Below are 144179 nucleotides of genomic sequence, written 5' to 3'. Positions count from 1 at the left end.
CTAGCTGACTGAGAGCTCGAGGTGGTGAGCGGGGGGGGGGAATTGATGTAAAAAGAGGCTACCCCTGTGCTGGTCTAAGATGGGGGGTCAGTGACTGTGATTGCCATGTCCACCACTCCCTCCCCCTGCCATGTGTATTGTGTAGCTGTCTGACCTGATTGGGGGGTTGATGTAAGAAGGGGCTGGAGGAGTGTGTCTACCCCTGCCATGTGCTGGTCTGGGGGGGGGGGGGTCAGGGTGATTGCTGTGTCCCGCTCCCCCTGCCATGTGTATAGTGTAGCTGATTGGGGGGGGGGGGGGGTTGATGTAAGAAGAGGCTGGAGTATTGTGTCTACCCTGTGCTGGTCTGAGGGGGGGGGGGGGGGGGGTCAGGGTGACTGCTGTGTCCATCACCCCCTCCCTCTGCCATGTGTATAGTGTAGCTGACCTGATGGGGGAGGGGGATTTCAGAATGCAGATATGTCCTATATACAGGGTGCAGAATGTATATATGAGCTATATACAGGGTGCAGAATGTAGATATGTGCTATATACAGGGTGCAGAATGTAGATATGTGCTGTATACAGGGTGCAGAATGTAGATATGTGCTATATACAGGGTGCAGAATGTAGATATGTCATATATACAGGGTGCAGAATCCAGGCGCATGCTATATACAGGGTGCAGAATGCAGATATGTGCTATATACAGGGCGCAGAATGCAGATATGTGCTATATACAGGGTACAGAATGCAGATATGTGCTATATACAGGGTGCAGAATGCAGATATGTGCTATATACAGGGTACAGAATGCAGATATGTGCTATATACAGGGTGCAGAATCCAGGCGCATGCTATATACAGGGCGCAGAATGCAGATATGTGCTATATACAGGGTACAGAATGCAGATATGTGCTATATACAGGGTGCAGAATCCAGATATGTGCTATATACAGAATGCAGATATGTGCTGTATACAGGGTACAGAATGCAGATATGTGTTATATACAGGGTGCAGAATCCAGATATGTGCTATATACAGAGTGCAGAATGCAGATATGTGCTATATACAGGGTGCAGAATCCAGATATGTGCTATATACAGAATGCAGATATGTGCTGTATACAGGGTGCAGAATTCAGGCGTGTGCTGTATACAATAAATATTCTTGAGAAAATAAAAAATAAATTGTGGGTGTTTTTTCATGTAAAATTTGGGGGGGGGGGGGTGCCAGATATAGGATCCGCCCCGGGTGCCAAATGCTCTAGGTACGCCCCTGCTCATGTAACATATTACTAATTTCCAATACATTAAAATGTTCTACACCTGTGTGCTTCATCTAAAGTCCCAAACCTCAGTCCTGTTTGTCTCATTTAGATTGGGATGGAGGCAAATGACCTTACCAGGTCACCGCCTCATTTAAAGTGCCAACGTTCTCTGTTTCTTCATGTATGAATTTCAGATTTTTCTGCTCAATCAGAACCAGCGTTTTAGCTTTGGGTGGATGCTGGAGTTTTGTATCACCATCTGGGTATACGCTGGTAACATTTTGTTTGACATTTTTGTTGTAATAATGTTGGAATGTTCGTTTATACAATCATTAGTGGGGTCATATGAACATCCATTTTCAATCGCAATGATGAGAAAAATCTAAGAAGTAGGATGGAATTTTTTTTGAATGTACGAATTTCTAACAGGGTATGTGGTTTGGAATGTGCAAAGCAAATTAAATCTTGATCTGCTTTTGAATGACATTTGAATGTACTGAGAATTTTTGTATGAATTTTCCTGGAAATCTTTTGTTCGAAGTTATAAGTGTATACCCAGTTTAAGATTAGTCTCTGCACCTGAGATCCCAGTTCCAATGATTGATGTTTTTGAATGGATATCACAAACTCCTCCTGTCCGCTCTATTTCAATGTATTTTTAATTACTCAGCTAACAGCAAGAGCTGTGAGACTTGCTTATATTTGCCATTATAATGTTCTTGGTGAGGGTCCATCCAACTGGCAGATTTCATTACTTGGATCTCGCCTGCAGGTAGTTCACACTGCCTTCTGCAAACCGCTGTGTGAACTCGAACAGGAATTGGATCATATAGGTGAGACCACCCCTGTGATCCAATTCTAGTGTGGGGAAAAACAAGTACCTGTACCTTTTTTCTGTGCGAATCCAGTGCAATTTCAGCCATACAACTGTATGACTGAACTCGCATTGCTCAGACATTGTATGTGATCGGCACCTGCGGCGTAGCTGCAAATCACATGCGATGTAACCTAGGCTTAATAGCAATAAAGTTGATAAAAAAATTTAAAAGGTGCCCCATTTAAAAAAAAAAAAAAAAGTTTAAAGTTCCCCCCATTTAAACACACATGTAAATGGCTATCGCACCACACATGTGAGCGTTCCCACATCGCAGCAGTGTGAACCTAGCCTTAAAGTGTGACATGTTTGGTATCTATTTACTCAGTGTAACATCATCAAATTTATAGGGAATGAGGTGCCTATGTTTCAGGGGTGTTATATGACAGTCTGGACCACTGTTTGCTAATTCATCATATTTTCTAATTTACCAAACAATTGGGTATTATATTGTGTCTTCGTGCATTAAAAACCATTAAAGTGTATTTTTCCCAAAAAAGGAAGAATGCCCTGGACTATTTTTTGTCCCAGTCTGGGCCTGTTTGTGGTCATTGGGAAGAATCTCCCATTACAGATAACCAAAAAGATCACTGTTGTCATCAGTAGCTGATGACTGTAAAATAACCCAACTATGTTTCTGTGGCTTGGTGTATAATGGGGCAGTGTAGGAGCTGTATAAGAAATCCATCTCTGCTTATTTATGTTATTAGTTCTGCAATGAATGAATGAAACACAGAACAAAAACTCTCTTATACAGTTATTAAAGCGGGAGTCCACCGGGACTCCGCGTTTTTTTTTTTTTTTTTTTTTAAAGCCAGCAGCTACAAATACTGCAGCTGCTGACTTTTAAAATAGTGACACTTACCTGTCCAGCGCGCCCGCGATGTCGGCACCCGAAGCCGATCTCTAGGTCGCCTGTCGGGTCCTGCCGCCGCCATCTTGGGTATGGGAATCAGGAAATGGAGCCTTTCGGCTTCATTTCCCAGTTCCCTACTGCGCATGCGCGAATCGCTGCAATAAGGACGCTCCCCGCTGCCTCTGGGATCTGTGTGTTTCCCAGCAGGCAGCGGGGCACTTGCGAGAAGGGGCGGGCACTTGCGGAAAGGGGCGTAAGTTACGCCCCTTTCCGCAGAGAGCTATCCCGGAAGTGGGTGCAGTTACCTGGATTATCCAGGTAACTGCACCCCCCTCCCCCCTGAAAGGTGCCGATTGTGGCACCGGAGGGGGGGAGGGTTCCGATGAGCGGAAGGTCCACTTTAGGGTGGACCTCCGCTTTAATTTAGTGCAATCTGCCAAAAAGCAATTCAGCCCAGAATATGTTAGTGTGGGGGCAAAACCTTTAATGTTAGATGGTTGTGTGAATAATAATAAAATGGAAACTTGATTTTCCATCCTGAATTACTAGACGTTTTTAACAAAACGCATTGACGTTAAAGTGCCAGCCAACGAACCTCCTTAACATAACTTTTGTGGATATTGATGCTGGTTAAAAATGAGTGTGATATAATCTAGTGGGCATCATGTAATATGAATTGGATGCATCATTGTTCATATATATTTAAGAATATCTGTTATCAATAAACATATTGATATTTTTAGCACACAACCCAGACTGGGCTGGTTATTTAATCTTGGGTTCCATTCCCCGGTAGACACATGGCAGCCAGGCACATGGTAGTTCACAGTCACTCAAGTCAGTTAACAGGCCATGCTTGTCGTTTTTTGCAGTTTATTTGCTGAATAAAACTTGGATGGGGTGAGGATAAGTCTTGGGATACTCCAAAAACAGCTAAAACTGATCTGCTCCTTCAGGGTGTAAGCACCTTCTTGAATGTGAAAGGTTATTTGAACCTCAAACTCCTCAGCAGGAGTATAGTTCTGAATAAGTTGTAATGATTTCCCAAAGGTGGCAGGATATGTCCCTAGGATCCTTTAGGCTAGTACTCAATGTGTCATGAGCACTGCAATGCCTCCTGTAGTATCAGCCTTTCTCTGTATTTTGTGCCTGTGGCCTGAATCCCCTGCAGAGCTTTCTGAGCTGCTTCTGGATGATCTAGACAGAGGTTCCCGAGCTCTAACTGGAACACCAAAGGATGGGTATCTGGCCACCCAGGGGTAAGGGGTGAGGGGCCCTCAGGCTGGATCTTGCTCTCCGGGAACTTGAGACCCCTGTTCCCAACTTATTTATACTCCTCTCAGCCCCTTGCTGGTCACTTACTCTTCTGACAAGGAATTGGCTGGAAGAGCATGAATATGCAGGTCAGTGAGACCAAAAACGAAATTTACCTAAAGCTTGGTACACACGGGTCGAATATTGGTGGATATCCAACAGAAGCTGGCTGACATTCGGCCTGTGTGTACAACAGCCTGTCCAATAGACCAGCTTCTTTAGAATGGGCATGCTGGAAAACCAACATCCAATTGGCTTTCATTGGCTGCCAGCGCTGAACGGTATGTTCTGGTGGGGGACAGTCCCTCTGTCAGAACATAGTAGCACAATAGCTCAGCACGGAGATCACTGTACTAGCATCAGCTAGTACAGCTAGCTCCTCCTGAGCGCTTAAATTTTTTTTCCTTTAGCCAGGGCTCGAGTCCTGCATGAACGCATGGGAACGGCGTTCCTGTACTTTTTCCACAGCAGGAACACCGTTCCCTTTTGCATTCCTCCTGCAGGACGCAGCTGCTATCAGTGACCTGGTGTACCAATGGGGCTGCGGGGCGTCGGTCCGCCCCGTGCCACACATTGCGGGGATTGTCAGGCCGGGCAGCATGTCCAAGTGGGGAAAGTAGCCGGGCAGCTCCTTCAGCCCACGTCGCTCACCCGGCCACCTATTTGGTTCAGCAAGTGGGACGGGAACTACCTGTGTGATTATGAAGGGGGAAAGAGCTGCGATGGATCCCGAGCCTATTGCCTGATATCGCCTGGCTGGGAAAAAAGTGAGTGCTCGCCCGTGCAGCAGTCCCCCTGTATGCATGGATAGGAGGAGCAGCAGGACAGTGTGTAAGCTCTGGTGTCCACTGGCGTTTAGACAGGGGGATTATTTCACACTTGCCCCATCCCATACTTTACAGTGTTCAGGCATGCTGACTACCTGCTCAAGCCTGAGAACTGTCACACAGGTGCTCATTCTCCAGCCCCCCTAATGCTCTCCAGATCCCCCCTGCTCTCCATTTCCTCCTGCTCTCCAATTCCTCCCCCAGTGCTTTCTAGTCCCCCCTGCTCTCCATCCCCCCAATGCTCTCCAGCCCCCCCAAGTGCTCTCAAATCCCCCACCCAGTGCTCTCTAGTCCCCCCTGCTCTCCATCCCACCAAGGCTCTCCAGCCCCCCAAGTGCTCTACAATCCCCTCACAGTGCTCTCCAGCCCCCGGTGCTATTCACCCCCCCTCCCAGTGGTCTTCAGTTCCCTGCAGTGCTATCCAGTCCCCCCAGTGCTATCCAGTCCTCCTCGTGCTCTCCAGTCCCCCCCCCCTGTTCTCCATTCCCCCCATGCTCTCCAGTCCTCCCGTGCTCTCCAGTCCCCCCAGTGCTATCCAGTCCCCCCTGTGCTCTCCAGTCCTGCCATGCTCTCCAGTCACCCCCAGTGCTCTCTAGTTCCCCCTCCAGTGCTCTCTAGTCCCAGCCCCAGTGCTATCCAGTCCCCCCTAGCCCCAGTGCTATCCAGTCCCCCCCAGCCCCCAGTGCTATCCAGTCCCCCTCCAGCCCCAGTGCTATCCTGGGCCCCACCCCCAGTGCTCTCCAGCCCCATAGCCCCCAGCTCCAGTGATATCCAGTTCTCCAGCCCCAGTGCTATCCAGTCCCCCAGCTCCAGTGCTCTCCAGTTCCCCCCAGTGATCTCCAGTTCCCCCGTGCTATCTAGTCCCCCATGCTATCTAGTCCCCCATGCTATCCAGTCCCCTCCAATGCTCTCTAGTTTCCCCTAGTGCTCTTGGGTTGTCATCCTCCAGGCTCTCCAGCCCCCCCAGTGCTCTCCAGTTCCCCCCAAGTGCTATCCAGTCCCAGCCCCAGTGCTCTCCAGGCCCCCCAGTCCCCCCAGTCGCAGTGCTCTCCAGGCCGCCTAGCCTCAGTTCTCTCCAGGCCCCCAGCCCCAGTGCTATCCGTCCCCCCAGTTCCCCCTCAGTGCTCTCCAGTTCCCCCCAGTGCTCTTCACTCCCCCCAGTGCCCCCCAACTCCCCCCACCATGCTATCCAGCCCCCCCATGCTCTCCAGTTCCCCTCAGTGATCCCCAGTCTCCCCCCCCCCCCTGTGCTCTCCAGTTCCCCCATGCTCTCCAGTCCCCCTCAGTGATATCCAGTCCCCTAAGTGCTCTCTAGTTCTCTGCTGTACTATCCAGTCCCCCCTAGTGCTCTCCATCCCACCAGTGCTCTCCAGCTCCCCCTGTGCCCTTTGACCCCCCTAGTGCTCTTCTATCATTTCTGCAGTCTCTGACCATCTCCTGTATTATGTCTGCAGTCTCTGACCATCTCCTGTATCATGTCTGCAGTATCCGACCTTCTCCTATATCACATTGGCAGTCTCTGACCATCTCTTGTGTCATGTGCTCAGTCTCTGACTATCTCCTGTGTCATGTCCTCAGTCTCTGACCAACTCCTGTATTTATGTCCTCAGTCTCTGACCATCTCCTGTATTATGTCTGCAGTGTCTGATCATCTCCTGTATCATGTCTGCCGTCTCTGACCATCTCCTGTATCATGTCCTCAGTCTCTGACCAACTCCTGTATTTATGTCCTCAGTCTCTAACCATCTCCTGTGTCATGTCTGCAGTCTCTGACCATCTCCTGTAGCATGTCCTCAGTCTCTGACCACCTCCTGTATCATGTCCTCAGTCTCTGACCATCTCCTGTATCATGTCATCAGTCCCTGACCATCTCTTGTATCATGTCTGCAGTCTCTGACCATCTCTTGTATCTCTTGAGAAATGCAGATAATTCTGGGCAGGAATGGATGATGCTGGGCGGGGATGCATTGTGGAGAGGGATGGATGATGCCTGGTGGGGATGGGGATACATTGTGGAAAGGGATGCGGATTATTCTGGGTGGGGGCGGGATCAATTTATTTTTTGAGGGTGGGGGGGCTTGGGTGAGTTCCCATACTTTTTTTCTCAGGACTTGACCCCTGCCTTTAGCCCACTGGTTGAACAAACTAAAAAACTGTTAGTACCAGGCTTCATACTAGTAGCCTAATGAGGCGCTACTTTAGTTTATCCTGAGTGCTGAATTTAAAGTCACAATTATTCTCTAGCAATTTGCTACTGAATGGTAATAAGATAAATGAACCCAGCAGCGGTAAAGATACAATATGAAGCAGAAATCAGGCTGAACAGGTTAGATGAATCAGTCTGCTGGAGGGTTGTATTGTGCACCTCAGACTTATTTGACACTTTTTTGTACCATGCAGCAGTCTTTTAGCCTAGGTTCATGCTAGATGTGGTGCAAATTTGCTGCTGAGTAAGCACCGCATCTACATTGCAATCCGTCCGTGCTAATCAATTGCAAATCAATTGTGGAGTGTATAAGTTAATGACACAAGTTAACGAAACACCGCAATCGGTTTGCAAAACGCAGCGATTTGCAGAATCAGATCCAATTCTGATGCTGACAAAAAATGGGTCGTGCACCAGTTTGGTGCGAGTGCGATTTAAGTCATACAAATCCATGGTTCAAATCGCACCCCAGAGACACCGCATGTAATTCGCACAGGAATTTATTTCACACCGGAGCACTGAGGAATGTGCTCTGGTGTGAAATACATGTGGTGTCTCGTCCTGCAGCAGTGTGAACCCGGGCTTAATGTGGTGACATTAAAACACAAATGAAGTCACAAAAGCACACAAGCAGTGAGATAATCATATATAGTTGATAATAGATCAGTGCTTCTCAACTAGGGTTCCTCCAAAGGTTGCTAGGAGTTCTTTCAGCATTGGGCAATTTCTACCTCTCAGATAAGTTCCCACCGACACCAGTGATCTTTTTAGCTATCTGTAAAAGAGGCAATTCTTCCCAATGACCACAAGTGTAAGGACAATTCTTCCAACTGACCATCACACTATTGTATCATGAGTTGTAGATTTCTACTTTTTAGCAGGGGTTCCCCGAGAACAGAGAACTATTTCAAGGGTTCCTCTATGTTGAAAAGGTTGAGAAGGGCTATAATGGATGATAAACAATATCAAAAACAACAAACGGGTCCCAAAATCAACAAAACAACACTGTCATAGACGGCCAGGCGGCGCAGCTATTGTGGCGGGAGGCCGTCATATGACGACCTCCTGTTTAAACAGGGAATGCGCACGCATCCCTGTTTCTTTGGTGGCAGCGTGTCATGGAGACACCGCTCGCCACCGAAGGGGGTGAACAGCCATTGGTTATGGCTGTTTACCACGTGATCGGCCGTGATGAAGTCACGGCCGATCACAGATGGTCACACCCCGACTGTGCACGGCGCATGCGCGCGATCGTGAGCGCGCTCCGCGTGCACGTCGGTGGCGGTGTGTTCCCCGGGAACACTGCTCGTCACCGACGCTGGTAAACAGCCATTGGCCGGCTGTTTACCCACGTGATCGGCTGTGATCCTTTCACAGCCGATCACTAAAATGTAAACAAACCGCGGTAACAAGATGTTACCGGGTTCTCCTCCTCACACACCGATCGTGTGTGAGGAGGAGATTGCGGTAACATCTCGTTACCGTCTACAGTACACATCAAGCACACTGATTGCCCCCCCCCAATAAAGAGGACCTGTCACCACCCCTGTACCTGTCAATCACAGTCCATCAGAGTACCTGTCACAGTCCATCAGAGTATTTGAGTACCTGTCCCAGCCCATCAGAGTACTCGAGTACCTGTCCCAGCCCATCAGAGTACCCGAGTACCTGTCCCAGCCCATCAGAGTACCCGAGTACCTGTCATGGCACATCAGAGTACCCGAGTACCTATCACGGCACATCAGAGTACCTGAGTACCTGTCACGGCACATCAGAGTACCCGAGTACCAGTCACGGCCCATCAGAGTATCCAAATACCTGTCACGGCCCATCAGGGTATCCGAGTACCTTTCACGGCCCATCAGGGTACCTGAGTACCTGTCACAGTCCATCAGGGTACCCGAGTACCTGTCACAGTCCATTAGAGTACCGAGTACCTGTCACAGTCCATCAGGGTACCCGAGTACCTGTCACAGTCCATCAGGGTACCCGAGTACCTGTCACAGTCCATCAGGGTACCCGAGTACCTGTCACAGTCCATCAGAGTACCCAAGTATCTGTCACAGTCCATCAGAGTACCCGAGTACCTGTCACAGCCCATCAAAGTACTCGAGTACCTGTCACGGTTCATCCGAGTACCCGAGTAGCCATCACAGCCCATCAAAGTACCCGAGTAGCTGTCACGGTTCATCCGAGTACCCAAGTACCTGTCACAGCCCATCTGAGTACCCGAGTACCTGTCACAGCCCATCTGAGTACCCGAGATGTAATACGTGGTTGAGAAATGAGATGCGTCATTTTTGCTCGTAGAACGTCTGAAGGTACTACATCAATGTTGGTGCTCTGTATGTGGCCAGGCTGTGTAAAAGTCTCACACATGTGGTATCGCCGTACTCGGGAAGAGTAGCAGAATGTATTTTGGGGTGTAATTTGTTGTATGCATATGCTGTGTGTGAGAAATAACCTAATAATATGACAATTTTGTAAAAAAAAATAACAATAAAAAAAATCTTCATATTGCAAAGAATTGTGGGAAAAAATGACAACTTAAAAAAACTCACCATGCTACTTACTTAATACCTTGGAATGTCTACTTTGTAAAAAGGGGCCATTTGGGGGGTATTTGTACTTTCCTGACTTGTTAGTGTCTCAAGAAATGAGGTACACCTGATGTACTGAAGGCCTGATCAGAAGTGATCAATTTTCAGTGATTGACACCATAGTTTGTAGACTTTATAACTTTCACAAAGACCAAATAATATATACTAATGTGGGTTATTTTTACCAAAGATAGGTAGCAGTATAAATTTTGGCCAAAATTTATGAAGAAAAATTACTAATAAGCAAAACTTTATGACAGAAACAAAGAAAAGGGCATTTTTTTTCACAAAATTTACGTTTTCTTTTATTTATAGCACAAAAAATTAAAAACCCACTAGTGATTAAATACCACTAAAAGAAAGCTCTATTTGTGTGGAAAAAAGGACGCAAGTTTCATATGGATACAGTGTTGGATGACTGAGTAATTGTCATTTAAACTGTGAGAGCACTGAAAGCTGAAAATTGGTCTGGTCAGGAAGGGGGTGTAAGTGCACTGTATTGAGGTGGTTAAAGAGGAAAATGCAACATTACAGACAGGATTGGAAGACTACGAAAATCGTGCTAGATGCTCTAATTTGCATATTAGAGGTATTCCTGAAACTGTAGTTGACTTACAAGCTACAATGATAGCACTTTTTCAGGAACTACAACCAGCCATCCTGATAGACCATCTGGAAATGGACAGGGTTCATAAGCACTAACACCTAAAAAATCAGATGTTCCACCCTGCGATATCGTTGCAAAGTTTCATTTCTACAGAACAAAAGAACAACTACTATCTGCGGTAAGGAATAAAGAAACTCTTGAATTTCAGGGACATAATTACTGGCTTTTTGCAGACTTAAATGTATGAAGAAATTTGTTTTTTTTTGGGACCGGTAATGGGATAGAGCCAGGTACTCCCTCCCCCTGCCCATGGATAACATTTCTACTCTAATGACTGTCAAATGTAATTTCTTCAGAATCATTTTTTTTTCTCTTATATTGATTCATTGAGGCGGAAATATCCTTTGCTCCACAAGCGTGGCATCGTTCATAGAGACATCAAGGGAAACAACATCCTACTGGACAACAATGGTCATGTCCGCATTGCAGACTATGGAGTGGCAGTCATGGATCTGTATGGTGATACGAAGGTGACGGGCGTAGCCAAAACAATTGGTTACATGGCCCCAGAAGTAAGTCACGCTCTGTTTACCCATCACTAGATCTCATCTATACAGTATATCACAATCCATTCACTATCCCTCTGATATTTAATTTCTTAATATATGTCCATGGGGGGCAGCTATTGCGTATGGCGGATCTGCCTCTTGGTTAGCTGTTGGGCACAGTGGTTGTTCTTTGCTATTCCTCTTGCTTATAGTGAGCCTAGCTACAATCACTATAATGGACATATGAAATAGTGAACATATAAGAATGTAAAAAAAACTACAGCAAGATTAAGGTTACAATGATTTCTACTGGAGAGAAGATATCACTACCTGCTCTCTGTTACACTCTGTAGAACTATGGCCCATTCATAAAATGCATGCCACTGTGTAGAGCCTGTGGCATCCTACAAAATTCTGTATACTTAACATAACAAAGAAAACTCTGATTTGATTAGGGTGAGTCACATGACTAGGCTCTCCTTCAAGTTTTTTTTAATGTTTACACCCATTCCCTGCAATAGCATTCAAAGTCCCAATTCCACCGCTGTGCTTTATAAATGTCATATTTATTAACCACTTCAATACAGGGCATTTTCAACCCCTTCCTGCCCAGACAAATTCTCAGCTTTCATCGCTGTAACATTTTGAATGACAATTGCGCGGTCATGCAGCACTGTACCCATATGAAATGTTGATCGTTTCCCCCCCAACACAAACAGAGCTTTCTTTTGGTGGTATTTGATCACCTCTGCGGTCTTTATTTTTTGCGCTATAAACAAAAAAAGATCGACAATTTTGAAAAAAAACACAATATTTTTTACTTTTTGTTGTAATAAATATCCCAATTTAAAAAACAAACAAACACATTTCTTCCTCTGTTTAAGCCGATATGTTCTCTTTTACATATTTTTGGTAAAAGAATCTCAATAAACATATGTTGATTGGTTTGCGCAAAAGTTATAGCACTTAAAAAGTAGGGGATAGATTTATTGCATTTTTATTATATTTTTTTTTTACTAGTAATGGTGGTGATCTGGAATTGTTGTCAGGACTGTGATAGTGTAGTGGACAAATTGGACACTTTTGACACTATTTTGGGACCATTGACAATTATACAGCAATCAGTGCTATAAATATGCACTGATTACTAACTGTGGGGAGAGGGGACGTGATGATAGGTGTTTCTATATACAAGGAACGCAGATCTGTCTCCTCTCCCCTGACAGGACGTGAATCTGTGTGTTTACACACACAGATCCACGTCCCTGCTCTGTGACAAACAATCGCGGGTGCCTGGCCGATATAGCACATCGGCTCCCGAGTGACGCAGCGCACACGTGTCCCCTAGACGGCCGGGAAGCCGAGGATGTCATATGACGGCCACCCAGGATGAGAGAGCCACCTTGCAGTCGTCATATTACTATACGTGGGATGACAAATGGTTAAAGCGCTATTGCCATAGTAAGGACATACTGCTGCTTTGTAAATGCCTCCCTTAGAATACATGTTCAATGAATATATATTATTGTTTCCCCTATAAAAGGAATGTAAGTTTGTAGGAACTAAGTAACTGATTTCTCTTCTCTGATTTGCAGGTTATAAACGGCGAGTATTACCAGTTTGAATCCGACTGGTTTTCAATGGGAGTTGTGATATACATGATGGCTATAGGCACTGTGCCATTCTGTAACCATACCTCGCAGGTATGCAGGAGGGCTGTGAGTTTCAAAAATCCTGTTTACCCCCCGGACATGGACCCACACCTGGAGGACTTCATAGAAGGAGTAAGTATAAGACATTTTCTAACTCTGAAGAGGTACAGGGAAGGTTTCTAGGCCTACTGCTGCTGCTTTAAAGGGGTTGTAAAGGTAAATGTTTTTTCACCTTAATGCATTCTATGCATTAAGGTGAAAAAACATCTCACACTGCCCGCGCCCCCAGTCCCCCCGTTTTACTTACCTGACCCCTCGAAAATCCCGCGCTCGCCCCCGCCGTCCTCTTCGCCGCTCAGCCTGGCCGCTGATTGGCTGGAGTGGATGGATTGAAAGCAGCGCAGCCATTGGCTCGCGCTGCTGTCAATCACATCCAATGACGCAGCGCGCCGGGGGGCGGGGCCTTGTGATACAGCGAGCGGCTATAGCCGCCGGCTGTATCACGGGAGCGCGCCCGCAGTGCTTCTCACCAATGCGAGGGAGCTCGCATTAACGTGAGAAGCACCTGCGGGAGGAAGCAGAGACAGCCGCCGAGGGACCCCAGAAGAGCAGGTTTGGGGCCACTCTGTGCAAAACGAGCTGCACAGTGGAGGTAAGTATGACATGTTTGTTATTTTAAAAAAATAAAAATTTTTACTTTACAACCCCTTTAAGGGTATCATTTAGGGCTGTTGCCAAGTCTTGTTGTCAGCTGGACTGTTGAGTAGTTTGGCTTCTTCATCCCACAGTGAAGATCTAATGGTAATACTTCATCCTGGGGCTTAGGACTCAGAAGATTCCACATGGGGTCAATCACTGATGTGTACATTGTATGAGGGTATTAAAGCAGAACTCCTACCCATTTTCTATTGTTTTGGACATAGTTGGGAGGATTAGATCAAGTGCCATCATTTTAATGTTGTCTGTTGTCCCTGTTGGGGACATTTTGTTTCATATCCTGTCCTGGGGACACAGAAAGCAACCACAACCTAACAGAGAGGTTCTAACCATTTCCAACTTCATTAATCAAACTGCTTTTATCACCCTGTGCTGATCAATTATGTTAATAATAAGAAAAAAAAATCGAACCCCCCTCCCTTTTTTTGTGGCTGCAATTCTACTTTAAGTGTCACCGCCAATCAAAAGAGCTCAGGAAGTTAGATGTAATCTAATGGCGACACAGCACAATGTGTACTCATTTGTTGTGCTGGAATAAAGTATGAATTCCATCCATGTGCAATCACTGAGCTGATCAGCGCTTCAGCAGACAGATATCCAACACCTGTATTGGCTATATGTGTGTCTTCACAGGCTAAGATAATCCAATGGGTGAAAGGACCACCCAGGAGGAGACGCACGTAGTCAAAGTTTTATTATTTTTCTAAAAAGTGCAAAATTAACTCAAAATAACTCTTATTTTTTCTTTTTATAGCTGCTATGCAAATCTCCGAACAAGAGGCTTGGAGTCGGCAGAGACGTAAGACGTCATCCGGCCCATCGATTGGAAGTCGCTGGAACAAGGGAAAGGACGGCCCCCTTTCTCAGTAGGCGCGGTAAGTACTAGACATGTGCAGAGTAAAATATTTTGTTTCGGAATTTCGTTTTCGTCCGAAAAATTTATTTATTTAGTTACTCCCGAAATTCGTTTTTATTTATTTAATTTTTCGTTCAAAAATTGCATTCGTCCAAAAATCTACATGAATTACGGTCAAATCTGTCTTTGAAGGCTTATGGTGTCTGTCGAATGTATAAAGAAGATTCGACGGAGCTAGTATATAGCATACTTCGTGTGAACTTTAGAACCCTATTAAAGTCTATGGGACTCCAACGTTCAAAATCTAAAGGCTAATTTGCAAGTTACTGTCGTAAAAAGTGTTTGGGGACCCGGGTCCTGCCCCAGGGGACATGTATCAATGCAAAAAAAAGTTTTAAAAACTGTGTTTTTTCGGGAGCAGGGATTTTAATAATGATTAAAGTGAAACAATAAAAGTGTAATATTCCTTTAAATTTCATAGGGGGGGGGGGGGTGTCTATAGTATGCCTGTGAAGGGGCGCATGTTTCTGGTGCTTAGAACTGTCCCTGCACAAAGTGTCATTTATGCAGGAAAAAAAGTCCTTTAAAATCACTCGCAGCTATTATGAATTGTCGGCTCCATAATTCAGAGAACACTCATTGAAAGTATTATATAAGTAAATATTGATAAAAAATAAAAAAAATAAAATAAAAAAAAGCGTGGGGGTCCCCCAAATTCAATTACCAGGCCCTTCAGGTTTGGTATGGATATTAAGGGGAACCCCGTGTCAAATTAAAAAAAATTGACGTGGGGGTCCCCCTAAAAATCCATACCAGACCCTTTATCCGAGCACGCAACCTGGCAGGCCGCAGGAAAATAGGGGGGGACGAGAGAGCGCCCCCCTCCCTCCTGAACCATACCAGGCCACATGCCCTCAACATTGGGAGGATGCTTTGGGGGTCTGTTACCCCCTCAAAGCACCTTGTCCCCATGTTGATGAGGACAAGGGCCTCATCCTCACAACCCTGGCCGGTGGTTGTGAGGGTCTGCGGGCGGGGGGCTTATCAGAATCTGGAACCCCCCTTTAACTAGGGGACCCCCAGATCACGCCCCCCCCTGTTTGAAATGGTAAGGGGGTACAAAAGTACCCCTACCATTTCACAAAGAAAGTGTAAAAAATAGTTAAATAAGACAAACACACTTTTGAAATATTCCTTTATTAAAAAAAAAAAAAAAAAATATTCCAACGGTGGTAATCCACTCTTGCTATCCAGCGACGGATGATCATCTCTCCGGGGTCCAGCGATGGCTCATCTGAATCAGCGCAGCGAATCCATCCATCTTCTGTCTCCACAGAGGAGACACTGCGGGGATTCCGGCAGCCTGATGTTTGTTATATGCGGAGGGCGGGGCCACCCGTCACCTGACCCCGCCCCCCTCTGACGCAAGGGGAAACCCGGGCTTCCCTGTGACGTATGGGTGACCCCGCCCCCCTCTGATGTAACGGAAACCTGCCTGTGCTACATCAGAGGGGTGTGGGGTCACCCATACGTCACGGGAAACCCCAGGTTTTCCCTTGCGTCAGAGGGGGGTGGGGTCAGGTGACGGGTGGCCCTGCCCTCCGCATATAAGCGTCAGGCCGCCGGAATCCCCACAGTGTCTCCTCTGTGGAGACAGAAGATGGATGGATTCGCTGCGCTGATTCAGATGAGCCATCGCTTTTTTAAATTTCACGCAGGGTTCCCCTTAATATCTATACCAGACCTGAAGGGCCTGGTAATTGAATTTGGGGGACCCCCACGCTTTATTTATTTATTTATTTATTTATTTATTTATTTATTTATTTTATCAATGCCTTTCAATGAGTGTTCTCTGTATTACGGAGTCGACAATTCATAATAGCTGCGAGTGATTTTAAAGGACTTTTTTTCCTGCATAAATGACACTTTGTGCAGGGACAGTTCTAAGCACCAGAAACATGCGCCCCTTCACAGGCATACTATAGACACCCCCCCCCCCCCCCCCCGTAGGAAATTTAAAGGAATATTACACTTTTATTGTTTCACTTTAATCATTATTAAAATCACTGCTCCCGAAAAAAACGCTGTTTTTAAAACATTTTTTGCATTGATACATGTCCCCTGGGGCAGGACCCGGGTCTCCAAACACTTTTTAGGACAGTAACTTGCAGAATCTTTTCTCTCTGTCAAATCTTTTTTCTCTGTCGAATATTTTCTCTATATAATCTTGGACTAATAGAGGTAAGGTTAGGCACATTCGACCACAGGTTCTATAGACACAGATTGTTATTGTCAGAGTCACGTCGAATCTCCTATTCTATATGGAACTGTTGTAACAACTAAAATGAAAATAAAGCATTTATTTATGTCGAATCTTTCGTTTTTCGGATTCTGTGCTTTCGTTATCGTTTGTCAAAGCGAAAACGAAAATAGCTGAAATTCGGACGAAAACGAATGCACATGTCTAGTAAGTACACAAATCTTTATGGGATGAGGATTTGAAAAGAAGATTGTTACACACTGAAAGGAGCATTGCAGCTAATGTAGGGGGCACAGACATATCCCAGCCTGCAGGAAAACTTCAGAGACTAATCAGTCAATATTTATTATTTTCCATGGGAGAAGGAAACAAAAATGAAACTTTCTATGCATCAGACGCAATGTGGTTAAGTTACTAAAACTGGAAAGTGCAAAATCTGGTGCATATGTGTATGGTAGCCAATCGGTTTCTAACTTTCAGCTTGTTTGATAAAGCTTTGAGAAAAAAAAATGGCAGCTGATTGGTTTCCATGCAGAGCTGCACCAGATTTTGCACTCTCCAGATTTAGTAAATAAACCCTAATGGTGCACAGATGGAGGTGAGGAGTGCAATGGTACACATTACAATCTCTGGAATGTCTAGAACATGTGACTTCAGCCATCATGATGTGGTGGAAATCATGGGACTAGACATGTAGTTTACTTCTAGATTTGTATCCTATGTGCTCTCCCACTGCATGGAAAGAAGAAGAATGTTCTAGGTTGTATTCAGGATGTTGGTCAATGTTAAAGCAAAATGTACCCCCTCCCACAAATACTGCAAATGGAGGTTTTAATTATTTCTGGAATTGGGCTTTAAGCAATATCCTGATATTTACTCAGGTTAGATATCTATGAATACAGAATCTCACATTTGTTTTTTTCTTTTTGCAGCCCTTGAACATGGACTTGGAAATGTACTCTCGACTTCCTCCATCAGCGATAGATGTAAAGGCATTGGACATTCCAGGAAGGAAAATATACATGCCTGGATTCATAAACATCGACAGATTGTGAGCACGCCTTCCAAAGACATTGATGTCATCTTCAGAAGACCCAGATGATGAAGAAAACAAGCAGTTTTAAGCTCAAAATCAGCTAAAGATATTGTGATGACCACCCAGCCTGCAGCTGTTTACAGTCAGCCTATGTTACGCTATGGGCCGGAGCAGCCGGGCAGTCGGGAAACACAGCCACAGGTCCTAATTTGTGTGCATTCAGGGCCACTCATTCATACCTGCACACCTGTCAAATTAGGACTTGGACTGTGTTTCTCCAACTGCTGCATCCCCTTACAGGGGTGGACGGACATGATGATGAAGATCCCTCATATTTGGACAATTCTTCTTGATGTGACATAATACCCGGATTGGACCTATATACCGATATATTCATAAGAAATTTGGAGAGGACAGTTCATCTATAAAGACATTGATATCATCTTCAGAAGATCCAGATGAACAAAGATTCCTCATATTTGGACATTACTTCTTGATATTCATCAAACAAGCAGTTTTAAACTGAAAACCATCAAAAGATATTGTGATATCCACCCACAGATGCATAATCCAGGGAGTAATCCGATCGCCTTCGGGGGTCAGGAAGGAATTTATTCCCTGTTGGAGCAAATTACACCACGCTTCATCAGGATTTTTTTTGCCTTGCTCTGCATCAACTGTTGGGTCTGGATAATCATACAAAAGAAAAAAAAAATGCACTTTACAGAGGAGCCTTGACAAGGCCGTGCAGCTTCCGCATACATTTGCAAATGTGTGCAATGTGACTGTCTGCATGAGGATGCACAGAGCACCTGTACCCACTGCCCTCACATGGGTTATGGATTCATAAGTCTTGTGTAAATGAGGCCTTAGGACCTCACTTTACAGAGGAGCCTTGGCGATTAAGTGCGACTTCCCCATTTGCAAATGTGTGCAACTAAGACCATTGTTTTTATTGTAAATTATTAGATTGTGCCATTTTGTTTTATTTGCAGGCTAGCTGGTAAGTGTGTTGGGAAACCTGCAGTGCTGTCCTGTTTTGTATACTGTTTTTAGACAAAACTTTAATAAAAAACTACAATTATTAAAAAAAAACTGGGGTAGTTGGCATGTTTTGTATACTGTTTTTAGATAATATGGTAACAAAAACTGCAATTATAAAAAAACTGGGGTAGTTCTGTTTGGTATACTGTTTTTAGATAAAACTTTAATAAAAACTGCAAATTATAACTTGACACATCCTCAATACCAAAAAATATGCCTAGATGTTTTGCAAAATTCCACCTGGTATAGACCTATTAAGGATGCATTAATAGAGCAGTACATTGAAGAATTCCGGGGCCTTTGCAATGGAGCATTCTGGGAGGGCTCAATTGATAGGGACACCTTAGACTTTATCAATACAAAAAAAAAAAACACGTATGCCTACCTTCTATACATTCCCCAAAACCCATAAAAACATCTGATTTCCGTCGGCGAGACCGATAGTTTCGAGAATTGACTCCCTAACAGAAAATGGCAGAAAATTCATCTACACATTCCTGATGCCCCATGTCCTTAGCCTACCGTTATATATCCGTGACACAACAGATCTGCTCAAGCACATCGAAGGGGTCAAGATCCCTCAGGATGCCCTGCTCATGGCTATTGACATCGAGGCATTATACTCTAGCATTCCCCACAAGCAGGTTGTCCGAATGGCTGGCACCTTCCTGATGGAGCAAGACCGAAATTCTTGGCCTCTAAACATCTTCATTTTGAAATTATTGAAATTTATTTTGACTAAAAACTACTTTATCTATATGGATCAAATTTATCTGCAAACACAGGGTATGGCTATCAGCACATCCTGTGCACCCTCCTATGCCAACCTCTTCTTAGGGGGATGGGAGAGACCAGTGTTTGCAGATGAATCACTCCAACCCTTCTTGAACCAGGTCCTTTGCTGGCACAGATTTATTGATGACCTGTTCCTAGTCTGGACAGGATCAGATTCTCTGATTGAATTTATTGAGTTACTGAATATAAATTACCTTCGCTTTACCCTCAGTTATGATCCCAGCAGTGGCCCATTCCTTGATTTGAGAATTATTAACACGAAAATACAGCTTGGAACAATCTTGACTGTTATCTGAAAGTGATTATAAGTACATAGACTGAGCCCTGGAAGGCATACATATGCAACATTACAGAAGCCAGAGATCAAAGTTAACAGTCTACACCATTTAAAGAATGTTATCATTTCATATTTCTAGAGACAGCTAATTGATTCGGAAGGTATATTGTTTTCTGCCCAAGTTAGGATATGATTCCCCTCTCTCTGGGCCATACGACTTCTCGTGCCCCCTTGGTGATTGATATAGGCCACTGCTGTGGCATTGTTGGATTGGATCCTGACAGGATAATTCCTTAGCCCGAGTTGGTACCAGAACACTGTAAGCCCTCATAGTTACTCTTGGTGAGTGCAAGAACGGGCCCTGCTGTGAAATACTATATCAAAAATTGTAATTACATGCCCCTTTTAAACAGGGGCAGAAAAATTGGGCCTTGGGTGATGGTGGTGGTGCCACAACATTGTAACCCCTCACAGATACTTTTGTTTGGCGCAGAAATAGGTCCTGAGTTGCAATATTATATAAAGAATTGTAATTACATGCCCCTGTTAAACAGGGGCAGACAAATTGTGACTTGGGAGGTGGTGGTGGTGCCACAACACTGTAACCCCTCACAGATACTCTTGTTGGGTGCAAGAACGGGCCCTGCAGTGAAATATTATATAAAAAATTGTAATTACATGCCCCTGTTAAACAGGGGCAGAAAAATTGGGCCTTGGGTGGTGGTGCCCTTAACCAAAAATATTGTTGGAAGCCAGCATCATCAAGATTGAAGAGGAATGGTATAGTCAGCATAGGCAGTCTTCAAGGGATCCCATAGCCATAGAAAATTCAATCAGTTACATCAGTATCATGTGCTTAAAGAGGAAGTAAACCCTGATGAGTTTACTTCCTCTTTCATTCCCTGCAAAGGCAAAGCATAATGGGCTACTATGCATCGCATAGTAGCGCATTATGTGTCACTTACCTGACACAGGAGCCAGCGAAGTCACCGCTGTCCCCCGTAGTTCCGAGCGTCCATCTTCTCGGTGGGTCTCGCAGCTCCGCCGCTGTCATTCCGCGAAGCCGCGATGACGTCACTCCCGCGCATGCGCACGGGAGCCGAGACGCGCGGCATCTTCGAGGATGCCACGCTCAGTGCGCCTGCACGCTGCTGTCTACGGTGCATGCGCCGTAGACAGCGGTGCCCATCTTCGGGCAAATATCTCCTAAACCGTATAGGTTTGGGAGATATTTCTTGGACCTACAGGTAAGCCTTAATTTAGGCTTACCTGTAGGTCAAAGTGGTTTGTAAGGGTTTACAACAACTTTAATAGCTGCTGATCCAAGACTAATTAATTTTTAGGAATTTGAGCCTATCAACAGAGTCTGTGGACAGGCACACTCTATGACCTGTTACAAACCCTCCAGCAGTAGTAGCTCAATTGCATATTGAGCAAGTTCTGGCCAGTGGTCCATCCTCAAAACCCAGTAACCCAATGGATGCTCTGTTAGAAAGGTCTCCAAGTCTGCTTTTGCCCTAGATATTCCTGCATCATGTAATGCGAACGCTGGTGTCATGGATCTGCCACCTAGGGGTTAAAATAGTGCAGACTAATTTCAGTGATTGGTAACAGGCTGCCTTCTTTAAACACTTCAGCAGCACTGTGTCTTTGCTGTCTGGTCTGCAGCTCATACCTGTTCCAGTGACTTCCTGTTCCTGTGATCCGATCTGTTTCCTGTGTTTGACCCGGCTTGTTTGACTACGATTTGATCTCTGCTATTCTGACCCCGGCCTGCCTTGTAACCACGCTCTGCTCTACACTGCTTGATATCCTGTTGCCGAACTTTAACTGTATCCTGACCATTCTCTGCCTGTCGTCTATATCTACATCTGATCACCTGTTACCAAACCAGGCTTGCCTGACTACGTATTCAGTGTCTCCCCAGCTTACCAGCCTGCTTCCTGTTTCCTGCTGTCCCAGCTGAACTGACAAGACCAAAGACGAACCAGGCACCCATACACCGCCAGGCTCTTGCGGCCACTGTTGCATCGGTGGCCCTTGAACCGGGGTTGTATGAGACAGCCTTCCCACTGCACATCTGGCTCATCCAGCAGGTACGTAACAGTACCAGACAGCCATGTCTGAGCCTGCAAGTGGGAAGTCGGCCATGGATGACATCTGTCAGCATCTTGCAGCCCTTACCCAAGCAGTCAAATCTCTACAGGAGGGTTATACACAACTGGAACAACGTGTACAGACTATAGTTACACCAGCAAGCGCTGCTGCGCCTTCTGCTTCAGGGACTGCCACTGCAGCAACCTCAGTGGTGATGTTGCCCTCTGAACCCAGAGTTCCAGCACCAGAGAGATTTTCAGGTGACCGGGGGAAATTTCGATCTTTCTGTAACACATGTGAACTGTATTTCGCCTTGCAACCTCGAACCTTCTCCCTTGAAGCCACCAAAGTAGGATTCATCATATCACTGCTTCAGGGTGAGCCCCAGTCCTGGGCTCATCGGATGTTGGAGAAGAATGATGTCTTGTTACAGTCCATGTCTGCCTTCTTTGGCGTGATGGCCGAATTATACGACGACCCACAACGAACCACCACAGCAGAGGCTGCCCTTCATGCACTCCAGCAAGGCCGCAGAACGGCGGAAGATTACATTACAGACTTTAGATGCTGGAGTGCAGACACACAGTGGAATGACGCAGCCCTGCGACACCAGTTCCGCTTGGGGTTATCAGAAGGTCTGAAAGACGAATTGGCACGTGTCGGAGTCCCAAATACCCTGGAAGCCCTTATCACACTGACCATTCAAATTGACCGTCGGCTCCGTGAGCGACGATCCGAAAGATCAGCCCAGCAGCCACGTCCGGTCTGGATGATGCCACGGATCCCAGCTCCTACTCACTCTGCTCCTGTTTGCTTCACTCCAGTTCAGCCAGCTCCTGTTACTATTGCCACTGAAGCACCGGAGCCTAGAAGTAGACGCATCTGAAGTCGCTATTGGAGCAGTCATCTCCCAACGCCAAGGCCCTAAGGATCTGATGCATCCAGTAGCCTTTTTCTCCCGCAGGCTGTCTCCAGCAGAGAGAAACTATGACGTTGGGGACCGAGAATTGCTGGCCATAAAGGCAGCTTTAGAAAAATGGAGGTACCCCATATTGATCTATACTGACCACAAAAATCTTGAGTACCTGAGGACTGCTAAACGCCTTAAGCCACGTCAAGCACGTTGGGCCCTGTTCTTTTCCCGATTTGTTTTCCACATTACCTACCGGCCGGGCTCGAAGAATGTCAAATCAGATGCACTGTCTCGTATGTTTGATGACCCCAAGGAACCACCAGTGGCAGATACCATCTTGTCTGAAAATAACTTCTTACTTTTACAGGGCAACCTTCTCAACCGAATGAAGCAGGCTTCGACAGATGTTCCTAGCCCTCCAGGGGTCACGTTGAAACTCCAGAAAGGATTGCTGTTTAACGGAAGCAAGGTATTTGTGCCTGAATGTCTACGTATAACCATTTTGGGTCTGTGTCATGATCATCCCCTAGCAGGTAATTTCGGGGTGCACAAGGCGCTTGATCTCCTGAAACGCACGTTCTGGTGGCCAGACCTGGAAGAAACCTGTAAGAGATACGTAAATTCCTGTGCAATCTGCACCTGGAGCAAGGGTACAAAGAACCGAGCCTGGGGTCTACTTCGGCCACTGCCAGTCCCTGACAGACCATGGAGAATGATAGCCATGGATTTCATTGTGGAACTTCCCCGATCGGAAGGATGCAAAGCCATCTTCGTGGTAGTGGACCGATTGTCCAAAATGGCCCATTTCTTGCCTCTGAAGAGTACTCCCTCTGCCATGGAGACAGCTAAAGTGTTTATCAGAGAGATTGTTAGGCTTCATGGAGTTCCTATGAACATTGTCTCTGATCGAGGGGTTCAGTTTCTGGAAAACTCTGTGTGAAGCCCTTAAAATTGAAAGATCTTTGTCCTCCGCCTACCATCCCCAGACCAATGGACAGACAAAGAGGACCAATCAGACGTTGGAGCAGTATATCCGATGCTTCACCACTTTTGTCCAGGATAACTGGGTATCGCTGCTACCACTGGCGGAGTTCGCCCACAATAATGCCACTCACTCAGTCACCCTTCTTTGCAAATTATGGTTTTCACCCATCCTTCTTGCCTGACTTTATTCCAGAGACCACAGTTCCTGCTGTCCAAGACACAGTGGATTTCCTCAACCGCAACAATAAGTTACTTCAAGAAGTGGTTACCAAGGCACAAGCAACAAGCAAGAGGGCTTTTGACAAGAAAAGAAGGGGTGAACTGATTCTCCACCCGGGAGACCAGGTATGGCTGTCTACTATGAATCTCAGGTTGGCATGTCCCTCAAAGAAACTGGCACCTAAATTTGTGGGACCATTCCCAGTCAAGAAGAAACTCAATGAGGTTGCTTATGAATTATCTTTACCTGATTCACTTAAGATACATCCTGTCTTCCATGTTTCTCTCTTGAAACCCGGAGTCCCTGACTCTTTCCCAGATAGAGTATCCAGGCCACCAGAACCTGTGATCATCAATGGCGAAGAGGAGTACGAGGTAGAGGCCATCATAGACTGTAGGAAAAGAAGGAATCAGGTACAGTACCTAGTTAAGTGGAAAGGTTATGGCCCAGAGGATAACTCTTGGGAGGCTGAAGAGGATGTGCACACCTGAGACTTGGTTAATGCCTTTTTTCGCAGTCATCCACAGAAGAGAGACCTGTTGGGCACCCGGAGGTTGCCCGTAAGAGGGAGGCAATGTCATCGATCTGCCACCTAGGGGTTAAAATAGTGCAGACTAATTTCAGTGATTGGTAACAGGCTGCCTTATTTAAACACCTCAGCAGCACTGTGTCTTTGCTGCCTGGTCTGCAGCTCATACCTGTTCCAGTGACTTCCTGTGATCCGATCTGTTTCCTGTGTTTGACCCGGCTTGTTTGACTACGATTTGATCTCTGCTATCCTGACCCTGGCCTGCCTTGTAACCACCCTCTGCTCTACACTGCTTGATATCCTGTTGCTGAACTTTGCCTGTATCCTGACCATTCTCTGCCTGTCGTCTATATCTACATCTGATCACCTGTTACCAAACCCGGCTTGTCTGACTACGTATTCAGTGTCTCCCCAGCTTACCAGCCTGCTTCCTGTTTCCTGCTGCAGCAGCTGAACTGACAAGACCAAAGACGAACCAGGCACCCATACACTGCCAGGCTCTTGCGGCCACTGTTGCAACATCGGTGGCCCTTGAACCGGGGTTGTACGAGACAGCCTTCCCACTGCACATCAGGCTCATCCAGCAGGTACGTAACAGCTGGCGATGGTTGGATTAGACCTTGGCGCTGAGAACTGAAAAATTGTTTAAAGGCAACGGTCAGCCGGCCACCTTCTCCACCACTCTTCCTCTGACTGCACAAAGCCTCAGCAACACGTTGTCCAGCACCAGGAAATTGTAACCTCCCAGGGTTCATCATGAAGATTGAGGAGGAATGGGATAGTCAGCATAGGCAGTCTTCAAGGGATCCCATATCGATAGAAAATTAAATTAGTTACATCAGTATCTGATGCTTGATAGCTGATGATCCAAGACTGATTCATTTTTATGAATTTGAACCTATTAACGGAGTCTGTGGACAGGCGCACTCTATGACCTGTTACAAACCCTCCAGCAGCACTGAGTGTGCGTTCAGAAAGAACGCTGGACGCAGGACAGGCCAGTAGCTCAATTGCATATTGAGCAAGTTCTGGCCAGTGGTCCATCCTCAAAACCCAGTAACCCAGTGGATGCTCTGTTGGAAAGGTCTCCAAGTCTGCTTTTGCCCTAGATATTCCTGCACCATGTAATGCGAACGCTGGCGATCGTTGCTTGAACCGATCAGACCTTGGTGCTGAGAACAGAAAAGTCGTTTAAAGGCATTGGTCAGCCGGCCACCTTCTCCACCGCTCTTCCTCTGACTGCACAAAGCCTCAGCAATACGTTGTCCAGCACCAGGAAATTGTAACCTCCCAGGGTTCAGTGATAATATGCACCTTACCCTGTCCAACGAGGCCAAAACATTGGCTTCCACATGCCGGTAAAGAGCCGGAATGGCCTTCTGTGAAAAGAAATGGCATTTTGGAACCTGCCACTGAGGTACAGCACATTCCACAAATTCACGAAAGGGGGCAGAGTCTACCAGCTGAAAAGGCAGCAGTTGCAGTGCTAGCAATTTGGCCAAGCTAGCATTCAGACGCTGAGCATGTGGAAGGCTGGGACCAAATTTATTTTTTAGATTTAGATATTAATCAGAGGGAGACCCGGGCACAAATATTCCGGCAGCTCCAGTGCTACATAAGTTTGTGGGTTGATGACCCCCTGATACATAGCTGGTTTAGCTCCTTTAATCTGCCCTTTCCTTTAACCGCTTACTACTTACCACTAAATCAGAAAAGTCCTTATCTGCATACTTGTCCTAGGTCGATGACTCATTTTTCAGCAGTGCGCATGTCTAGTGGCACATACTTGTGAAGTGGAAGGAAAATGATAAATGGTTTTCCAAGTTTTTTTTACAAATAAATATGTGAAAAGTATGGTGTGCATTTGTATTCAGCCCCCTTTACTCTGATATCCCAAACTAAAATCTAGTGGAACCAATTGCTTTCAGAAGTCACCTGATTAGTAAATAGAGTCCACCTGCATGTAATTTAATCTCAGAATAAATACAGCTGCTCTGTGAAGCCCTCAGAGGTTTGCTAGAGAACCTTAGTGAACAAACGACATAATGAAAGCCAAGGAACACAGGCAGGTAATGATAAGGTTGTGGAGACGTTTAAAGAGGGGTTAGGTTATGAAAAAAAATCCCGGGGGGGCGTGGTCTGAACATGGCCGAGTGAGGAAGCGTGCCTCCTGAGCTACCGGCCTTCACCTAGCTACCCCAGCAGTTATCACTCGGTTATGCCTGGTATGTACTCAGTGAGGAAGCAGAAGGGTAAGAGAAGCAAGAAAAACATTGGTGCACCACAGCCCGAAGGTGAAATCCAGCGGTACTTCTCCCAAGTGCAGGAGGCATTTCCGCCCACCAAGATGGCGGATCTCGCTACCTCTCACCACGAGCGAACAAATTCACAAGACCCCTCTGCTTCACCAGTGGCATCCAATGTCTTGGAGTCATATTTGGATACCCCAGCAGTGTTCCACTCCGACCCACAAAGTTCCCAACAGCAGCCCCTCATATTGCAGGCAGACGCTGAATTAAAGGCGCTGCTTCAGGCCCTCCCCATGAGAATGGACATTAAGGCCCTTATTAGCAGGTTAGAAGCCACTCACCGCATGGAACTGACATTGGTCAAGAAAGACGTTAGAGCTCTTACAGATCGATTGGGCACTGGTGAATACTCGGTGGCCAATCTGGAGCAAGAGACACAACAGGAATCGCATGCGGTTTCTGCAATTAATCTGCAACTCCAACTCGAGGAGCTAGAAGATCAGGTCCGACGAAACAATTTGCGGATTCAAGGCCTCCCGGAGGTAACAGGGGGTGAGGACCTGGCAGAATCCACCCTGGCCATCTTCTGTGACATAGCAGGAGACACCTATCCTACCACTCTGACTTTCAATTGTATCCATCGGGCTCTACCCTGACCCAGAAAGGCCCAGAGATGTGGTGTGTCGCATACACCACTATGCCCATAAGGAAATTATTCTGCGGAAGGCCTGGAAGAAGGGGGATGCTGAGTTTGATGGCCCCCAGCTAAAGATATTACCAGACCTCTCGAGGGCAACACTGCAGCAGAGAGCAATGCTTCGACCGATACTGTAAGCGGCCCGACAGTCAGGTATTACATACCGCTGGTGCTTCCCCCTCTCTGCAACCTTTTGGAAGGCACATTGATTCTTCACTCTTCGCACAAAAGTGGACCTCCCTGCCCTGTTTACTTTTATGGAGATTGCCCTTATTATGGTGCCAGACTGGCTTCAGCTAATGCCAAGATCGACTGCCAGACCTACCGTCTCGGGACAGCAGAGGACCCAGTCGCCCAGACCGCAACTAGGCCAGCTTCGTTCCCGGGTTGCTTCTCCTGAGGATCGCCGGGAAGCCTGAATGGTTTCCGGACAAAGGTTCGGTCACTATGCTTTTGTTTTTTCTTTTATTACACCTGGCTGAGCCTTTTCTTCTGCTGCCGGCAGGACTATATGGTGCTACTAAGCCTCCAGGGTTCCATTTGACCCACACAGTGCACACCCTGTTGGCTGCAGGAACACATTAAGCCCACACTGTTATGAACATCTGGACACATGTCCGGGGACCGAGAGACAATACCAAGGAACTGGTTCCTGACATCTCTGGGACTCCGGTGGCAGCGTGGCGGACTCCCATGTGCTATACACACAAGGTCTTTGAGCCTTAATCTTTCAGGATGTGACCTCAGCTCACGTCTACTATCTCATTATATGTCTCTGTGGCCACGCAGAGGCTACACACTTTTTTCAGACAAGACGGGAGATACTTCTGATGTGGAGTTAATGTATGGTGATTGTCATGATATTTTTGTCTCTAGTGCTGGGGCCCTGTTACTGGTGGGAAGAGAAGAGCCAATGCATTCAAAGATTTTAATGCCTTCATTTTTTCTGCTAGGAGGTCTGTCAATCCTGAGGGGTGACAGACGTACTCATGTGTCACTCTTGATGCTCGTCTCTCCTCGCTGGTATCGTGACCCCTGTAGAGCTGATGGTCTTGCCCTCGGTTGAAACACTTTTGGACAGCTGTACGGCATACCACCCAAAAATTCATAGACCATAAGATTCCAGACCAGAAGAAAGCCGGGTCTTTCTTCCTTCTCCATGATACCGAGATCCCAGCCAAGCACAACCAAAAATCAATCGCACAACACTTATTGAATGCTGCCATATCCTGCCTCCCCCTGTTATTGAAGAACGGCACGCCACCCTCTATTGGGACTTGATTAAGTAGAGTAGAAGACATCAAGAAATTAGAGGATTTAATCCTTACGGTCCAAAATAAACAAGAGAGGCATTCTTAGGCATGGCGGCTATGGAACATGTTTCTTCTATCTGACGAAGGAGTGGCACTGCTCGGACAATAGCCGACCAAACACCACATGATCTATTTGTACTACTGATTAGTGTAAATTCACTGCTGCCGGATCTCCACTCTTCCACTCCCCTTCTTTCCCATCCCCTACCCCCTTTCCTTTTCTCCTCTTGTGTACCCCTTCCTCCCCTCCCCCTATCTACTCTAGAATCCTTGACTTCTTGTTTCCTCTGACATCTTTCTTTTCTTCCCTGGAGCTTTCTTCAAATTTTTCTCTCTTTTTCTATGAGTTATGAGCACGTATAATGCAGGGATCGGTCAGCTTAAGCTGCATTGTGTTAGTTGTTTATTCAAATGGCTGGTCATTCCACGGCAATGACAATGTTCAGAAATGGACACACCTCTCCTTTACATTGCAGTATCAGATGTACCATTGTTATTTAGTCTATATGTTTAAATGCTGTGAACCAGGAACACCCTTGAGTGTGTAAAAAGCTAAGTCATTATGCCATTCTTTTTTGACAACCGTAACTGAACCTTGCCTTTAACGTGTTCTGCAATAATAAAAATGTATATTTGTTAAAAAGAATAAAAAAAATCCCAAGCTTTTAACATCTTGAGGAGCATTGTTCAATCCATCATTGGAAAATGGAAAGAGTATGGCACAATTGCAAACCTACCAAGACATGGCTGTCCACCTAAACTGACAGGCCAGGCAAGGAGAGCATTAAACAGAAAAGCAGCCAAGAGGCCCATGGTAACTCTGGAGGAGCTGCAGAGATCCACAGCTCAGCTGGGAGAATCTGTCCACAGGACAACTACTGTATTAGTCGTGCACGCCACAAATTTGTCCTTTATAGAAAATTGTCAAGAAGAAAGCCATTGTTGAAAGAAAGCCATAAGAAGTCCTGTTTGTAGTTTGCAAGAAGCCATGCCATGCCACACAGCAATTCCTGGAAGGTTATACTCAGACCGATATTTTTGGTATTTTGTCATTTTTGATATTATGGTGTGTTTTTTTTAATAAAATTTAATCAACTCAACCGTAGTGTTCAATAATTGTGACCCCTTTGGAAGGCCTTGTCCTTTCCTTTTTCCTTACATGACACACAGCAAAAGTGGCAGAAGGTGCTCTGTTTAGATGAGACCAAAATTGAACTTTTTGGCCTAAAAGCAAAATGCTACGTGTGGCGGAAAACTAACACTGTTCATCGCCCTGAACACACCATCCCACCGTGAAACATGGTGGTGGCAGCATTATGTTGTGGGATGCTTTTCTTCAGCAGGGACAGGGAAGCTGGTCGGAGTTGATTGGAAGATGGATGGAGCCAAATACACGGCAATCTTAGACGAAAACCTGTTAGAGTTTGCAAAAGACTTGAGACTGGGGCGGATGTTCACCTTCCAGCAGGACAATGACCCTAAACGTACAACCAGAGCTACAATGGAATGGTTTAGATCAAAGCATATTCATGTGTTAGAATGGCCCAGTCAAAGTCCAGAACTAAATCCAATTGAGAATCTGTGGCAAGACTTGAAAATTGCTATTCACAGATGCTCTCCATCCAATCTGATAGAGCTTGATCTATTTTGCAAAGAAGAATGGGCAAAGATGTCACTCTCTAGATGTGCAAAGCTGATAGAGACATCCCCAAAAAGATTTGCAGCTGTAATTGCAGCTAAAGGTTTTTCTACAAAGTATTGACTAGGGGGGCTGAATACAAATGCATGCCACACTTTTTACATATTTATTTGTAAAAAATTTGGAAAAGCATTTATCATTGTCCTTCCACTTCACAATTATGTGCCACTTTGTGTTGGTCTATCACATAAAATCCTAATAAAATACATTTACGTTTTTGTTAGTAACATGTCAAGATGTAGAAAATTTCAAGGGGTATGAATACTTTTTCAAGGCACTGTATGTATACTCTACTTCTTTGAAATCATTTTTTCTTATTTACTTCCTTTTTCCCCAGTTAATGAACTCGGTATGCTGGCTTGGTTCAATTCATACAATGTGTTAAGAAATTTGCAGGAAGTGTTTGCTAGTAAAGGAGACTGGAAGCTTTTGAATATTACAGTACAGTATGACACCTATGGCTTCCTGAATAGCAAGTGCACAGTAGTCATGTATAAGGTAAATAATAGAACAAAAGCTTGGGTAAAGCAGTCATTCAGAATACAATTATAAGCTCATACTGTATGTGCAAAGCACAGACAGAGCACCTAGACCTGCCTGGTCCAGGCTCATTTCCTTTTTTTTTTTTTTTTTTTACTTTTGTTTTCAAAAGTGCTTTATTGTTGAACAAAGAGTAACATTGAGGCAAAGTGTCACCTACACAGGGGTGTAGTAGGGTATAAATCAGAGAGATGACAATTGTCAAATATTTTCACAAAGCGAGCAAAGCATGAGCAATCACCTTTATATGAAATAGACTTAAAGGAGAACTTAAATAATGAACGGTTATGAGGTACACATTGTGAATCACGGTATGCCGGCCGTAAGTTGCCTAATTGCCCTGGCACCCTTATTGGGAGCAATCTGTTCCATAGTCCACCAGGCAAACCCCGTATTTGGCCACTGAAGGTAATAGTGTACAGTGTAATAGGAGCAAAGAAAATTGTGATTTAGAACTTGTCAGAACTAACTTTGAAACCTTCTTAATATTTGGCACAAGGGCTGGAAGCCCACCCTGTAGAGCAGGGATATGCAATTAGCGGACCTCCAGCTGTTGCAGACCTTCAAATCCCATGAGGCATAGCAAGACTCTGACAGCCACAAGCATGACACCCAGAGACAGAGGCATGATGGGACTTGTAGTTTTGTAACAGCTGGAGGTCTGATAATTGCATATCCCTGCTGTAGAGTGTTAACTTTAAAGTCGCTCTGTGAATGTACAATAGCATATATAGGTGGAAATTGGGGGACTGTTACAGTCATAGCCAATATCCCTATTGGTTAGGGCCAATGTGGGTAATGGGGAAGGAGACAGAAAAGAGGGGAAAGGGATAGACAGGTTGGAATGAAAGGAGGAAGCAGTCAGGAAGGAGGGAAAAAGGGTCCAGGTGCAGCTTCACTAAGAGCTAGGCATTGAGGGAATGATGAAATCAGGAGGGTTGCCATAGAGGTTGGATGGCCATGGGCTATAGAGAGATACCGATATGATGGACCTATGGTTCCCATATACATTTGAAAGTTTCCAGTTTGTCCAGTATAGTGTTAGAAGTTTTCTCTTGGTACATAATCCAAGAAAAGTTTTGCTTGGTTAAGTGAAAAGAAACTGAGGGGGACTTTCAGGCCTGTGCTATCGTTATTTTAGCTTGAAGAAAAATGAAGTGGATCAGCATTTGGGTGTATTTAGTTTTTGGAATCCTCCGGTTCAGAAGTGCTATTGTTGGGTCTTGGTTGACCACTGTCCCGGTAACTTTACAGATTAAGTTACAACTTTTGTTCCAATAGCTTCTGATCCTGGAGTATTGCCAAAGAACATGGAGGAGAGAGCCCAAGTGATTGCAACCTCTATAACAAAGGGGCGATGACTGTGGGAAAAATTTAACTAGTCGAGTCGGAACCAGGTACCAGCGGGAGATGACCTTGAGGTTTGTTTCAACCAGGGAGATATTGAGGATCCCCTTGAAGGCTCTAGCAAAATGAGAGTTCCAAGTGTCTAGGTCCCACTTAAACTCAAGGTCACACTCCCAGCTGTGCATGTAAGGCACTTTCTCCGATGAGTCAGCTAGTGCTGAGTATATCAGGGAAATTCCTCCCCTCACATCCATGGCCGTAGAGCACCATTGCTCATAAGGAGTAAACGCTAGAGGGAGATTGTCTCTGGATGAGAAAGCGTGTAAGAAGTGTGATATTTGGTGGAAGCAAAATTTTTCAGAGGGGGCATTTATAGTATAGCAGTACAGTATCCATTAAAGTTAAAGAAGTTAAAAATTCAGTAGAGGTCGGTCCAGACTCATTTCATGCAACTTGAGCTTTCCTCATCATCACCTGTTTACATCATGTATTTCCATCACCTATGTAACCAACTGAAATTCTGTATATACAGAGGTGTTTACAGAAATATCAAATACATTTTACTTTATTTATACTGCGTGCCATATGGGAGTTAAGAGCTCCTTGATGCTTTGCTTGTGAAATGCAATAATGGAAAATGTGTCACAATTGCCTCAGGTAGTCACTATTGTGACAAACCAAACATCCATGTGTTTAGAATTACCTGGTTTATGGCAATGCATTTGTTGTTGGTAGGATAATCGCTGTCCCATAAACTACTGTTCTCTATGTTTGCTCCATAAAATGCACTCGTGTCCAGACTATGGACATTATAGTATATACATTTCTTTATCATCTTTACTTGAGAGACACAGGGCCATAGTTCTTGGACTTGTTTTTATATTGCCACCTTTAGGAGACTGGCAAAACACAAACATTAGGTCTAACCTCTGTATAACTCTGACTACAACAGATAGTATCCAGAATCGTTGATAGTGCCAGGAATACAAAGCATGTTCTTTGTATCTCCAGCTGAGTTCCCCAGGATGCCATGACTGCTTGAAGTTTTTTTTTCCAAGTTTGCTAGCTGGCCACTGCTGCAACACCACCCGCCAGCAACATTAATATAATAAGTAACACTGCCCTGAGCTCTTTCTGCATCACTGGTCTGGCTACATAATTTGGCTTCATCCTAGGCCACAATCACTTGGCTCACATCAATTCTTTCCTGAGACTCTGGTGAGCAAAAAAATGTAAGAAGGGTGCTGAGGAGAGTGGAGAGGGGGAGTCTGGGGTACAAAAGTATGGCTAGCATGGCTCGGCTGCGTGAAACACTGTTATGCTACGTCGGTAGCATAAACGGACACTAGGGGCCGCTTGCGCGCCTGCGGAGGCGCTCGTGCCCCCCACTTGCTCCCCGAGCCGATGCGAGTGCCCGGCGGTCTCGATTGCCGCCGGACTCCCGCGATCGCTCGGGGCACACGGACAACCAGCATCTGTGTGTGTAAACACACACTTTTCCGGTTCTCTGAGCAGGGAACTGACAGATCGACTGTCCATACAGAGTATGGACAGCGATCTGTTCGTTTCCCTGCACAGTCCCATCCCCCCTTCAGTTAGAACACAAAATAGGATACATATTAACCTCTCCCCTGCCCCCTAGTGTTAACCCCTTCACTGCCAGTGACATTTTTACAGTAATCAATGCAATTTTAATCACACTGATCGCTGTATTAATGCCAATGGTCCCAAAAATGTGTCAAAATTGTCCGATGTGTCCGCCATAATGTCGCAGTCATGATAAAAATCGCTGATCGCCGCCATTACTAGTAAAAAAAATGCCCTAAAACTATCCCCTATTTTGTAGACGCTATACCTTTGGCGCAAACCAATCAATATACGCTTATTGCGTTTTTTTTTACCAAAAATATGTAGAAGAATACGTATCGGCCTAAAGTGAGGAAAAAAAATGTTTTTTTTATATATTTTTGGGGGATATTTATTATAGCAAAAAGTAAAAAATAATGCTTTTTTTTCAAAATGTGTGCTCTTTTTTTGATTATAGCGCAAAAAATAAGAACCGCAGAGGTGATCAAATACCACCAAAAGAAAGCTCTATTTGTGGGGAAAAAGGACGTTAATTTTGTTTGGGAGCCATGTTGCACGACCGCACAATTGTCAATTAAAGCGGCGCAGTGCCGAATCGCAAAAAGTGGTCTGGTCTTTGGCCAGCCAAATGGCCTGGGCTAAAGTGGTTAAAGCATATGTCAAGCCAACATTTTTTTTTCTTGTTTTATTGGGGAAAGATTAGAACTCCTGTCAGGTTTTACAGCTATCCAGGGCCCCATAACCCTCAATTCCTGTCCTGCTGATGACAATTTCACCAGACAGTAAGAGCTAGTTTACACTTGCTTCAAAACATGGTTTTGAACATGTTTTTTTAAAGCTCCCTGAATGCCAGTCAAAGACCCTGTCACTAAATAAAATGGCTGGCTTAACCTTGTTTTTGCTTGGTGCTTCGGTGGGCTTTGATGAGGCTTTGATGGAGCTTCGATGAGCCATTGGTGGGGCTTTGGTGGGGCTTTAATGAGGCTTTGGTGAGGATTCGTGGGGTTTCGATGAGGCTTCAAGCAAGCTTTGCCACGGACTTCTATGGAGGCTTTGAAGACGCTTTGAAGCACAATAAAAGCGATATGGAGTATAATTTTTGAAGCAAAGCAAATGCTGTGTAAACAGGACTGTAAGCTAACCATTTTATTTAATGACAGGAGCTTTGACTAGTGTTCAGAGAGCCTTGTTTTGAAGCAAGTGTAAACTAGCCGTTAATGTGTGTTGAAGCCGAAGCAAGTGTAAATGAGTCCTTATGCCACGTGCACACGATTGGAGTTTTCGTTGGAAAAATCTTGGATGGTTTCTCCGATGGAATTCTGCTCAAGCTTGGTTTTCACACACACGGTCACACAAAAGCTCTCTGCACTTTTGACCGTCAAGATCGCGGTGACATACAACACTAGGACGAACCGAGAAAATGAAGTTCAATGCTTCCGAGCATGCCTCGAATTGTTTCCGAGCATGCATAGGAATTTTGCACGTCGGAATTGCATACAGGCAATCGGAATTTCTGATCGGAACTTTTTCCGTCGGAAAAATAGAGATCCAGCTCTCAATCTTTTGCTGGCGGAAAGTCCGCCAGCAAAAGTCCGATGGAACATACACGCGGTCGGAATCTCCGACCAAAAGTTCTCATCAGACTTTTGCTGACAGGATTTCCGATTGTGTGTACGGGGCTTAAGTGATGGAAAATCTGCCACAGGGACACTGACAGAAATAATGATCAGGTTTGCTAACCTTCTACTATTCTACTAAGAAACAAATATGAATTTTTATTACAGTCTATGCTCCTGTGCGGTAAATGGTTTGTAGCAGAACAGGTAGTAAGGGAAAATCTCTATAGAGGAGTTTTAACCTTCATGCATTCTATGCACAAAGCTAAAAAAAAAAAACCTTCTGTGTGCAGCAGTCCACCAGCAACCAGTGCCCAATACTCACCTGAGCTCCCTCTCAATCCAGTGATGTGCACAAGAGCAGAGCCTCCCATTTCTCATTGGCTGAGACAGCAGCGGGAGCCAATCACAACTAGTGAGCCAATGAGGAGAGAGCCAAAAAGAGGAGGATTGGGGCCACTCTGTGGGAAATCACTGCACAGAGCAGGGAAGTATGATATGTTTGTTTTTTGTTTTTTATTAACTTGATTGTCTTTTTAACAAAGCCTCATATAGTAGTCAGAACTTGACAAAGCATCCAATTCTTCCAATTAAACATTTTGCCAGTGACCAATCTTTCTTAATGCAGCAATATATCACGTAGCCATGGCTTATTTTATCCCTGTGTTCCTCAATAGACTCCAAGAAACAGATTTTATATTAAGCCCAAAAATCTTTTTAATCTTAACAAGCATTAAAAGAGCTTTAAAATAAGCCAATTAAAATAAGCTTGTATTGTGAAGTCATTTCTTCTCAAACATCACAAGGAGGACAGTGAAATTGGGTTTCAATTGTTTTTAACAGTAGAAACACCTGCTCTGTGGTTAGAGTAGAGGACAGACAGGCTGCCAAGATTCTGCTTTCATAAATGGGTAAATGGGAAAGAAGTTGTGATTTCAGTGTCCTTGTGAGGTTTTAGGGCCCTTTCACTCTACTGTGCAGCAGTAATGCACTTGTTACCGCAATATACAGTAACACACATTATGGGCATTGATGTGCTGCCCGGCCATTTATTATGAATAGCTTACCCAGGCCCATCGCGACAGGACAGGCAAAACAAGCAATTGCTTGGGGCCCTGAGCTGGCCTCGGGCCCCAGCTGCGCCGCCGGCCGCCGCTTCCTATAAACTGCAGGCAGCCTGTAGCAAGCCCAAGCTCCTCTTCGTTCCTCCTGCAGTCCGCGCGGTACAGGAGATTCAGTCTCCCGTTCCCGGTCGGACTAACAGGAAGTGCACACACTGAGTGCTCACTTCCTTTCAGTCTGGCCGGGAACAGAAAACTGAATCTCCGGGGGGGGGGGGGGGGGTTAAAAGGACACAGGGGGAGGGAGTAGTAAGGAGGGAGGCAGTCATCAAGACCCATTTAGTAATAAAAATATGGTAGCTTGCTGACCATAATAAAAACAATTTCCATAGCTTTCCTTTCCATTTTCTTTCTTTACTATGCTGTGATTCCTGTAGGCTTTGCGTGCGTGCGTGCGTGCGTGCTGGGGCTGGGGGCGCCTCCATGTCCATTTTGCTTGGGGCCCCCAAATTCCTTCAAACGGCCCTGAACTTACCAGCACACCTTCCTAACGCACCTGCTTTGCAACACACTACAACGCCCAATAACTCACTACTGTATATTGCTAAATGCTTTGTAACAACGCTCTAACTGCAGTAGAAATTTGCAGGAGGGCTTGTTCTGTTGGAAAACAACAAACTTACTGGCTGGATCACCAGGTAAAAGTAAAGGAACGTAAGCCCAAAAAGAAAACAAATGCAACCATCACATCTAAGAATTGGTAAGCTGCAATATAATGAATCTTAACATTTGGGTTCAACCACTTATGGACCGCCCGCCGTCATTATACGTCGGCTGTTTGAAGAGGAATATCGTTGTTATCGCAGCAGCTAGCTTCTTCAGCGGGCGGGCCGCTTACCAGAGTCGGCGGAGGCGATCACGTCCTGTCTCCTGTTAGGTATGGAGATGAGTGAGGGGGAGATGACCCCCACCTGTCCCAATACCATTGCAGGGCGGAAGTGACATCAAAATGTCACTTCTGCCCATAGCTCTTAAAGAAACTTCAAATTACTTTTTTTTTATTGCATTTTAGTGTAAATATGAGATCTGAGGTCTTTTTGACCCCAGATCTCATATTCAAGAGGTCCTATCATGCTTTCTAGACATGTTCAGAGTAAAATATTTCGTTTTGGAAATTTGTTTTCGTCCGAAAAATTTATTTATTTAGTTACTCCCGAAATTCGTTTTTATTTATTTAGTTTTTCGTTCAAAAATTGCATTCGTCCGAAAATCCACATGAATTACGGTCAAATCTGTCCTTGAAGGCTTATGGTGTCTGTCGAATAAAGAAGATTAGACGGAGCTAGTATACAGCATACTTCGTGTGAACTTTAGAACCCTATTAGAGTCTATGGGACTCCAACGTTCAAAATCTAAAGTGCTAATTTTAAAGGCTAATATGCAAGTTACTGTCCTAAAAAGTGTTTGGGGACCCGGGTCCTGCCCCAGGGGACATGTATCAATGCACAAAAAAGTTTTAAAAACAGCCGTTTTTTCGGGAGCAGTGATTTTAATAATGATTAAAGTGAAACAATAAAAGTGTAATATTCCTCTAAATTTCGTACCTGGGGGGTGTCTATAGTATGCCTGTGAAGGGGCGCATGTTTCTGGTGCTTAGAACTGTCCCTGCACAAAGTGTCATTTATGCAGGAAAAAAAGTCCTTTAAAATCACTTGCAGCTATTATGAATTGTCGGCTCCTTAATACAGAGAACACTCATTGAAAGTCATTGATGAAAAAATAAATAAATAAATAAATAAAAAAGCGTGGGGGTCCCCCAAATTCAATTACCAGGCCCTTCAGGTCTGGTATGGATGTTAAGGGGAACCCTGCATCAAATTTAAAAAAAAAATTGACGTGGGGTTCCCCCTAAATATCCATACCAGACCCTTCAGGTCTGGTATGGATATTAAGGGGAACCCCGCGTCAAATAAAAAAAAAATTGACGTGGGGTCCCCCTAAAAATCCATACCAGACCCTTTATCTGAGCACGCAACCTGGCAGGCCGCAGGAAAAGAGGGGGGGACGAGAGAGCGGCCCCCCTCCTGAACAGTACCAGGCCACGTGCCCTCAACATTGGGAGGATGCTTTGGGGGTCTGTGACCCCTCAAAGCACCTTGTCCCCATGTTGATGTGGAGAAGGGCCTCACCCCCACAACCCTGAGCGGTGGTTGTGGGGGTCTGCGGGCGGGGGCTTATCAGAATCTGGAAGCCCCCTTTAACAAGGAGACCCCCAGATCCCGACCCCCCTATTTCACAAAGTAAGTGTAAAAAATAGTTAAATAAGACAAACACACTTTTGAAAAATTCCTTTATTAAAAACAAAGAAAATAAAAAAAAGATTCCAGCGGTGGTAATCCACTCTTGCTATCCAGCGATGGATGGATGATCATCTCTCTGGGGTCCAGCGATGGCTGATCTCATCCAGCGCAGCAAATCCATCCATCTTCTGTCTCCACGGAGGATCTGACGTTTGTTATATGCGGAGGGCGGGGCCACCCGTCACCTGACCTCGCCCCCTCTGATGCAAGGGGAAACCCGGGCTTCCCCGTGGCGTATGGGTGACCCCGCCCCCTCTGATGTAACGGAAACCTGCCTGTGTTACATTTTTTTTTATCAATGACTTTCAATGAGTGTTCTCTGTATTAGGGAGCCGACAATTCATAATAGCTGCATAAATGACACTTTGTGCAGGGACAGTTCTAAGCACCAGAAACATGCGCCACTTCACAGGCATACTATAGACACCCCCCAGGTACGAAATTTAAAGGAATATTACACTTTTATTGTTTCACTTTAATCATTATTAAAATCACTGCTCCCGAAAAAAACGCAGTTTTTAAAACTTTTTTTTGCATTGATACATGTCCCCTGGGGCAGGACCCGGGTCCCCAAACACTTTTTAGGACAGTAACTTGCAGAATCTTTTCTCTCTGTCAAATCTTTTTTCTCTGTCGAATATTTTCTCTATGTAATCTTGGACTAATAGATGTAAGGTTAGGCACATTCGACCACAGGTTCTATAGACACAGATTGTTATTGTCAGAGTCACGTCGAATCTCCTATTCTATATCGAACTGTTGTAACAATGAAAACGAAAATAAAGCATTTATTTATGTCGGATCTTTTGTTTTTCGGATTCTGTGCTTTCGTTATCGTTTGTCAAAACGAAAACGAAAATACCTGAAATTCGGACGAAAATGCATTCGGATGAAAACAAATGCACATGTCTAATGCTTTCTATTACAAGGTATGTTTACATTCCTTGTAATAGGAATAAAAGTGACAATTTTTTTTTTTCAAAGAACTGTGTAAAAATAAAAAAAATTGAGGTAAGATAAATAAGAAAAACATTTTTTTTAAATGCGCCCTGTCCCGCCAAGCTCGCGAGCAGAAGTGAACACATACGTGAGTAGCACCCGCATATGAAAACAATCTTCAAATCACACTTTTGAGGGATCGCCACAATTGTTAGAGCGAGAGCAATAATTCTAGCCCTAGACCTCCTCTCCTCCAAAACATGCAACCTATAGAATTTTTAGAACATCGCCTATGGAGATTTTTAAGGGTAAAAGTTTGTCGACATTCCACGAGCAGGCGCAATTTTGAAGTGTGACATGCTGGATATCAATTTACTCGGTGTAACATAATCTTTCACAATATAAAACAAATTGGGCTAACTTTACCGTTGTCTTATTTTTTTATTCAAAAATGTGTATTTTTTCCAAAAAAGTGCACTTGTAAGACAGCTGTGCAAATACGATGTGACAGAAAGTATTGCAACTAGGGATGTCCCAATACCGAGCAAATGCTCCCGATGCCTGATCCGAAACCTGGGAGAGGCGGTGTTTCATCAGATTAGGCGACCCAACACAACCGGAAGTCATCGGGCAGAACAACAGAAGTGATGCTTGTGTCGATGTCAGCATTTGGACATCCCAACATCCATCTTGGTACACCCTGCACTCAGCCGCAGTAAGCCAGCAGCAGACATCTGGTTACACCTAGCCCATATATATCAGGCTGGGTGTAACAAGATGGCTGCTGATGCTTCTATGCGGCCGAGTGCAAAGAGTACCAAGATGGGAGTCGCAGGCAGGCTTTCCTTTCATGGAATTTCAGTGGCTGCCCATTGATGCCCATAAATGGCACCTATCAGTGCCCAATTCCTGTAAGTGCCGCCTATCAGTGCCAGCCACCTGTTAGTGCAATCTATCAGTGCCAGCCACCTATCGATGCCATCTATCAGTGCCCAATGCCCATAAGTGCCCCTATCGGTGCCAGCCACCTATCGGTGCCTGCCTCCTGTCAGTTCCATCTATCAGTGCCAGCCACCTATCAATGCCATCTATCAGTGCCAGCCATCTATCAGTGCCATCTATCATTGCCAACCATTTGTCAGTTCCAGCCATCAGTCAGTTGTCATTAGTGCTGCATATCAGTGCCCATCAGTGACACCTAATCCTATCAGTGCCACCTAATCTATATTGTGCTCTGAAAACTGTCGCAGGACATTACAAGAAAAGTATCGGTAATCGTTATCGGCGAGTACTTGAAAAAAAGTATCAGTACTTGTACTCGGTCTTAAAAAAGTGGTATCGGGACAACCCTAATTGCAACGGCCGCCATTTTATTCTCTAGGGTGTTAGAAAAAATATATATATAATGTTTGGGGGTTCTAAGTAATTTTCTAGCAAAAAAAATGTTTTTAACTTGTAAACACCAAATCTCAGAAATAGGCTCGGGGCTGAAGTGGTTAAAACTGCGTTAGGCACCTTGCACAAGAACGTCATAATTTACTGATGTTTACTCAGGAACATGTGATACCTGTGTGCAAGGGGCCTGAGTCATGTTGAGCATAGGCAAGTAAAATTCTTCTTCATTGCAAGTATTGTATTATACTCACTTATATCCACTTATACTTGTACTTGCCCCTCACCACAATGAAGATGCCCAAACCCACCCTTCACCAAAATGAACCCGCCTTGCGAGGCGCAAGCTGACAATAACATTTTCCTGTCGGCTCTTGTCTGTGCATGGGCCGTCTCATTGTCACAACAGCTAATCGTATAATCAGCTGTTGTGCAGTTCTGTATGGCGCATTCGCAGTGCAGCGCGGGCACTTCTTGATAGCGGGCAATATCCAACAGGACACCGGCTGCTTTTATCTCAGTTGATGGAGAACTTGTCAGAAGTTATCATGCTGATAACAGAAGAAAGGGATTTGCCCAGCTCAAATGTCATGAATCGAGTTTACATCCACTTAAATGTATAATTTTCTATTTTTGTTTTACTGCTCTGTACTCAACACAGTATTACTGATCTTTATTCAGCTGTGTGCAATGTCCCATAGACAACAATGTATCTCATTTCAGATCAGTAAAAAACTCTGCACTTTATTCTACTGTGTGCTAGAGGCCTTAAAGTGATACTAAACACACACTGTTTAATGTACATTGTCCCTTCTATTTCTGTATGTGAATGATGGCACTGTCATTTATTTGAATTTAGAAAAAAATTAAGTAACCTTTTCCTAATCGATATACAGCTGTCACATGACCCAGATCTTTCCCAGCCTGTCTGCAGGGAAACATAAGCAGGAGAAGCTTCTAGTCCTCTTCTGCTGGTCACGTTAAAAAAAATACAGAATAAAAATAAATAATTAATATCAATAAACTGTTTTCAATTGTCATATATTTGACATCAAAGTTATTATTTTGGCAATAACATGCTATGGGCAGATTTCTGCCATTCACACACTGTGTCACGCCCCTCCAGCCTGTGTCTTAGTATAAGAGTGAGGTAAAGCCTCCATTAATCTACATGTAATATCCCGCCCCCAATGTGTTTAGCTGATTAATGGGCATGAAGGAGGAGGGAGGGAATGGGCTGTCATTTACCACTGTGTATACACCCACACGTGTGACTCTATAGTCACAAGGGCTGCTCAGATATGATAGGGAAGAAATGCTCAGCATAGAAACTCACTGAAAACTCACTGAACATGTGCAGAGTTGTCACCAGAGCTGAAAAATCCTTAACTGAATTGGAGACACGAACAGAAGGTGGAGATGGAGAATGGCGGGATCAACCAGGTTTTTTGCAGAATACAGAAAACAAATCTCATAGTGGCTGAGTGAGTATTATCAGCATGTAATACAGTATTTCTTGAAGACAGAAGTTTTTTTTATCTTAATCCATTTTGATTCCTGATTGGCTGAGACAACAGCGGAGCGCCATTGGCTCCCGCTGCTATCAATCAAAGTCAGTAAGCCAATGAGGAGAGAAAGATGGTGGGGTCGGGCCTTGGCTCCGTGTCTGAATGGACACAGGAAGCTGTGGCTGGGCTCAAGTGCCACCATAGCAAGCTACTTGCTCTGGGGGCACTCAGCAGGAGGGAGGGGCCAGGAGCGCAGAGGAGGGACCCAAGAAGAGGAGGATCTGGGTTGCTCTGTGCAAATCCACTGCAACAGAGTAGATAAGTATAACATGTTTGTTATTTTAATTTAAAAAAATCATTTTAAAAAATGTATATATTTCCACTGATTTAAAACAATATATTGTAACTGTATTTATATTTTTTTAAATGCAGGAATAAATGTAGCTACAATTGTCTTGGAGAGAATACATTAGCTGTTCACTTTGTTTTATCTCTGGATAAAAAAGTCCTTCTTTATGTTAAATTAGTACCCTTTACTACTGGCTGGATATTATTGTAATGGTGTCTGCTTTAGACTCTAATTTCTTTATCTTCTTTTCAAGGTTACAATAAAAAGAACCCCTGTCATCCCACATAATCAATCTCATCATCCCAGCCTGCTTCCTAGTTATCTTAGACATCTGCAGTATGTTCATCTAGAGGTATGAGGAAAGACTTGTGTTCAAAATCAATGTTATTCTCGGGTTCTCCGTGCTCCTGCTGATCCTGAACATTATGTTACCTGCTTCTGGTAGCCAACCTATTAGGTATGGATGTAATCATTTATGGATCTTCTTACTTCTTAGTACACCAAGGGGTCTTTTTTTATTCATCAGAAATTTACTCCAGATGAATCAATCACTGTAACCTAAAACACATGCACAAGAAAAGATTCACCTGCATTGAATGTTTGGTGAATGTGACATTCAGTGTTTTATAAATACACCACTAATAGTATGAAGCATAAAAAAATGATCATGTGTAGAAACATTTATGCTGTTTAGTAAACCCGTTAAATTGATATACACTATATTGGCAAAAGTATTGGGACGCCTGCCTTTACACACATGAACTTCAATGGCATCCCAGTCTTAGCCCTTGTACACACGGTCGGAGATTCCGACAACCAAATCCGTCGGATTTTGTCCGTTGGATTTTGTCCGTCGGATCTTGTCCGAAACTGTTGCATACACACGGTCGGACAAAGTTGTCGAAAAATCCGATCTTTCAGAACGTGATGACATAATTTCATTATGATGGGACTACATTCAGGCTAGTAGCCAATAGCTTTGATGTAGGAATTTGATCTGAGCATGCGTGGCACTTTGTCCGATCGGAATTCTCTACACATGATCGGAGTATGTCCTATCGGACCAGTTTGTCGGAAAATATTTCCAGCGAGTTTGAAAATTGGGTCCGACGGATATTCCGACGGAAACAGTCCGATGCATACCACACACAGTCGGATTATCCGACAACACGTTCCGATAGGACACATTCCGACGGATTCTCTGACCGTGTGTACAAGGGCTAAGTCTGTAGGATTCAATATTGAGTTGGCCCACCCTTTGCAGTTATAACAGCTTCAGCTCCTCTGGAAACGCTGCCCTAAAGTTTTAGGCACGTGTCTATGGGAACGTTTGACCATTCTTCCAGAAGCTCATTTGGCACCAGCATACCAAGCCATTTTGGGCAATTTCATGCTCTCAACTTTGTGGGAACACTTTGGGGATGGCCCCTTCCTGTTCCAATGTGACTGCACGACAGTGCATAAAGCAAGGTCCAAAAAGACATGGATGAGTGAGTTTGGGGTGGAGAAACTTTTTTTAACAAGAAGTGGGGTGGAGAAACTTGACTGGCCTGCACAGAGTTCTGACCTAAACCCGATAGAACACCTTTGGGCTGAATTAGAGTGGAGACTGAAAGACAGGCCTTCTCATCTGCATCAGTGTCTAACATAACAAATGCGCCTGTAGAAGAATGGTCAAACATTCCCTTAGACACGCTCCTAAACCATCTGGACAGCCTTCCCAGAAGAGTTGAAGCTGTTATAGCTGCAAAGGGTTGGCCAAAGCAATATTGAGCCCTACGGACTAAGACTGGGATGCCATTAAAGTTCATGTGCGTGTATCATTTGTTGGAAATAATTAATAATATACTCTATTCATTCTAGTGCAGGCAGAATTTTTCAGTTAACATATAGCTTCAACCTAAAGGTTTGCTTTTCTGTTTTGTATAGGTATTTTGTACTGATGTATGGCAATGATGGTTCTTAGTATTATTGGAACAATTTGTTCCTCTTTTGTGTTGTACCATTCTTTCAGCCTTCAAAATGTTTCTCCATGGCTGAAAATTTTTGTTTTAACCACTTTCAGACCGGACCATTTTGCTGGTAAATGACCAGAGGTCTTTTTACAATTTGGCACTGCGCTGCTTTAACTGGTAATTGCGCGGTCATGCAATGTTGTACCCAAACAAAATTTGCGTCCTTTTCTTCCCACAAACAGAGCTTTCTTTTGATGGTATTTGATTGCCTCTGCGATTTTTATTTTTTGCGATATAAACGTAAAAAGACCGCAAATTTTGAAAAAAAATGATATTTTCTACTTTTTGTTATTAGAAAAATCCAATAAACTCAATTTTAGTCATACATTTAGGCCAAAATGTATTCAGCCACATGTCTTTGGTAAAAAAAAAGTCAATAATTGTATATTTATTGGTTTGCGCAAAAGTTGTCACATCTACAAACTAAGGTACGTTTTCTGGAAATTACGCAGCTTTTAGTTTACGACTGCCTATCTCATTTCTTGAGGTGCTAAAATGGCAGGGCAGTACAAAACCCCCCAAATGACCCCATTTTGGAAAGTAGACCCCCTAAGGAAATTGATAAGTGGCATGTTGAGCCCATTGAATATTTTATTTTTTTGCCTCAAGCGATTGAATAATGACAAAAAAATAATTTTTTTTTATTTTTACACAAAGTTGTCACTAAATGATATATTGCTCACACCTGCTATGGGCATATGTGAAATGACACCCCAAAATAAATTCTGCTGCTTCTCCTGAGTACGGGGATACCACATATGTGGGACTTTTTGGGAGCCTAGCCGCGTACGGGGCCCCGAAAACCAAGCACCGCCTTCAGGCTTTCTAAGGGCGTAAATTTTTGATTTCACTTCTCACTACCTATTACAGTTTTGAAGGCCATAAAATGCCAAGATGGCACAAAACCCCCACAAATGACCCCATTTTAGAAAGTAGACACGCCAAGCTATTTGCTGAGAGGCATTTTGAGTCCATGGAATATTTTATATTTTGCCACAAGTTGCGGGAAAATTACAAACTTTAATTTTTTTTTATTTTTTTTTCACAAAGTTGTCACTAAATGATATATTGCTCACACATGCTATGGGCATATGTGAAATGACACCCCAAAATAAATTCTGCTGCTTCTCCTGAGTACGGGGATACCACATATGTGGGACTTTTTAGGAGCCTAGCCGCGTACCGGGCCCCGAAAACCAAGAACCGCCTTCAGGTTTTCTAAGGGCGTAAATTTTTGACTTCACTCCTCACTACCTATTACAGTTTTGAAGGCCATAAAATGCCAAGATGGCACAAAACCCCCACAAATGACCCCATTTTAGAAAGTAGACACCCCAAGCTATTTGCTGAGAGGCATGTTGAGTCCATGGAATATTTTATATTTTGCCATAAGTTGCTGGGAAAATTACAAACTTTTTTTTTTTTTTTTCACAAAGTTGTCACTAAATGATATATTGCTCACGCATGCCATGGGCATATGTGAAATGACACCCCAAAATAAATTCTGCTGCTTCTCCTGAGTACGAGGATACCACATATGTGGGACTTTTTGGGAGCCTAGTCGCGTACGGGGCCCCGAAATCCAAGCACCGCCTTCAGGCTTTCTAAGGGCGTTACAGTTTTGAAGGCCATAAAATGCCAAGATGGCACAAACCCCCCCCAAATGACCCCATTTTGGAAAGTAGACACCCCTAAATTTAGGGGTACACTAGTGAGACTAGGTAATAAATGGCGGGTGCCCTGAAACTATAAAAAAATAACTAACCAACCAGCGTCACCTGTAACAGTTATATGGTGATCACTGGTGAAAGGGTTAACTAGGGGGCAATCAGGGGGCTTTATGCGGTAGTATATGGGGGTCCCTGGCGCTATAAAAAGCTGCGGCGAACCTAAATACCTACCTGCCTAACTAGCGTCACCTGTGACACTAATACAGCGATCAGAAAAACGATCGCTTATTAGGCTGGGTTCACACTGGAGCGATGCGGGAACGCCACGAATCCGCGGCGGGTTCCCGCATCACATGCCTCCCGGCGGCAGTTCACACTGCCCTATGCGAACTGCTGGGAGTGTCAGTGAAATGTTAATGACACCCCCAGATCAGTTCGCATATCGCAGTGCGATCTGCAAACTCGGATCGCATGGTGTGAACACCCATGCGATCTGATTCTGCTGCGGACCAAAAAAAGGGTCCCGTGCGAGTTTGCGGCGGGTGCGACACGAATTCAGCCATACTATCTGTATGGCTGAACTCGAATCGCACAGAGATCGGATGTGATTTGCACTGCAGTGCGGTGCGAATCACATCCGTTCTCATAAACCGCTGCAATGTGAACCCAGCCTTAGTGACACTGGCGACGGGGGGTGATCACGGGGTTAAACCTTTATTGGGGGGGTTAGGGGGGTACCTTAGAACTAAAGGGGGCTAACCCTAACTGCCCTAACAGTTATTACAGTCACAAATGACACCCGCCGGGTGATCAGGGGGTTAAACCTTTATTAGGTAATAAATGGCGGGTGCCCTGAAACTATAAAAAAATAACTAACCAACCAGCGTCACCTGTAACAGTTATATGGTGATCACTGGTGAAAGGGTTAACTAGGGGGCAATCAGGGGGCTTTATGCGGTAGTATATGGGGGTCCCTGGCGCTATAAAAAGCTGCGGCGAACCTAAATACCTACCTGCCTAACTAGCGTCACCTGTGACACTAATACAGCGATCAGAAAAAACGATCGCTTATTAGGCTGGGTTCACACTGGAGCGATGCGGGAACGCCACGAATCCGCGGCGGGTTCCCGCATCGCATGCCTCCCGGCGGCAGTTCACACTGCCCTATGCGAACTGCTGGGAGTGTCAGTGAAATGTTAATGACACCCCCAGATCAGTTCGCATATCGCAGTGCGATCTGCAAACTCGGATCGCATGGTGTGAACACCCATGCGATCCGATTCTGCTGCGGGCCAAAAAAAGTGTCCCGTGCGAATTTGCGGCGGGTGCGGCGGGTGCGATGCAAATTCAGCCATACTATCTGTATGGCTGAACTCGAATCGCACAGAGATCGGATGTGATTTGCACTGCAGTGTGGTGCGAATCACATTCGTTCTCATAAACCACTGCAATGTGAACCCAGCCTTAGTGACACTGGCGACGGGGGGTGATCACGGGGTTAAACCTTTATTGGGGGGGTTAGGGGGGTACATTAGAACTAAAGGGGGCTAACCCTAACTGCCCTAACAGTTATTACAGTCACAAATGACACCAATGCAAAAAAAAAAAAAAATGACATTGGTGTCACTGTGACTGGGGGGCAGGGGTAATTGGGGGGGTGATCGGGGGGGTGTGAGTGTGCCTGGCATGTTCTACTGTGTAGTGTCGTGTTGGTGCAACTCACCGATCCTCTCTCCTCGGTGTCGGAACGAAAAATACCGACACGGAGGAGAGATTACATCACTTCCTCTCCTGTGTTTACATTACAGGAGAGGGAGTGATGTCACGGAGGATTTTCAATCGTCGGGAGCGATCGCGAGGGGGTGGCCATGAATGAATGGCCGTCCCCTCATCCGGGATCGCTCCCGAACGAATACCGACCGCCGCAGGCACCGGGCGGGGGCCCGGTCGGGCCCCCGACCCGCGGGCAGGCAAGGACGTACATGTAAGCCCTTATGCCTGCCCGTGCCATTCTGTCGACGTACATCGTCGTGCGGCGGTCGGGAAGTGGTTAAAGTACTTGACACGAGCACTGTGCTTAGGGAAAGCACCTTATCCCAAAGAGATGACAAAGAAAAAAGGTTTGTGTACAATGTAAGGTATACAATATATTTTTGTTACTAATATTCTGAGCAACTGTTTATTAATGTTCTGTGTTCTTTGGTTCAGAGCCAAAAACAAAGGCCACAGTACAAAGGATGAAGGATTTACAGGAAAAGGACAACCTAGAAGTAAAGCTGTTGAAGAAACTGCTGTTAGAAATCCTTAAAGCGGTTCTTCACCCTAAAGGGGAAGTTCCGCTAGTATTATCCCTCCCCCCCTCCGGTGCCACAATCGGCACCTTTCGGGGGGGAGGGGGGTGCAGTTACCTGGATAATCCAGGTAACTGCACCCACTTCCGGCCAGACCGCCGCATGGCTCCGCCCACCGCCGCATGGCTCCGCCCCCCCCCCCCCCCGTTGTGTTCTGGGAAACACACAGTTCCCAGAGACACAGCGGGGAACCAGCGCAGCGCGACTCGCGCATGCGCAGTAGGGAACCGGGCAGTGAAGCCCTCTTGCTTCACTTCCCGATTCCCTGACAGAGGATGGCGGCGGTGGCTGCAGCGAGACGAGCGATCGCTCGTCATCTGCCGCCGACATCGCTGGAACCTGGGACAGGTAAGTGTGATAGTCAGCAGCTGCAATATTAGTAGCTGCTGGCTTTTAATATTTTTTTTTTTGTGCAGCTCCTCTTTAAGATCCACAAGAGGTTAAACCTCTCCAAGACTGAAGAAGATGCCAAGTTAGAATGGTTCCAAGTTGTACAAGTCATCGATAGGCTGGTTCTCATTTTGTATTTTCTTACTGTGACTACGTTATTTATCATTCTCATCTATGCTTGAACACAATGAATTACAGATCGAGTTTGATAAATCATTGGACACCTTTTGGGTTACATAGTTCCCTGCATTAAACTATATTTAAACCCCAACTGTGAGTTATACAAATAAAAATCCGGTGTAATCATATTTCCTAGTTGTGAACCTTAGATCTACTATACACACCCTAAAGAAATCTTCATCTAAGTCAGCCTTTCTCATCATTTTCAACACAGAGGAACCCTTGAAATAGTTCTCCGGTATCGAGGAACCCCTGCTAAAAATTAGAACTCTACAACTCATGATACATTAGTGTGATGGTCAGTGAGAGGAATCGTCCTTACACTTGTGGTCATTGGGAAGAATTACCTACTTACAGATAACTAAAAAGATCAATGGTATCAGTGGGAACTTATCTGAGTTGTGTGACGTGTCCCAGAAGGCTGCAGGCAAAGAAAGAAGGCACCAATCTTCTGCTCGTATCACCTAGGCAATCCAAGCAGAAGTGGGAGCGGGTACTTGTCAAAGCCAGATAACTCCCCCCGCCTCCAAAAAAAAAAAAAATTAAGCATCAAAAGTTGAAGTGGGGGAGGAGGCAGAAAAGGGGAAATCCTCTTTTGGGTGAAGTTCTGCTTTAGGATGTAAAAATGTTATTATTGCTTCTTTGTAAATACCCTTGTTTATTCATAGCAGATCAGCTCAAAGGGGCAACCTCTGATATTAATTAAAGAAACCATGCAAGTTTAAAATAACAAACAAATATATAATACATTGTGTTTCTACTTAACCTTTTATTAATCATAATCAGCCCTAATTAACACCTTCCTCCTCTTCTTCCCTTATGTAGTATTTTGCTGCTGATTTTTTCCCCCTTTTTTACCATTTATATTTAAACTTTTTTCATTTTCATTATTCTGTTTGCTAATTTTTTTCAGTGCTTTATTTAAAAAAAAGTGCAAAATTGAAAACAAATGAATGTATTTGTAAATAACTTTTGCATGAAGGGGTTAATTAACACTGTCATTGACCACTAATACAGCACACAGGGGTTACAAGAGAAGTATGGGCAAAACTTTTTTTAGCCATACTTCTCTTCTGAGTCACAGGAGTGCACTTAGTTTAACTCTCCTGTGACTGAGAGTCAGCTTCTAGTGGGCAATTGCCCACTGTCAGCTGGCGACGCAGAGCCGCTCCAGCCTCTGGAAGGATCCCGGCCATATTGGGAGAAGCCAACCAGCTGCCTGATTGACAATTGGCTCTGGTTTCTGGCACCTGAAGCAAAGGGAACTGCGCCTACCCCCTCCCCAGGCCTGCACTCCAGTGAGCATTAGAGGAGCTGAGTGGAGAGTGATGACTGACAGTCACTGCCCTCCACTTGGGGCTGACTCAGTTCTTAGTCAAGGACTGAGCAATCAGCGGTCATGTGATCACTCAGTTCTCAAGCTTATTATTGCCTGGTGGGGGTGGGGGGTCTAGGTGGGTGCAGTTTGGTGTTATTGCAGTGGGCACCAGATAACCTTGTTTCAGCACTGATGTCCTTAAAGCAACCTTGCAAGTTGAAAAAAATAATAACAATAAAAAATAACCAATAGAGCACAAACAGTATCACTCCAGCTCTCAGTTGTATGCTTCTTTGTTGCATGAGCCCTCCCTTGTCAATATACCATCAAAATCTATAAAGATGAGTACATTTCCTGTTATGTGTTCTGTATTTCTACCATGGGGAATGTTTAACTTTATATGTCTATGTGTTATGCCCCGTACACGCGGTCAGACATTCCGACAACAAAATCCTTCAGATTTTTTCGGACAGATGTTGGCTCAAACTTGTCTTGCATACACACGGTCGCACAAAGTTGTCAGAATTTCAGATCGTCAAGAACGCGGTGAACCACGTACACCGGGACTATAAACAGGCCAGTAGCCAATAGCTTTCATCTCGTAATTTATTCTGAGCATGCGTGGCACTTTGTGCGTCAGACTTGTGTACACATGATCAGAATTTACACGATTGGATTTTGTTGTCGGAAAATTTTAGATCCAGCTCTCAAACTTTGTGCGTTGGAAATTCCATCGGAAAAAGTCCAATGGATTTTCTGACATGATCCAATCGCACCGTTGGAAAATCCGACCGTGTGTATGGGGCATTATGCCAAGCATTTTCTACATTGTGTTGAATATTTACTTGTGATTGGTTTAAAAAGTAAAATAGAAAAAAAAAAAGTAAAAACAAATAGAGAAAATTTAGCAGCAATTTTCGACTTTGTTTTGCATTAAAGAAAAATAGACAAAAGTTTGTGTGTATTTGTTGTAAAACCTAAGTAAAACTAATCATCACAAGGGACATGACTTACTTATAATTTGATGTGTTCTTTGTGCTGTTGCCTCCTGGATTCCTTGAAATGCTCATTCTTGATCCACCACCCCCCCCCCCCCCCCCAGTGCAGTAGGGGTTGATAGAACTGAGGGAGCTGTGATAGGCACACAAGACGACCCAAATATGTCTGCCTTTTCCGTCTTTTTTTGCCATTTACAGTATCTCACAGAATTGAGTATACCCCTCACATTTTTGTAAATTTTTTATTATATCTTTTCATGTAGCAACAGTGAATAAATTAAACTTTTCTACAATGTAAAGTAGTGAGTGTACAGCTTTTATAACAGTGTACATTTTTCTGTCCCCTCAACACACAGCCATTAACGTCTAATGCTCTGGCAACAAAAGTGAGTACACTCCTAAGTGAAAATGTCCAACTTGGGCCCCAAAGTGTCAATATTTTGTGTGGCCACCATTATTTTTCAGCACTGCCTTAACCCTCCTGGGCATGGAGTTCACCAGAGCTTCACAGGTTGCTTAACAACCACTTTAAGTCACAACATGCATGTCAGACACCCTAAGGCTGGGTTCACACTACAACATGCAGAGGCTCACAGCAGGGGTCCGGAGCGTCTCCATTCACCATTATAGGTGTGATTTCAGCCTGAATTTTGGCTTAAACTTGGACCTGAACAGGACCAAAAGACACACACGAAACCTGCGCAATTCGCACTGGAGCCACTGCGGAGATGTGTGAACCAGCTTCATAGAGAGCCGGTCACAATCTCCTGCTATGCGAACTGGATGCGGGGAAAACGCACACACAGCACTGCACACCTCCTACCTTAAGCCACACCCCTAACAGGGCCCAATCATAGAGATGAGGGCAGTTGGGGGTTGGGGAGACCGTTTAAAGATCTGTAATACAACAGGATTGACTAATCAATTTAACAGTTGTTAACCTATTAAAAGCATTCAAAAGCAGCATAATGTGTCCATATTAAAAATCTCACCTGACTCCGGCTCCAGCGGTGTGACTTCCAACCCGGCATCTCATTCCCACCCACCCCGGGCATGTCACTGCTGGCCCCAAGGCAGAGAATTCTGGGAGATGTAGTTCCATTGGGGGTGCAGTGTGGACAAGATACAGCTCGCATGGATGGCTGTTCAGTGTGTGTGGTCAGTGTGCAGTCTTCTTCCTGGCATCCTGGCATACCCACAGAAAGGGCTCTGCGTGCCATCACTGCACTAAGAGGTTTATTGATTGCCAGTCGTGCATGCTGGGGGAGGATATAAATATTTTGGGAATGGCCTGGTGAGCTCTCCTCTCCCCAGGCTACAGCCTGAGGTGAGTGCAGTAGTTTGTTGTTGTTAGATTGGAAGCCTGTTTAGGCCTAGCACATAATCTCCAAGCTGCCCTGCCTGGTTGAAAAGAGTACAGTATCCAAGGTAGACAGCCAGGGAAAGTTCAGCTGGAGGATGTCTGATCCTCAGAGGATCCTAGTACTTTTTTTGGAAGGAATGTATGGAGGCACCTACATTTATAGTAAGCCAATTAGATGCTGCTACCAGACTAATGTAAAAGGAAAGCTGGAAAGATAATTACTGGTGTGCATTCTGTAACCCGATCATGAGAAAATACAGAAGTCTGGCAATACGGCATGTAATCTAGTCTTTTGTAGCAATCCATTAAGACTGAAGGGGAATTACAAACAGGTTAACACAGGCTTTAGCCCTTGTACACACGGTCGGAGATTCCGACAACCAAATCCGTCGGAGTAATTCTGACGGATTAATTCCGGAAGAGGTTCGGAAGTGATGTTGCATACACACGGTCAGACAAAGTTGTCGGAAAATCCGATTGTACATAACGTGATGACGTTATTTCGTTACAACGGGACTACGTTCAGGCTAGTAACCAGTAGCTTTGGTCTAGGAATTTGTTCTGAGCATGCGTGGCACTTTGTCCATCGGAGTAGACTACACATGATCGGAGTATGTCCGATAGGAGCATTTTGTCGGAAAATTTTACCGGAAATTTAGAAAACTTGGTCCGTCGGATATTCCTACGGAAACAGTCCGATGCAGACCACACACAGTCGGAATATCAGACAAAACGGTCCGATAGGAAAGATTCAGACGGAATCTCCGACCGCGTGTACAAGAGCTTAGTCATAGCAATAAATGCACATGGAATGGTTCAATATATAATCAATTCAACAGCCCAGCTGGAGAGGAGGGCAGGTCAGGGATTAACCCTGTAAATTCCCACTCCAGCTAAGATGCAAGAAAAGCACATAACATTATTCCATATAAACAAATACAAAATAATACGAAAAACAAACTAGCAGAGAGGCAAAAAAGCTAAATATACTAAAATAAAAAATTAAACCGAATCTCAAGAGTTAAAACAACATGGGTGAGGGAAACTGTGAGTGAACTGGAGAAGGCCACTAGAGATCAATGGAAGTGCAGATCCAAGTCCCACTTGAGGTGTAAGCCCTTTGGAACCCTGGTCTGCAACCTAAAAATCCACCAAGCTTCTCTCTGTAGCAATCTGCAGTGACGGTCGCCTCCTCTTGGACCCAAAATAATACGTTCTGTGCTGAAAAATCTAAAGGATGTAAAATCCCCTCCATGAAATTCTCTAAAATGCCTAGAGGCGTTGGAAATAAATTTGGCATTATTGTTAGTCTAGTCACAAAAATGTTCTCCTATTCTGGTTCTGAGAGAACGAGTGGTGCATCCCCTGTAAATGACAGGTGACAGAAGAAATCAAATAAACTACAAAAGTGGCTTCACAATTAATATACAGTGGTACCTTGGATTATGAACATAATTTGTTGCAGAAGAATGCTTGTAATCCAATGCACTCATATATCAAAGTGAGTTTCCCCATAGGAGTCAAGGGAAACTCAGATAATTTGTTCCACAGTGACTGCTATTGTATGCAGTACCGCATGTGGCTAGAGATGAGGGGGTGCCAGCAACCCTCGGAGACTGCTCAGAGCCGCTTGGATGCACTCGGAGAGGTCCAGAGACTATCAGGGACTTGATGGCCATTGCAAAGCAGATGTGCAGAGGCGGATTCAGGCAAAAACCTATGCAAATGCACGAATGTGCATGTGTACGCGTGTCCATTAGAATTTGTGCCAATTGCAGTGTATAGAGATGGCAGATGCATTAGGGCCTTTGCTGTCTGATGTGAAGCTTTTCCCCTGCATTCTGTTCCCAGTGCCTGCCCTTGATCTAATTGTACCCGACTTCCTGACTCTGATTCTCTCCATTCCTGACCTCGACTTGCTTGACCTTTCTTCAGTCTTATGTCCGGGTTCCCTGTTGTCAAAACTCTGCATGAACTTGACCATTCTTATTGATATCTCTGATGTACCTGATTCTTCCGTATCCGACCTGTCTTGTCTGACTCTGCACCAATCTCCTCCCTTGCTACAGCCTCCACGTACCTGTATCTGCAGTGTTCCGGCACCAGCAGCCTACCTGCATCTGCAGCACGCCTGCATCTATGAGTGCCTGCATCCATAGCCACTAACCGCAGCTACACTACCATTGCCGGCTGCTACAATTGTCCCCTTGCAATGGAGAACACCACAGGCAGTTCTACCTCACCATGCTCTTGTGGCCGCTGTTGCAAACTCAGTGGTCCTTGAACAGGGGCTGTATAACCTAAGAGGAGCATACAACTTGGTCCGCATCAGAGAAGGGGACAAGTGGAAGACAGCTTTTTGCACCAGGTTTAGCCACTATGAATATTTGGTGATACCCTATGCAATTCGCCAGCTAACTTTCATCACTTCATCTACAATGTTTTCCGGGGCTTTCTAGACATCTTTGTCATCGTGTATCTGGACGATATCCTAATCTTTTCCTTATCCCTGAATGACCACTGGGGACATGTCAAGAGTGTCTTGCTTCGACTTCACCAACACAGGCTCTACCACAACCAGGAAGAATGTGAGTTTGAATGCCAGAAGATCCATTTTTGGGATTGATTATCTCTCCTGCAGGAATCAAAATGGACCTCAAAAAGATTCCGCCATACTGGATTGGCCAGCACCCACCGACAAGAAGTGGGTACAGCAATTCATAGGATTCGTCAACTTCTATAGGAGATTCATCAAGGGGTTCTCAGCCATTATAATCCCCATCCCCCAGTTAACCAAGTCGCACCTGAGATTCAGCTGGAGTACAGAAGCAAAAGAAGCGTTCCAGACCTTAAAGGAATTGTTCAACTCTGCACCTATCCTAAGCCACCCTAACCCAGCACTACCCTATATCCTGGAGCTAGATATCTCAGAGTAGCAATAGGCGAGGTGGTGTCACAACGCCAAGGACTGGAGGACCTGATGCACCCCGTAGCCTTCTTGTCCCACCGACTCTCCCCAGCGGAGAGAAATTACAATGTGGGTGACCGAGAATTACTCGCCATTAAAGTGCCATTAGAAGAAAGGAGATACCTACTCAAAGGCGCAGCACACCCCATACTGATCTACACAGATCACAAGAACTAAGAATATCTACGATCTCCCTGACAGCTGAGGCCACGCCAAGCTCGGTGAGCGCTGTTCTTCACAAGATTCACCTTCCATATCATGTACAGACCTGGATCCAAGAACGTTAAGCCAGTTGCGCTATCAAGGCTGTATGATGACCCAAGGGAACCGGCTGTACCAGTTATCATCTTACCTGCAGGTAACTTTTTACTTTTACAGGCCTCCACTGGGGTGACCTTCGTAGCCAGAGGTGGGTTACGATGGCGGGAGACTCTGATTTTTGTACCAGACCAAGTCCAGGTACAGGTGCTAAAACTTCTCCACGATCACCCACTAGCAGGCCACTTTGGCATTACAAAGACAATAGACTTGGTATGTCGTACCTTTTGGTGGCCAGATCTAAAAGGGTTCTGCAGGAGTTATGTGAACTCAGCAGCAAGAATGCAAGAAGCCGAGCTCGGGGGTTACTGAAACCACTACCTGTCCCCGATAGACTATAGAAAATGATTGCAATGGACTTTATCGTAGCGCTCCCACCATCAGAGGAATGCACTGCAATTTTTGTGGCAGTAGATAGGCTATCAAAGATGGCCCACTTCCTACCATTAAAGAATACTCCCTCTGCCATGGAAACGGCTAGTCTTTATTAAGGAAATTGTGAGATCGCATGGGGTTCCAGTGAACATTATTGTATCTGACCGGGGTGGGGGGGGGGGGTGGGTGATGGAGGCAGTTCACCCAACGGTTTTAGAGAGCATTGTGTAAAATAATAGACAGACAGAGAGGACAAACCAGACACTGGTGCAGTACATCCGGTCTTTTAAGTACTTTGTACAGAATGATTGGGTGTCATTTGTATTTGTGAGTTTGCATATAATAACGCCAGCCATTCTGCCACAGGGAAGTCTTTTGCATGTATCTTTTACCTGATTTTGTTTCTGAGTCCTCAGTTTCAGCAGAACAGAATACAATGGAGTTCCTCAGTCACAATAACAAGATCCTACAAGAAGCGGTGACAAAGGTATAGATCAACCATTCTCAACCAGGGTTCCATGGAACCCTAGGGTTCCTCCAGAGGTGGCTAGGGGTTCCCTGAGCTGTGGCTGATTTACCTCCTGTTTGATGGTGCCTACATACTTCTGAGTCAATGCCACTTGGAGGAGCCAGTGGTATGACACCAATGATCTTTAAAGCTCTCTGTAAGAGGGCCATTCTTGCCACCACTGTAAGAAAGGGCATCTCACTGACCATCAAAGTAAGGGGTATTGTTCCCACTGACCCCCCAATGAATGGGTTTATTAGGGGTTCCTCGAGACCTGAAAATTATTTTAAGGGTTCCCCTGGGGTAAAAAGGTTGTGAAAGGATGGTATAGATGGATAACAAGTGGGCATTCGACAAGAAGAGGAGAGGGGAGCTGAATCTTCAAACGGGAGCTCGAGTATAGCTATCCACAGCAAACCTCAGGCTGGCATGCCCATCAAAGAAGCTGGCGCCTAATTTTATGGGTCCCTTTGTGGTAAAACGGAGATTAAATGAGGTATCGTATGAACTATCTTTGCTGGAATTGTTTAGGATCCACCCGGTTTTTCACGTGTCACTGCTGAAACCTGAGATACAGGACCCTTTTCCTGACAGAGGGTTGGATCCACACGAACCAGTGTTATTCAATGGTAATGAAGAATATGAGGTGGAGGCCATTCTGAACTACAGGAGAAGGAGAAACCAGTTGCAATACCTCATAAAATTGAGGGGTTATGGGGAAATATCCATGCAAAGGAGTTGATACGGTTATTTTCTCCGTGGCACCTACAGAGAGAGTGCCAGGTGGGCATCCGGAGGCTGCCTATAAGGGGGGGGGGGGGGCAATGTAAGGAACTTGCTGGCCATAGCAGAGCAGATGTGCAGAGGCATGTCCATGGGTTCGGGCGAACGCCTATTGCGCATGCGCGCACGTGTACGCGTGCCCATTAGCATTGGTGCCAATAGCAGTATATAGAGATAGCAGATGCACTAGGGCTTTTGCTGTCTGATCTTCAGCTTTTCCCCTGCATCCTGTTCTCAGTATAAGAAAAAAGAAATAAGAAAAAAGGGAGCTGCGCTATAACTATTGATTTATGAGCCACAAATCACTGCAGTCACAATACCAATGGTATATCACAACAAGTGAAAAATTGATAATTATGTCAAAGTGCACACATAAACATAAATACAATGACGCAACACCAAAAAAAAAACTTCAGTGTAATAGGAGCACAATATCTATGAAATATTGTGATATATAGTGAATAATAATATTGTATAAATAGCACAATTAAAAAAATGACTAAACTGTACCAAAGATAAACAACTAGTCAGTATAAAGTGATCAACAAAGGTAAAAAAAATATCATCAGTGATAATAGTGAAATAATTAAAATCAAAAAATTGAGGTCTGATGAATATGTACTGTAATTACCTAGATGATATTTAACAGCACTGAGTCTAATATCCTGGGGGACCGGAGAATACAGTGCTACTAAATATGTCATATAAATGTCATAAATATAGCCTGGCAATCAAAGCACAAAAGGCTGCAGGTTTAACCACTTAAGGACCAGGCCTCTTTTTCAGATTTGGCATTTACATGTTTAAAACAGTTTTTTTTGCTAGAAAATTACCTAGAACCCCCAAACATTATATTTAGTTTTTTTTCTAACACCCTAGAGAATAAATTGACGGTCATTGCAATACTTTTTTTCACACCATATTGTGCAGCGGTCTTACAAGCGCACTTTTTTTGGAAAAAAATTAACTTTTTTGAAGTGTGTGGTTTGACCGCCGTTTTCATATGTGGGCGCTACTGTGCGCGAGCTCGTTGGGACGGGGGGGGGGGGGGTTTAAAAAAAAATTCTTATTTATTTTACTTGATTTTATTTATTTTTACACTTTTAAAAATAAATAAATAAATGGATCACTTTTATTCCTATTACAAGGAATTTAAACATCCCTTGTAATAGAAAAAAGCATGACAGGTCCTCTTAAATATGAGATCTGGGGTCAAAAAGTCCTCAGATCTCATATTTGGACTTAAATGCAATAAAAAAAAAATGTAGTTTGAAAAAATGACATTGAAAAAAATATACCTTTAAGAGGTATGGGCGGAAGTGACGTTTTGACGACGCTTCCGCCCTCCTATGGTATAAAGACGAGTGGGGGCCATCTTAGCCCCACTCGTCTCCATACTCAGCCGAGGAAAGGACCCGATCGCCTCTGCCGCTACCGACGGCTCAGATAAGCGGCGGAGGGTGCGTGAGAGTGGCGGGAGGGGGATGGCACCTCTCTCGCCGCTAATAAAACGGTGATCTTGCGGTGAACCCGCCGCAGAAACCACCGTTATCATACACAGGACCGCCTCCTGTAAAGAGGGATATCTCAGTTGTGGCAGCAGCTGCTGCCGTTCCCGAGATATCCCTCTTCAAAATAACAACGGATATATACATGAGACGGTCCTTAAGTGGTTAAGTTCACCCATTCTCCTAGGCACTCAAGGAGTGACTCTATACCTGCCCAAATCGGGCAACCCTGTTAGGGGTTGCCCAATTTATAGATCTTGAGCAAATGGTAACAGTAACAGGGTGCGCCAGGACAGGATAGCCAGGTGGGCATAACCTTATTTCAGAAAGAGTGCTTTCACACTGAGGCGTTGGGGGCGTCAGCGGTAAAGTGGCGCTATTTTTAGCGACTCTTTACCATCGTTTCAGCGGCGCTATTCAGCCTCTTACTCCCACTAGCGTCCGAAAAAGGGTTCGGCGGCACTGCCCGAAGATGCTGCTTGCAGGACTTTTTTTACCATCCTGCAAGCGCACCGCTCCAGTATGAAAGCACTTGGGCTTTCACACTGAAGTGAGAGGAGAGGCTCTTTACAGGTGCTATGCAGGCATTATTTTTAGCACTATAGCGCCTGTAAAGTGCCTCAGTGTGAAAGCAGCCAAAGTGAAAAGACTGGGAGAAAGTACATTTCCCAATGTGGGGGCCCAACGACTAACAAACCTACACTGGAGCACTGGTTATCGTTGTTTGCCTGAGTATAGGACAGGGAGATTCCTTTTCACAATCTCCACTACCTGTCAGTATTCTTTAGAAAAAGTCGTGACAAAAGTGACTGGTTGTTGTGAAGATTTAATACCTAATCCTTTCCTTTTTTTTTTTCTTTTTTCCACCATTGTTTTTTGTAGAAGATCACTTCTATCTTTTTTGTTAGCTATGTCTCTACCACTTTCAATATAACTGGATGAGCAACCTCTCTGTGATGGGCCTAGACTGATGGAATTATACTCTTGTCTAAAGATGTTATCTGAAGAGCTGTTTCTTTGGGCTCTAGGGAACTCTCCAACTAGTATAGCATGGATGGTATGAGATGGATAGCAGCTGGTGGCAAATAATGTTGTCCTACCAGAAAAAAATATATGATAGGTACAATAAGAAATTTTACCTGTATGAAGGTTACTCTTCAAGGTAACATCCAAGTAATTGTCACAACATGGTGCTCACCAGAAAAATTAAGATGTAGTTGATTATCGTTAATGTATTTTAAAGAATCATCCAAAAGATCTGCCTCTCCGTCCCACGCCATCAGAATATCATCTATATAACGACTATACCAGTAAATATTGTCCTTTTATGGATTATTAGGAGAAAACATAGTTAACTCTTCTCTTCACTCTATGTACAAATTTGCCATGGACAGTGAGAATTTAGCCAGCCATCAAAGTACTGTCCATCTAACAGGGAAAAAATATGACAAAGACAAAAATTCCTGAATCTCTAATGAATATTTAATGTAATTACTTAGATGAGTCCAATATCCTGGCGGACCGAAGAATATAGTGCTTCTAAATATGTCATATAAATGTCATAAATATAGCCCAGCAATCAAAGCACAAAAGGAGTGACTCTATGCCTGCCCAAATCGGGCGACTCCAAACAGGGTTGCCCAATTTATAGATCTTGAGCAAATGTTATAAGATAACAGGGTGGGCCACAAAAAGATATTCTGCTGTTTTGGTGGAAAAAATTCCCAGCTTCCTGCCTATACAATGGATAAAAAAAGTCTACACACCCCTGTTAAAATTTCAGGTTTCTGTAATGTAAACAAATTAGACAAAGATAAATCATTTCAGAACTTTTTCCACCTTTAATGTGACCTATAAATTGAAAAACAAACTGAAATCTTTTAGGGGGGAAGTAAAAATAAAAAAATAAAATAATGTGGTTGCATAAGTGTGCACACCCTCGTATAACTGGGGATGTAGCCGTGTTCAGAATTAAGCAATAACATCCAAATTCATGTTAAATGGGAGTCAGTACACACCTGTCGTCATTTAAAGTGCCTCTGATTAACCCCAGTTAAGCTGTTCTAGTAGCTCTTTCCTGACATTTTCTTAGTCGCATCCTACAGCAAAAGCCATGGTCCACACAGAACTTCCAAAGCTTTAGAGGGATTGCCTTGTTAGAAAATATCAGTCAGGAGAAGGGTACAAAAGAATTTCCAAGGCATTAGATATACCATGGAACACAGAAAATATAATCATCATCAAGTGCAGAAAATATGGCACAACAGTGACATTACCAAGAACTGGACGTCCCTCTGAAATTGATGAGAAGAAAACTGGTCAGGGAGGCTACCAAGTGGCATACAGCAACATTAAAGGAGCTTCAGGGATATCTGGCAAGTACTGGCTGTGTGGAACATGTGACAACAATCTCCCATATTCTTCATATGTCTGGGCTATGGGGTAGGGTGGCTAAGATGGAAGCCTTTTCTTACGAAGAAAAACATCCAAACCCGACTAAATTTTGCAAAAACACATCTGAAGTCTCCCAAACGCATGTGGGAAAATGTGTTATGGTCTGATGAAAACAAGGTTGAACTTTGTGGCCATAATTCCAAAAGACATGTTTGGCGCAAAAACAACACTGCACATCACCAAACAAACACCATACCCACAGTGAAGCATGGTGGTGGCAGCATCCTGCTTTGGGGCTGTTTATCTTCAGCTAGAACAGGGACCTTTAGCCAAGGTAGAGGGAATTATAAACAGTTCCAAATATCAGTCAATATTGGCACAAAACCTTCAGGCTTCCACTAGAAAGCTAAACATAAAGAGGAACTTCATCTTTCAGCATGACAACGACCCAAAGCATACATCCAAATCAATAAAGGAATGGTTTCACCAGATGAAGATTAAAGTTTTGGAATGGCCCAGCCAGAGCCCAGACCAGAATCAGATTTAAAATCTGTGGGGTGATCTGAAGAGGGTGGTGCACTGTAGATGCCCTCGCAATGTGAATTAAATAAAATCATAAGGTGCTTCAACAAAGTATTAGTGTAAGGGTGTGCACACTTATGCAACCATATTATTATTTTTGTTTTTGTTTTACTTCCCTCCACCTAAAAGATTTCAGTTTGTTGTTTAACCGAGTTGTACAGTTTATAGGTCACATCAAAGGTGTAAAAAGTTCTGAAATGATTTATCTCTGTCTCAAGTTGAACCAATTCTTACACAATCACAGCTTGAAAGGCATCAACGGCAGGAATATGAGCTTGTACTGGATAACAAAACCTATTTCCTTTATATAGCACACTGCTGTCGGTGCCATGCAAGCCGCCCAAATGCTCAACCTGCAATTGCTCCATATATAGTCTGGCACATTGATCAGCAAACACAAAAGACTGTTGTAGCATGATCCACCTGTTATTAGCTTTCCAGATCCTCCACAGACTCGCCCCTGAAGTGTTTCCGTAAGAGGATATTTGTAATAAATCTATTGATGATCAGAATAGAAGAAAAGGCACGAAAGTGGTGTGTGTGGGAGAGAAAGAAAGGCCTTGCTTTCTCTCCCACACACTACTTTAGTGTTTTTCTACTATTCTGGATGTCAATAGACTTATTAGAAATATCCTCTTACGGAAACACTTCAGTGGTAAATCTGGAAGGAATAATGTGGTCCTGAGAGAGCTAATGACAGCCATTAGGTGGATTATGCTACATAGTCGTTTGTGTTTTCTGAGCAATGTGGCAGACTATATATGGAACAGTTGCAGGTTGAGTCTTTGGGCGGCTTGCGCGGCATCGACAGCAGTGTGAATATCAATAATGTTGTCTCTGCGCTACAAAATAAAAGTACAAATTAATAACAAATGTAGCAGCGGCTCCTGAAGAGCACACGCTATGTGTTTTTCAAAGTTAAAGTTATGCCTAAACTGCAGTTTGGTTTGGGTGCAATTGTCTAAATTTAGACTTCAGCACCAGTCTGACTGGACTGTGAGATGTTCAGCCTGGCCACAGGGGGCACTGTCTCTTCTGGCAGGCATGGAACTATGGTCTGGTTAGGTGCTTAAGTTACTCTCTCTCGGAGCCCGCCCAGTGGGAGTGACGTTCTCGCTGTGCTTTTTAGGAGAGGGTATTTAAGATGCAGACATCACGTGGTTCGGGGTTCCAGTCCAGAATGAAGTACTGACTTCATGGTCCTGGTCCTCCTGACCAGCCCCCAGGAAGGCTATGGCCTGGGGTGCGGATCCATCCGATTTTGGCTGGCTAGCCCGAGGCAAGGAAATTAAAGAAGGATTCTGAGGTGGTTGGGTGCCGTCTCTGGTTTGGGAGAGACCCAGTAACTTCAAGCATTCCAGGGGAGGACTCTTCAGAAGAAGACCACGTATGGGTTGGTTTCTTAGTAAGAGCCTGGAAGGGCTGAAGTACCAGAGAGAATCCGGTCTTATGGATATCACCAAGCTGGCTGAAAGATCCAGGTATCCTATGAGTGTGTTCAAGCTTAGTTTCCCTACGTGTTCAACAACAACGTCTGTGGCAGAGACATTATCTTGCACGTTCTACAACGTCTGTGGCAGAGACTTGTTCCTAAGTAAGCACCTTGTTGGCTGCTAGGCCTTGTGAGAGAGGGACTGTCCAACCTGAGTGATCATCCAGTTGCGAATGGCTATTCTCTGGAAAGGAAAAACTTCTCCTGCGCTCTGGTGTCAAGGTCCTCCGTATGTGGTGCAATCGGCTTCACAAGGTAGTGTCTAGCGTCTTGCAGCCCTCCTCAGAATGATGGGTATTCAAAGGCTAAAGGAAATAAAACAAAAAAGGAGGGCGCACCGACCTAGTGCATTACCACTGATAGAGCTTTATTCGAATCGAACACAAATCAAAATGAATACTCACAAACGAGTATTGATAAAAAGCATAATCAATACAGCAGTGTCCACTTCTCCGAACATCAACAAGCCCGGACCTGATGTCAAGTAAATCAACCGATACGCAATGGCTGACGCGTTTCAGGGGAGAACCCCTTTCCTCAGAGCCTGAACTCTATTCTCTGGATGCAGTCAAAGTAAGCAAGTTCTTCAACATTTTGACTTTGACACCAAGTACAAGAGTACCTGAATTTCCTTTCCAACCCTAAGATCCCAATTTAAGAGACTGTTCATTGTCTACGTTTTGCAAATAAAATCCATTCAAGTGGATCTGTTGTCGGTCTCTCAAGTTACTGGGCCATTTACCACGGGACACCCCTAGACGTGCAACGAGGAAAACAAAAGGTAACGGTAAGCCCAAATCTAACCAGCAGCTCCTTCGGGGATTAGTGCTACACAAAGAACAGATTTCAAACAGCACTGACATACGTGCCAGCATCAACAATGATAATGTTCCTAAAAGAGTGCAGTGCATCAAAATCCAAAGAAAAAAAAAAATCAAAAACGCACCTCTATCATGCGTCAACGTGCAAACCCATGAATAAATAAACCGCTTTCAATAAAATATATAAATAATATAATAAATAAGCAAGGGAGCATAAGATGATGGAACTTATCTCTCAACTGGCATTGGCTGATGAGGCCTGAAAAGCCCACCCTTCAACCATGACTAAAAAGAGGCACGACCAAACTTGACCTGATCACCACAGAGAAGGTTGAAAAGACTCTCAGATTGGCCAAACAATAATCTATACTTGTGCAAACAGGCGGGGCATGAGGCTGGCCATAAAACTGGGTCATTCACACAGGTTGATACAGCTACGGACTCGTCATGACAATCCCACTTTTGACCCCTCCAAAATTACCTCTCTTTTTGCTGACTTCCTATCCTCTCTATACAGCAATAAAACCCTTTCCCCACTGAGCAAGCGAAATGCTATTTTCATAACCTGCATCTCCCTCCTCTCGCTGAACCTGTCCATGACTTCCTCAATGCAGAAATAGCTGAACGGGAGGTCTCCCTTGCCATCAAGGCCATCCACCTCTCCAAAGCCCAACAAATTATCTGGTTTGTATTACAAGAATGGAAGGATAAAATTGAGAGCTAGATTAGCGCAGGTCTGCAATATTCTGAAGCATAGAATGTAGTCCTCAATATAATACTAAATCTGCTGAATATGTCTGTAATCATACACTATTATGTGCAAATATACAAACAAATATGTGTCATTATACAATGTGCAAATGTGCAGTGGAACTTATTTTACATGTGAATAAATCAATAATATTTAATGAGTAAATAATTATATAAGTTGTATATATTATCACCACTCATCACTGCAGATTGCTACAGAGAGAAGCTTGGTGGATTTTTAGGTTGCAGACCAGGGTTCCACAGGGTACCTAAGTGTGATTACAAGTTTCTGGAGTTATACCTGGAGTGTTCTAAGTTAACTTTCTCTACTTCCCCCTTTGGATTACAATCATTTGAGGAACTATTTAAGCTAGCGAAGAAAGAAGATAAAGGAAGAAATACATTAAGTGAGGCCTCACGTAGACTATAAATAAGGGGAGCTCGCAGGTCTAGATAGTAACATACTTGCATGTTATTTGTTGTATTTGCCTGTTGACTTATATTTTGCTGACATTCTACATTGGAACAACAGTGCAAACTCTGTAACCACCTATTTACTATATTTTTAGTAAAAGTTTCCCTGTTTAAGAGTACAAGTGTGTGGTTTACTGTCTTTCCCCACCAGGTGGAGCCAGAGGATCCTGAGGGATAGACACAGGTACATTATACTGTTTACATTGTACTGTATTATTATTGCACCACAGCTGTGCCTAGGGGACAGAGTCATTCAGAAGGGGGTTTCTCAGTAGAGTGCAGGCCCAATTCAAATCAGCAGCTCCTTTGGGGGTCAGTGCTACACAACTATAAAACTGTAATTTGGGTACAGCATTGCATGACTACGCAATTGTCATTCAAAGTTCGACAGCACTGAAAAGCTGAAAATTGGTCTGGGCAAGAAGGGGGTTTAGGTGCCCAGTAGGCAAGTGGTTAATAGACAGCTTTACATAAAGCAGCAGCAGACACCAACACTCAGTCTAAGAGGGGGTTGAAGTAGTCAAGAGTCAAGACCGGCTTGTCCCCTGATTCCATACCCCTACAAAAAAAAACACAGGGCCCCAAAATCCATATCCAGGTCCCTTCTCCTTCCTGGAATCCCAGAGTCTGGGTGTTTTGGGGAGACCTGCACCCGAATCCGAAACACAGCCATTCCAAAGGTCCCCTAGGCACACACCTCCCAAAGAATAGAACCCCCTCAAAAGCCAGGGCCCATAGTTAGTAGGCAAGAGGCTACCCTGCAGTCCTCTCCAAAAGCCCCTGTCCCATTTGGGTCTGTCACATGTAGCCTTTAGGTTTTAGTCAGACAAATGCCCCGTACACATGAGCGGACTTTTCAACATCCAAAGTCCGAAGGACCGAGTCCGTCAGACTATCCGATCGTGTGTGGGCTGCAACGGACTTTTGATTCGCCAAAGTCTGACGGACTTTAGAAATGAAGCATGCTTCAAATTTTCCCGAAGGAACTCCGCCGGACCCGGTCCCCTTCGAAAACTCCGCTCGTGTGTATGCTACTCCGACGGACTAAAACCGACGCTAGGGCAGCTATTGGCTACTGGCTATGAACTTCCTTATTCGAGTCGGGTCGTACGTCATCACGTTCGAATCCGTCGGAGTTTAGTGTGATCGTGTGTGGCCAAGTCCGTTCGGCCGAAAAGTCTGTCAGAACTCCGGCGGAACTCCGGCGGAACTCCTTTGGAAGTCTGTCGGACATAAGTCCTCTCGTGTGTACGGGGCAAAAGTGAGCTTCCAGTCAGTCAGTGCTATACCCATACCTAACACATATTGTTCTGCAATTTCTTTGTTGTGTGTTAAATGTTTACTTGTAAAAGATTGTATACAGTAGCAACAATCAAATAGAAATGCTATAAATGGTAAAAATAAATTATTATTATGGTTTCTATGAAAATTACCCTAAAAATGCATCAGCAGTTTTGCTAAAAGTCACTCATAACCTGAGGAAATACTGTAAACAATAGATAAATAATTTAGTAACCGAATGACAATTTAAGTTATGTAAAACTTATTTACCGAAGGAACGTGATGATGATGGGAAACAAGTTTTTCCACTATTTGAATATACTTTGAATTCTATTACATCCCTCCCACAGCCAGTTCTAGAAAATCTTTCACCATGGTGAAATGCTGGAGCTATACTAATTCCTCTATTAAAATGTCTCCACATATGCTGCTGATCTTGCTGCTCTCTTCGATCATCCAAGGTAAGTGATGCACCACATAGCATTCATTACTGAGGGCAGAAAATTGTATTGTATTTATTTTTTGTTTCATACACAAGATACACTCAGTTACATAATATATTAATATAATATCTCCAATTTTGCCAAGTTACAACTGAGTTCTGTGGGGAAAAACAAAGTTAGAATGTTTTTGGAATCACACAGTTTAAGGGCTTGTATACTACACTACACAGAAAATAAAACATTTTAAGAGATCCTGCCCACACATATGCTGAGTGTGTAGAAAACGTTCAATAAATCTTGAAAGTGTTTATTCGAACTTTCTGGTAGATAAATAGAACCCGTAAGGCTCGGTTCACACAGGGGCGACTTGTCCAGGCGACTTTGCCGCCTGACAAGTCGCCCCCGTTCTGTACTACGGAACCGTTCTAATAGGAGCGACTCAAGTCGCTCCGACTTAGAAAAAAGGATCCTGTACTACTTTTGCGGCGACTTCGGGCGAGTTGCATTGACTTCTATACAGAAGTCGTTTTGCAAGTTGCCGCTGAGGTTGCGGCAGGTCGCGGTGCTGCAAGTCGTGCCGCCTACGGTGTGAACCGAGCCTAATGCAAAGCTTATTAACTCATGTCAATATACAGAAATGCATTACATGTTAACAAATATTTTTTTTTATCAACACATCTTAATATAGTAGTGTGTGTGTGTGTGTGTGTGTGTGTGTGTGTGTGGTTATACAGTACGTGTGTATATACTGTCCTTTTAGTATTCAGTAGTATGTTGCAGTGCGTATGAGCTGCTGGGAGGAATTGGAACAAACCTGTTACTTTGTCCTCCATTAAAAAAGCACCAGTTTTCTTTAAGTTCCAAAAATGAAAAAATTGCCTTCTGAAGCTCTGTTGGGGTGCAATTACAGTGCCTTGAAAAAGTATTCATATCCCTTGAAATTTTCCACATTTCAGATATTTGTTTGTAAAACAATTTTGAAAAACATTTATCATTTTCCTTTGTGTTCACATAAAATCCCAATAAAATACATTTATTTTTTTTGTTGTAACATAACAAAATGTGGAAAGTTTCAAGGTGTGTGAATACATTTTCAAGGCACTGTATGTAGCTTGCAGTTTTTTGTTCATTAGAAAGTTGATCATATCCCATTTTGCATGTTTTTAAGTGCTGCTGATGTTCTGTCCATATGCCGGTAAAAGGATTGGATTAAATATCATCTTTTAATATTCATGTACTGAATTTGTTTTGTTTTTTCACATAAGAATATAAATGAGAGATGCACATATGTACCTCTGAGAAAGCTATTGCTGACTTGTTTTTAACCACTTGCTTACTGGGCACTTAAACCCCCCTCAGTCCCAGACCAATTTTCAGCTTTCAGCGCTGATGCACTTTGAATGACAATTGCGCGGGCATACAACACTGTACCCAAATGAAATTTTTATCATTTTTTTCCCACAAATAGAGCTTTCTTTTGGTGGTATTTAGTTACAGCTCTGAGTTTTATTTTTTGCTAAACAAACAAAAAAAGATGCAAAAATAAATAAATAAATAAATCATGTTTTAATAGTTTGTTATAAAATTTTGCAAACGGGTCATTTTTCTCCTTCATTGAAGTGCGCTGATTAGGCGGCACTGATGGCTGCATTGGTGGGCACTGATGGGCTGCATTGGTGGGCACTGATGGGCTGCATTGGTGGGCACTGATAGGCTGCACTGGTGGGCACTGATAGGCATAGTTAAGGCGGCACTAATAGGCACAGATAAGGCGGCACCGATGGGCACAGATAAGGCGGCACTGATTGGCAAAGATGGGCACAGATAAGATGGCATGGATGGGTGGCACGGATAAGTGGCACGGATGGGTGGCACGGATGGGCACTGATAGGTACCACTGATAGATGGGACTGATGGGCACTGATAGGTGGCACTGATAGGTGGCTCTGATAGGTGGCACTGCTGGGCACTGATGGGCGGCACTGCTGGGCACTGATGGGCGGCACTGCTGGGCACTGATGGGCGGCACTGGGTCGCAGCACCTTTGAGGCAGATTGTGGGCACTGTGGGTGGCACTGTTGGTGGCACTGCTGGATGGCACTGTGGGTGGCATTGTGGGTGGCACTGTAGGTGGCACTGTGGGCACTATGGGCACTGATGGGGGCACTGATGGGGGGCACTTACTTTTATTCAGGATGGCACGGCGGTGGGCAGGTGGGCACTGGCAGGGGGCAGGTGGTCAGCTGTATTGCTGGCCGTGATCGGGACTGATGTCCCGATCACGGCCGCCGGTGATCGGCTTTTTTTTTTCTCTCCTCGCGCTGTCAGCGCGAGGAGGAATAATAGCCGATTACCGGCTCCGTTCTATCACATGATCAGCTGTCATTGGCTGACAGCTGATCACGTGATAAGGGGTCGGGATCGACCCCTTGCACGGATCGGTGATCAGGCGAATCTCACGGACTCGCCGATCACAGAGCGCAGGCCGCTCGTATCCGGGACGACGTCAATAGACGTAGTCCCGGAAATGTAGGTCCGCGCTAATGCCGTCATTTGGCAATAGCGCGGATCTGTAGTGGTTAAAGTGTATTTCTAGAAATAACTTTTTTGGGTATACTAGGGAAGAGTTAAACCCTCTGTCAAGTTATGCACAGTCAGAAAACCAAAATAAATCTGTGCTTCTGAAATCTGTGTGAACAAAATAATATAAAGGGGAAAGGGTAGTGATATGGATTTGTGACATAGTTACATGGTAGTAGGGATGAGCTTCGGCTGTTCGCACGTTTGGCGAATACCGAACGTTATGGGCCGTTCGTGCCAAATTCGTGTGGCGCTCACGGCCCACAAAGCACTGCGCCATCGCAGTGCATTGCTGGCTCATGATTGGCCAAGCATGCACTGTGACCCCGCATGCTTGGCCAATCACAGCGCCGGCAGGGTGGAGAGCCATGATTGGCCACAGGCAGGATGCCTGTGGCCAATCATAGCACAGGCTGTGTAGTACATGCCCCACACTATATAAGGCCGCCAGCGCGGCGGCCTTGTGTAGTGTGTTGGCATCTGTAGGAGTTAGTGGGTGTTCTCTGTGTACCTTCAACACAGTATACACCGTTCGTTATCGGCCGATTTTGCGTTCTTGCTCTTCTGTAATTGAGCTGTTAGCAATCTGCAGGAGTTTGTGGGTGTTGTCTGCATGCCCTGACTGCACTATACACCATTATATCCACCTATATAGCTAGCTATATTGCTCTTCTGTAATAGAGCTTGCAGTCAGTTGCAGGAGATTGTGCGTGTTGTCTGCTTGCCCTGATCGCACTATACACCATTATATACGCCTATATAGCTAGCTATATTGCTCTTCTGTAATAGAGCTTGCAGTCAGTTGTAGGAGATTTTGCGTGTTGTCTGCGTGCCCTGAGCGCACTATACACCATTATATCCACCTATATAGCTAGCTATATTGCTCTTCTGTAATAGAGCTTGCAGTCAGTCGTAGGAGATTGTGCGTGTTGTCTGCGTGCCCTGACCGCACTATACACCATTATATCCACCTATATAGCTAGCTATATTGCTCTTCTGTAATAGAGCTTGCAGTCAGTTGTAGGAGATTGTGCATGTTGTCTGCGTGCCCTGACCGCACTATACACCATTATATCCACCTATATAGCTAGCTATATTGCTCTTCTTTAATAGAGCTTGCAGTCAGTTGTAGGAGATTGTGCGTGTTGTCTGCGTGCCCTGAGCGCACTATACATCATTATATCCACCTATATAGCTAGCTATATTGCTCTTCTGTAATAGAGCTTGCAGTCAGTTGTAGGAGATTGTGCGTGTTGTCTGTGTGCCCTGACCACAGTCTACACCATTATATCCACTTATATAGCTCTTCTCTAATTGAGCCATCTGCCATCTGCAGGAGTTAGTGGGTGTTGTGTGCCTCCAGCACAATATACACTACCCAATTGCTGGTTTTCCCATCTCCCTTCAGGCCATTACCATGTCTAGAAGGCCAACAAGGAGAGGGAGACAGGCACGAGCCGATAAAAGAGGGCAAGCAGGCTCTGTGTCTAGAGACAATAGTGCTGGTCGTGGATGCGGTGCATCGTCATCATCAGCACGTGGCCATGGGACACGCTTGTCCTTCTTTTCGGCAGCTTGAGCCACATCATGCCGAAGACTTGGTAGAGTGGATGACCAAGCCCTCTTCATCCTCCTCATCCTCTCTCACCCAGGCTCAGGGTACCAGCAAAGCAGCTGCCAACGCATCGTCTTCCCTCGTCTCAATGTCATCATCAGTGACTCCTTCCCTAGACCCACCACGTTCTCCTGAGGAGTCCCCTGAACTCTTTGAGCACAGTGTTGGGTACAAGCTCCAGGAGGATGCCCAGTGTTTTGTAGGCTCTGATGATGATACTCAGCTAGAGGAAGGCAGTAGCGTGAGCGCAGAGAGAGGGGATGCTCAAGAAGGACAGCAATCTGGCAGTCATGTTGCACAAGCTGCAGCATACTGCCAGGTTTGCTCCAGCGATGAAGAGGGAGGGGATGATGAGGGCACTGACTCCACGTGGGTGCCTGGCAGGAGAGAGGAGGAGGAGGAGGAGGCACATGTCCAACGAGGCAGGATGCCCTCCGGGGACCAGCTTAGGGGCAGCACATCGACTGAATCACACCGCAGAGCTCCGCCTGTGTAGGGCGCTGCCTCTGCGCTTTATTCTAAAAGTTCTTTGGTGTGGGCCTTTTTTGAGATGAGTGCATCAGATCGCTGCTATTTGCAACATATGTCTCAAGTGTATCTCGCGTGGTCAAAACATCAGCCGCTTGGGCACCACATGCTTGACCAGAGATATGTTGACCTGCCATGCAGCTCGTTGGCAAGCGTACCTCAAAGACCCACACCAAAGAACAAAGCGGACCTCTCCTTGCTCCTCATCAGCTGGGATCTCCAACCCCACTAGACCTTCAGTCCTCTCTGAAACCTGCTCTGAGAGGAATGAAGGTGTAGAATTAGGTGTGTCGCAGCCAAGTGCTTCCGGGCACTCTGCTAGCAGTACACCCACGTCTGATTATAGCAGGCAAATTTCCCTGCCCCAGCTGCTGGACCATCGAAAGAAGTTCACTCCCAGCCATCCACATGCCCAGCGGTTGAATGCTAGCTTGGCCAAATTGCTAGCACTTCAACTGCTGCCTTTTCAGTTGGTAGACTCTGCCCTCTTCCGTGAGTTTGTACACTGTGCGGTTCCTCAGTGCCAGGTCCCCAAACGCCACTTTTTCTCACAGAAGGCGATTACGGCTCTCTATCGGCATGTGGAAGGCAATGTCCTTGCCTTGCTGGACAGGGTCAGTGGTAAGGTGCATATTACCGCTGACTCATGGTCCAGCAGGCATGGACAGGGACGTTACCTGTCTTTCACGGCCCATTGGGTCCCTCTTCTGGCAGCTGAGAAGGATGCAGGACAAAGTGCAGTAGTGTTGGAGGTTGTTCCGCCACCACGCCTCCAAAATGCTACTACTGGTTGTGATACACCTCTCTCCTCCACCCCCTCCTCTTCTTCTTCCTCCATGGCCTCTTCCAGTGCTCTGTCCTCAGAATCAGCGGTGCTCCGTAGGCGTTCAAGTACGCAGGCAAAACGATACCATGCTGTGCTTGCGCTGGTTTGTTTGGGGGACAGGAGCCACACTGGGGCAGATATTTTGTCAGCTCTGCAGGGGCAGGCCGAGAGGTGGTTGACGCCACGCCAGCTTAAGCCAGGAATGGTGGTTTGCGACAATGGCACCAACCTCCTCTCCGCCCTCTGACAGGGACAACTGACCCATGTGCCCTGTGTGGCTCACATACTTAACCTGGTGGTGCAGCTGTTCAGGGGCAGGTACCCGGGCTTACAGGATGTCCTGAAGCAGGCCAGGAAAGTCTGTGTGCATTTCCGCCGATCATTTAATGCCTGTGCTCGGCTGGCTAAGCTCCAAAAGGAGTTGAACCTGCCCAAGAACCGCTTTATATGTGACATGCCCACCGGGTGGAACTCAACGTTGGCCATGCTGCAGCGGCTGCACATGCAGCAGAGGGCCATCAATGAGTACCTGTGTGACTACGGCACCAGGACAGGGTCAGGGGAGCTCGGTTTTTTCTCACCATGCCAGTGGGGTATGATCAGGGATGCATGCACTGTCCTGTCACCATTTGAGGAGGCCACAAGGATGGTGAGCAGTGACAGTGCATGCATCAGTGACACTGTACCTCTTGTCCACCTCTTGGAGCATACGCTGCGTGGAATAATGGACAGGGCACTTGAGGCAGAACAGAGGAAGGAAGAGGAGGACTTCCTTGCCTCTCAAGGCCCCCTTTATCCAGACAGTGTTCCTGCTGTCCCACCCATCACACTGGAAGGGGACAAGGAGGAGGAGGAGGAGGATGATTGTGTCCGCATGGAGGTGGAGACTGGCACTCAGCATCAGCAGCAGAAGTCTTGTACGGATGATTTACAGTCCCAAGAAACCCATGGACTTGTACGTGGCTGGGAGGAGGTAGCTGCGGATCATGTTGTCCTTAGTAACCCAGAGGACTCCTGACAGAATGCCTCAGCTAACCTACGCTGCATGGCCTCCCTGATCCTGCAAAGCCTGCGGAAGGATCCTCGTATTCTTCGGATTAAGGAGAGGGACCATTACTGGCTGACCACTCTCCTTGATCCATGGTACAAGGGTAAGGTTGCCGACCTTATCTTGCCATCGCAAGAGGGAGCAGAGGATGAGACATCTCCGGGAGGCCTTGCAGAAAGGTCTGTGCAATGCGTTCCCAGAGACTGGGAGGTTACAAACTCCTGGTCCTGGACAACGTGTTGCTGAGGCATCGGTCAGAAGGAGCAGTGGAGAAGTTGGCCGTCTGACCGATGCGTTCAGACAATTTTTTAGTCCGCAGCCCCAAGCTATGATCGGTTCCAGCAACCATCGCCAGCGTCTGATTTACATGGTGCAGGAATACCTAGGGGCAAGGTCAGACTTGGACACCTTTCCCACCGAAAATCCTCTGGCTTACTGGGTCTTGAGGATGGATCACTGGCCAGAGCTTGCACAGTATGCAATTGAGCTACTGGCCTGTCCTGCATTCATCGTTCCTTCGGAACGCACCTTCAGTGCTGCTGGTGGCTTTGTTACCGATCACAGGGTGCGCCTGTCCACCGACTCAGATGATCGACTGACCTTCATAAAGATAAATCAGTCTTGGATCACCCACAGCTACCAAGCAACTGAAGCTGATGTAACCGAATAATTTTCTTTTGAAATATCACATCCCTTCAAGACTGCCTATGCTGATGCTGAGTGACTGTCCTGTTATGTTGATTGTCTATCCTCTTCCTCCTCCGCTGATATGTTGGAAGAACATTCTTGGTTCTGGGTGATGCCACCAGCCCAATTTTTCAGCCCCTGCACTACAACTAGAGTATATGGGAGAGATTGCAGTGTCGTGGCACCAGCACCAGTGCCTAAGGCCCAATTTTTCAGCCCCTGTTTAACAGGGGCATTTAATTACGTTTTTTTATGCAATGCTTTGCAGCAGGGCTCATTCCTGCACCACAACTAGAGTATATGGGAGAGGTTGCAGTGTCATGGCACCAGCACCAGTGCCTAAGGCCCAATTTTTCTGCCCTTGTTTAACAGGGACGTTTAATTAAAATTTTTCATGCAATGCTTTGCAGCAGGGCTCATTCCTGCACTACAACTAGAGTATATGGAAGAGATTGCAGTGTCGTGGCACCAGCACCAGTGCCTAAGGCCCAATTTTTCAGCCCCTGTTTAACAGGGGCATGTAATTACAATTCTTGATATACTATTTCACAGCAGGGCCTGTTCCTGTGCCCACCTAGAGTAACTGTGAGGACTTATAGTGTTGTGGCACCAGCACCACAACCACCAAAGGTCAATTTTTCTACCACTGTTCAACAATGGCATGTAATTACAATTCTTGATATAATCGTTCACAGCAGGAGCGCTCCAGCGCCCACCAAGAGTCACTTTGAGGGCTTACAATGTTGTGGCAACACCAACCCCTTGTTCCGCCATTTCTGCAGAGCATATAGAGCAGGCCTCTACTTTCAAACATCCAACTTACAAACGTCTCCTACTTGCAAACCGAAGGAGACAACAGGAAGTGAGATGAAAAAAGACAGACGGCAAAACAAATTATACTGGGGTGATAACCCTTCCCTATGTTTTCCAAAAAGCTTAAAAATAGATTTTTTGACAGGAGCTACACAAACAGATTCTACTTAACACAACAAACCTACCTTCCTAGCCTTCCTTTTTTATTTTTTTTATTTGGGTACGGGGTTCCCCTTAATATCCATACAAGACCCAAAGGGGCTGGTAATGGGCGGGGGGGGGGTACCCATGCAATTTTTCTCAATGATTTTCATCCGTATTGACAGAACCAGATATTACATTAAAACCGCAAGCAGTTTTAAATGACTTTTTTCCCGTTAAATGTCATTTTGTGCAGGGACTGTCCTAAACACGGGAAACACGTACCACTTCACAGGCATACTATAGACACTCCCCAGGCATGATATTTAAAGGAATATTTCACTTTTTTTTTCACTTTAATCGTCATTAAAATCAGTGCTTCTGAAAAAACCTCAGTTTTAAAAAAAAAAATAGACATTGACCCACGTCCCCTGGGGCAGGAGCCAGGTCCCCAAATCCTTTTTAGGACAATATCTTGCATATTAGCCAATTAGCACTTTTTATTTCAAACTTTCGAGTCCCATAGACTTCAATGGGGTTCTAAAGTTCGTACGAATTTCCAGTCCGTTCGAAAGTTCTGGTGCGAACCGAACCGGGGGTGTTTGGCTCATCCCAATCACTACATAGAAAAAATAGTTTAAGACACCACATTAACATATTGTAGTGAGGTATAAAACCAAGGTGGTTTGAAAAAGAGAAGAAAATTATGGATATTGTTCGCCATGTTAAATAATATCACCACACACCCAACTCAACTTCTCTTTGCCTCTGAACAAGAGCAAAGGATGCTGTGATGGACACCAGGGGGTGCACAACAAGGGCCCAAAGGGACTAAACCATAATGTAATAGTACTACGTTAGTTGTCTACTCAATAACTGAGTTATTGCAAAGCATAAATAGAACAGGGACAGTTTGGTGTGTCACTCCTATATGTAATGTAAACACACATACACAAAAAAAACTCTTTCTTTTATTTACCCTTTTCTATTTATGATTTGCAATCACTCAGTTGACAGTATGGTTTCATTATCTAGGGAGGCACTGACCTGTATGAATTAGACAGTCAGCAAAGTCTAAACATGATAAACTTCCATCCTGCATACTTGTAGGTGGGGTGCAGTGTGTTGCAGCAATAATAATTCACACAGTCAGGTGCAGTAAAGAACTTTTATTGAAATAATACAGCAAAAGTTCACAACAAACTCGGTGGGATGTCTGCCCAACAGGGTGTACTTACAGTCTCCAGTAATGTGAAGAGAGTAGGTATCAGCCAGACTGACAGCATCTGTGGCCTGGCCTTCTTGTGCACAAATGGGAAGAGGTTCAAAGCAAATGCATCCTTGCACATCAGGAACCTTTCCCTTACCATTAGTACTGTCCCTAACAGGCAGGGTACATGTCCCCACTCTATCAACTCGCAAAAAAACATGCTAAATCTGCGAGCCAGGGCCTTAAATAGGCTCTGCTTGACCCAAGATGGCTGCTGAGTCACATGGGGTGGTAGCATCTAATCAGATAGTTTCCCCAGTGACCACGTTCCTCTAGACTTCCTCTCCAGCTGCAATGTCGCTGCAGAATAGCACAACTTGCAGTGGAGAAAGTAGACTGCACCTGCCTACATACTAGTTTCAAATTAACACATGACTAGGTAGCAAAGATCAAGATGACTTGGTGCCTGAAACTAAAAATAAGCCAGCAATGGCAGCTCCCATGTGTTTGTGCTCAACGATACTCTTTATATGTTAGGGGCTACACAGAAAGTTCCCTGAAATACTCTAAATTCCTGCTACCCAAACTGTGGCCTTTTTTACTTACAGACCCAGGTAGTGGAAATGAGGGCATTTAATTGCAAAGGGGCTGTAATGACAATGATCTCTATCAGTCTCTGCTAACAATCTCCAGTCTCAGTCTGTCTTGTGGAGCAGATTTCCATTTCTTAACAATAACTGTAGCATGTCTGCTGTTTCTGACCCTCTCGTATGTCTGCTTCTGACAGTCTTTGTAGAATTACATATGATGAGTATTATGTGTGGCCCTTTGGTGCTTTCAGGGGCCACAGTTGAGACCCTATACCCCATAAGTTTATATCCACTGATCTAAATTATGTGGCTTTTTTTTAATTCACAGATAAAGTCTGGTGTCAGTCTGACTGTAGTTACCAAAAGCTGCTGCAATCATTAAACCTAGCAAATGCCTCAAAGGTGCGTCCAGTGAGGAATTGGAAAAATCCATCCTTTGTGAACATTGATATGACCTTATACACCATCGTAAATTTGGTAAGTTCTTCATAAGATTCTGTGTGTTTTGAATCTAATTCATTCATTTACTTTATTTTCACAAACAAAAAAATATTATCTAAAAGCTCTAGAAGGTGGGGCCTAGGGTTGGGGTACCCAGTCAAGGAGAGATCATACACACACTTATTGCTGTAAATTGTCTTCTATATTGTATTTGGGTTAACAATAATGAAATAAGACAGTGTCTATAGGCTTTAGCATTCAGGCAAAATAGCAGTGGATATTTGCATAGTATTATAATATAGCAACTGTCAAAGCAATTATATAGAAGTGCACACCGGAGAGTTGCCAAATTCAATTTGTATCAGAAAGGCGTCAGTTTTGCCTCCTCCCAAGCCATGCTCCTCTAACATGTTTCACCTACTCATGGGCTTAGTCATAGAGGTCTTGAGGGCATGGATTAAGAAGGAGGCAAATTAAGCAACTGGCTGTATTTTGCCCCACTTGTTTTTCCTTCTATCCTGACAAGCACTCCAGTCCCTGCTGCATAGAAACACCCCCATAACATGAATTTTACCACCTCCATGCTTTACTGTGGGAATGGTGTTATTTGGATTGTGACATGTCCTGGATTTCCACCAGACCTATCATTTGGTGTTGTGGACAAATGATTAAATTTTAGCCTCATCTGACCGTAAGACCCTTTTTCATGTGGCCTCAGAATCTCCAAAGCTCAGTCATGACTGTATGTGGCCTTTCTTGTAGATCCTCCCATACAAGCCACATTTGTGGAAAATCTGTGATATTGTTCTCGCATGCACACAATGTCAAAATTCCTGCAACTGCTTCAGAGTTGCTGTAGGCCTCTTGGTAGCCTCTTTCACCAGTTTCCCCCTGGCTCTTTCATCCGGTTTGGAGCGACGTCCTGGTCCAAAGAGGGTCTGTGTTGTACCAAATACCTTCCACTTCTTAATAATAGACTTCACTGTACTTGTAGGCACTGATAAAGCCTTTGAAATGTTTTTGTATCCCTCTCCTGACTTGTGCCAGTCCACAACTTTATCCCGGAGATCTTTGCACTACCAGAGACTGAAATGCTCCAGAAAAGCTCTTTTCATGCTGAGCTAATCAAAATGACCACAGCTGATCACAGTTGACAGTCAAATGGCTTTGTGTGCCATTGAGAAAATGATTAGCTACACCTGATTGAGTTTACAAGTCATTTTTAGGAGGGGGGTGATCCCTTTTCCAACTCAGTAATTCTGTTTTTTAATGATTTTTTTCTACCATGTTGGTGTTATATCTTTCACTTGGATTTATATATTGTAAATACAGCAGGATAAAACAAAAACTGTGTCTGTCTTCATTTCAGGTTGCAAAGCAACAAAATGTGATTATTTTAAAAGTGGGTTATTCTTCTTTATACCCACTGTAAGTCAAACAGACTGTAAGGGACATTGGTGTAACCCAAGTTGAGTGATAATGCAGCAAAATGAATTCACAAGAACACACAAAGAAATAACAATAACAGTAAGACAAAGTGTTATAATGAACTGGTTGAGCAAAGGATTTAAGACCTCAGAACAAGAGGGAGAAGAGGAGACTTTTAGTCCACTACCTCTAGTCCCTGATGCCACAAGAAATAGGAGGTAATAATCAGTATAAAAGATCTGTGTTGGAGTAATCGTTAGTGAGTTAAGTTCTGCCACAAGTTCAATAAACAGATTCTCTCTCGAAGACAGAAAGTCCTTGAAGTGTGGATATCCTTTATTTTTAACTAGCTATGATGGGGCCCAGAGACGTTACAAGGCACTGACAATTTAACGATGCTTAATGTAAAAGGTGTTATATTTTCCTAGTAAAGATCCTCCAATTGATCAGGTGTAACGATGTCTGCATGCAGTGTCCTTCAGAACAGTGTCAGAGATAAGATGGGCATTTGCCCGCTCTCCAATCCAGTGATAGAGGGGTTTTGCGAGGCAATAAGCCCCTGTGCAGGCTTTTGAATGTCCACAGGGAGTTGTGAGGCATCCAACTGACCACCTGTGGACTCTGGAAATCAGTGGTGACTGTTTAGGTGTGCAGGGGATGTGGACCCAATCAGCGGTGCAACGGATGTGGTGACAGTGACAGCCATCCTGCACCCATCGATGTAGTCCTCAGGGCGTGAGTTCCCAGCCCTACCTAGACCACAGTGCCTGCCAACAGCACCAGCACCAGACACTCACTGTCTCTGAAGCCTGTGCCCCATAAGAGCAAGCCCACCCAGAACAGTCCAACTTACCTGCTTGCCCAGAATTCCTTTAGTCTTCAAGCGCTCTGGAACTGGTAGTTTCAAACAGTATAAAGTCTATGGTAACTTCAGATGACCGGACTACACATTCCACAATCCTCTGCTATCAGTGAATAGCTTTTCCACTGCATTCAGAAAGTGATGTGATCATCTCCTGGTTGAGCACTAGAGAGAAAGGTTCCACTGTCTACAGAAGTAAATTGGCTGAAGCTGTTATTTGCAGGCAATTTAATCTGCATTTATTATTATTTGTAAATGTCATTTTTGCTGTTGTAGGTTGTATACATTTCTTGCTTGGTACAGGTCTCCCAGGCCATTGCCCAATCGCCCATACAAATAGTTTGACATTCCCTTGCTTATTAGCCCAGAAAATGTCCATTACTGGTTTTTTTACCCACTTAAGGACCAGAAGATTTTCCCCCTTAATGACCAGGTCATCTTTTGTGATACGGCAAACAAAATTGATGTCCTTTTTTTCCCCACAAATAGAGCTTTCTTGTGGTGGTATTTGATCACCTCTGCGATTTAAATTTTTTGCACTATAAACAAAAAAAACGAAATTTTGAAAACAAAACAATATTTTTTACTCTTTGCTATAATAAATATCCCAAAAAAAAAACTATTTTTTTCATCAGTTTAGGCCAGTGTTTCTCAAATCCAGTCCTCAGGCCCCCCCAACAGGTCATGTTTTCAGGATTTCCCTCAGATGAAACGGCTGTGGTAATTGCTAAGGCAGTGAAACTGATCAAATCACCTGTGAAAAATAATGGAAAACCTGAAAACATGACCTGTTGGGGGGGCCTGAGGACTGGATTTGAGAAACACTGGTTTAGGCCAATATCTATTCTTCCACATATTTTCAGCAAAAAAAACAAACAATCGCAATAAGTGTATATTGATTCATTTGCAGAGCTAAAAATAGCCACTAATTACTGTATAAATGTCACTGGCAGGGAAGGGGTTAACACTAGGGGGAGATCAAGGGGTTAAGTGTTCCCTAGGGAGGTGTTTCTATCTGTGAGGGGAGTGGACTGACAGGGAGTAGAGATAGATCGCTGTTCCTGATCACTAGGTACAGCAGATCTGTCTCTACTTCCCTGACAAAATGGGGATCTATTTGTTTACTTTGACCAGGGCCGTTTTTAAGGCAGGGCAAAAGGGGCAGCTGCCCTGGGCCCTGCCATTGTTGTGGGGCCCAAGGCAGCTGCTTCATACTTGCCAACTATGCTGGTTTAAATTCCCTCGCCCCTTGAGGTTTTAGTCCTGTGCTGTGTCCCAGACGACTCACCTGGAGACCCTGTGTTTACATGTAAAATTACTGGCATTCATATGTAAATAGAGTTGGCCGGCAGCATTGATATGTATATTATGCCCCCCTGAGGTCATATCCACAGTAATCTCTAGCAACCAATCAACAAGTAGAAATCATGTGCTGTAACCTCTAGCAACTACCCAGTGACCTGTAATGTGTTCTGTAACCTCTAGCAACCAGTCAGTGAGCTGTAATGATACACTAAAACCTCTGGCAACCAATCGCAATAGCTGCCTGATCTGGTTCAGTAAACTGATTTTGAGTCTAGCTGCTATTTATTGTATGTCTCAGAGCAGGTGGAGAGCGAAACTGCATGGGGAGGGGGCCCCCAAGAAAAGTTTTGCCCAGGGTTCAATCAATATTAAAGACGGCCCTGACTTTGACAGATCCCCGTTCTGGCTCTCTGAGGAGTGATTGCGGGTTGCCAGTAAACAATGCGGCTGCTGGATCCGGTGTCGTACCCATTATAGCCCTTAAAGCAGCCGCCATACAGCTATGGCGATTCACACAGGGGAGCCAGCCTGCCACCATTTAACAACAGCGGCTGGTCGGAAGGTAGTTAATTTGACTCCCCATAATGTCAATGGGGTTCAGATTCGGCACCTTCACTTTAGTCATGTTTTCAGAACCTGCCTTAAACAGAATCTGGCCACAATTGTATTAGAATTCAGCTGGTTTAGCAGGGACCAGATGAATTTAGGTCCATGTATGACTGTCACTGTTTGACAGTCACTGTTTTGAGAGTTGGAAAACCTTTGTCAATCAGCAGCTGCAGCCTCTGATCAGTAGATTCTGACAACGGAGAGTCCCACAGTCAGCAGAGAGGATTCCTCTATCCCCTCAACTGTACAGATCGAAGTAGCCATTTGTTTTCTTTTTTTTTTTTCTTTTTTCAATCAGCCCTCCGGCTGCTCGAAAAAAGATGAATCATCTATGGTCATGTAGCACCCTGGAGTTTAGACAGGGTTGCTCCTCACAAATGTACTTGCCAGGAGTAATTATCCTGGTTGATTTCTAGAGCTTTATTGATCTCTCCCTAAGTGTGGCCATGTTGCATTTTTATCCTCTACCACTAGGTGGCCAGGTACTTGGTGGTACTAGATAAAAGAAGGGCAACGCAAAGTCAGGTTATGGGTATATGGGGTATCTCAGCCTATTGACAGGGGTTTTCTTGAATCCCTTGACCTGCTGGGAAAGCCTATACAGTATCTCAGAACACCCTCACATTTGTGTAAATATTTTATTACATCTTTTCATGTGACAACACTGAACAAATGACACTTTGCTACAATGTAAAGTAGTGAGTGTACAGCTTCTATAACAGTGTAAATTTGCTGCCCCCTTAAAATAACTCAACAGACAGACATTAATGTCTAAACTGCTGACAACAAAAGTGAGTACACCCCTAAGTGAAAATGTCCAAATTGGGCCCAAAGTGTCAATATTTTGTGTGGCCACCATTATTCTCCAGCACTGCCTTAACCCTCTTGGGCATGGAGTTCACCAGAGCTTCACAGGTTGCCACTGGAGTCCTCTTACACTCCTCCATGATGACATCACAGAGGTGGTGGGTGTTAGAGACCTTGCACTCCTCCACCTTCCATTTGAGGATGCCCCACAGATGCTCAATAGGGTTTAGATCTGGAGACATGCTTGGCCAGTCCTCCACCTTTACCATCAGCTTCTTTAACAAAATAGTGGTCATCTTGTAGGTGTGTTTGGGGTCATTATCCTGTTGGAATACTGCCCTAAGGCCCAGTCCCTGAAGAGGGGATCATGCTCTGCTTCAGTATGTCACAGTACATGTTGGCATTCATGGTTACTTCAATGAACTGTAGCTCCCCAGTGCCGACAGCACTCATGCAGCCCCAGATCATGACACTTCCACCACCATGCTTGACTGTAGGCAAGACCCACTTGTATTTGTACTGCTCACCTGGTTGCCACCACATACGCTTGACACCATCTGAACCAAATAAGTTTATCTTGGTCTCATCAGACCACAGGACATGGTTCCAGTAATCCAGTCTGCTTGTCTTCAGCAAACTGCTTGCGTGTTTTCTTGTGCATCATCTTTAGAAGAGGCTTCCTTCTGGGATGACATCCATGCAGACCAATTTGATGCAGTGTGCGGTGTATGGTCTAAGCACTGACAGGCTGACCCCCCACCCCTTCAACCTTTGCAGCAATGCTGGCAGCCCTCATACGTCTATTTCCCAAAGACAAGCTCTGGATATGGCGCTGAGCACATGCACACATCTTCTTTGGTCGACCATGGCGAGGCCTGTTCTGATTGGAACCTGTCCTGTTAAACCACTGCATAGTCTTGGCCACCGTGCTGCAGCTCAGTTTCAGGGTCTTGGCAATCTTCATATAGCTTAGGCCATCTTTACATAGAGCAACAATAATTTTTTTCAGATTCTCAGAGAGTTCTTTGCCATGTGATGCCATATTGAACTTCCAGTGACCAGTATGAGAGAGTGGGAGCAATAACACCAAATTGAACACACACGCTCCCTATTCACACCTTGGACCTTGTAACACTAATGAGTCACATGACATTGGGAAAATTGCTAATTGGGCCCAATTTGGACATTTTCACTTAGGGGTGTACTCACTTTTGTTGCCAGCGGTTTAGACATTAATGTCTGTGTGTTGCGTTACTTTAATGGGACAGCAAATTTACACTGATACAAGCTGTACACTCACTAGTTTCCATTGTAGTAAAGTGTCATTTCTTCGGTGTTGTCACATGAAACGTTATAATAAAATATTTACACAAATGTGAGGGGTGTGTTCACTTTTGTGAGATACTGTATATTCGGGTGAGGTCAGGTGATCTGTGTTCTGTGCCACCTGGACGGCTGTCTGGGTGGACGTGTGTTGTATCGCCTGGGTTGCTAGGCTGGAGATGGGTCTTATCCCCATCACATCTAGGCTGTCTGAGGGACTATCCAGAAGCAAGAGAGCAGTGCAGGGTTGGGACTGTGGCTTGCAGTCCAACCAAAAGTGACGATTCGGTCGGCAGGAGAACCTTTGTTAAGAGAAACTAAAACTTTTTTGCATCCAAGAAGTGTTTGGCACCCAATAACTTTAACAAATATACACCCACCATGCCTCACAATCCACTACATGCGGAAGGATGTCAGCTATCCCTGGCCCTGGAGGTTCTCATTAGATCAAAGAAGGCCTTGGACCTTGCTACAGTCACATTGAACCCAGATAGACGCATGGTACAGGGAAACGCGTTGGGTGAAGCCTCATCTGTGAAGTCATCATGCATGGGTTGGCTGGCAAGGAACGCAGCCGTGCTTGCTATTTGTTAACGCTGGTTTCAGTGTAATACTTTTTTAATAAATAGTTTGTTTTAGCATATTATACTATGAAGATTCTTCATTCTTTCATATATACATGAACCTAACTGAGAGTCGGCATTCATGTGCTCCATGTAAAGATCGGCCAATACTCTCGGATGATATTGGCATTGGGATTGGGTCTGGAGAAGTTGTTTTCTAGCTGTTAATTCCTATGGAGAGCTAGTGGGGATTGGAGTTTTGGAGCAAGTGGGATCTCTATAACTTGAGATCAGATACTTCTGGTAAGAGCCATGATTTTATGTAGGGATAACACTTCCATGAGCACCTTTACACTGTGTTGTTGATTTGAGCACTTAATGGTCACTTGAACATTAACTTTGCAATTGGATTTATTGACTTGGGACTGAAATTTATGAATTTCCTTATGAATGTATTTATTGGCACATATAATTTATGTTTATATGTATTGTTGTTTAGAAATTGATCTATGTTTTTGCTGAGTATTGATCATTTGTCACTAAGAGAAGCGTACCTGATCATCTTAAAAGTTTCCTTCCATCCATAGTTGTCCCTGCTGTAAGTAATAGCTAGTACAGCAAATAACAATCATTTATAGCTTATAGTGGATTGAGTTCACATTGTTTTCTTATATCTCAATATTGTCATTCCTATAACAATGATCAAATCTTATTTGTTTCAGGATATGAGCATGCAAACTGCTACAACCTTTGTCTGGTTCTACATGGTAAGGTCTTATGGATTAAGACAAGTAATTTAATCTTTTTTCTTTTAGATAACATGTGAACGAGATCAGTTTTGTTTTGTATCAATCAATAAAGCTTGGGAGCCGCTGTTTTCTTATTTATGGCAGTAAAGAGCTACAGTTCTTTGTACTCAAAATAATGATGTGTTAATTATAACATATATGTTGTTATATATATAAAAAAAAAACTGGTGCTAAGTTAATTGGGGCTCTGGAACTGCTGCAACTTGATCTTGAATACTAGACCCAATATAACAGGTACCCTGTCCTCACTTCCGACGGACCTTGCCACAGTGAGGTACGTCAGAAGTTCGGCCCCTACTTCCCCTGCTGCCGGAACCAGTAAGGAAAAGCAGTGCGCTTCGCACATGTGCAGTAGGGACCCGACTGTGAAGCCACAAGGCTTCACTGCCGGGTTCCCTTACTGGCAGTGGCGGGGGCAGCACCTGACAGCCAATGGAAACATCGGCTTGGGTGCCGACATTGCTGAATTTGTAGACAGGTAAGTGTCCTAATACTAAAAGTCAGCAGCCACAGTATGTGAAGCTGATGATGACTTTTCATTTTTGCAGGGGGGGGGGGGGGGGTTGGAACTCCGCTTTAAAAACCAGTGCATATAGTTAAAGTATTAGCCCTTGTACACACAGTCGAAAAATTCCGACCACAAAATCCGTTGGATTTTTTCCGACGGATTTTGTCCGAAACTGGTGTTGCATACACATGGTCGGACAAAGTTGTTGGAAAATCCAAACGTTCGGAATGTGTTGACGTTTGTTCGTTCCGACGGGACCACATTCAGCCTAGTAGCCAATAGCTTTGCTCTCGTACTTCTGAGCATGCGTGGCACTTTGTCCGATCGGAATTCTCTACAAACTTTGTCCGATCGGATCATGTTGTCGTAAAATTTTATATCCAGCTCTCAAACTTTGTTGGTCGGACATTCTGATGGAAAAAGTCCGATGGAGCCCACACACGGTCGGATTATCCGACAACGCGGTCCGATCGGAAATTTTTCGTCGGTATGTCCGACCGTGTGTACAAGGGCTTACACATCCGTGCACATGATTGAAAATATACATGTAAAAATTCAGTGATAACTTAAGAAATTCATATAATAGAACCTTTACATTTTTGGAGCACAGAGCACTTTGAAGGCACATGGAAACTTTAAGATGGATTATGAATTTATTGGATATGGACTTTTGATTTAATTCATTTTTGGCTGCATTTTTTTGTTGAAAGAACAACAGCAAGTAATATAAAGTACTGTGAACTATATACTGTATGCATTATACCTATCTATCCAGCAGGTGGTACTGTAGTGTGTATCTATGGTAATCTAATCAGAGGAAGTGTTCTCTTTCTCAGTGTATGTGTTCTCTTATATTCCTGCTTCCTATTCCATGATATAGACATGCTGTAAAGAAATGTTCCTCTAATCCTCCATAAAAGTAAAGCTGTTTGCTGTATCCAAAAAGCTTCCAGCGCATGATTTTAATAATCTAACAACAGGTTATGGGCTCAGGCACACCCAGCGTACCCAGCAGGCACCCAGCAGAGACCCAGGCATCCAGGCACTGGAGAGGTTATTGCAAGTCAGTGAGTACTGTATACAAGCTACTGAAAGATGGCAAGCAGTTCAAATGTGAAGTTTGCAATTGCAAAGCTGAACAATGTCAATTACCAGCTGTGGAAGTTCAAGCTAGAAATATTTTTTTTAGCATGTATGACTTGTGGCAAGTGCTGAATACAGACAGGCCCACAAACAGAGAGACAGAGGACTGGGGCAGGAAGGATAGACAGGCAAAAGCGACTATAAGCTTATTAGTGGAAGATAAACAGCTTATCCACATAAGAAAAGAGAAAACAACCAAAGATATGTGGACTTCATTACAAAAACTGCTTGAAGGTTCAAGCCTCAACAGCAAGCTCTTTCTACTAAGAAAGCTTTATAAGATGTGTCTAAAAGAAGGCAAATTTGTGACCACGTGAATGCTATGCTACAGATCTAGCTGTGTGCCACTGGAGAGGACATCAAAGATAACCATATTGTTGGTTGAGGGTAATAGTGGAGTCAGCAGTGATAATACAGCCATAACATCATATCTGGGGGGAAACTAAGGAAACCTGAGGAAACTAAAGGAGGAAATAATATGCACTGATACAATACTAAGAGGCGCATACACAAATACTAGGAGCCTAGCTAATAAAATAGAGGAACTGGAGCTGCTATTACACGAGGAGGACTTAGACTTTGTGGGAATAACTGAAACTTGGTTTGACAGCTCACATGATTGGCTGGCAAATATCCATGGGTATTCCTTGTATCGGAAGTATAGGGAAGGTAGAAGAGGGGGTGGGGTGTGTCTATATGTAAGAATGATGTAAGGTGCAATGTTATGACTGGGACAAGGTGGAGGTGAAATCAGTGTGGGTAGAACTTCAAAGAGAAGTAGTAAGTGGGAAACTAATAGTGGGGGTATGTTATAGGCCCCCAACCTGAAGGAAGAGGAGGCGCTGGACCTCCTATTACAGTTAGAAATGGCGGCGAGACAGGGTAATATCATAATGGGGGACTTCAATTATTCCAATATTGACTGGGCAAAGGGGACAGCTCACTCATTAAAGGCCTGTCGTTTCATGAATGTCTTACAGGATAATTTCATATCCCAATTGGTGGATTTCCCAACTAGAAAGAATGCCCTGTTAGATCTATTAAGTACGAAGTCCAAGTCTGATGTGGCAATGCAGGACAACTTGAGATCATAGGATGATATAATTTAATGTAAATTATAGAAAAAGGAGGCACAAGGGAAGAACACTGAATTTCAAACAAGACAATTATTCTGAACTGCGGTCATTACTACATGACATCAGTTAGGACCAAATCTTAGAAGCATTGAACATCGAAGAAAAATGGGATTGTTTTAGGAGCATATTAAACAAAGGTATTATGCAGTGCATTCCAATGGGCAATTAATATAGAAGAACAAAGGTTAAACTTGGGTGGCTAAACTGTAAAAAGCTTCATTAAAGAGAAAAAAAAATGTCCTTTAAACTATATAAAGGGGATGGGTCACCGTCAGCATTCCAACACTACAAGGAATGCAATAAGAAGTGTAAGAACGCAATCAGGACAGCTAAAAAAAAGACTACGTGAGAAACATAGCAGAGGAGATTTAAAAAATCCAAAGAAATGTTATAGGTACTGTATATTAACCGTGGAAAGGAGAAAAATTGCGCTAATTACAGTCCGTGTATCAAATTGCAGGGCATGACAGTTCCAATAGTTGTATATGTGGTTGAAGAACTTTAAAGAGGGCACCCCAGTGATATAATCACAAGTAAGTGTACCACCACCTCATGCTTACCAAATAGCAAACACATTTGGGCAGATGGCTATAACCCGGCCCAGGCCTTTGCTTTCCACGATTCACCAGGTTTCTGCATACATGTTGATATAACCTTCAAACAGATACCATGAAATCATGAAATCTGTAGCTTCATAGGAGATGGTTTAACAATCAGTCCAAAGAGAAAAAATATAATAGACCATTGCGTGAAACTGTATTGTATAGGGAAAACCCCAGTGATATTTAACACAAACAAGTGCACGCCAGCTCACAGAGAGCACGCTTACCAGATGACACACCACATATGGCTTTAACCCAGCCCAGGCCTTTGCTCAGCAGAGGATCCCAAGGATGATATGGAGGGTATGGAGGCGGAGAACGTAATCTTCATGGCTCCGTGAACAGAACGTCAATAATCAGCCTCTCTATGACAGAGGTCAGTAACAGTAAAAAGGCAAAATCCATTGCCCACAAGAAAGAGGAGGATGGGAGGATTGTTACGGATGACACAGAGAAGACAACTGTACTAAATGCCTTCTTTTCCTCAGCTTTTATGCTGGAAAAGGAGGCGTATACAGACCAAGACAGTACTGTTAGTGACACATCACAGGGCATACCCTGGGGGCTTACCAAGGCCAGAGTGAAAGAAAGACTTAGGCCTCTTTCACACGGGGCGGATCAGTAATGATCCGCCCCGTGAAGATCCGTTCGCTCAGCGGGGATCGCTCCGTTGTCCCCGCTGAGCTGGCTGCGGACAGGGCGGTCGCCGCACACTGTGCGGGGACCGCCCTGTCAGCTCTCCATTCTCCTCTATGGGGATCGGATGAGCACGGACCGTCTGTCCGTGTTCGTCCGATCTGCTCTGCAGACGGATAGAAAAATAGGATTTTCCTCCGTCTGCAGAATCGGACTGTTGCGGATCCGCAGACACCCGCTATCCCATAGGGATGAATGTATGTCCGTATTTCATCCGCAAACGGATGGATGAAATACGGACATACCATCCGCATGTGTGAAAGGGGCCTTAACAAACTTATTACAAATAAATTACCAGGACCAGATGGCGTACACCCAAGAGTCCTCAGAAAACTCAGTGAGGTTAAAGCCAGACCATTGTTCCTAATCTTTGCAGACAGAATACTGACAGGATTGGTACCAGCTGATTGGAGAAAAGCCAATGTGGTTCCAATATTCAAAAAAAGACAGAGACAAATCCCTGGAAACTATAGGCCAGTCAGCCTAACATCAAAAGTGGTTAAATTATTGGAGGGGATGATAAGGAACTATAGCCAAAAATGTACTGAAGGAAAAAATATCATTAGTAGTCATCAGCATGGGTTTACAAAGGGTCGTTCTTGCCAAACCAACCTGTTAACATTCTATGAGGAAGTGAGCTGCCATATAGACAGGATTTTGCACAAGCATTTGATACAGTTCCCCATAAATGATTAATTTACTAGCTGAGGTCTGCAGGCATGGACTATAAGATTTGTTCTTGGGTAAAAAAACGGTTAGAGGGGCGTGTCCAAAGGGTGGTGATAAATAACGTGACTGGTCTGAAGTGGTAAGTGGGGTACCCCAAAACGATAATCCTACTACTTTATAAAACTCTGGTTCTGGTCACCAGTCCTCAGAAGGGATATTCTGGAACTGTAGAGAGTCCAAAGAAGAGCAACAAAATGAATAACGGGCCTGGAGGACCTCAATTACAAGGAACAACTGCAAGCACTAAATTTATTCTTGCTGGAGAAATAATGCTTGAGAGAAGATATGAAACCTATTTACAAATACCTCAATGGTGCATTATTTCTCCAGCAAGAATACATTTAGTGTATTAAACTTCAGAAACTGAATATTAAAACAAAGTATATCCCTCTATAGTGTGTACTTGTTTCAGTTAGAAGCACTTATGCAGCATACACACGACCAGACTTTCCGACAGACTAGGTCCGACGGGATCAGTCCGTCGAACAATCCGATTGTGTGTGGGCTAGTCCGATCGTTTTCTGGAAAAAAAATCAGACGGACCTAGAAATAGAGCATGCTTCAAATCTATCCAACGAACTCAATTTCGACGGACTAAAAATCTGGAAAATTGTTCGTCTGTGTGCTAGTCTGACAGACCAAATATGGCGCAAGGACAGCTATTGGACAGCTATTGGCTACTGGTTATTGAACTTCCTTGTTTAGTCCCGCTTATGTCATCACATTCAAAACTAATGGACTTTCGAATGGACTCAGTCCATTCGTGTGTGGCCAAGTCCGTTCATCCAGAAAGTCCGTCGGACCTCAGCCGAAAGTCCGTCAGGAAGACCATCGGACCTAGTCTGCCGGAAAGTCCGGTCCTGTGTCATAAGTGTCATTTCTGCCTGCTGCTTCATTCCACTGTAATATGCGCTCATCAATTGGTCTCCGTAGGGCAATCCTAGCCTGCTATTTTTATATGAATACATTTTTTGCACTGATCTATGTAGGTATGTTTTCATTGAGTTCAGTCTGACACTTCTGCTTGCTATCAACTGATGGATACAGAGATTTTCCTGGAGGGATCCTATACCATGGGATGTTTGTGAGTGCAAATTTAACCATTTTTTTCTACATTTTTTTTCTCAAAAACGAAACACTAAATGTGAACAAAGGAAGTGCACTTAAGAATGTGGTTTGGTTTCATAAATGGTTTAGTGAACAAAGAAAACAGTTGACCATAACAAAGAGTTCCAAGTACATGACATACAATGAAAAGTAGGTACAACGTGTAAAATCAGAGCGTCTGTAAAAGTAGGAAACAATGTATTGTGACGCAAATGTATGATTTACACCACTCAATGAGGCTGAAGCCTAGGGGCATGTACCTGAACATTGTATAACACAAAAAACTGTTAAACACATAAATTGACCTAAGCAGTAGATCAGTAAGCAGACATAAGGTAGGTAATACAATCTTAAATACATAAAACAGTGAGCGCACAGAAATCAAAAGCAGCTAACACAGGTGACCAACCTGACAATTAAAATAAACAAAAAACGTGCAGCACATAAAACAAAAAAGTCTAGAAAATTCATATAACAATAAACATAAAGTGCACCCAGAATTCAATAAAGTGCAAAAATGTACAGCGCCTTGAAAAAGTATTCACACCCCTTGAAATTTTCCACATTTTTTCATGTTGCAACCAAAAATGTAAATGTATTTTATTGGGATTTTATGTGATAGACCAACACAAAGTGGCACATAATTGTGAAGTGGAAGGAAAATGATAAATGGTTTTCAATTCTTTTACAAATAAATATGTGAAATTTGTATTCAGCCCCTTTACTCTGATACCCATAACGAAAATCTAGTGGAACCAATTAACTTCAGAAGTCACCTAATTATTAAAAAGAGTCCGCCTTTGTGTAATTTAATTTTAATATAAATACAGCTGTTCTGTGAAGCCTTCATGAGGCTTGGTAGAGAACATTAGTGAGCAAACAGCATCATGAAGGCCAAAGAACACACCAGACAGGTCAGAGATAAATATCCCAAGCTCTGAACATCTCACAGAGCACTGTTCACGTCCGTCGTCCGAAAATGGAAAGAGTATGGCATAACTGCAAACCTACCAAGACAAGGACGTCCACCTAAACTGACAGGCCGGGCAAGTAGTATTAATCAGAGAAGCAGCCAAGAGGTCCATGGTAACTCTGGAGGAGCTGCAGAGATCCACAGCTCAGGGGGGAGAATCTGTCCACAGGACAACTATTAGTCGTGCGCTCCACAAATCTTCCCTTTATGGAAGAGTGGCAAGAAGAAAGCCATTGTTGAAAGAAAACTATAAGAAGTCCCATTTGCAGTTTGCGAGAAGCAGAGGCGGCTCTAGACTTTGTGAGGCCTTAGGCAAAACTTAGACATGAGGCCCCATTCACGCCCATAATGGGAAAAATATTATAAAAACAATAAAAATTAACTGTATAAATGTGCATATATTAACTTAAATCCTATGAACCATGAATTCACAGTTTCTATAAATTTGTCTAACCAATTATTCTTTAATCAAATATTAAACATATGGTGGGTTGGTGTGTGTGTGTGTATATATATATATATATATATATATATATATATATATATATATATATATATATTATAAATATATATGTTACACGCACACAGATATAGATCAAATTGTGCAGCTGCCTGCTTATTATGCTCTGTGATGGTCATAGACTGCGGAAAATTATACAGGAGATGGTCAGAGCCTGCGTGTGGACAATGATATAGGACAGGGATATGCAATTAGCGGACCTCCAGCTGTTGCAGAACTACAATTCCCATGAGGCATAGCAAAACTCTGAGAGCCACAAGCATTACACCCAGAGGTAGAGGCATGATGGGACTTGTAGTTTTGCAACAGCTGGAGGTCCGCTAATTGCATATCCCTGATATAGGAGATGGTCAGAGACTGTGTGGGGCCATAATACAGGAGACGGTTAGAGACTGTGTGCAGCCATGATACAGGAGATGGTCAGAGACTATGCAGCCATGATACAGGAGACGGTTAGAGACTGTGCCGACAGTGATACAGGAGACAATCAGAGACTGTGCAGACAATGATACAGGAGACGGTTTTATGGTAATGACAAGCAAACCCTTACCTGGCTAACACGGTAAGAAAAGTTGAAGCCACAGACAGGGTGCTGACAGACAATCACACCAGAAAGATACAGGAGATGGTCAGAAACTGCGCAGCCAATGATACAGGAGACGGTCAGAGACTGCACAGACAATGATACAGGAGACGGTCAGAGACTGTGCAGCCAATGATACAGGAGACGGTCAGAGACTGTGTGGCCACGATATAGGAGACGGTCAGAGACTGTGTGGCCATGATAGAGGAGACGGTCAGAGACTGTACAGCCATGATACAGGAGACGGTCAGAGACTGTGTGGCCATGATACAGGAGACGGTCAGAGATTATGCAGCCATGATACCGGAGACGATCAGAGACTGTGCTGCCATGATACAGGAGACAGTCAGAGACTGTGCAGCCATGATACAGGAGACGGTCAGAGACTGTGCCGACAGTGATACAGGAGTTTTATTATGGTAATGACAAGCAAACTCTTACCTGGCTAACACGGTATGAAAAGTTGGAGCCACAGACAGGGTGCTGAAAGACAATTACACCACAAAGATGCAGGTGATGGTCAGAGACTGTGCGGAAAATGATACAGGATATGGTCAGAGACTGTGTGGCCATGATACAGGGATAATCAGAGACTGTGCGACCATGATATAGGAGATGGTCAAAGACTGTGCAGACAATGATACAGGAGATGGTCAGAGACTGTGCGGACAATGATACAGGAAATGGTCAGAGATTGTGTGGACAATGATACAGGAAATGGTCAGAGATTGTGTGGACAATGATACAGGAGACGGTCAGAGACTGCGCAGCCATGATAACAACATAATTAGCATAATTGATAACTGTCTAATGCTTCTTCATCGTCAGCAGGTTTATGGAGAGGGTAACACTGCTGTATTAACTGTAATAGAGAAGGTGGTACTGTCACACCATTCTGGGTGTACTGTCTGGCAGAGGAATATGAATCACAAAAATATCTGCACAGAATTATATATCTTTTGGTAGAGGAAACATTTCACATATGTGTGTGAATAGATGTTTGCCTGGCGTTAATTTTGAAAGCAGAATGAGCAAGATAAGTAGCAAGATAAATAATTAAAATAATTAAAATTAAAAATAAAATAAGCCCTCCAGTTTGAACAACAGCCAGCCTCATTAAATGGCATTCAACTGGAATGTACATGCCCTCAGCCTGTCATTCAACAAGTAAGGAGAAGGGCACAATGATGATCCCATCCAGTGGTGGCTGGCGCTCAAAATTTTTGGGGGGGGTGCAAACAAACTGTGTCATCAAACGCAGCCACTGTGCCCATCAAACGCAGCCACTGTGCCCATCAAACGCAGCCACTGTGCCCATCAAACGCAGCCACTGTGCCCATCAAACGCAGCCACTGTGCCCATCAAACGCAGCCACTGTGTCATCAAACGCAGCCACTGTGCCCATCAAACGCAGCCACTGTGCCTATCAAACGCAGCCACTGTGCCCATCAAACGCAGCCACTGTGCCCATCAAACACAGCCACTGTGCCATCAAACGCAGCCACTGTGCCAATCAAACGCAGCCACTGTGCCCATCAAACAAAGCCACTGTGCCATCAAAAGCTACTAAGGTCCAAAGAGAATAAGAGAACCAACCTTCAGTATGGTGGAACTATTTTAATCCTATTGATCCAGGCAAACCAAAACCTCAGTAAAGCAGATGACAAGTTATTTTTACAATATGGGAAAATAAAACTGTACATGATACATGAACTATTATTAATTTGAGAAAAGAAGCATTTTGCCATGAATGAAGAAGCTACTCCAAAAATTGATAATATGACCTAAAGCCCATGCAGAGATAATATAGTCTTTGACTTGGGGGTGCATTGTTGTAGTTATATATATATATATGCACTATAATATATATATATATTATAGTGCATATATATATAAAATATAGTGCATATATATATATATATAAAATATAGTGCATATATATATATATATATATATATATAAAATATAGTGCATATATATATATATATATATATATATATATATATATATATATATATATGCACTATAATATATATATATATAAAATATTGTGCTTTCGGCTAAGTCAATGCTGTATTCTAACTTGACATTACATTGGAGCAAGTACAATTTACATTATATATATTACAGTTATAGACACTACCTACCCCTGCTCCTCGCCTTGCTGACTAAAGGTGGCAGGATTTAGAGAAGCAACACACAATGCTCTCTCTGTGCCCTGCAGTGCAATCTGGGAGTTGTAGTCTCTGCAGAGCACAGGCACCAGACGGCCATGTTGAAGACTGTGTGCCTGTGCTCTGTGGGAGAACTACAATTCCCGCCATGCACTGGGGCCGCCGTTGGTGACTTTAGGGGAAGGGCTAGGACACGGAGGACGGCGCTGCAGCAGTGGAGCCTGCTATTGGACGCAGGCAGACTGACCATGCCCACACCATGTCGAGTGACTGTGGACATTAGTGTTATCCCCCCCCCTCATCCACCAACGCGGAGCGCGGCGATGGATCAGCTCACTCTGCACCACAGCTGTGTGCAGCGTGCCCGCCGCCCACTCCACCTGCCGCTTGCAAATCCCAGTCCCAGTGTCCCACACTGAGACACAACAGCAGCACAACACCTGAAAGGCAAATTAGGCAATTGCGCGACGGCGAGGCCCTTTCTGTAGGCGAGGCTTAAGGCAATCGCCTAATTTGCCTAATTAAAGAGCCGCCTCTGGCGAGAAGCAATGTGGGGACAAAGCAAACGTGGAAGAAGATGCTCTGGTCAGAAGAGACCAAAAGTGAACTTTTTGGCCTAAAATACTATGAGTAGCGGAAAACTAACACTGCGCATCACCCTGAGCACAATATCCCCACCATAAAACGTGGTGGCAGCATCGTGTTGTGGGGATGCTTTTCTTCAGCAGGGACAGGGAAGCTGGTCAGAGTTGATGGGAAGATGGATGGAGCCAAATGCAGGGCAATCTTAGAAGAAAACCTGAGTCTGCAAAAGACATGAGACTGGGGCAGTTGTCACCGTCCAGCAGGTCAATGACCCTGAACATACAGCCAGAGCTACAATGGGATGGTTTAGATCAAAGCATATTCATGTGTTAGATTGGCCCACTCAAAGTCCAGACCTAAATCCAATTGAGAATCTGTGGTAAGACTTGGGCGAGTTTAGAGGGTAGTGATAAATAACGAAAGTGGGGTCGCCCAGGTTTCTGTCCTGGGGCCAATCCTATTTAATTTATTCATAAACTACCTGCAGGATGGGGTGAACAGCTCAATCTATACAGGCCATCATTTATCTAGGCCTGAATGAGTCCATCTCATACTCCCTTTTTAAAAGGCTTCACATCAGGAAAAACTCAATAAGATTCCTGCATTGTAGCATGCTTTAAAATAATGAAAGTCTTTGGTTTGAAATTAGACATGTAAATAGGTGGGACTATTGAAATAACACACAGCTCTCTTAAAACAAAAGACAAAATAAATTGGTCTTTGTAATTTTAACAAATGTGATCAAATAAACAAAATAATAAGTATAGTATATGATAATAATGTATGTCTGACATTAATGTTTTACATATGTAATTTCGTCTATTGCAGATTCCAGTGGGCTCGGGTTCTCCCTGTCGCCCCCCTTGGGTGGGTCTCAGCTCCTCAGGGCTTCCTGGCAAGGTGGGGGGATGTGATACCTTCACTTTTCCCCACTCACTAACTGGCACAAATTCACATTTGGCCACTAGAGTGAGCACCTTCTTGCCAGTGTTCTGCCGAGAAAGGTCTCGATTCTACTGTGCAGGCGCAGCGCTTGCCCAGTAAGAACCACAAAGGAGCCGCGGAAAATAGCCGAAGCAGAAAACCTGTGAGTCAGCTGTACAGGACACCTACGTTCCAACACTGTTGTAAGACACGATTTTATAACAGGGCCCCTCGCGGGCTCACTTTGCTCACCACGCTTCGCTCGCCATGCTTTGGGCACAGCCTTGCTTCGCTCGGCATAATTATATTCTAGCTCTATTTCCACTTGGATAGTAGGGCTTGAACCTGGACTAAGGGCAGAATGTAGTGCGCAGGCGCTGTGTAGAGCTGACGATCAGCTGTTCATCTTCGGAGACTTTCGGCGGCTCCGTAGTCGCATTATCCCCCGGGGGACCTTTTTCGGCAAGACACCAGCTGCGTTTCTTGTTCATTTCCGAATGATCCTTGCAAGGCACACATATTGTGGGGGAAATGACGACACCCGCCTTCCGGGCGTTTTCACATCGGCTAGGATGCCATCATCCTTTGGGTGGGAGGAGGGCGGCGCCTGCACTGGATCCCCCTAATCACAGAGGCAAAATATAAATGTCTGAGTGCATGAGGGTCAATGTATGATCCCACACATATCTGGACTGATCATTATGACACACACACACACACATCTCTATGTAAGTAATCAATTCTAACTATGCTAGATTGATCAGTGTTTTTACATTGGCTGACACAGTGTTAGCCCAGGTAACATTTACTATAATGCACTGTATTTAAACCATACCTCATACAATTGCATGGCCCTCTTTTGTTTATAGAGCCCCTGCTCCTTTTATATATTTGCAGCCAGGTATCGTCCACATTAAATTAACGACCCACATTAGTTATATCAGCACTAAAGCTAAATGGGGTCATTTTATTTGTACATGTGTTTTAGTTTATTTGCACTTTTGTTTGTTTTTTTGTTTTCATGGATTAGCACACATCAAACTGACATTCATTCACTGCACATAGTCGCTTTTTACCATGTCAGTACACAATGGATTGATATTGTTCACTTTATTTTATTTGTTTCTTTAATCAACTTTTTACCCATTTTTTAACACTTCACATCAGCAAGTTTCACTGTTGTCAATGTTATCACTTACAGATATTTTCTCTATACCCCTTATTCACATGATCAAATCATTCAAATAGTTTCACTCACTTTTCCATTTTGCATATATGTCACCTTAATGAAGTTACACACCAACGATATAGCAATAAGCTTACATTACTGATAATTTAATAGGCGTTTTTCGTCAATATGCTATGAATCAAATAATTTGATCTTCCTCTGTTTGACATATTGTCATGATTTGAGACATTGCTGCAGGTGCTGCTCCTCTCCTTCATTTGAGGGTGTCAAATAGTGTGGCTCCTAGCAAGCCCTCTCGAGCTGAGCCCCATTCTTGGGGGAAGTGGGGACAATCGTGGAGTCCTTCGGATCACTCAACTGCTTTTAAACCTCTGGTTACAAGACCATTTCATTCTATTCCATTTCATTCTATTCTTGAGTGGTAAATATAACACCATTATGTATATGTGATTTGGTGCATGATGAAATATTTGTATAATGTAATTTGAAATGTTGAATGTAATTTTTTAAAGCAAATTACCCCCCAGAAGAAGACCGCAACTGCACAGGTAGAAAGGCGTCGGGACATCCACACAGCCAACATTATGTAATGTAATGCTGTGTACATGTATGTTTGCATTATCATGGAATATGTACTGTTTAACCAGAGTTCATATTTTAATTGCACATGATATTGGATATTTATTGTAATAAAGAATTTTTTATTCATATTTATCCCCTTCTTTGACATTTATTACACTGCTGTTAAAAAAACCCTTGGGGAACCTTCTTATGTTGTTCTACAAAGTATTGACTCAGGCGGGCTGAATACAAATGCACGCCACATTTTGCAGATATTTATTTGTAAAAAAAATGTTGAAAACCATTTATCATTTTCCTTCCACTTCACAATTATGTGCCACTTTGTGTTGATCTATCACATAAAATCCCAATAAAATACATTTACGTTTTTTGGTTGTAACCTGACAAAATGTGGGAAATTGCAAGGGGTGTGAATACTTTTTTCAAGCTACTGTATATAAGTCTGAAGATACATAAATTATATATATGAAAAAACTAGTGAAAGTGTCACCAAAGTGACCATAATATACAGTATATCGTTCTAAAATTGCATTCATTATATATAAGCGTTGCACAAACTGTTGGCGCTATATAAAACTTGTATAATAATTATATACACTATATTAAGATACTAGTGAAAACATCACCAAAAGACCATGAAGTGCCAGTGCTATTACACAAATGAACAGTCCAATGAGTGTCCAAAAAAATCAAGGAATATCTGCTTTAAGACCTCCAACATTTATAATTCCCAGTGCTAAGCTAATGAGGATCAGCATATCATGTCACATTAACCTTACAAAGTCCTGCTGCGTTTTTCCATAAAGACCATGTGTATCCAAAATGGAGTCCTGTGTGAAGAATGCTCACCAAAAGACCAAAAATGCAGTATATAGTGTAGTATTTATTGTATATTAAGATCAGCTTTAAAAACATCAGCTTCCACGTGGAACAGTACAAACAAATGCAGCCGGGCTTACTAAGATGACTGCCGATCCGGGACCCAGAAATGGCAGCGTGACATCAGCGCGTAAAGCCTGACCCAACAATTAGCACTAGAATTAATTTTAAAAAATATATAAAAAAATAATTTTCATAAAATTTAATAAAATCTCAAGACATCAACAATAATAATAAGCAGGCTATTTAAGCTCTCCACTAAAGGTAGACATAAAACACCATAATAAACATAATTTACACATACATATAATGGCAAGATTAATCATATACAAAAACAAATCAATGTACATAATATATATAATTAAACATTAAACAGAAATCTCATACCAATACACTGTGTAGTCTAGAATAGAAAAGGCACCAGGAAAATTATATAAATCAACAATAACTCTACTATTATCAATAAAGCAATTAATGTTGATGTCAATGTTGAGACCTCTGGGTGTCAAAATGCCCATCTTATATATACTTTTGGTTTCCAAAATGGACACCATTCTACACTTATTGCACCCCCTCTAAAGTGGGCAAATCAAATCAATCCCCATTAATGTAATACCATCAGGCTCCTTATGGTGGCACTCCCCAAAATGTTTCAAGAGAGAATGCTCCCTAAGACCCTTCCTAATATTGTAGAGGTGTTCCCTCATACGGTTCCTCAATATCCTGTTAGTCCTCCCTATATATTGCTTCTTACAGGAACACTCTAATAAATATACAACATGTTTACTATTACATGTGATAAATTAATAAATAAGATAACTTAGACACAAAAGAGGAGACCTTACTACGTTGGGTACCATCTAATCTGCATACTATACATCAGTTACTAAACAAGAAAGCTTTATTGTCAGAAAAAAAACATTACCTCTCTAGGGGAGTCAAAAACATTCAAGGCTATCCTGTCCCTTAAAGTGGGTGCTCTATGAAAGACAACTTCTGGTCTTTCCGTTAATCAATTCTCCAAAGCTGGGTCACCTCTCTAAATCCCCCAATGCTTCTTTATAATACTCCTAACTTGCACATGTTGTGTGGAAAAATTTGTAATGAAGGGGCAAACCATTTTGTATTGTGTCTTATCTCTGAGTATTTAGCAGGGTCTCCCTACTCATTTCAGCTACTTGTATAGCATTATCTAAATATGCCGCATCATATCCCTTCTACAAAATCTATCTTCCAATATTCCTAATTGTGATTAATAATCATTAAAGTTGTTACAATTCCGCCTCATCCTTACAAATTGTTCTCTAGGAATGTTCATTGGCCACAGGGGATGATGACAGCTCAAATCAGTAGAAATTAAGCTGTTTTTTTCCATAGGCTTAAAGGATGATTTAGTAACAATTTCAGTACCATCATTAATCAATGTTAAATCTAAAAAAAATATTATTTCACTACGGCTATAGGTATGCATAAATCTGATGTTCAAACTTTTGGTATTCAGGGTCCCAACAAAATTGTTAAGCGATTCCTCACTACCTTTTCATAGGAGAAGGACATCGTCTATAACTATAGCTGGTAGAAAATTTACCTCTGGCTAATCTCTAGAATAGATGATGTCTTCCTCTCAATCAAGAAATTGCAAAACAAACTCTTTGCTGTCACAAGATAGGTGGAAGAATCTGTCACAACATTACTCAAATCATTAAGAACCAGTTTGGCATCTTTTAAAAAGTCAGAGGTTCTAGCCACAGGCAGCTTTAAAAAAAAAAAAAAATCTATATATTTTCTTAAAAACAGGGAGCCGGTGCCACTTATAATAGGTCTTGCACCCAGCCTGGCCAATCTCTTTATGGCCAGGTGGGAGGAGGACACCATCTATTCCAGAGATTGGCTCAAGTTAATTTTCTACCGGCAATATATAGATGATGTCCTTCTCCTATGGCAAGGTAGTGAGGAATTGCTTAACAATTTTGTTGGGACCCTGAATAACAATAGCTTGAACATCAGATTGACTCATACCTATAGCCACAGTGAGATTAATTTTTCATATTTAACATTGATTAATGATGGTAGTGGAATTGTTACTAAATCTTTCTTTAAGCCTACGGCTGAAACTAACTTCATTCCTACTGATAGCTATCATCATCCCCTGTGGCAAAGGAACATACCTAAGGACCAATTTGTAAGGATGAGTCGGAACTTAAATGATTATTATGTACAATCAGGAATCTTGAAAGAAAGATTTTTAGAGAAGGGATATGGTGCAGCGTCTTTAGATAATACCATTGTCATGCTTACCCCTAACGCAGGTGGTTAAACTTTATAGCTAGCTGCTGTGTTCTTCACCTATAGCAGCCCCCTTTCCCATAAGACAAGCAGGCCTACTTGGCAGGTACTTGGTTGCCCCTAGGTCTAATAAACGATGCTATAGAGCCTGGCCACCACGCTGGGGCAGGCATGAACTGAGCAAAGCAAATGGGTACTTTCGGTTGGCAGACAGGCAGGGTGGCTCAATGATAGTTTAGATACAAGGCAGATAAGGTTCAGAATAGTCATGGTCAATCCATAGTTAAAAGGCAGGAAGAGTTCAGAGAATAGTTGATACCCGATCCCAGGTTGTCAATGAGGGAATCCAATCTAGCAGAGAAGGGCAGGCAAACAGGGAGCTTTGGAACACATATTACACACACGATCACATGCATGAGCCTGCAGGCTTGACTGGCTTAAATCAGGTTTGGTCTCCACTCAGAGACTGGCCAAATTAATCACCTTGCAGATGGACAGACAGACAAGGAGAATGCCACAGCCAAAACCAGAATGCTGGAACAAGCAGATATGACGGAGTAGGAGCCCACACACTCCTGTCAGCTATAACAACAATAACAAGTAGCTGAAATGAGTAGGGAGAGATAAATACTCAGACATAAGACACAATCCAAAATGGTTTGCCCCTTTTATTACTAACTTTTCCTTACAACATGTGCAAGTTAGGGGTAATATTAAGAAGCACTGGGAGATCTTGAGAAGTGAACCAGTTTTGGGGAATTTGTTACTGGAAAGACCAGAAGTTGTCTTTCATAGAGCGCCCGCTTATTGGGACAGGATAGCTCTGAATGTTGTGTACCCCCCCAGGCAGATAAAATTTTCTGATATGAAAGCTTTCTTTCCTTGTAACCAACGTATGATATGCAGATAAGATGGTACCCAACATAGTAAGGTCTCCTCTTTTGTAGCAAGCTCTACTAGTAAAAGTTATCTAATTCATTTGTTTATCACATGTAATAGTAAACATTTTATGTATTTATTAGAGTGTTCCTGTGAGAAGCAATATATAGGGAGGACTACCAGGCGATTGAGGGAACACCTCTATAATACCTCTTTCTCTGTCAAAACATTTTAGGGGGTGCTACCATAAGGACCCTGCTGGTATTAAATTTATGGGGATTGATTTGATTCACCCACGTTGCAGGGGGTGCAATAAGCGTAGAATGGTGTTCATGTTGGAAACCAAATAGACATATGAGTTGGGCACCAAAACACCAAAAAAACATAATTTACACATAAATACAATGGCAAGATTAATCATACATATATATATTTATATATATATTTATATAAATGTCAGAAGAATGGCCAAAGGAGAACTGGCAATACTGCCAATACTTTGCTGTTTTTTTGTCTACCATTAGTGGAGAGTTTAAATAGCCTGCCTATTATTACTGTTAATGTCGCAAAATTTTATTTCATTTTTTGGGAAACATTTTTTTTAATGAAATTTGTATATATATTTTTACTTGCCAGATATATATATATATATATATATATATATATATATATATATATATATATATATATATTTTTTTTTTTTATTTTTTTCCTTTTTTTTAATATTTGAGCTGGAAATATTATTGCTAATCTATAATATTGTGGATATAGGTAATATATAATGTTGTGATGATTTTTTGTGCTTTTAGGCTTTGTCTATTTGGACCAGAAAATAATGGCTGTTTTATTGGAATTATGCACTTTTTTCATGTAATTTGCTGCTTACTTGTATGGTGCTCTGTGTTCCAGCTTGTTTATCTGAACCATGGCAATATGGCTGAGCGTTAGTTCACAATAAAATGGCACACCTCATTTCCTGTCTTTTGCCATGCCCGCAGGCTATTTGAGGAGGATACGACTGATGTCAGCAGTAAGCATATCCCTTGAGTACGTGCATGCTTATGGAACGCATTGGGTGAGGCCTTACAAAATGACATCATGCCGGGTCCTGGATCGGTGGCCATCTTAGTAAGTCCATCTGCATTTGTTTGTTCTGTTTCATGTGGTAGCTATTGTTTTTTAAGCTAATTTTAAAATATAATAAATACTACATTATATAACGCATTTTTGGGCTCTGTGTGGTGATTATTCTTCACACGTGGCTCCATTTTGGATACATAGTCGGCATGCAAGAGTGAAGCAGGACTTTGTGAGGTTGATGTGACATGATATGCTGATCCTCATTTGCTTTCCGATGAGTGCATAGTGGTGGTGGATTCACATGATGGACACACTATGCATGATTTGCTGCACTGGAAATTATTAGTTTTTAAGGTCTTCAAGTGGATATTCCTTGATTTTGGGACACTCATTGGACTGTTCATTTGTTTAATAGCACTGGCATTTTTATGATCACTTGATTGAATTTTTAATACATTTTATGTTTATGATTATATGAATTTTCTAGATGTTTTTGTTTTATGTGTAGTACGTGTTTTTGTTTAATATAAGGCTGGTAATATCCCCAAACCCTGGAATGAATGGGCCCCTCCCCACTCTACAGCACCCACACTATCCCAGACAAGAGGGTGCCATGGGAGAGGAGCCCCCGGCACTAAAAAATCCCCATTGAAAGGGCAGCATATCCAAACTATAGCCTTTAGAGTCCCAGAGTCCCAGATAACAGTAAAACCTGACAGGCTGGATATACACTAAATGCCCTGTACACACGGTCAGACATTCCGACAACAAAATCCGTCTGATTTTTTCCAACGGATTTTGGCCAAAACTTGTGATGCATACACACGGTTGGACAAAGTTGTAGGAAAATCCGATCGTTTAGAACGAGGTGACGTTTGTAGCGTACGATGGGACTATGTAGAGGCTAGTAGCCAATAGCTTTGGTCTCGTCATTTAATCTGAGCATGCATGGCACTTTGTCCGTCGGAATTCTCTAAAAACTATTGGAAAACGTCCGATCGGATTTTGTTGTCAGAAAATTTTAGATCCAGCTCTCAAACTTTTTCCATCGGGATTTCCGATGGAAAAGTCCAATAGAACCCACACACGATCAGATTTTCCGACAACATAATCCGATCGGACCTTTTCCGTCTGAATTTCCGACCGTGTGTACAGGGCATTAGTCATTCTGCTAACAGCTTTGACCTAAGTGCTGTTGATAACATTGCTAAATAATATATCATCTGAAAAGATTCACTGTGTTGTCTGTTACTACCAGCAGATGGCATTGCTCTCCTAGTATTATTCAGGATATGTGACTGTATTGAGGAGCACTACATTTCTATTCACCAACAGTATCATATCCTCAAATCCGAAATACAGGCTGGTATAAAAGAAAAACAATAATGCATCTTTGTCTTCATTAATGCATTGTTAAATGTATTTTTTAAAGCAGTATAAGTACCTGAATTTGACTTGGTATCATCCTGTGCAGCAGAGTTTATAGGGAGAGAGGAAGAAGCAGCAAAATAAGTCAGCTGGACTGCAGTATTAATTTCCTAACAAGCGGCATAGGGGTAGATTTACTAAAACTGGTGTGAACTCAGAATCTAGTGCAGCTGTGCATGATAGTCAATCAACTTCTAACCTTAGCTTGTTCAAATAAGCTTTGGCAATAAAACCTGGGAGCTAATTGGTTTCTGATTGGTTTTCTTAAGATTTACCAAAACCATGTAGTACAAGAGCCTGCCTGATTGCATACAAATTGAAACTCTTGAGGTTTGACCTCATATTATATGGTTTTGGTAAATCTGAAGACAAAAATCTGAAGAAAATCGAAAAATGTGTATGGGGTCTAAAGCCACACGATACGATTGTTAGCAGTGGCGGCCCGTCCATAGGGGGTGTCCAGACGCCACCCCCCCCCCCCCCCCCCCGCTGTAGTCACACAGAAAAAAATTAAAAACATTTTTTATTTTAAAGATTTTTTTTATTTTTTTTATTTTTATTTCCTTTACCTAAGTGCACTGTTTTTGGGCACCGGACACAGTGCACTATGGGAAGCGCCACGTCAGTGCAATCACGAGATTGCAGACACGACGCTTTATTGGCGGGGTTTTGAGATGCTTTGTGGCGCAATCGGTCACGCCGACCAGCATCCGCCCTGCCGAGTGCTTTGTTCTCATTGTGAGAACAAAATCACTTCCGGCGGGCTACAAAACAATGGCCGCCATGAGGACTAATCCCTGTGTGTTCAGTGGGGAGGGGAGGCCCCTCCCCTCTCCACTGAACACAGGGAGAGACCAGGAATGGACGGGCCGCCGTTGAGTTTACCAAGATGTCCTCACCCCCACCAGAAGAATTTAACTGTGCAGATTCTTGTCCATGCAAAGGCAAGTGAGTGTTTTGCCCGTAAGCCTGCTTGTGTGGAAAGATCAAACTTTTATGGTAACCTGAGGATTACTTTTGTTAGCTCATCTATTCAGCTGTTGGTGAAGCCAGATTAGATCCCCTCCCCCCCCCCCCCCTTTTCACTACACATTAAAAAAAAGGTAATGCAAGTTTGATTATAACCCTCCTGCATTTACTCCACTGAGTTTTGCTCACAAATCGGCTGATATTATCAGAACTCTGTATGTCACTCTGCTCTTCTCCCCCCTTCAGGCAGACTGCTCCGGATGTCTCTTCTGCACATGCAGTAACTCATGGCATGGCAGCTGCCAGCTACTTTGTGGGACTCTGTGATAAGATGGGGAAGAGTCACAGCAACAGGTTGTTTTAAAATATGGCAAACTCAAAACTGACATTCAGGCTGGAAAGAAGTGTGTTCTGTGTATGTATTGTATGTACTGTGTGTTCTGTGTGTGTGTGTGTGTGCATTGTATGTACTGTGTGTTCTGTGTGTGTGTATTGTATGTACTGTGTGTTCTGTGTGTGTGTGTATTGTATGTACTGTGTGTGTTTTGTGTATGCTGTGTGTGTTCTGAGTATGTACTGTGTGTGTATTGTATGTACTGTGTGTGTTCTGTGTGTGTATTGTATGTACTGTGTGTTCTGTATATCTACTGTGTGTTCTGTGTATGTACTGTGTGTGTATTGTATGTTCTGTGTGTTCTGTATATGTACTGTGTGTTCTGTATATGTACTGTGTGTGTATTGTATGTACTGTGTGTTCTGTATATGTACTGTGTGTTCTGTGTATACACTGTGTGTTCTGTGTATGTACTGTGTGTTCTGTATATGTACTGTGTGTTCTGTGTATGTACTCTGTGTGTATTGTATGTTCTGTGTATGTACTGTGTGTGTATTGTATGTACTGTGCATGTACTGTGTGTGTTCTGTGTATGTATTGCATGCACTGTGTGTTCTGTGCGTGTGTATTGTATGTACTGTGTGTTCTATGTGTGTTTGTATTGTATGTACTGTGTGTGTGTGTGTGTATTGTATGTACTGCGTGTTCTGTGTGTGTGTGTATTGTATGTACTGTGTATGTAGTGTGTGTGTTCTGTGTATGTACTGTGTGTGTATTGTATGTACTGTGTGTTCTGTCTATGTATTGTGTGTACTGTGCGTCCTGTGTGTGTTCTGTGTATGTATTGTATGTACTGTGTGTTCTGTGTGTGTGTGTGTGTGTGTGTGTATTGTATGTACTGTGTGTGTTCTGTGTATGTTGTGTGTTCTGTGCATGTACTGTGTGTATTGTATGTACTGTATGTTCTGTATGTACTGTGTGTTCTGTGTATGTTCTGTATGTACTGTGCCTTCTGTGTGTGTTCTGTGTATGTTCTGTATGTACTGTGTGTTTTGTGTATGCACTGTGCGTTCTGTGTATGTTCTGTATGTACTGTGTGTTCTGTGTATTTACTGTGCGTTCTGTGTATGTACTGTGTGTATTGTATGTGTTGTGTATGTACTGTGTGTTCTGTGTTCTCTTTATGCATTGTGTGCTCTGCGTGTACTGTGCACTCTGTGTATAATGTGTTCGGGTATTAGGAGCCATGACAGTGGAGGATGGGTAGGTAGGTACCTGGAGGGGTTTGCGCCCCTCCAAAAAATGTTATCACCAGCCGCCACTGTTTGTTAGCCAACCGAGCGTCTGATTTTTGTCAAAAGGGCGTGTGCCAGGGTCTTGTCTTGCATACTAACAGTACACAAATTGTTGGTCGAAAACACTAACGTAGTGACCTACTAGACATACTACGAGACTATAAAGAAGAAGTGGCAGAAATACCTGGAATATTTTGTGGGTAGAGGGGCAGTCTATTGGCAGCAAATTGTAGCTGATAATTTATATATTTTTTGGAAGATCATAAACTCCTATTTCATTTGAACTACTGTTGTTTGTGTTTCTTATATGTCTAATATGTTTCCAAATGGGCTTTATTATATATATATTATTATATAAGATATATTATCTTCTTCACCTAACTATTATGGTGTGCTGTGGGTCTGCTATACACACACAATGTTTTTGTTCTTAATGGATCTAAAGCATGAAGTTCAAAAACATTATGCCTTTCCAAATCCTTTATTTTTTTGAGGCCTAAAAATTTCAGGAGGTGTCCATATTTAAGAGCATAAAATATTGAGGAAGGAAACTTTGGAGAAACTGGTGGAGTTGGTCAAACCAGTGTAATCCAGGGCAGACACCAACTATTTAAAGCAAAAAATTGCTAACCTGAGGAGTACATTTAAAAGTGAGCTGAACAAGGTCCTGGAATCTGACAAGACCTATATGTCCCCAGGCTGTGGTATTACAACAGCATGCGGTTTTTGACAGACCAGACAGAACCCAGGCCATCGCTGTCTATGCTCCCTTCGGCATCTGCTGAGGCCACAGCTCTTGAAGTCCGCACAGGTCCTGATGCATAGGATGAAGATGTGGAGGAGCGCAGCTTGACCCAGGTATAACATTGTTGAACATATTTGTATCAAAAAATATAATGATGATAACTAGACGATATTGGTAAAATATTTCTGCCTTAACAAAGTGGTTTCCATATCAATAGACAGTACTGACCAAAAATGATTTGAACAAGAATGAAAAATGCTGGGGTCAGAATGATAGTCTTTTCTTTTACTCCACATTCAATTTGCAACAGTGAGGAGATCAAATTTGTGTGTGATTGATGACCAAACCCTAAAAAAGATTCTAATTATGTTCCATTTTCATACACAGGAAAGTGTCAGTCTGGAGGAGCCACTGGCCAGTAGCTAGACATATTCGCATATCCCTCCCCTATGTCCTGCTGCTAAAAGGGCCAGGAAGAGCAGGAATCTGGAGGAGGCCACAGCTTCCTTCCTCAGCCAGGCCACTACTGCGTTCCGTACAGACCCGATGAGGCTGAGGCATTTGGGTGTGTGACTGCCAATAAAGCAAAGGAGCAGGTGCGAGGAACTCATCCTGCAGCTCCTCAACAAGGGGGTGAGGGGCCAAATTTCTGAAAGCACCCACATTTTGGATTTTGTGGCCCCACCTTCACAGCCAACCCACACACCACAGCTATCCCACCCACCACAGCAACATGGGGGTCAGTGGCAATACCAGCCACAAGACCCCCCCCCCACAAGGCTGCTAGACTGGGTATTTTAACCCCTTCCCCACTCAGCTCTTTTTTTTTTTTTATAAAGATTTTTTTACATTATATTTTCTAGATTTTTATATGCATAGAATGCACTTTTTGATTAAGTTCTTTGTATTTGGATGGCAGACAGCATATCTAATTTAATTTGTTTTATTTTTTTTCTGCACAATAAAAAAATGATGTAGAATAATAGTTGGCTATGTGTTTTACTTCAAATGACAGTTTGGGAGTAGGCAGTTAAATAAAAAAAAATACAATGTAAAATTAACACGGGACACCAACATAGTTGTATCTTTGATCTTAAAAGTCCAGGAATAATGGTGTTGTGGTAACTTGCCTAAAAAGACAAACAACAAGCATTATAATAATATTCTTGATATCACTATAAAAATGCCTTTTGACCACTTCAATGCAGGGCATTTTCACCCCCTTCCTGCCCCGGCCAATTTTCAGTTTTCAGCGCTGTCGCATGAAGTCGCAGAGTTCCAAGCTGAAGACATTTTTATTTCATTTCCAAAGCTGGAATATTTCCCTTTTTTGGACAAGTTTCACACATGGAGACACCCCCTAGTACCCACTGGAGCACCTGTGTGGGACACCCTAAAAAGTTTGTTCTGGTGTCCCACACTAGTGACAACCAGAAAAAATGATGTTAAATACATGTTAGTTTTGATTACTAATTTCTGATTTCCCAAAGTGTTTTACATATCAATAGACAGTAGTGGCCACAAATGATTGTGACAAGAATGAAAAATGCTGGGGTCAGATTGATAGTCTTTTCTATTTATTAAATTCAATTTGTAACAGTCATGAGCTGAAAATTGTGTGTGATTGATGAACCAAAAACTAAAACTATATCCCTTTTTCATACACAGGAAAGCCTCAGCCAGGAGGAGGCCGTGGAAAGTGGCAGCCAGGAGGTGGCGGGGGTAAGTTTCAGCCATGAGGTGGCCAGGCCCAGTAGCCTGCCCGAATCCCAGGTCACTCCCATCGGCCTTCCACAAAAAATTCCAGGAAGAGGAGTGACCTGAAGGAGGCAGCAATTGGCCTATTTCTGAAGGCTACTGCGGCCCTCAGAAACCCGCCCAGTGTTCAAGAGGACTATGCCTATATGACAGCCTACAAAATGCTGGAAATGGAAGAGGGCCAATGTCTCTTATGTGAGGAAGTGATCTTTCAAGCCCTAAATAAGGTGTTGAGGGGCGAACTCACAAGCCAAAGTCACATTTGTGAGTTGAACTATGGTCCTCCTCCTCCAGGTTCTCCTCTTCCTCCTCCTCCACCCCCTACCACACCTCCAACACCAGAGCCACAGCCTGGAAGGAAGTGTGTAAGGAAGATAAGAGAGTGATGGCCTGGGTTCAGTCTGGTCTGGCAAAAGATGCAGGCTGTTGTATGACCATGGCCTGGGGACATAGATGTCATCTGCTGCTGTTCCTGATTTCTTGTATTCCTGGACCGGATTGTGCTCACTATTACAGTGCCTTGCGAAAGTATTCGGCCCCCTTGAACTTTTCAACCTTTTGCCACATTTCAGGCTTCAAACATAAAGATATACAATTTTTATTTTTTGTGAAGAATCACCAACAAGTGGGACACAATTTTGAAGTGGAATGAAATCTATTGGATTTTTGAAACTTTTTTAACTAATAAAAAAATGAAAAGTGGGGCGTGCAAAATTATTCGGCCCCCTTGCGTTAATACTTTGTAGAGCCACCTTTTGCTGCGATTACAGCTGCAAGTCGCTTGGGGTATGTCTCTATCAGTTTTGCACATCGAGAGACTGAAATTCTTGCCCATTCTTCCTTGCAAAACAGCTCGAGCTCAGTGAGGTTGGATGGAGAGCGTTTGTGAACAGCAGTTTTCAGCTCTTTCCACAGATTCTCGATTGGATTCAGGTCTGGACTTTGACTTGGCCATTCTAACACCTGGATACGTTTATTTGTGAACCATTCCTTTGTAGATTTTGCTGTATGTTTGGGATCATTGTCTTGTTGGAAGATAAATCTCCGTCCCAGTTTCAGGTCTTTTGCAGACTCCAACAGGTTTTCATCTAGAATGGTCCTGTATTTGGCTGCATCCATCTTCCCTTCAATTTTAACCATCTTCCCTATCCCTGCTGAAGAAAAGCAGGCCCAAACCATGATGCTGACACCTCCATGTTTGACAGTGGGGTTGGTGTGTTGAGGGGGATGAGCTGTGTTGCTTTTACGCCAAACATATCGTTTTTCATTGTGGGCAAAAAGTTCGATTTTGGTTTCATCTGACCAGAGCACCTTCTTCCACATGTTTGGTGTGTCTCCCAGGTGGCTTGTGGCAAACTTTAGACGAGACTTTTTATGGATATCTTTGAGAAATGGCTTTCTTCTTGCCACTCTTCCATAAAGGCCAGATTTGTGCAGTGTACGACTGATTGTTGTCCTATGGACAGACTCTCCCACCTCAGCTGTAGTTCTCTGCAGTTCATCTAGCGTGATCATGGGCCTCTTGGCTGCATCTCTGATCAGTCTTCTCCTTGTCTGAGCTGAAAGTTTAGAGGGACGGCCAGGTAGATTTGCAGTGGTCTGATACTCCTTCCATTTCAAAATGATTGCTTGCACAGTGCTCCTTGGGATGTTTAAAGCTTGGGAAATCTTTTTGTATCCAAATCCGGCTTTAAACTTCTCCACAACAGTATTACAGACCTGCCTGGTGTGTTCCTTGGTCTTCATGATGCTCTCTGCACTTTCAACAGAACCCTGAGACTATCACAGAGCAGTTTTTTATTTGCTAAAAAAGTTTAAATTATCCAATAGATTTCGTTTCACTTCACAATTGTGTCCCACTTGTTGGTGATTCTTCACAAAAAATTAAAATTTTATATCTTTATGTTTGAAGCCTGAAATGTGGCAAAAGGTTGAAAAGTTTAAGGGGTCCGAATACTTTCGCAAGGCACTGTATATGGACTCCTCGGGCCACCAATTTTGACTGTAAAATAATTGATGTGTGCCCTGGGGTACAAAGGCTTTGGAAATTTTACCAGTTTCTCCAGCGTTGCCTTCCTCTTTATTTTGTTATGACCCATAATAAATTGATATTTATTTTTCACAAATACTTGCCTATGTGTTTTACTTTAAAAATGACAGTTTGTTTGTGAGTAGGCAGGTACATTTCTAAAATACAATGTCAAATTAACAAGGGACACCAACCAACCTTCTTGAGGTTAAAAAATACAAGATAATAATGATGTTTTGGTAAATTGACACACAAAGTGAGAAATAATATTATGGAGAGCACTAGAAAAAAAAATGCAGAACTTGAAAAAAAAAAACAAGTTTTATGGAGATCTGACGAAAAAAAAAATTAATATTATTCATGAGATCACAAGAAATTATAAAGAAAGAAGTTTGTGAGAACTCTGTGTGAGCATGTGAGCAGCATATGAGCAGCAAAACAACCTCATTTTTCTAGCATTATAAAGAAGACGAGAATGAGCTGCATTAAAAGATTTCAAAATTTGCAGCGTGACAAATGTGCTATGTCCATTACGAATGCTAGTTTTACCAGACCGAGCACTTCAGTCTCGTAATTTATTCTGAGCAAGCGTGGCACCTTGTGCTTCAGAATTGTGTACACACGATCGGAGTTTACGCAAACGGATTTTGTTGTCCGAAAATTTAAGAACCAGATCTCAAATTTTGTGCGACGGAAATTCAGATGAAAACTGTCCGATGGAGCCTACACACGGTCGGAATTTCCGACAACAAGCTCCAATCGCACATTTGCCATTGGAAAGTCCGACCATGTGTACGCGGTATTAGGCTGAGTTCACGTTGGAAAGGCGTTTGCACAAGATATAATAGACAGCATAATGTGCTGTTAACACTAAGCGTTAGCTTTGCGTCGCATCAAAATTGAAGCCTCGTGTCAAGTCAGGAGGTGTTTGAAGCCTTCTAATGCCTCCCATTCAAGTCTATGGTAACGCTCTAGAAACGTTCTGGCAGGCATTTTTGTTGTGGTTTTGGTGCGGATGCAGCGCATTATAATTTGTTTATTTCTTTCACTTTCCATTGTGGAGCAGTTTTAACGTTCATCAAACACTACGAAACCACGCATAGGGCGTTTCTAAAGCTCATTGACGCTTTTAATAACGCCATACAAACGCTATAGGAGCCCTTATACAAGCTGTACCCTCACTACTTTACATTGTAGCAAAGTATCATTTCTTCAGTATTGTCACATGAAAAGATATAATAAAATATTTTACTGTACTGTATATAATCAACAGGTTGGGTGCTGATTTGATATATTTTATTTGAATGTATACTGTATGTATGTCAATATTCTGGAGATTTTAACTTGTGTCTAGGTATAAAAAATTTATATTTTTAAAAAACATAAATATTGGTTTCAGATCAATTTAGTAGGAAATAAAAAAAAATCTTCCACACGTTATTTCTTTTCAATATTTGCATTAAATATCCCATCATATAACATGGAATAAAAAATATTTCAAACAAACACAAATAATTATTCTAAATGAAAATGTCTTCAATATACCTGCCACAGGCCTGGGAAATTCAAAATTATTTTATAATAAGCTATAAAAAAATGCATAATCAGAGATTTTTTTTCTGTAAAAATGTAATGTCAAAATGATCAGCAGATGGATATACATGGGCAAAACTAGACATACCATTAGGCACATATCTGACAACAGATTTCTCTCTGAAAAATACAGTTTGGTTTGTTACTAATGGTTTGTTACTTCTAAGAATAGCTGGGAGTAGTTACATTTAGCTAGACTTGTTTTCTATTGTTGAAGACTTTCCACTGATCACCCAAACAGCTTCTTCAGATTCAACAGGAGAGAACTGGAAATGTTTAACCTGGGGGCAAACACACCAACCTAGCCTTTTCATGGTAGAGACAGATTTTTGTGGGCTAAAGAAAATGCACCACGGAATGTATGCTATAATAGTGTAGGAAAGTGGAAAAACAACACTGGGCCCATATTATTATCTAATTTGTAATTGTTATTTGTAATTGGATCTCACTGTCTGAAAATGGAACATATACATTTTAAAATCAGAATAATCATATAACAATATATACTTAAAAATGTTAGTCTGTTTAGTGAGGAGAGCCATAAAAACACATGGACACATAAAAACAGAAAACAAACAAAAAAAGGATATAATGGTATGTAACAATATCTCTTACAAAAAGATTTGTCTCATATAAGGTATTGTTATTATTCCATTATATCCTTTTTTTATGTTTTTGTATGTATCCATGTGTTTTCATGGCTCTCCTCGCTAAACAGACTAACATTTTTAAGTATATATTGTTATATCATTATTCTGATTTTAAAATGTTCCATTTTCAGACAGTGAGATCCATTCTCTTTATTTGCTGTCTGTAGAACCTTGATCGTACCCTGAAGAGGCCTAACGGTGAAACATGTTGATACACAAGGGTTCACTGTACATTATTATTAGTATACATGATTTTTACTCTTCTTTGAATGTTTCATTCATGTTTTGTTAATTTTTCTAATAAATATTGTTATTTTTTCATACTTTTTTGTTGTTTCCTACGCCTTCAAAGTCCAACCTAGGTTTACTGGTTTAGTATTCCTTTTCTTTTTGTGTATTTCCTCAATTTACGGATGTGGCTATGTGAATGCGTTCCTTTTAGTCTATAGGTGGCAAGACACTATAGCATAGTGTATAAGTCCTGGGAGCAACCAAGTACTGGTAGGCCTGCTTGTCTTAAGGGAAAGGAGGCTACTATAGGTTTAGCACACAGTTTCCAGCTATAGTGTCTGACCACCTGCGTTGGGGTAGACGTGATATTCATGACAGTTTGGCAAGGTATATCTTTTTGTTGATAACACAAAGGTGTTTAAAAGGGTTGATAGTAACATGGAAGAGGTATCTGTAACATGGAATATGATTTAGCATTGCTTGAAGATTGTAGATCAGCTTCTGGGTTTTATTGTCAAAGCGTAATTGAACAAGCTGAAGTTAAAAGCTGATTGGTTACTATGCACAGTTGCACCGTGTTCTGTGTTCACCATCTTTAGTAATTCTCCCCCACTGTGTCCAGCTCTGGAGACCTCACTTACAAAAAAATAGAATGAGTCCAGAGACAAGTAACAAAACCGGTGAAAGTTTTTATTGATAGGTGAAGCAGGTGGGGTAAGTGGCACTACCTATAAAGGGGAACAAACCTAGTCCCGACCAATATTGCACTCTATCACACTACAGTGCTGAAGTGAACAAATAATAATAAATCATATAACGTGGTATATATGTGCATTAATAAGCCATAACATGCAAAGAGAATATTAATATCAGCATCATGTATGTGATTGATGCTTAATGTGCAAAAAATTTATTAATTCTTTACGTGACAAAAAAACCCAAATAACATAAGAAATTACATAAAGAATTCTAATCCAACAATTAGTGACCAGTGTGGCAGTCAAGGAATATAGAGTGTGCCAACCAAAAAATTAAGTGTACCAGCCAAACATATACATTTACAATATATAAAAAAAATTAAAAAGTCCAAAAACACAATAAAGTAGTTATAAAGTTAACGAAGCTCCAAAATGACCACGTGTTCAAAGAAACAGGTGACTCTTGTGCTCATCAGATCAGGTGACTCTAGTGCTCCCCCTCAAGGTCCCCACTCACCGACTCCTGCTACCCCTACAGGGGTAATAGGCATATATAAATGGCCATGGATAGTCTTCCTTAATGGCTTCCTTAGCGGTTTACTGGTAGCCCCTCTCACTGGCTCCCCAGACCAGGATATCCACACCGATCTCCTACTCAGCACTTCCCCAGTCACAGTATCCAAAAAAGAAAGGAAGCTTCCCAGGGCTCCTCTGCTGTTACTTTCAGCAAAGTCTTCTCTTCTCTTCAATGAAGTTGTATCTGGACCTCTTAGAATTTTTAGTACAAGTGTGCTATGATGCCATTGGTGGGATTAGTGAAAGGCGGGTGTTCCCAAAGGTAGTGCGTCTATCAGATTCCAGATATAAGGGAAAAGAGCTGTCAACCTGAGTATGCAATAATTCTACATGAGGGGGAAGGTGTAACTATGCTAGTGTAAATGAGGTTGTTTTCTCACCTCTAAACACTCTACCACATAAGGATAAGATTATACAGGTATCCTGGGTCATTTCATTTTGTTTTTACCTACCAGGCATGGAGCGATGAATACATTAGCTGGAACCCAGATGACTTTTGTGGAATAAAGAAACTGTTTGTTAACAGTGATTATTTCTGGAAACCAGACCTTTACATCTACGAAATGTAAGTGAGCTCAGTGTGATGGTTCTTATATGGAGTGACAGCTTCCCAGTGTTGATACCACACCAAAAACTTTCCCTACATTATGGTGTGTCCAACTTCCTTGAATTGAGAAGACCATAAATGGTAGAAACGGAGGTTGTACTGAACATTACCAGGTCTCCAATATACAGTGCCTTTCAAAAGTATTCACCCCCCCCCTTGGCTTTTTACCTATTTTGTTACATTACAACCTTTAGTTCAATGCTTTTTTAATCTGAATTATATGTGATGGATCAGAACACAATAATCTAAGTTGGTGAAGTAAAATTAGAAAAATATATACAACTATTTTTCAGAAATAAAAAACTGATAATTGGCATGTGCGTATGTATTCACCCCATTTGTTATGAAGACCATAAAAAGCTCTGGTGCAACCAATTACCTTCAGAAGTCACATAATTAGTGAAAAGATGTCCACCTGTGTGCAATCTAAGTGTCACATGACCTGTCATTAAATAAACACACCTCTTTGAAAGGCCCCAGAGGCTGCAACACCTAAGCAAGAGGCACCACTAACCAAACACTGCCATGAAGACCAAGGAACTCTCCAAACCAGTAAGGTACAATGTTGTTGAGAAGTACAAGTCAGGGTTAGGTTATAAAAAAAATCCAAATTTTTGATGATCCCTAGGAGCACCATCAAATCTATCATAACCAAATGGAAAGAACATGGCACAAAAGCAAACTGCCAAGAGACGGCCACACACCCAAACTCTCGGATCGGGCAAGGAGGGCATTAATCAGAGAGGCAGCACAGAGACCTAAAGACCTAAGGTAACCTTGGAGGAGCTGCAGAGTTCCACAGCAGAGACTGGAGTATCTGTACATAGGACGACAATAAGCCGTACACTCCACAGAGTTGGGCTTTATGGCAGAGTGGCCAGAACAAAGCCATTACTTTCAGCAAAAAACAAAATGGCACGTTATGAGTTTGCGAAAAGGCATGTGGGAGACTCCCAAAATGGAAGGTGCTCTGGTCTGATGAGACTATTTTTCTTATTGCAATATAAGCCCTACCCCCCAAATAATCCCTACTCTGTTTCCCCAAAAATAAGCCCTACCCTGAAAATAAGACCTACAAAGACTTTAACTAGGGCTTATTTGGGGGGTAGGGCTTATATTGCAGCCATCACCAACAATCACATTAGGTCTTATTTTCGGGGGAAACAGGGTATATGTTGAGTGGTGTGGCGTAGCATGGGGGGGGCAGCTGGTTCAGTCGCCCTGGGGGCAACATTTGGAGGGGCGCAGACAGGGTAGACAGGGCCACCAAAAGGCAGCCCAGGCAGCAGGCAAACTAAAACCTACACACTGTGCCTGGTAGGTGAGAGGGCGCAGCATGGATGTTTTAGTTTACTTGCTGTTTAGCTGCTGTCACTGAGAAAACAGGGAGAATAGATCCAAGCATGCAGAGGAGGGCGGAGTGGTAGACGGATCCCGATTCCAAGGGTGTGCAGGCAGTGAGCGATGCGCTTTGGGGTGTGGTGGGGTGGGGTAGACAGGCCGGGGGGGCGCAGGTGTGCCAGCAAAGGAAAAGGTCAAGGTGGAGGAGGCTCCCCGCTGGTTGCAGCTGCTGCCACCGGAGATCATGGTGGAGAAATACTCCTGCCTGCTCAGGACACAGTTAACCCTCTTGTCCCTCGTGCTGCAGGACCAGTGAGATGTGGGGAATTGTGTGTGTGTGTGACAGGTGAGAGGGTATCTGGGATGTGTGATCAGAGTGGAGGGATCTGGTGGGGTATCTGGAGGTGTGATCAAATTGGAGAGATCTGGGGGCATCTGGAGGAGTGATCAGAGTGGAGGGATCTGGAGGTGTGATCAGAGTGAAGGGATGAGGGTGGGTTCTGGAGGTATGATCAGAGTGGAGGGATCTGGTGAGGGAATCTGGGGATGTGATCAGAGTGGAGGAATCTGGGGGGGGATTTGGGAGTGTGATCAGAGTGGAGGAATCGGGGGGGTATCTGGGGGGAGTGATCAGAGTGGGGGAGTATCTGGGGGTGTGATCAGAGTGGGGGAGTATCTGGGGGTGTGATCAGAGTGGGGGAGTATCTGGGGGTGTGATCAGAGTGTGTGGAATTTATCTGGTGGTGTGATTAAGGTGGGGGTATCTAAAAGTCCACAGGTTGGGGGGGGGGGCAAATTATTTGTCTTGCCCTGGGAACTGACAACCCATGCTATGCCACTGACTGCTATTTTCTTACTGCTGAATTTACTATTCAACATTTAGTAATGGATTTTGTCTGTCGCTGTAACACAATTGGCTGGAGACCTTTGTTTGCTGACAATAAATGAGTTGTGCGATTATCAGATACATTTAATTACTATGGCATTTTAACACCTTTTGAGGGAAGTGAGTAAAGTGTGGTCGGCATATAGCTAGAAGTATATCAATAAAATGTGCCCCTCCTTTCTGATCTCAGAAATTTAGGAGGTGTGCATAAAGTGTAATCTGGGTTAAAATGCATTATCAGTATAATGGGATATTTGTATTATGCTTTGTAGCTAATCCCTTGTCTTGTCCCATAGGACGGAAAATGATAATAACTCTCCAGAAATTCCATATTATATACTGCGTAACAATGGGCAAATCATTAATGCAATGCCACTACGCATTATCAGCACCTGCAATTTGAACATTTACAAGTTTCCTTTTGACGTCCAGACATGCAGGCTCTCCTTTGGCTCTTTTATTTACACAGGTATGCTTGTTGCACAGATCATGTGTTTGACATATTTGCTCTGTAATAAGTTCTAATGGAAGTAAAAGTATTTAATTTTTTAGAACACAGCTTTGGTATTCATACCTACTATATATCATCTGAATGGCAGCACTAAAAAAATAAAATAAATCAATCTGTATAACTAGTTAGCATTACCAGTATAAACGATAAAAATTCAAGCAGATGGAATGACCATTGCTGGTGTTTATAATATTTTTGGCAGTTCCAGTCTATGGACAGCACTAGGGAGGAACAAACAAGAGAACATTTGCACACAGCTCCTTCTTTGCCCCCCTAGTAGACTTACTATAGACAGACAGAACCAGTGGCATCAGGAGGGGGGCTTTTGCCCCAAATGGGTCCCCGAAAATCCCCAGGTCTCAGGCATGCACCATTCTATTGTTAGCCCAGAGGGCCGCCACTGAGCGGGGACCGATCTGATCTCAAGCGCTTCCGATTGCAGTCAAGTGACATAGCAGGTTTCACCTTCTGGAGCCTGCAGCACCTATGATGGACATCCCACTGGTCCAATGCCGGGACTGCGCTCATCTCTTCCACCACTGTAGCTCCCCGCACATCTGCCCCACTGCTATGCCTCCTGCACATTTTCTCCACCGCTGTACCCTCTTCTCATCTATGATATGGATGATATACAGAGTGATGAAAGGAAGCAGAGATGAGACACATCTCCTTGTCCTGGCACACTCATCCTGCTGATCCATCTCTCGCATCCAGCCCACGTTCTTGTTTGTGATGTATGGGATGTACAGTATGTGATATATGGGATCCTGGGGAAAAAAGTGTGGGAACTCCCACCCAAGATCCACTCCCCTACCAAAAAAAATAAAATGATACAATCATATACACAAACACTTCAAAAGTGGTATTTTTCATCCAATTTTTGTATTGTGTGTATGAAGCTTAACTGTTAGTACATAAAAAAATAAAAATCCTCAATAAACATAAATACATTAATTCTCTGAATAATCAGCATTCATTCAAGTGCTTCCATGCAAATGTGAACATCATGTTCTTCTCTTTATTGGAGAATGTTATTTTGTATATGGAGTGTTTATGTGGTGAGTTTACACTTTTCATTGAACAGAGTTTGGATAACACAGGGTTAAACGGAAAGGACATAAATGAACTGCACATTATCTGGACAGAATGCTTGGGGAGATAGTGATGTGTTCCTGCTTAGGAGATGTATGTTAGCTTGGGTGGCTGCAAACTCTGCAGGGCTCCAACACACACTCACTGCTATTCCAACCCTTCACATATTTCCACATAAACTTCCCTCCTGGCATTAAACTTTGCCAGGTATTGTGCTCAGCTTACCACCCCAAACTGATGTTCCTCCCTCAGCACACCTCTCTCCCTGCATGTCCTGTGAGCAGAATAGCTGTGCTCCTCCTCTCGGTTCTCTCATCATATGGCACTGAAGATAGAGGAGGGGGGGATTCAGCGGGACACACAGAGCAAGTATGCAGGAGACTGGGGGGGGAGATGAGGAGACAGAAAATCAGGAGGGGCCGACGGGGAGGAGGGCATCACAAAAGGTCGGACTAAATACAATCTCTTAGCAGCAGGGACCTGATCAACCTGTCAGCTAGCTGGGATTGACAGGTAGATCGAAGAGGAAGCTGTAATGGGGCCCCCTACTGGCAATGCCTGAATGGTCAGGTGCGTGCCACTTACTATTGCAAGCTGTGTCGGCGGCTGCTGGTGCTGCACCTGCCACACAGCTTGCATACTTCAAAGTCTTGCAGGACGTGGCTGCTAACGGGAACCGAGTTCCTGTTGTGGAAAAAGTACATGAACTCCGTTCCCATGCGTTTCAGGACTTGAGTCCTGGATGTATGAGATGTATGTGATGTATGTGATGTCACATACAAGCAAAAATGAATGCACAATGATGAGCTAATTTTCTAAAAGCAGTGGGCCTGTGTGTAGGATCATAAGTTGGGCCCCCTGCAGCTGAGAAAAAGTGCAGCTCTCTGCCCCACAGGAAAAGTTGGGTGTGATTTTCATTGCGCTGAATACTGGCTGTGGCTTAAAGGGACACAGAGTGCAGGGGTCCACTAGTAAGTGAAGCAAAGGTTCAGGAATAATTTCATCAAAGTTCCCAGAAGCTCAACAGTAATTCCACAAACCGTCACCTGATTGTGGTTTTCTCAATCACAGTGAAATCCTTTCTTTCTGAGATTGGTAGTGGCAACCAAGAGAGTCATCTTCCTCCAGATGGTGGATGGGGCTAGCAGGACTGTGATTGGCTTTAGCAGTGGCCAATCACAGTCATGCTTCTGGAAACAGGGACCCCCCCCCCAACCCCAGCAGAACTGCACCTAATCTCTTCCCCATAACAAAAGCTGTAGATCGCAGATTGCATAGTGTATGGCCATCTTTATACGAGTACATAGGAGGGAATGGACAGAGACACTGAGGTTTCAGGCCTCGTTCACACCTCTGTTTTTTTGGGTGTTTCGGAGCGTTTCCCCTTGTCACACATAGGGTAGCCCATTCACTTTAATGGGTTGCCCTACACGCAACAATCACCCCAAAGAAGCTCCAGAACTTATTTAGAGTGGAGTGGGGTCCATTCACACATAGCATAGTGGAGCGCATGTTTTTGGTAGGGCGTTTGCTGCAGCACTCATAGGGCAGCCCATTGATTTCAATGGGCTGCACTACACAGGGCAAAGTACTGTAGCTCATTGAACATTTTGACATTTTGTGGTTTGCACGCTTTTACTGCATATTTTGTTGCATCTGACGGCTGTTTTTTCACATGGCAAAATGTGTGTTTGCTTCTGTGTTTGGGTTGCCGTTAACAATTAGTGGCACCAAAAGCCAGAGTAGCTCATTTTAGGTGTATAAAAGTGGCTATACACTATTCAATCTGTTTCTACAATCTCTGTATGATCTCCTTTAGATTTACCAAAACAATATAGTAAGAGATCCCACCTATTTATTCAATAACTCTGTACCCAATCAGGCAGACCCTTGCACTACATAGTTGAAAATATGTCATAGGGCAAAGTGATGGGGGGGGGGGTCATCACGTTCCCCTTGCAGAGGGGGGGTGGGGATAATTTCCTGGAGGGGAAGGGCAGGTGCAGAGTGTGTGTTAATGAGGTCAGCTGCTGAACTACTTCCTTCTAAAGGTTTTTCTGTCCGAAATACCGAATTTCAGGATGGAGCAGGAAGTAATGGAGGGGTTTTTTATGGAACACACTAGAGGCTGGGGTAAAGCCTGTGCTAAAAGATATTGAAAGCTTTGGTACATTATTGGTACATTGGGAAGCTGGAGTTTAGAAAAAAAAGAGAATGTCCATCTAAGTCAGGCTTTTACAGTCAGCTGTTTACAGTTGGATTGAGAAATTTTCATATGTTTGTAGGCACATTCAAAACCGCGGGGGATGTCCCCTGGCTGAGTGTTGGATTTTCTTGGCCAATGATTATTTACTTCTGCAGCACCCTCTAGTGTGCTGGTGTATATAGTTGTAGTGTAGGAAAATTTGGCCAGGCTGAGAACCAGGCCTGAGTTGAATCTGGGTCAGGGCTTAGTGACTCCGGGAGGCTGGATGACTCAGCAAGCAGTATCTCTAGTGACTCCCCTGCTTTCTGGAACCTTGGAGAAGCTTCCAAAACTAGAGAGGGGAGTCTAGGAGGAGCTGCTTGGAGTATTGATGATGGCCCCAGCCAATCCCCAGAAAAATGGGCTGTCAGGGGGCAGGCCACTTTATAAATACTCTTGAGTCATGCCAGCAGGGAGTAGTTGGTGGAAGATGGATAAGGAGTGCTGAGGAAGCTGTTGTGGCCTTTGAGGGTGCCCCTTGTCTGGGGATTAACTTCAGGCCTGGGCTCAGGTGCTGGACGGACCCTCTACAACACACTGAGTAAATCCTTCCTGGAGGCATGGGAGCAAGGAGCGGACAGCAGGAGCAGGTCACCATGTCCAGGAGTTCTCCAGAGAAGTCAGGGGGATGGTGAGTGAATAGTCTGGGAGGACTGTGGAGAAAGAGAGTGTCAGTCTGGAAGGACTGTGGAGAAGTAGCCAGGAGGGCTAGTGAAAGGGGCAACTGCAGCCAGCCAGGCTGGCAGTGCCTGAAGTGGTGGTGCTGGGATCAGTAGCCACAGAGATGTAAGCTCAAAAGTGGACTTTGCTTCAGAACCAATGTGCCCGAGGTCCTTGCCTTTAAAGGGCTTTTACTTTGATCTGTGTCCTAAAGAGAAAATGTATGTGTAGCGCTATGCCAAAGTATCAAATTGAAAATATACATGTCAACATATACTGTATATATCTCAAAACATTTAAATAAAAAACATATCCACTGGTGCTACATAAACACAGAAAATCAAATCAAACATTTAAGTGAAAAAAATAAATATAATCATTCACAACTTTATCTCAAAAAGTGCAAGTGCTAAATTAGTTCCAAAATATAAAGTCCAGTGCCAAATTGCAAGAAAATTTCCAAGGTGTATTCTTCATGCATACAACACCACCACCACCGTGAAACTGGGGAAGGCTTACCAGAAGACTTGGACTTAGCTAGGCATATGCCCCCCCAAGTCATGTAGGCTTATGGATGGAATTCAACCCAATAGGTATAAGTAATCCACAGGTTCGGCTCGCACCGCAACATCAATTTGGCAAAAATTTGTTGTTATCCAATAAGAGATGGGGTAGTGGTATCGTACATAGAACCATAAAGATAGAAATCCAACATAGCGAAATATTGTCACAAAAAGTACTTTAAAAAAGTACCCCAGATGACGACCCGTAGTCGAAACACGTTGCGTGGACTCCTTTGCAGACATCGCTTGCATTCATTCATGTACAGTGCCTTGCGAAAGTATTCGGCCCCCTTGAACTTTTCAACCTTTTGCCACATTTCAGGCTTCAAACATAAAGATATAACATTTTTATTTTTTGTGAAGAATCACCAACAAGTGAGACACAATTGTGAAGTGGAATGAAATCTATTGGATAATTTAAACTTTTTTAGCAAATAAAAAACTGAAAAGTGGTGCGTGCAAAGTTATTCGGCCCCTTTACTTTCAGTGCAGCAAACTCACTCCAGAAGTTCAGCGAGGATCTCTGAATGATCCAATGTTGTCCTAAATGACTGATGGTGATAAATAGAATCCACCTGTGTGTAATCAATTCTCTGTATAAATGCACCTGCTCTGTGATAGTCTCAGGGTTCTGTTGAAAGCGCAGAGAGCATCATGAAGACCAAGGAACACACCAGGCAAGTCTGTAATACTGTTGTGGAGAAGTTTAAAGCCGGATTTGGATACAAAAAGATTTCCCAAGCTTTAAACATCCCAAGCAGCACTGTGCAAGCAATCATTTTGAAATGGAAGGAGTATCAGACCACTGCAAATCTACCAAGACCTGGCCGTCCCTCTAAACTTTCAGCTCAGACAAGGAGAAGACTGATTAGAGATGCAGCCAAGAGGCCCATGATCACTCTAGATGAACTGCAGAGAACTACAGCTGAGGTGGGAGAGTCTGTCCATAGGACAACAATCAGTCGTACACTGCACAAATCTGGCCTTTATGGAAGAGTGGCAAGAAGAAAGCCATAAAAAGTCTCGTCTAAAGTTTGCCACAAGCCACCTGGGAGACACACCAAACATGTGGAAGAAGGTGCTCTGGTCAGATGAAACCAAAATCAAACTTTTTGCCCACAATGCAAAACAATATGTTTGGCGTAAAAGCAACACAACTCATCACCCTCAACACACCATCCCCACTGTCAAACATGGTGGTGGCAGCATTATGGTTTGGGCCTGCTTTTCTTCAGCAGGGACAGGGAAAATGGTTAAAATTGAGGGGAAGATGGATGCAGCCAAATACAGGACCATTCTGGATGAAAACCTGTTGGAGTCTGCAAAAGACCTGAAACTGGGACGGAGATTTATCTTCCAACAAGACAATGATCCCAAACATACAGCAAAATCTACAAAGGAATGGTTCACAAATAAACGTATCCAGGTGTTAGAATGGCCAAGTCAAAGTCCAGACCTGAATCCAATCGAGAATCTGTGGAAAGGAAAGAGCTGAGAACTGCTGTTCACAAACGCTCTCCATCCAACCTCACTGAGCTCGAGCTGTTTTGCAAGGAAGAATGGGCAAGAATTTCAGTCTCTCGATGTGCAAAACTGATAGAGACATACCCCAAGCGACTTGCAGCTGTAATCACAGCAAAAGGTGGCTCTACAAAGTATTAACGCAAGGGGGCCGAATAATTTTGCACGCCCCACTTTTCATTTTTTTATTAGTTAAAAGTTTCAAAAATCCAATAGATTTCGTTCCACTTCACAATTGTGTCCCACTTGTTGGTGATTCTTCACAAAAAATAAAAATGTTATATCTTTATGTTTGAAGCCTGAAATATGGCAAAAGGTTGAAAAGTTCAAGGGGGCCGAATACTTTAGCAAGGCACTGTATATGCTGTTTTGATACCTTCAAAATGTGAGTGTTTCTTTATAAGCCGTATTTATTAATACGGAGCTCAGGACCGGGTTGGGAGTGCGCCGCCGGCAGCGCGCTCCCAACTCATGGCTGGGCACTTAAAAAGCAACGTACAGGTACGTGCTTGTGCCCAGCTGTGCCATTCTGCTGACGTACATCGGCGTGAGGCGGTCCTTAAGTGGTTAAGGTATTTAGTAAGAGGCATGGTAAACGTTTTGAAGTTTACATTTTTACTACAGTTCTTTGAAAAATTAAGACATTAAATAAAATTTTTATTTTTTTCACAAAATTGTCATTTTAAGTTATTTCTCAAACACGGCATATGCATACTTGCAATTACACGCCAAAACACATTCTGCTACCCCTCCCAAACAAGGGAATACCACATGTGTGAGATTTTTTAACAGCCTAGATGCATAGAAGGGTTCAAAATTTAAGGAGCACCTTTGAGCTTATAAGGAGTATAAATTATGGATCTAATTTCCTGACTACCTATCACATTTCTGAAGGCCCTGGAGTGCCAGGACAGTGGAAACACCCGCAAAATGACCCAATTTTGGGGTAGGCAAACACCCAAAGGTATTTTCTATGAGGCAAAATTAGTCTTTTGAACATTTCATTTTTGGCCACACATTTTTGGAAAATGTGGAAAGAAAATGAATACATATTTTTTTACACAAAGTTGTTAAGTTATATGATATTTATAACACATAGCATTGACATACTAAGAATTACATACCAAAACACATTCTGCTACTCCTGCTGAGTATGGTGATACCATACGTGTGAGACTTTTTCATAGCCTATCCACACAGAGGGGCCCAAAATCTAAGAAGCACCTTTGGGCTTTCAAGAAACATAAATCAGGCATAAACGATGCATCTGACTTCCTGACTACCTATCACATTTTTGTAAGGCCATGACCAGGATACTAATGTGGCTGCACTGGCATGGATGACTGGCATGGTAGATCGTGACTCTGATGTGGCTGCATTGGCATGAATAACTGGTGTGGCAGATCAGGGCTCTAATGTGGCTGCACTGGTGTGTGACATTGTAATATGTAAACAGACTCAAAGATTCAGTGCAGATTGGTTCTCCTTCCCTCACACAGTCTCTGTGTGGGAAAAGGAGATTCAATAACTGGCAAAGGACCTTTTGTTTATTTACATTGTGACACCTGTGATTGGACACAGCTGATCACAATGTAAAGGGCAGCTGTGATTGGCCCTTTACCCCAATCTGTGATCCGCTGTGTCCAAGGCACACAGCAGTCACAGAGAGCTCCCGATACATGCCCCAGGGGGTGCGCAGGAGGTGTATACATGGGAAGACATCCAGGGATGCCCTCCCAGAACTAGAGAGTCACTCTGAGACTGTATATTCAATATACGGTGAGCAGCAAGTGGTTAAGCCACTCCCAATTTAATCCCAATTTAACCATACCCGTTTTTAAATCTTCTCCATACCAGAGTATCTCTCCCTCTTAAAGCAGAAATAAAGTCTCTCAATCAACATTAACAATTTTTAATCCTTATGCTGCTAGCATTGGTATATAGATAATTTCTTGTTTTAAATTGTTTTTTGTTTACATTTTTTCAGTTGCTTCCTGGTTTCTGGCCTAGGCCAAAATGATGTCATACATCGCAAGAGTCTTCATGGGCATTTTTTTCTTTTATTTGGAGGAGGGGTATTCTCAGTTAAGCACACCAACCTGCCTGCATGCTTGAGCTAAAGGCAGATGGACTCAAGGGAGTAAATGCTACATGAATCATCTGTCATTACTCAAGATGGCTGCAGCTAGAAATGCTAGGGGGGGTTTTTTCCAACGTGTTTTTTTTAAACAAAATAAAGCATAGAGACATGGGTGAGTTTGCTTAAATATTAAACATGAATAAATTGTGTATTCAGTTTGTGTTGTTTAGATACAATTTAATTCCACTTTAAGTTACAAAGTTGGGTAGTATGATGTATAAGGAAATAAATGTGATCTACAGTGTGGACATTAGTGTCTTTCTAATAGTCACTTCATTACCAATATCTTGCCAAAAGATTGTGCTTTTACATCCACCATATTTTTCCTGGTTAATCTATAGTTGCATTAGAATGTTCATCAGAATGAATAGTTACTAGCAGCAGTGCCACTCTTTGTAGTTTCAGATATCGTTCTATGGCCAAAAAGCAACTCTTCAGTTGTCAACCAAAATGCACAAACTGTGTTTGCCTCTAAAGATGAATGGGAGCTGCAGTCAGTAGCAGTGTACAACACGACATATACGACCATGGGACTGGAATACAGCCAAGTCATCTACAGTGTAAGGAATAACAGTGCATATTAACTACTTGACATCCCTTCACCTTTCTCACTGTATTTTGCTATGTATCTTCTCTTGCAATTATTAAGAATAATAATAATCTTTTGGGGACTGATGCTGCATCGACCTAGATAAGTATGATGCTAACACCCCCCCCCCCCATTTCTTTTAATGAATCCTTACTCCACATTGTAGACACCAAAGAACAACTCTCCCAAGCCTTAACTGAGCTTTTTCAGCTTAACAAGGGCTCAATGTCAGGAGCATCTACACCGTGGGAGGACCACAGGGCTTATTTTAGAGGGCAATGCATTTCTGCAGGTTCTTGTCTGAAGAAAGATGCAAATATTGTAAAGGCCTGTTTATTGGGGAAACTGTGCACTGCAGAGTGCCTTCTTGTACTCTCCCCCGCAGTATCACGCCTTCCCACAGTGGTTTCTCTGCATAACCAGATTAAAACCCTAGCCATGAATATTATTGCTAAATCCTTTCTGTGGGCTAAACATAAACTTTATGAGTACTCTAATAAGCCCCATAAACAGCTGGTTATTAAAATCAGGCCATGTCCCCTTCATTCTTTCCATGATTTTCTTCTCAAATCAGATGGTGTGCCTACGCACTGCCCCCAGACTATGGCCAAGGTCTTCAGAGATTTTTATAGAAAACTTTATAACTGCTTAACCCCTGAAAATCACTTCTCTTTTAAACAAGAGGATTTAATTTCCCTAAAGCCCCGTACACAGCAAAAGTCCGATGAGAGCTTTTGGTCAGATATTCCGACCGTGTGTATGCTCCATCGGACTTTTGCTGGAGGAATTTCCAAAAGATTGAGAGCAGGTTCTCTATTTTTCCGACTGAAAAAGTTCTGATTGGAAATTCCGACACACAAAATTCCTACGCATGCTCGGAAACAATTTGACGCATGCTCGGAAGCATTGAACTTCATTTTCTCGGCTCGTCGTAGTGTTGTACGTCACAGCGTTCTTGACGGTCAAAAGTTCAGAGAACTTTTGTGTGACCTTGTGTATGCAAGCCAACCTTGAGCGGAATTCCGGCACTTATCCTGAGCCTGGATGCCCAAGAAGCATTTGACAGACTAATGTGGCTGTATATGTTTGCTATTCTGGTTTTTACGGTCCTTTTATAGTGTCCTGGCAGGCTTTATATTCTAATCCTAGTTCCCAAGTTCAGTTATCTTCCTTCCTGTTGCAATCTTTCCCAATGTCTAATGGCACCAGACAGGGGTGTCCGTTATCACCACTTATTTTTATCCTGTGCCTAGAACCTCTGGCTGCTGCCATTCGCTCCCACCCAGACAGTTGGGGTGGGGGGGGGGGGTACCTATGCAACAGCGGGAATATAAACTTTCCATTTCCATTTTCCTTTTGCTTACAATATTCTGTAACTTCACCAATCCTCTTCCTTCCTCTACCTTCCTTACATAGCCTGTTAACTCAGTTTGGATCTTTGTCTGGTTATAAGGTGAACACTTCTAAAACAGAAGCTATACAGCATGACATGTTCTCATTCTCTTAAATATTTGGGGGTACAGCTGACACCTACGTACTCCTCCAACTTTGCTGCTAACTATCCCCCTCTCTTACAGGAAATTAATAACATGTTGAAACTTTGAGACACCTATCCTATATCTATGCTGGGTAGGATAAACGTTTTATATATTTCTGTAATGACTAAATTACTTTATTTGTTTGAAACTTTGCCTGTTCCCATACCCTTGACCCAACTTAAAGTGGTTGTAAACCCTTACAAACCACTTTGACCTACAGGTAAGCCTAGATTAAGGCTTACCTGTAGGTCCAAGAAATATCTCCTAAACCTATAAGCGGCATTTCCAACAACGGAGCTGCCGCGCGTGTCGGCTCCCGTGCGCATGTGCTGGAGTGACGTCATCGCGGCTCCGCCGAATGACAGCGGCGGAGCTGCGAGACCCCACCGAAAAGATGGATGCGCCGGACTACAGGGGACAGCGGTGACATCGCTGGCTCCTGTGTCAGGTAAGTGACACATAATGGGCTACTATGCGATGCATAGTAGTCCATTATGCTTTACCTTTGCAGGGAATGAAAGAGGAAGTAACACCCATCAGGGTTTACTTCCTCTTTAAACCTGTACAACGCTGGCTCCTCAATTCTGTATGGCACAATAAAGCACATCAGATTGCTGGCTCTGTGGTGCTCTCTCCTCGGTCTCATGGGGACTGGGAGCTCCTGATGTTATTAAATATTATTACATCACCCATTTATGTTCTGTTGCCTCCTGGTCTAGTCAATATGCCCAGAAAAGATGGTCAGAAAATGAGATGGATTCCCTTTACCCCACATACCCTTGCTCTTCGATTTGGTCTCCCTCTACACATACAAATGCTGCACTAAAACAGTTATGTCTGAATGCGATGCTCTTCACCATGCCCTCCGATGTCCAACATGCTTTCTAACCCCCTTATCCCAGACAGTTTATCTTATACCTGTGTGGGGCACCCTGGGCCCAGGCTTCCCTCTTTCAGCTACGTCACTATGTTAACCCTACAACCCGAAGGTCCTGCACCTTTGATGATTTGCAGACTAAGTATCACATTCCCAAGAATATATTCTTCTCCTTCCTCCAACCTCCAAATTAAACATGATTTCTCCTCCCTATCCCCATCCCTTACCCTGTTTAAACCCACTGCATTTGAATATATTTGTTCCCAGGGACCTTATCAATTGCACCTAATATTCTCTATTTATAAATTACTTTACTCCGCTTACTGTGGACTATTATACTTATATGCGTATTCTCCAACAGCCTATTACCCTTCCCTGTTGGGACAAGGTTTGATCCTCCCCTTCCAAAATTTCCCATTGCGTGGTGCAGAGAGAGACCCTTAAAGTATAACTAAAGGCAGAACTTTTTTATTTTGTTTTGGATAGAGTGGAGAGGAATTATAATGCATGTCAGGTTTCATTACTGTCTGTGCCCCCCGAGGAGATACACCCTCTCCATTTGTCCTGTTTACCATCATCATTGAAAGTCAATGTAAAAGAAAATCCCAAATTTTGGGTTGTCTGCAGAAACGTAACAAAGGGGAAATCTTCCAATAGGGACAGTGGTTCTGGGGGTCTCCAAGGAATTTCCTCAATTTGCTGAGTTTTTACAAAGGGACATAGGTGGCTGAAGAAAATCTGACAGGGATTATAGCCCTCCGTTGCTTTATCCAAAATGAAAAAAAAAAAGTTTCCCCTATAGTTCTACTTTAACTTTCTCACTTATGCTGCGCTGTCATACTGATTCATACCAAATTGTCTTGCATTGTTCAGTAGTTGTACCCTTCTGCTACTCTGTAATGTCTCTTCTTCAATGATTAGTTGTTCATTAGTTGTACCCTTCTGCTACTCTGTAATGTCTCTTCTTCAATGATTAGTTGCTCTGTCTTTCCTGTTATATTATCTTTTAGGTCTCCTTTCCCTGGTTTCAGTAAACATGTGAAAAAGTTAATCTCTTACATTTTGTTAGCAGCGAAGAGGACTATCCCATTAAATTGGTTGTCCCCTGTTCCCCCTTCCATGGCCCAGCTCCTGAATATTATAGTTGATTTTCGTAGAATGGAATACCTAAGGGCCCTTTCACATGGGTTGTCCGATCAGGTCCGCCTGTCAGTTTTTCAGGCAGAACTGATTGGACAATCTATTTATCCCTATGGAGCGGCGGATGTCAGCAGTGACACTATGGTGGTCCTGTTTTCCATCAGTCTGGCGGATTGGATGAAAACGGACAGGTGGTCCCTTTTCATCTAATTTCCCTATACAGGAGAGCTAGACTCTGTTGTTCTTCACTCTGCATAGTGAGCGGAGGCAGACCTGCCATCCACATGTTTAGCGGGGATCAGGGGAGTGATCCCCTGCTGAGCAAGCGAATCCTGCAAAACGGGGGCACTCATGTGAAAGGGGCCTAACTGCCTTTAGTCAATGATGCTCTGTCTGAATATGGCTCACCCCTTGCACAATGATTATGGCCATCCTTAATAGTCTATCCCCACAATGGTTCCCTTTTCTTTAGGTTCCTACAGCGTTTTTGATGGCCCTCTGGTGTATTTCCCATAAATTGTAGTAGTCCATTTACTCTGCAAGTTGATTTTGTTTCTTGCAACTAACTTCTGTTTTGTATGTGCACACTAATGCGCGTACACACGGGTGGACTGTATGGTGTACTTAGTCCGTCGAAACACATTTCAGCGGACAGTCCGCTCGTGTGTGGGCTTCAGCGGACTTTTTCAGCGTGCAGTCTGGCGTACTAAGTATTTCGGATTTTTCGAACTTTGGTTTCAGCGGACAATCCGCTCGTCAGTATGCTAGTTCGACGGACTAAGAATGGCGCATGCCCAGAAAGGATTTACACGGCGGAAGGGTGCTTTGCTGTGTCTTGGACTTCCTATTTCTAGTCCCGTCGTACGTGCTGTACACGTCATCGCGCAAGCTTTCGACGAACTGTTTGTGCATCCGTGTGTGGTCAAGTCCGTTCAGTCGAAAGTATGACGGACTGTCCGTCGGATTGTATGACGGACTAAGTATGCCATACAGTCCGCTCGTGTGTACGCGGCATAACACTTTGTGACTTTGACTTTTACTATGACTAATGAGTGCAATGTGTTATTGTATCTATATGTAACAGTTGGGCCTTTTCTGTGCTTTTGGTCCTTTGTGTACAATATTGTTTCCTTTTTTTGATTTTTTATTTTCTTTTCTTGTATATGCCTTGAAAACTGCTGTGTGAAGAGGAAAAGAGGGGAGAAGAGATGCAGCCACACACAGCACTAGATCTCTTCTCCCCTCTCTTCCCCTTTACACAGGGAAAGGGTAGGACAGAGCAATATAACATGTTTTTTTCATTAATGCTAGGAATGCATTAAGGTACAAAATTATTTTAGCTTTAGTATTACTTTAATTGAACAAGCTAAAGTTAGAACCCGATTGGCTACCATGCACATCTGCCCCAGATTTTGCACTCTCCAGTTTTAGTAAATCAACCTCTGGGCATGGGCGTCCGCAGGCAGGGGCAAGGGGGGGGGGGCAAGGGATCGGATCAGGAGTGATGACCCCCATCACCAATCTCTGTCACCCCCTCTTTCTCTCTCACCCCTCTGTCTTTTTCACCCCCCCTCTCTCTCTGTCACCCCATCTCTCTCTGTCACCCCCTCTGTCTCTTTCTGTCAGCCCCCTCTCTCTCTCTCTCTATCACCCTCCACATGTATGCAGTTTCTGACAGTCTCTTGTGCCATGTCCGCAGTCTCTTGAGCCATGTATGCAGTTTCTGACAGTCTCTTGGGCTATGTATGCAGTCTCTGGTCATCTCTTGTGCCATGTCCGCAGTCTCTTACAGTCTCTTGAGCCATGTATGCAGTCACTGACAGTCTCTTGGGCCATGTATGCCCTCTCTGACAGTCTCTTGGGCCATGTTTGCAGTCTGACAGTCTCTTGGACCATGTCCGCGGTCTCTTGGGCCATGTCCGCAGTCTCTCACAGTCTCTTGGGCCATGTCTGCAGTCTCTCACCATCACCTGTACTATGCCTGCAGTCTATAACCAAGATAATGTGATAATGACATTGTCGAAAAAAGGGTCAGAGCATGGGTGACCTTAAAATGATGCCCTTCCCTGAAAAAAGTTCTGCGGACGCCCATGCCTCTGGGTACTTTGCAAGGACATTTGCCCCAAGAGTTAGTAAATGAAGTGGAGCTTTGCTGACTTTGTCATCCAATCATGTGCAAGCAAAAATGCTGTTTGGGTATGTGATTGGGTATTCTTTGCAAAGTGAAGCTTTAATAAGCTCTGAAGTAACTGCACTTGCAAAGTGCACAGTCTATTTTAGTAAATCAATCCTATTGTTTGCTCCATATAGTTTCAGGAGCAGAAAATAATCGTTGGTGGTGTCTGCATGCAATTGTTTTGCTGAGAGAATGTGCAATATATTTATATACTGTTTCCATATGATTTTTTTTTCATAGATTAATATAAAAAGAGTTGCTGTTGTATACGTTTTAAACCTCATTGTACCTGCCGTTTTCTTGGTATTCCTGGATATTGCAAGTATGTTCATCCAGAATTACACAAATAGACTTGATTTCAAGATCACCGTTGTTCTGGGTTTCTCCGTGATGCTGCTCATTCTGAATGCCTTGCTGCCCAATTCTGATAGCACCCCCATGTTAGGTATGTTATATTATGATAGAAGTAAATTTACAATTCAGTGAAATATGACATTGGTTTTAAAGAAAGCCTGCCATGAGAGAACCTGCTAAATGTTTGGCTGTCAGAACAATAATGCTGGTAAGGACTTTTCATTTCTCTCATCCAGAAGTGCATATTAGTTCTGGATCAATAACCCAATTTTTTTTAAAACCAAATACAGCTAGGCAAGTAGTATATTTAATCTAAATTGATAACATTTAAAAAAAACATAAAGTGATACTCAGCAATATATGTTTTCTTTCTTTCATTTTAAAATTAATTTTAATTTTTTATTTCTATGTAGCTTTTCCCTGGGGTACTCAAATCACTTATGCATTTACCTTTTAGTCTAATGTATCTAGCTAGTACCTTTCTATGCCCCCTGTCTCCAAACAATTACCTGATGTCCCTTGTCATCATCACTGGCTTCAGGTTGATCTGCACCACTTCCCCAATCTTCTGGGTTGTGCAGCAAGGTACTGAATACAGTAGACCGATAGGCTTCTGCTGCTATTAGCCCAGTTGTTTGCAGGAGGGAGCATTGGTGTTGCTTGCCCAGAGCTATTTGTATCTATGGATGCACACAGCACTGCCCATTGGGTTACTAACCCTTCCCTGCTCTATCCAAAACTAAAAAAATGGCTTTAGATATACTTTAAGATTACTGAAATGTAACATCTTTCCATTCAAATTGTCATTTGAATTCTAAAGGCAATATTTGAGCTGCCAGTGACGAAGCAGGATTATAACCACTGCTTTTTTTTTTTTAGAGAATATGTGCAGGAATTCTAAAGTTGGCATTTTTTTAATTATAAAATCGGCATGCTAAATTTCTTTGAAAACATTTTTCGCCACACTGTACTCAAAAGGTTGTCTACCCCTGATAATCTCAAAATTGTATCAAAATATATATTTGAAGGTATTGGAGAAAGACTTGCAGCTAGAGAGCAGAATAAAATGGGAGATGGATGTGGGAAAACTCATAGATGACCAATGGAATAGTATTGTGGCCTCAATAGACTAACTTTCTCTATCACCAACTCAAAGACTCAAAAACTGTTTTACATTTTACATAGGGCATATTATACCCAGAAAGATTATCTATGTTTGGGGGGCGTCCAGAAAACTTTAGGAACTTGCTTAAAGAACTTTAAATGGTGTGTCTAAAATATAATGCTGTAAAATACACAGGGGTAATTAAACCTTTTAAAGACCAAACCCAGTCAAAAATAAATCCATATGACTGCAAGTTCAGCACTATTCTGGCTTCCCATAACTCTTAGGCCGGTCATAAACAGTTTGAATCATGTATGGGCAGGTTGAATGTACCAAGTTGATCGATCGTTCAACTTGGGTACCATCAGCCTGATAGATTTAGCCTACTATAGCGGTTAGCAGTAATCACTATCTTCTCTCTCCGCCCCCGACCCTCCAGGAGAATACAGTGTTTCAGCAGAAGGGATTACCGTCAGAACTGCCTGTGTTATTGGGGAAATGGGGCCGATTGCTTTCCTGCAACCACAGGTGAAAGAAATTCACACCATCTTGGCCTGCCTAAGCCCTTGTACACACGGTCGGAGAATCCGTCGGAATGTGTCCTATCGGACCGTGTTGTCCGTTAATCCGACTGTATGTGGTATGCATCGGACTGATTCAGTCGAAATATCTGCCAGACCCAATTTTCCAACTTGTTGGAAATATTTTCCGACCAACTGGTTTGATCGGACATACTCCGATCGTGTGTAGAGAATTTTGATCGGACCAAGTGCCACGCATGCTCAGATCAAATTCCTACATCAAAGCTATTGGCTACTAGCCTGAACGTAGTCCCATCGTAACGAAATTACGTCATCACGTTCTGAATGATCGGATTTTTCGACAACTTAGTCCGACCGTGTGTATGCAACAGTTTCGGACAAGATCCGACGGATTTGGTTGTCGAAATCTCCGACCGTGTGTACAGGGGCTAAGAGTTAAGATGTCCTCATTGCCTTTAACAATTCCATCTAATTGTTGTGACCATTACCAAGCCAAAGTAATGTATGATGTTGTGCTGTCCAGATGGATTATCCACAATGTACAGTGTACTAAGATAAAATCTGCTTTGGAGGAAAATTGCAATTAATGGCTCTAAGAGATACTATGGGTGATTCAGTTCTCCAGTGCTTATCCAAAAATTACCTTTGCATGCAGACAAATGTATTTAGTAATATATATATTTTTTATGGGATAACACCTAACACTAATCTTTTTTTAGGTACTTTCTGTTGTATTTGTATGGCCATGATGATTCTTAGTATCATTGGAACAATAGCTACTTCCTACATGACAGAACAATCTACCAATGCACAGGTTCCTGCATGGGTCAAGATACTGGTCTTGAAGCATCTGGCACGTATTATGTTCTTTAAAAAAGATTCTGCCAAAGATGAACTGGTCACGCCAGTCACGGCAGACAATGGTAAGTGTTCACTACAAGATTTTTTTTACATCTCTTTGCCTATCCTCTTTACAAGGCTTCATTTTATTTTACAGATCCTGAAAATGCAAAAAAAACTGAAACAAATGAAGATGTTTCAGACGGGAGGAGAGCACTAGAGAATGATTCAAATGTTAAGAAAGAAGTTAAGCTGTTAAAAAGAATCTTGTTAGAAATTTTAAGGATCCATCATAAACTGATACTTGATATGCAGCAGAAGGATGCAAAGACAGAATGGTTACTAGTAGCCAAGATTGTAGACCGACTAGTCCTTTTTCTGTATCTTAGCATTGTAACGTTGGTGTTTATCATTATGATTTGTGTTTGGACCATTTAGGGTTCGCTTTGACATAACTAAGTTCTGAGAGTCAGCTAGTGGAGGTTTTGTACAGCAGAATGAGAACCTTCAGATGTTTATGAACTGTAAATTCCTATGTGTGGAGTCAACCAAGGGTGGGCTGTATGCTAAATTGGTTCATATTGAAATGCATAGTTGGGCATAATGCTTTTATGATATTTCCTTGCAATAAAAGGTCCAGAAACAAACCATGATGTTTGTGCTCTACCTTCCTCTTTGGATATGCTAAAAGCAATTGATTCATAGTAGCAGTATAGTCGCATAGTAGTAGTAGCAGTATAGTAGTAGTCTCTTCAAAGAGACTTGTCACTAACTTAAAACTTTAAAAAAACCTTCTAAACAAGAGCATTTAGAAGGTGTGCACAATAAAAAAGTGTTTTTTTTTTATTTCGGATTCATTCTCCAAGTAAATTATTTTGTTTTGTCATGTACATATGACATACATATGACGTTATGTTAGAATGATTCGTTTTCTAAATTTGTTTTGTATATTTGGATTTATTTCATATATTTGTTATTCCAAATCTATTTTGGAAATTTTGGAAGTTTTTAACTTGTTAATTCGTTATTTTGGGAGATCAATTATGCACTTTGAGTCATCCCTGCTAGTCCAACCCACAAAGAGAAATGGAATGAGTTCATCAAATAATATTGAATGGAACTGTGCGCATCTGAAAGTAATGAACAAAACCAAATTAATTTCGAAGTCATTCATTATGTTATGATTTGGAGATTCTGATGGATCCACCTCCATCCCACCCAAACACAATAAGTTGGAATCATCATCTTATGTCACTTTTATACCTTACTGTATTTATTGCAATATTTCCATTTCATATGTAGTGTATTTTTTTTTTATAATAATGAAAAATGTTAATGCAAAAAGAATAGGCTGAATATCCAAGAGTCAAAGACTACCACGCTGCTATCATCCGAATACGATGATAAGATCCAAAACAATTTGGAATATTTGTAATGTCTTTGTTTTTTTTGGAGGCTTCAAACATTATTAAAAAGTCCAAACTATCGCGTACTACCATCTGAATAAAATAAATGAATACAAATGAATTTGTTGTTTTCGTTATAATTTATTCAGAATCATTGAAATTTGTTACTGTTGTTCGGAGATTCAGATAATTTAGATTCAGATAATTTAGATGTGTAACAAAACAAGTTGCACGTCACAATCACGTCAGATGCAACTTGAGTCGCACAGAATTGCATGACAAGGGAAATCGCCTTGTTTTCAAAGGTGTTGTTCACAAATCAGCATAGTGCAATTTTGGAAAAGGTTGCTGTACTATTTTGGAGTGGTTCCAGTGTGATTCCCCATAGAATATGCAAACCACAACCAAGTTGCACTACATAATCACAGTAAAAATTAGATACCCTCCTGCTCCTGTGTTGTTGAAGAGCAGCCTGTGCTCCAGAGGACAGAGCGGCTCTGTGTGTCTGCCCCCCTCCCCTCCTGCCCTATCTCTCCTAGCAGCATAAGCAGCAATACACTGGGGAGGACACTTCTGCTGCAGGGAACACTGGGAACTGTAGTATAATGGGGTTTCAAATCACAGGTGTCACAAAGAAACCTTGAAAAGGGAGAAGAGCAGCAGAGTTTTCCCAGGTTTTGAGCTGGAGGTCTGGGCAGAGCAGTACTGGGAACCAGAGTGTGACCTCTAATTCCAAAACTGCTAGTTGCTTGGCTGAAATTATTGATGCTAATCAGGGCTCTAGTCCTGCAGGAACACATGGGAACGGCGTTCCTATACTTTTCCACAGCAGGAACGCTGTTTCCTTTTGCATCCCTCCTGCAGGATGCAGCTGCTATCAGTGGCCCGGTGTACCAACGGGGAACGGGGTATCGATTCAACCCATGCCACACAATGCGGGGGTTGTCAGGCCGGTGTTCTGCCGAGAACTGTCATCCCATCGGATAGGCACAGCTCTTGCGCAGTACGGAGGACAAGGAGACGCCAAAAGTCACCAAAGATAAACGGCACCTGCGCACTTAATAGTACCTTTTGCCCTTAGTCCAGGTTCAAGCCCCACCATGCAAGTGGACATATGGTGGATTATGTTAAACGGCACTTAGTAAGAGGGCCCCTCGCAGGCTCGCTTTGTTCGCCACGCTTCACTCGCCAGGCTTCGGGCAGGGCCTCGCTTTGCTCTGCAATTTTTTATTCTAACTCTATGTCCACTTGGATGGTGGGGCTTGAACCTGGACTCAGTGCGCAGGCGCCATTCATCTTCAGAGACCTTTGGGATCTCCTTGTCCTCCGTACTGTGCAAGTGCAGTACAGGGCAGACACTGTCCAATGGGGACAGTATTTGACAAGACACCGGCATCACCGGGCAGCATGTCCACCTGGGCAAAGCAGCTAGGCAGCTCCTTCAGCCTGCACCACTCACCTGGCCGCCTATTTTGCTCAGCAGGCGGGGGGGGGGAACTACTGTTTCTGAGGACTTGACCCCCTGATGCTAATGCTTTGGTTTCAATGACAATGAGTCTGATTTTTCTCTTTAATTTTTTGAACAGATGTAGTGGTTCAGGGAATTTGAGGCATTGAACCTACATACAACCAGATAGCTTTTACAAAAGTAAACCAGGAAAGGGTAGCCTCCATGTGTCTTTTATTACAGGTGTACCGTAATCTGTGTATAACACGTATGCTGTTTTAAGAAATAACACCTTTAATTCTGACTGAGTTCAATTAAATTTAAACTACATTCCAGATATAGAATGTTAACTGCAGTTGTGTATTTTAAAAATAGTTGAATATACCTTGTATATATACAAAAAGCATAAGTGCCTAAATTTGTTATGATATCAATCTTTGTTGTCCCTGCAAAGCAAAATGAATAATGATGTAGCCATCAAAAAATATATAAAATAAAATGTATAAAATAAAGTTCATAAAGTCCAAGAAATAAAGTGCTATCCACCACCAATGTGCTATGATGATTGAAGCTTTAGATCCACCAAATGCCATACTGACTGTGCATGCATCCACCTAGTCTAGGTAATTAACGTTCACCTCAAAGTATTGATCTAAATAAATCAAGGTCAACTACAGAACTTTATTTGCCCCTCCTTGGGCTGTATTATCAGCTTTTCCCCAAAAGATTATTTTCTTCTCTTGGAGCAGAACCACACTCAGATGCAGATTGCATGCAAGAAAAAATAGGACTGATAGTGATCTCTGTATAAATGATGCTTTATTAAATACCAAGATAAAAAAATACACTCACTTTTAAAAAGCACACTCTATAATGCTTATAATGCTATAATACAAGCTTCATAAACAACATGGGCACATCTATCCACATCTTTCACACCACATAGACTCACCTGACCCTTAGGTGACCACTTCCCAAACGTAACCAGTGTAGCTCTACCCCATATGCGTTACACCCACTCTCTGTACTTCTTCAGTAGGGGAGGGTGCACAACAGTACTTAGATTGGGAGAGGCAAGGGCACAGCAGTATGCACATGGGGTGGGGGGGGGGCACAGCAGACTGGGAGAGGAAGGGCCATAGCAACACCCAGACTGGGAGAGGAAGGGGCACAGCAACACTCAGCATGGGAGGGGTAGGAGCGTTGCAGCACTTAGACTGGGAGAGGAAGGGGAACAGCAGCACTCAGACTGGGATGGGTAGGGGCATTGCAGCACTCAGATTGGGAGAGGAAGGGGCACTGCAGGACTTAGACTGGGAGAGAATGGATTCATAATAGCACTCAGACTGGGAAAGTAAAGGGAACTGCAGCACTCAGACTGGGAGAGGAAAGAAAACAGGAACAACAGAACTCACACAAGGAGAGGAACGGACACATCAGCATTTAGACTGGGAGAGAATGGATTCATAATAGCACTCAGACTGGGAAAGTAAAGGGAACTGCAGCACTCAGACTGGGAGAGGAAAGAAAACAGCAGCACTCAGAATGCAAGGGTGGTGGAGGCAATCTACATGCATGTATTTCCACTGTCTGTGTAGCTGTTTTTCTGGAGTTCACGTTTACAAAATAAAACACAAAAGGTACATTCATTTTTTGTATACAGATAATGTTACTTACTGTGCTTTTAATGCTAAAAATCTGTCCTTTGGTTAGCCAAAGTATGTATAGTGCACCGTGGATGTATTTAGTACAATACATTTTTAACATCAGACATTGAACTCTTCAGAAACATGGGTACTCAGTGCTTTCATTACTAAATCATGCTAGACAATATCTGATACCTGTCAGTGATAATGTGATGGGAGTCACTTTGGGCGGGGGGCTTGTGGAACCCAGCTTACCTTAGAGAGGTTTGGAAACTCCTTGTCCAGCTCCCCCAGGCCCTCTTATGTGTAAGCCAGACTGTGTCTGTTTGGGGCAAAAGGTAACCGAGAACCCCAGTTGGGTCTGTCCTAACCAGACTCACAGTAAAAAACCACACCGGACTAAACATTTTGTGTTACTCCTGTTATTCAGAGTTCTATATGTGTGTTTTGTACTGAAAGAATGAAGGGGCTCTTTCACTTGGGACAGTAATATTTCTGAATAATCTCCCTCAAGAAATATGAAGATAAATTCCACCTTTCGTCTCAGACCATTGCTAGTTTGAGGTGGGGTGGGGGTATATTTGTTAAGTGGCTGTATCCCATTGTTGTTTTGTTTCTGTCTGTTTTGGGAGCAAAGTATTATGGGATGTATATGTGTATGTGGATTAGATGCTGGAGGGGGGGGGGGGTTTGTTCAGCAGCCCCTCCTAAGACGGTCTACTGCTGGAAAGTTGAATACATCTGTGTGTCATGTTACTGGAGGAGGTAAAGTTTAACCCACACTGTGTCATTATGCAAAGAAGGGGGATTTTCCCCTGAGTGTATATCTTTGTGTATCTACTGTATGTTTCAATAAACAGTCTTATGCTTCTTACCACCCTACACTGATGCCTTGGCAAGTGACTGGGTGGGCTAAGGGATCTTGGATTGTGCTGGTACTGGGCAAAGGAAGCTTATACGGCAGACATACTGTTATTGAGTACGGGGGTTCGTCACAGATAACAAGAATGTTAACCAGCCAGGAACTGATATGTTTAGCTCTACTGTGACCAGGGCCGGTCTGACTACACATAGTTATGAGATAATCAAGGCCTGATCTGGTGGATAATGATTGGTCAGGAAATTATAGTATGTCTGTGGAAAGTTTGCCCTCTGCAGACACCACCATGTCAACTAATGTTAGGTGAAAAATAATTAATTTGGATATGACTATATCAAATGATTGCTATTGCTTCTTTAAGATAAGACCAATGCATGTACATATTTTTAATGGGAGGCCATAGTTCTATTTTAACTCAAGAGTAAATGTAAAGGATAACTCCATGTCCGTGAAAAATAAATATAGCATAATAAAAAAGCTATTATCTGTGAATGATCGGCCCTGGATGCTGAGCGTCTGCAAGTGCCCATGATTAGCTTTTTGAAGCTGTCAGCCTCCTATTGATTTTAACTACTTCAGCTCTGGAAGGTTTACCCCCTTCACAACCAGACTATTTTTTGTGATATGGCACTGTGTTACTTTAAATGACAATTGCACGGTCATGTGACACTGTACCCAAATAAAATTCATGTTTATTTTTACCACACAAAGAGAGCTTTCTTTTGGTGGTATTTGATCACCCCTGCGTTTTTTATTTTTTACCATATAAACAGAAAATGACCGTCGATTTTGAAAAAAAAATGCAATATTTTTTACCTTCTGCTAGAAAACGCTTCCAATAAAAAAAAGAAAAATTCTAATTTCTTCATCACTTTAGGTCAATGTGTATTTTGCTACATATTTTT

The 144179-nt window shown here is 43.3% G+C and overlaps 1 protein-coding gene across 5 annotated transcripts; it reads left to right on the top strand.

Moving 5' to 3' along the window:
- The first annotated feature begins 67997 nt into the window (after positions 1 to 67997).
- LOC143931124 (5-hydroxytryptamine receptor 3A-like) lies at positions 67998 to 139422 on the top strand. Of its 5 annotated transcripts, none has more exons than XM_077455740.1 (9): positions 67998 to 68120; positions 78469 to 78617; positions 86201 to 86245; positions 117624 to 117733; positions 120299 to 120471; positions 129134 to 129294; positions 135295 to 135376; positions 137775 to 137978; positions 138053 to 139422. In XM_077455740.1, the coding sequence occupies exons 1-9, from the start codon at positions 68033 to 68035 to the stop codon at positions 138331 to 138333; spliced, it is 1293 nt and encodes a 430-aa protein (XP_077311866.1). In that variant the 5' UTR covers positions 67998 to 68032; the 3' UTR covers positions 138334 to 139422. The 5 variants fall into 5 exon arrangements, with proteins under 5 accessions (XP_077311866.1, XP_077311864.1, XP_077311865.1 ...); XM_077455738.1 differs by having other exon boundaries at positions 135295 to 135499; XM_077455741.1 differs by lacking the exon at positions 67998 to 68120 and adding an exon at positions 104781 to 104910 and having other exon boundaries at positions 78529 to 78617; positions 135295 to 135499.
- The last annotated feature ends 4757 nt before the right edge of the window (positions 139423 to 144179 follow it).

The sequence above is a fragment of the Lithobates pipiens genome, unplaced genomic scaffold (genome assembly GCF_037356315.1).
Source record: "Lithobates pipiens isolate NorthernLeopardFrog02 unplaced genomic scaffold, aLitPip1_a1.2 Scaffold_10, whole genome shotgun sequence".
NCBI lineage: Eukaryota > Metazoa > Chordata > Amphibia > Anura > Ranidae > Lithobates > Lithobates pipiens.
Note: the sequence above shows the minus strand (reverse complement) of the source record. Positions and strands in the feature narration are given on the sequence as shown.

What these genes read in the sequence shown, in the direction of transcription:
- LOC143931124 (XM_077455738.1), top strand. Translation starts at nt 68,033, where the DNA reads ATGGTGAAATGCTGGAGCTATACTAATTCCTCTATTAAAATGTCTCCA. An exon ending in TGGCTCTTTTATTTACACAG is followed by an intron (nt 120,472 to 129,133) that starts GTATGCTTGTTG and finishes CACTCTTTGTAG; the next exon opens with TTTCAGATATCGTTCTATGG. An exon ending in ACAGCCAAGTCATCTACAGT is followed by an intron (nt 129,295 to 135,294) that starts GTAAGGAATAAC and finishes TTTTTTTCATAG; the next exon opens with ATTAATATAAAAAGAGTTGC.